Genomic DNA, 141,460 nt, shown 5'->3' with positions numbered 1-141,460 from the left:
CAATTTCCTTGGAGGATAAATATGGTGACTGTGAAACCAATAATTTATGGACAGCAGATTGCTTAGATCAAACAGGCGATAAGCTTCAGTTGTGTTTCAATTCCAAATTTGAACCAAATGACCGTTGTGTTAAGGTGAAGAAGTGTGGTGTTAGAATAGTGTATGAGAAAGATTTGGAAGAAATGAAAGAGTTGCAGTGCCATACCACTCAATCTTCTCCAAATTTTGAACACATCCACCAACACTCTGCTCAAAACCATGGATCAGTAGGTAGCACTTCTCACATGAAACGAAAAATCAAGAGAGAAGCATTAACTGTGGTAAACTACTTAACCAACTTTGTCCTATTAATTTTTTTACACATCTTGTATTTCATTTGAACAATTATTCTAGACTTGTTTTGCATATGCGATATGATCCTTCCATTATATGCCAAAACATTTTAAAATTTTAGCTACTTATTTTATTGGAGATCAACTTATGTATTCAATTTAATCAATCAAAACTGTTTTATATATTTAGAAGATTAATTATAAATAGTTAATAGTACTTAAATAGATTTAATTCCTTCTAATAAAGTATCATTTAAATTTGATGGCTTGAAGTACAAATAACATTATTCCAACTCTTCAGTTTATATTTTTTAGACATCTATGTAAACTTATTTGCTTATGAGATATAATCCTTCTTATATATAAAAATTTTAAATTTTTATTTATACACATATTCAACATGAGCTCATATTCTATGCATATCCTAAATGTTGATAACATAGTATTTTTAGACCATTTAAAATTCTTCTTTATGTTTATGATTTTTCTATTTTTAAAAAATTTATGTATTTTAATATTATATAATTTTTAAATTATGATTGACTTTTTGGGTAAACTACAAATATAGTCACTTTTGTTTCACTCAGATTACATTTTAGTCACTTATGTTTGAAATGTTATGTTTTAGTCACTTATGTCGTTTTGTTACAAAGTGGTCACTCTACCATTAAGCTTTGTTACCTCCCTAACGGCAATCCTACGTGGCAGTCCAAATGGGTTTTAAATGCCAACTTGGATGTCTAATTGGTACAACAATAGGTTTTTAATTAAATAAATTTAATTAATTAAAAATTTTAAATTAATTACATGTTGAACTGGAAAAGAAAAATCATTCATCTCTTTTTTCTTTTTAGTTTTCCTTTTCATTTTAACTGAAAAAATTATTCTCATCCTAGTTGGAAATCCAAGTTGTCATTTGAAACCCATTTGGATTGCCACGTAGGATTGTCACTAGGGAGATAACGGAACTTAACTGAAGAGTTCGTAACAAAACGATAATGTAAGTGGCTAAAACGTAGCATTTCAAACATAAATGACTAAAATATAATTTGCGGCAAATAAAAGTGACTATTTTTATAGTTTACTTTTTTTTGAATTTTAGAGTTTAGGTTCATTTGTGAACTCTTTCTTGGAATCTTCGTGGAGAGAACATTTATCATCCCCCAATTTCCACACCTACGAGCTTGAGGGCAATGAGGTTGTTGTTTTGGGAGGTTCAAAGGTGAGGGGGAGCTGTTTGGGATGGCGGTCGGTAATGGAAGATGAGAGTGATGAAGCCCGGTGTATTGGTGATGTTGGTGGTGAAGATGGGAGCCTCGAGTGATAGAGAGAGAATGGTGAAAAGGCCCTGGGTTAGCTCAGAGATGAAATTTGCTGCTATTGTTGCCTCCAAACACAGAATTGCTAACCTACCCGGCTTGAATTTTGTAGATTGATTTTATTAACAGAAATCAGTGGAGCATGTTGTGTGTGCTTGCAGTGCAACAAAAGGAATTGGCATTTTGTGCTGCGGAAGATACCTGTAGGTGCTGAGGTAGGTGTACTGGTGCAGAAGGGTGGCCATTGACTGGCTACCACCTGTCCCAAGATATTAGGAACACATTAGGATCTGTTTGTAAAGTTAATAAAAATTTGGGGACTTTTACTCAAAATTTTAACTTTTGAATTATTACTTACAATTATTGTAGGCTCCACTTTGTGGACTCTTTCTTGGATTCTTCATGGAGACAACATCTGTCATCCCCCAATTTCCACACGTGCCTGCTTTCATTTGGAAACAAAGGAAATGTATAGAAAAATTGCTTAGGGAAATTGGATCTAGTTCTCTCCTTCATGCTCATATACTATACTATATTGAAAATATATTAAAGAGATTTGACAAGGATTGTACATTAGGTGATGCTTATATCATTAAAAGGGACAAGTTTAATGCTCATCAATGCCTCAAAATTGGTTTTAAGATTAAGGAAATGGAAAAAATCACTATGCTTATTACTTAATAATAATTGGTTTTATATGTGTAAAAATATTGCATATATAACCCCGAATTTCCACACCACTCCCTTTCATTTTGTCTACTCTCACCTTCTTGGAGTCTTTCCGGAAACATCTATAACCCCGAATTTCCACACCTAGTCCCTTTCATTTCGAAAAGTAATGTTTTTAATTATTATCTTTCATTGTTAAGTTCATAAAATACAAACCGTCCAACATTTTTAACTCTCACCTTCATGAAAAGAACATATCACCCGGCCCTCTTCTATTTTTCATATGTTTTTCCTCATATATTCATTATTTTCTGATTTTGAACACCAGATTGAAATATCTTCTCCTTTCATACATCCTCATGTTGTCGTTACCTTCAACTTCTTCCTCCATTTCTAGAAAAAAATACGATGTTTTCTTGAGTTTCAGAGGTGAAGATACCCGCAGCAACTTTACCGATCATCTCTATGATGCTCTAAGTAGGAGTGGGATCGTCACTTTCAGAGATGATCCAAAGCTGGAGGCCGGCGAAGAGATCGCACCTGAACTCTTTAAAGCAATTCAGCAATCATGGTGCTCGGTAATCGTTTTTTCACAAACTTATGCCTTTTCAAGTTGGTGCTTGGAGGAGCTTGCTGAGATTGTTAAACAACATAACAACGACGGCCATAAAGTGTTTCCAATTTTTTACCATGTTGGTCCATCTGATTTAAGAAAACAAAAAGAGAAAGTGGAAGAAGCCTTTGCCAGACATAAAGAGAGATACAAAGAAGATAGTGAGAAGATCCAAAGATGGCGAAATGCTTTAATTCAAGTGGCTGGAATCAAGGGATGGCATTTAAATAAAAGGTAATTCCTTCTTTTCTTCTTTATTTTCTAGTTTTTTGCATATATATGTATATCTTTTTTTTCTTTCTAATCCTATGTGTTTAATTGAAAAGTGTCATATTTCAATAAAAGAGCAAACTTTGTATTCTGGCTACGCAACAGATCTTGCTTTCTTATTCTTGGTTCTTGTTTGCTTCCAAACTATATTATGTTTGATGATTCATTGAAAAGAAAGTTTATTTGAAACATATCAACAAAGTTTTATTCAAAACATTAAATTTTCCTCTCTTTTCTTTAGGCATGAATCAGAATTTATTAAAGACATTGTCAAGAAGATATCAGCAAAACTATGTCAGACATATCCAGCTACTCATAGCGACTTGGTTGGAATTAGTGAACGCTTGGAGGATTTATATTTGAAAATAAACATTGGGGAAGATGATGTCCGCGTTATAGGAATTTGCGGAATGGGTGGCATCGGTAAAACGACACTCGCAAGAGTTGCTTACACTCAAATGTCACCTCATTTTGAAGGTAAAAGCTTTATTTCTGATATTCGAGAAGTTTCAGACAAATGCGGGCTAGTTTCTTTACAGAAACAACTTCTTTCACAGATCTTTCATGGTGAATGCTTCAACTTTTTCGATGTTCATGAAGGGAGTGACATAATTAGCCATAGGTTGTCTCACAAAAAGGTTCTTGTTGTTCTTGATAATGTTGATAACATACAACACTTAAAATGCTTGGTAGGAAGGCACGATTGGTTCGGATTAGGAAGTAGAATCGTTGTAACAACAAGAGAAGAACATTTGCTTCGGTCTTGGCCAGTTGATGATATGTATGAGCCCACAACATTGAATCCCAAAGATGCGCTTCAACTTTTCAGTCTGAAAGCTTTTCATAGTGATACAGTGCAGAAAGATGATTTCATTGAGCTTTCTAAACATGTTGTAAATTATGCTGGTGGACTCCCTTTAGCTCTTGAAGTTTTGGGTTCCTTTTTGTGCGGTAGAGATGCGACTCAATGGAGAAGTGCGATTGAAAGACTTAAAAGAGATTCTAATAAAGAAATTCTCGATAAACTTCGAATCAGTTTTGATGGACTGGAAGAAAGGGAGAAGAATATATTTTTAGATATAGCATGCTTCTTCAACGGGGAGAAGAAAGATTTTGTAATTAAAGTATTGGATGGTTGCGAGTTTTTTCCTGATATCGGAATTGATGTTCTCATTAAAAAATCTCTCGTAAAAGTTAATAAACACAACAAATATTTGAATATGCATGAATTGTTGCAAGAAATGGGAAGAACAATTGTTAAAGAAAAATGTGTTGATGAACCTGGAAAACGTTGCAGATTGTGGGAGGAAAGGGACGTCCATCATGTCCTAACAAAAAACACTGTAAGTCATTCAACAAAAGTTGCATACTATTTCTTTTCTATCCTCCATTATTCACCATTTATTTTATTTTCTTAGTGTCTGTTCTTGATCTTTTTTAGGCTACAGAAATGATTGAAGGTATAATTATCGATAATAAAAGGTAAGAAGGCACACACATAAACTTATATCTATGTGTACTGTAAATAATTATTATTTTTCAATATGATAAAAAAAACTATATCAAAACTTTTGACATTCAATATTTCAATGTTTAATTATGAAATTTATATATCTAGCAACATATTTACTTTTTAAAAGAATCAAAAAGAAATGTATGTATTTTTGAAATATTAATGGTATATTTTTTGTGAATATTAATGGTATATATTTAATGTACTAAAAGCGTATATCAACGAATTAGATTATAACATGTCATCAAATTTTTTAATAAAAATGATTTTATTTTTAATTATGTATCATTGTTTGGTTCATTAACTTGTAAATTATGTATTGTTTATGGACCAAATATAAATCAACATATTAATTCAATTTTTAGGATTAGGTAATTTAACATCGGATGTGATTGTTAGATATAAGTATCTCTTTAATATGGGTATATTCAAAAAATTTAAAATTATTTTTTCACATATTTAAAAGGTTCTTAAAGGGTCATATCTTAATACCCTTATACGAATGTGCATTAGATATAAGTATTGGATACGAGTACTTAAAAACAATATCAATGCAACATTTCTTTTAGATATTGAATGTTTTGTATATTTTGAAGTTCATTTTGTTTTGTTCATGGATATTAGGAAATCGAACAAGATGCTCAATTTGAGTGTGGATACCTTCTTGAAGATGAAAAAACTGAGATTGCTCAAAGTGCTTTGCCTTTCAAATTGTAATGATCTCAAATATCTTTCTAAAGAACTACGACTTTTAGATTGGATAGGATACCCTTTAAGATACTTGCCTTCAAGCTTTCAACCGGACAACCTTGTCGCACTTCTTTTACCATGTAGTCACATTCAACAACTATGGAAGGGAAATAGAGTAAGAATTAACTCATCTTATCCTTGTGTTTTAGCTTATTTTAATATAAATTATTAAACTTTGATTAAGGTAAAACAAAAATGAGCATTATATATATTTTTTCTCATTTGTTTCTAATTTATTATGGTCTTCAACAGCCCTTGTTTAACTTGAAAATAATGAACCTCAGAGGGTCTCAAAACCTGATCAAGACACCAGACTTCACAACAGCATCAAATCTTGAAGTTTTGATTTTGGAAGGTTGTACCAAATTAGTGGATGTTCATCCATCAATCGGGGTGCTTAAGAGCCTTAAACTTTTGAATTTAAGAGATTGCAGAAGTCTTAGGACTCTTCCAACCAAAATTGGAATGGAATCTCTAGAAACATTAATTCTTTCGGGTTGCTCAAGTCTTGTAAGGTTTCCGGAGATTGATGGGAAAATGGAACGTCTAAAACTCTAGATCTTTTCGGTTGTTATAGAGTGGAAAACTTATCGGAGAATTTGCAGCAAGCAAAGTTTTTGGAAGAGCTAGACTTGAGTGAAACAGCCATAACAGAACCACCATCCTTCATTTTTCAATTTAAAATCTTAAAGTTCTGTCTTTCAATGGGCGCAAGGGACCATCATATAAGTTACTACCAAATTTGCCTCCTCTTCTCAAGGTAATCCAAGGAAGAAGGACGAATCCCATGGTTCGGATGTTGCCTTTGTTGTCAGGTTTGAGTTCTTTAAGAGAGCTAAAACTAAGGGACTGCAATCTTTGTGAAGGAGATATTCCACGTGATATTTCTGGTCTATCCTGTTTGGAAAAACTTGATCTTAGTGGTAACAATTTCATCAGCATGCCTGCATCTCTTACTCGACTCTTGAAGCTTGCAAATCTTATATTGTCAAATTGCAACATGTGCACTTTTGGTGAAGCAGATACTCATAGTGATATTTCTGGTCTATCCTCTTTGAGTTATCTTAATCTTAGTGGTAACAATTTCATCAGCATACCTGCATCTCTTACTGGACTCTCAAAGCTTCATGTTCTTGACTTGTCAAATTGCAACGTGTGCACTCTTGGTGAAGCAGATATTCATAGTGATCTTTCTGGTCTATCCTCTTTAATAAGTCTTGATCTTAGTGGTAATAATTTCATTACCATTCCTTTGGCTCTTACTCAACTTTCCAGGCTCAGATTGCTTACAATGTCAGGTTGCAAGATGCTTAAATCGTTGCCTGAGCTACCAACAACTATAGCAGTTGTGACTATAGATGGTTGTTCTTCACTTGAAGTAGTTGCAAGTCCATCAAAAGTATGCAATTTAGCGGGTTGTGGTGACATTCGTGCCATTAACTGCTTCAAATTGGCTGAGAAAATCAATGCATTAACACTGCTGAAAGAACATATTAAGGTCGATTAATCTAATTTTTCTACCTTAGAAAATCTCATACTTGAGAATTTATGGTTTTAGTTACCAAACGACTTGTGTTTTATTTTGCAGGGGGTTCGATATCCAAGAGATTGGTTTGATAGTTGCATCTTTGATATTATGATGCCCGGAAGTGAAATCCCAGAATGGTTTAGCCAACAAAAAAGTGACAAATCAATTAAGATACCCGTTCCGAAAGATAGTCAATGGATTGGAGTTGCTTGTTGCTGCATTTTTGTCAATAATGATGCTTCAAGGCATATCGAGGCTATCGGATGTAATGCATCTATTTTTCGAGGTAGAAATTGTCGACCAATTGATCGGAGAAACCGGTGGGTAGGTCGATACCTTGACAAGCCCATAATGAAAGATCACCTTTTTCTTCGTTATTTTCCGCGTGATGAATTATATCTTTCCTTGGCGGATAAATATGGTGACTGTGAAACCAATAATTTATGGACAACAGATTGCTTAGATCAAATAGGCGATGAGCTTAAGTTGTCTTTCAATGCCGAATTTGGACCAAATTGCCGTTGTGTTAAGGTGAAGAAGTGTGGTGTTAGAATAGTGTATGAGAAAGATTTGGAAGAGATAAAAGAGTTGCAGTGCCATACCACTCAATCTTCTCCAAATTTTGAACACATCCACCGACACTCTGCTCAAAACCATGGATCAGTAGGTAGCACTTCTCACATGAAACGAAAACGTAATATCTATGAGGAAACGGAGGAAGAAGAGCCGCAACCAAAACGGATGCAAAATATTTTCAATTTTGTAAAGGGGCAATCAAGAAAGAAGCATTAACTGTGGTAAACTACTTAACCAACTTCGTCCTATTAATTTTCTTTTACACATCTTATATTTCATTTAAACAATTATTCTAGACTTGTTTTGCATATGAGATATGATCTTTCCATTATATGCCAAAACATTTTAAAAAATTTTATTCATATTCATATTCAACATATACATATTTTAAATGTTGATAACATTGTTTTTTATACCATTTAAAATTTTAGTCACTTAAGTCCGGTTGTTTGGGGTAAAACATTTTTCGAAAAAGCTTTTCAGCCTTTTCCATTGTTTATTTGGCTGAAAATGATTTTCCAATGTAAAACATTTTACAAAACAAGAGAAAAGGAGGTGTTTTTTTGGAAAAATGTCTTACCCTTTTTTATTTCGGTAAGACATTTTCCAAAGTTTTTCCTCTTCACATCCCAACATCAGAACTTTCTAAAGGCTCTCTCCTTCTCCTTCCCCTTCCCTTCATTGCGTCCCCGACCCAGGATTCATCTCTATATCAAAAACAACCAACAGTAGTTTCGTTGACAAAAAGGAAAAAAGCCCTAGCTATTTCTAGTCTTTTCAGAAATGAAACTCTCAACAATTTGGTGATTTTTTCTCTTCAATTTTTTAATCTATTTTCCTTCAGCAATTTTCCACTTCAAGCAAAATCAGTCGATTCAAATTCGAAATTAAATTCAGAATTGATTAGGTGGGATTTTGATCAGGTTCAATTTGTGATGGAGTTAATAATTTTGTGTTTGAATTGGGTCTTTTGATGTGTTTGATTTTATGGGTATTTGATTTTGAACCACTTCTTTTTATGATTGTCTGTTCTATACTACAATGCTGGAATGGATGTTAGCAGAGATGGGTGATTTGTGGTCACCCTTAATTTTGTAAAATAGATGAAATGGCTAATTCTTTGTTTGGTAGGATTACTTATTTTTATCCTCTCCTTTGCGTTTCTTGATTCATGATGAATAATGTTGTATGCGTTGCCTGATTGTATTTTGTTGATTCTCATGTATGAGAAATAGACATGGAGGAGTTAATTCTTTATGTGCTCCTCCATGCACAAAAAATAAGGAAGGGGAAACAATTATGGAATGCTTTTAATCTGTTAGGACAAAAGAAAATTCAAGTAGGTTAAAAGGTTAAGATCATGGTTTGATTTTATAAGACAGATACTGATTTCTCTTTGAGTTTGAGGTCTCCGGCTTTATCAGATTCCAACTCCAATATCTGGTCTTCAGTCAGCAGAATCAAGAAATGGTTAAAAGGTTAATCCTATTGTTTTCTTTTAGAATGATCGAGTGTATGGAAAGAATGACATGAATGGGATTTTTGGTCTCTTTTGCTGTTGCCTAGGTATGGAGTGTATTGATGTGAAGAGAATATGATCTTGCAGTGCGTAGAAGGATTGAAGCATTTATTTGATTCAGTGTTGTAATGATGTGATAATGATTTGTACAAGCAGTCAAGAGGTCTTGTCGATCCTGAACTTCTTGCAAGAGAGACCGTTTGTATGTTATCATTTTTTCTTTTCTTTTTAAATATTATCCTATATTGCTTATGTGATAAATTCAGTGCTTTTGCTTGATTTAACTTTTGTTCAGTCTTTGCCTGTGTTATTTTAGTTCTTGAGTCATTCTACTGAAATTTGTTTTTTGCTCATCTTCATGCAGTTAGTGTAAGTAAAATAGAAGCACTTTATGAGCTTTTCAAGAAGATAAGCAATGTTGTTATAGATGATGGGCTGATCAACAAGGTCTTTGTTTTTTCATAGTTCCCATTTTGTTCTATAATTGATATCTTTTGTTATGTTTGTCAAGTTTTTTGGCTTGATGATCACTCCTCGTCTTGAGTTGGTTCTTTCCCATTCATCTTTGTAGTATTTAAGTTTTATTTATATTACTATTTGACAGGAGGAGTTCCAATTGGCGTTATTCAAAACAAACAAAAAAGAGAGTTTATCTAATATTAATTAATAATGTCTCTATCCTTGAAACAATAATTCTTGTTATCATAATATTGCTTGAGTTGCTGTCAATATATTTCTGATTTCACTGCAAATATTTGACTTGTTTGATACAAAGCATAATGGAATTCTAGGTTTCGAAGGGTTTGCTCGTGCTCTCTCTGTCTTCCATCCAAATGCGCCCATTGACGATAAGAATGATTGTATACTTCGTCTCTATGTTTACCTCTCTTGTTGTAAGCCATAATCATGTTAACATAGTAATTGGATGTAAATGACTGGTATGGAAATGGAATTATGGACTTTTGTGCATAGACGATGTGTCTAAACTATGTATTCTTGTGTATACATATTCTTGTGTAATCTATTTTCTTAGACTAGGGAATTTCTTTTTGTAATTGATTTTTTCTCTTTGAATCCTTTTATTTGGCACTGGTTCTTAATGTTTAATTTGATGTATTTATTTATAAATAAATCATTATGTAAAATATAAATTTAATAGATATAAAATAAATTCAATTACACAATGAGAAGATAATAAATTCTTAAATGTATGTTTGTTTCATTTAAAAGGCCTTTTATAAAATATTTTCAGAAAATCTGCCAAACAACAGAAAATATTTTACACAGATTCATCTAAATACCAGAATATGTTAGCTTTTCCAGAAAAGTAAGCCATTTTCTAGAAATCATTTTCTGGAATTCATTTTCAGTCTAACAAATGGACCCTTAATTCATTCCCTTTTACATAATCAAAATGTGTATTAGACCTGACCATGGGCCGGGTGGCCCGGCTCGGCCCGACGGCTCGCCAGAAATATGGGAGGGTTTGGGTAAAATATAGGTCCGAAATATGGGCTTGGGCAAAAAAAGAGGCCCGTTTAAAAAATGGGCCGGGCCTCGGACATAATTTTTTTGGCCTGGGCCCGGCCCGGCCCAAAAATATATTATATATATATATTTTTATGTTTAAAATATACTAGTTTAAGTTTTTAATTTTAGTTTAAGTTTTTTATATTTAAAATATACTATATTGTCCTCATTAACCTTGTTGTTTTGGTCCTCAAAGTAATTTGCTATGGTCTGATATGGTATAAGAGGTTTCGGTCCTATGAGCTAATTTAATTATATTTTCTTTTTGAAAATGCATGTCTGGTTTGGCAGAAACTCAAGTCCACAAGATTCACTGCCAATCAGCTAACCCTCTTGAAATTTGATGAAAGCAGTCTAGTTAACCAAAATGTGGTTCTACACTTATTTCCCCAAGTTTATTGGTCAAATGAAAAAAAAAAAAACATATCTGCCTAAGTACTGGAACTGGTAGTGAGAATCACTTAGTTTATGTATTATGTAATATTGGTAAATGATAGCAATTGTCTTGCACATGTAATATTGGTTGGTTTTAAGATAAAAAAAATGTAAACTTATTTGTTTACAAAAATACTTTTTAACAAAGACGACAAATACGAATGTAAATAAAAGGAATAAAAAGAAATCATTACAAAATAATAATAATAATAAAACATCAGGTTTGTTTTACTAATCAAATATTAAATTTTGTTACAACAATTATTACAATTAACAATTAATACAATTAATAATTTGATAATTTTACTAATCAACTGTTAGATTTTGTTACAACAATTAATACAATTAACAATTAATAATTTGATAATTTTACTAACAATTAATTTTAATAACAATTAGTTTTAATTTTATCAAAAAAATTAATTTTAATTAAAAACGGGCCGGGCCGGGCCGGGCTAGGCCCTATATTTTTTCCCGAGTCGGGCCTGGACAAAATCTCAGGCCCATATTTCGGGCCGGGCCGGGCCTAGGAAGCGGGCTGAAATTTTTTTGGGCCCGGCCCGGCCCATGGACAGGTCTAATGTGTATATTTTGATTGGTTTCACCTTTTTTTTATTAAAATTTTATTTCCACTATATATATTCACTTACATCTATATTTTATATTTGTAGGTTGAAGATGAAGCAAATTAAAACAAAATTGTGAGACAAAAATGAAGACGAAGCAAGTAATGATAAAATGAGAATCCTCTAATAAGGATCGATCATAATTTCAACTGAGTTAAAAATCATTTTATTTTTATTGGAGACCAACTTATGTGTTCGTTTAATCAGTCAAAACTGTTTTATATATTTGAAAGATTAAATATAATTTCTTAAAGGTACTTAAATAGATTTAATCCTTCTAATAAAGTATCATTTAAATTTCATGGCTTGAAGAAGAAATAATATTATTCCAACTCCTCAATTTATATTTTTTATAAAATATTTATGTTTAGACATTTATTTTTAATAGTTATTCAAATATGAATATATATATATATATATATATAAAGTATGCACTAATATTCAATTAGAAAAATTTTTGTGCGTGAGACACTAATTCATATTTTTTTCTTTTAAAAAATTCAATAGATTCATTTATCTCTCCTCACTGGACCTCCAGTTAGTTTCGCCATTATAATCTGCAAACATTGAATCAACGGCATTATTGAGCTTAACGGAAGAAAATGTTGGGAAAATGAAATACAGATGCAATCCTGTTGAAGTTGGCCTCCATTCAGCTCATGCAGCAAGGAGCAGCACATGCAGTCGAGCCAAGCTTGCAGGAGCTGAAGCACAATGCTGCTGTTGAGTTTCATTTTTCATTTTGTTACTCTAATGATCATTTTGTAATCAAGTTAGATTTGAACTTAGTTGGTATCTCCTTCATAATGTGTGCGGCCCCATGAAGACTGAGTCACTGAATAGAAGCAGGTACTTCATTCTGTTTATTGATGATTACTCAAGACTTTGCTGGATTTATTTTTTGAAGCAGAAATCAGAAGTGGCCTCAATGTTTTGCAAGTTTAAGGCTGCTGTAGAGACTGAAGCAGGCTGCAAGCTCAAGACTCTAAGGTCTGATAATAGAACTGAGTATACCTCAGCTCAGTTTCAAGCCTTTTATGCTGAAGCAGGCATTAAACATCAACTTACTAACACTTACACACCATTTAAGGCTCCATTTAAGGCATGGTTTGGGTTCAAGCCTTCACTGGCCCACCTGAGGGTCTTTGGCAACATATTCTATGTTTAGGTTCCAACAGTGAAGAGGGACAAGTTGGCCAAGAAGGCTCAACCTGGCATTCTGGTAGGCTACAGCACAGTCAAGAAAGGCTATAGAAACTTGGATCCTTCAAGAAACAAGGTGCTTGTGAGCAGAGATGTGGTGATTGATGAGAAAGTAAGTTGGAATTGGGAGAAAAATAAACTGGAGACAGTTCCTGAAGACTTGATGGCAAATCAAACTGAGCCAGATCAGAATGATTCTGAAATGGACATAGATGATGAACCAGTCAGGGGCACAAGACCATTGGCTGAAATTTATGAAAGAGCTCAAGTGGCTGAGGTTGAACCAAGCTGCTTTGAAGAGGCTGAAGCTCAGCAAGGCTGGAAATAGGCCATGACTGATGAAATCAATATGATTGATAAGAATCAGACATGGGAACTAGTTGAGAGACCAGGTAACAGGAAGGTTATTGGGGTAAAATAAGTGTTTCGAGCCAAGCACAATGCTGATAGGAGCTTGAATAAGCTGAAAGCAAGGCTAGTTGTCAAGGGGTTTAGCCAGAAGTATGGTTTTGATTACCTGGAAACCTTTGCACCAGTGGCCAAGCTAGACAACATCAGGCTGCTAATTGCCTTAGCAGCACAAATGCTGTGGAAAATTCATTAACTCGATGTGAAGTCAGCCTTCTTAAATGGATTTCTTGAAGAGGAGATCTATGTTGAACAACCTCAAGGTTTCAAAGTGGCTGGCAAAGAAGACATGGTTTACAAACTGAAGAAAGCCTTGTATGGCTTTAAACGGGCACCTAGGGCATGGCATAGTAGGATCGATAGCTACTTGGTCAGTTTGGGATTTGAAATGAGCATTAGTGAGCCAATATTATATGTCAAGAAGGAAGGAATAGAAACTCAGCTCATTGTATCCTTATATGTTGATGACCTGTTAGTGACAGGAGGAGACCAAAAAATGTTGGCTGATTTCAAAGCCAAAATGCAATAGATGTTTGAGATGTCTGATTTGGGACAAATGTCCTACTTCCTTGGTATGGAAGTGTCCCAACCTCAAAATGGAATCTTTTTGAGTCAGAAAACATTTGCAATGAATATTCTAACCAAGTTTTCTATGTTGAATTGCAAGGGAACAAACACACCAATTGTCATTGGAGAAAAGCTATCAAGCCAAGGTGTTTTTGAACAGGTTACTGAATCTGTTTATAGAAGCCTAGTTGGTTGCTTGCATTATTTAACTGCCACCAGACCAGACATCATGCTTGCTATGAGTTTACTTTCAAGATTTATGCATTGCTGCAATGAAAAACACTTTAAAGCTTCAAAAAAGGTCCTCAGGTACTTCAAAGGTAGCCTGAATTATGGAATGTTATATAACAAGGTTGAAAACTTTAAACTGATTGGCTATGCTGATAGTGATTAGGCTGGCTCAATGGATGATATGAAGAGTACCTTAAGGTATGTTTTTACATTTGGCTCAGCTATTTTCTGTTGAAGTTCAAAGAAGCAATCAGTTGTTGCTCAATCAACAGCTAAAGCAGAATATGTGGTAGTTGCAGGAGCTGTGAATCAAGCCATATGGCTAAGGAAGATCTTAGCTGACTTGAATATGCACCAAAAGGAAGCAACAGAGATCTATTGTGACAACCAATCTGCTGTTGCAATTGCAAAGAATCCAGTGTTCCGTGGGAGGACAAAACACTTCAAGATTAAGTTCCATTTTGTTAGGGAAATGGAGCAAGCTCGAGAAGTAGAGTTGATTCATTGCAATTCTGAAGGACAATTGGTAGACATCTTGACAAAGCCCCTTAGTGTGTCAAGGTTCGACAAATTAAGAAAGCAAATAGGAATTTGCAGTATGGAGTCGAAGGAGGAGTGTTGAAGTTGGCCTCCATACAGCTCATGCTGCAAGAAGTAGCACATGCAGTCGAGCCAAGCTTGCAGGAGCTGAAGCACGATGCTGCTATTGAGTTTCATTTTTCATTTTGTTACTCTAATGATCATTTTGTAATCAAGTTAGATTTGAACTTAGGGTGAGTTTGGATGGGCGGTGCGTTTACCTGTGATTAGTGTAAAAACAGCAGTGGCAGTGAGATTAGATACTGTAGTGATACTGTAGCGTGAGACAAAAAGTAAGCTAAACGCACCGCACCGTACCCAATCGGCCATCCAAACCCACCCTTAGTTGGTAAATCCTTCATGATGTAATTAGGTGTTGATTGACTGAAAATTCAACAAAGCAACATGTACAAGTTAATTTAGCAAGTTTCAATGTAACTTAGTGGTGTTTGGTAGTTGTTTAGGTGAAAACTTGTTTGTACTAACCAGCTTGTCTGACATATGTAATGGCTTAATGCCTTTGCTCAGTGTTGGCAATAAAAATTCAACTAGTTTTCATCCATATACTCTTCATTTTTCTTTGCTTTCAATTCGGTTCTGTTCTTAAGCAAATTTCTGCTTTGTTTCTTCTCCAAGTCACGAGTCTTGCTGTTCAAGTCATAGCTAAGCTAGCTTGCTTGTTGTTTATAACACCAACAGATCCTAAGCAACAAATACAACTTTGCATGAGAACCTAATCCCATCACCAAACTATTTTAAGTGCTTGGAACTTAAAAATGAGAGCTCTTTTTTATCCTGCTCTATCTTCTGCAACTAATGTAAAAGAGTTACAACAATGCACACACAAACAAAACGAATATGGCGGCCTTCAGCTTCATCAATACACTAAATACACCTAGGTGATCAAGATGGAGGGCTATACTTAAGATGTTGCTCATAGAAGCTGATTAACTGCAATGGAAGAAAAAAAACACAAAAGAAGTGCAAGAATTGTCAGCTCTTTGAGTCAATTTAATGAAGGAAAAGATCAGGCAAGAAAATGATCCATTACCAGTAGTGGATTGTTAGCTTTAAGATATTGGTTGTCCACCATAACCTCTTTTCCATCGGACCTGTCAAAATATGACAAACAAAATTTATCATCGACAACATGAACTTCAAGAAAGTGTAGCATTTGAGGACTCTCAGAGACTCCAACAACAGAATCACATCTAAGATCAGCAAGCTAAAAATTTTAGCATTCTAGAAGTTCACGTCCTAAAATTACTTGCTATGTTAGGGGCCACAAGTGGTAGCATCATCAATTTCTCGTAAATAAAATCCTCGGGAATGAAACAAACTGTTATTTGAAGGTAAAAAGAATATCCTGAAAGCCAAAAAGAAATGTCTAAATCAGGTCATACATAATCAGCACATAGTGCTTATGAAGTGTAGGACATTCTCCCAAATCAAGAACTAAAGAAAAACATGATGATTTCTAAGAAACTATATCCAAATACATGTGCAAACATGATAGTCACAACAGAAAAGAGTACATAAAATGCCCCAACAACAACCGAAACTCTAAAGAGCGACATGAATGATGAAAGTACATTAAGTGTTAATACATCGCAACATGATAAGTTGATATCTTACGCAAGCAAGAACCAAACTTCAATCCAATAACACCACACACCAATGGCAAAGCAAATTATTTTGAAGTCAGCTGAACTAAAACTTTAGAAATTTTTTAGAGTAATTAAATTGATTAGGATCTGAATGGGCGTATATGTTGAAGGCTAGAAGTTTCAGACTAAAAGGTACTAAGCACTGCATGGATATGATTTCAAGACAAGATACGTCAGCCAATTAAGGTACAAAGGCAAGCAATCATACATTTTTGCAAGCTAATTGCATTCCATTTACTTCTTATAGAAAAAAAGAGAATGAAAATTCATAGCAATGCTCAAAATATAGTTGCAAGATTCATTCGGTTCAAAGGTGATTGAAATAGAGTTTGTAACAAACCTGATTGCCAAGAAGGTTACTGACACATCTTGAGTGTTGGCTAAAACGGAAGCCGAAAATCTACAGGCTTGAGGATCTTGGTTATGACAGATTGACAGGTACACTTAAAGAATTATCAATGGGGGACCTATGACTCGAACTGTCTGCTGCTAAACCAAGATTTACGATTTCCATCCTGCATCTGTAATTGCATAGCCAACATCGACATTTGTAGCATTTTGAGTCAAATTAGGTCCGGAAGAGGCTGGATCCTGTTTAAACCTCTCAACAGAACCAGACTTCCTTCTTTTAGCTCCCGTGCGACTCTGAACTGATTCCCCACGGTCAACCTTTGGTAACCCATTTACAGGTCCATCACCTTCAGCAGCTCTGCCTTCTTGAAACCGAATTGCAAGCTTATCTGTATTGCCCCCTTCAGAAGATAATGCACCTTTTAGCTCACTAAGTTTGGTATCATAATCATTTTCATGCTTTGTCTCGTCAATTTTCTTTGAACCGTTTGCAGAATTGTTATCCTTAACTCTTTTAGCTGTCACTGTTATTTGTTTCATTGAAAAGACCAAGATGCTGGACGGGATGAGCTCCAGGAATTCCTTTGTTAGGCGAGATTACAAAGACTATTCCATGGCCATGGAAGTATCCCGGTACAATTGCAAAAAATGAATGTGGTAGAAAAGGAGGAAACACTACCATTTTTGGAGACCAAATGGTAGTAATTTTGCTATTAATTTTGTATTATACATAAAGTTAGATTTAGTCTATATTCTCTTGATCATTTTTAATCATTATATTTTTAGAATTTTAGTCTTAATGCAAACGTTAATAGTTAAATCTATTAACTGATTTTTTATAGTAACATGTAGAAATAGTAAGCTAACATAACATTACACATGCCATAGTATATTTGCCGCATCAAATTTTAAAAATAACAAAACCTATCTTAATAAATTTAATTGCTACCATTTAATCTCATGTTCTATGTTCCCTTGAAGTTGAGCACCTTGATCCACTAAACCTTTCCTCTTTGTATACCCTCCTCAAGCACAAGCAAACGGCAGCCCCAACTAATATACCCACACTTGCCACTGGAACCATGATCCAAACCCACAGTTGATTGCCATTTCCTCCTATATCAGTATCAGAAAACGCCCACGATTTCACACAGTTGAGCTCAGTTTCATTGCTTGTTGAACCAAAGAATCCCATGAAAATCTTCTGCGGAAGATAAGTAGAGAGATCTACAGGCTAAGAAAAGCATAAGTGTCTGGTTGTCCCCAATGAAAACTGACACGTTTCAGCCGTCATAACACAGATGCACCCTTAAATCCTGACCTCCGGCTGAAATGTAAACATCGTAGTTGCTTAAAGAAACTTGCTTGGTCGACTGGATTCTGTTTATATTTAACCCAATATGGTTGCCCTCCATGTCTTGCTCATCACTCTTCCTGGTGTCAAATTCCACCGCCACACTGGCTTGAGAAGAACCATTTGTGTTCGCATTTACCATCCCCAGCCACCATCCTTGGCTGTTGTCCGGTAGGCTGGAGTTGTCGTTTATTAAAAAGGCAATGCCTTCGCCACCACGAGAGGTTTGGTTGAGGATATTGAGGACGAACTCATATTGAAAGAAGCAATGGTGGTGTGGTTGCCTTTCCAAAGCCGAAATGGTTTCTTGTAAAGAGCTCGTCCAGAAAATTTTTCCATGGAACCTCCATTAACATCTGGAGTAACTTGGATGGCTCCAAGAACCATGTAAGAATCCCTACTCAAGATATGCTAGCTTTCATCTTCTTTCTGGAAAATTGAACTAAAAACAGGTTGCTTGAACAAGAAAAAACTGCTGGGATTAAAAAATAGGCTAAAAGAGAAGACCCCATGCTAGCTGCAAAATGTGGCTAATCCCATTCATTCAAAGTCCAAAACGGAGTAATGACTTCCCCTGGTTTTCCAAAAATCAGTGCTAAAGTTCCCAACCCATATATAGTGTTGACAAATTACCAATTGCTGCAATACTGTATGCATATTCTACGATAATCATAAATTTTCAACATATCAATTCTTTTTTACTCATAATCACGTAAACATAATTATGACTAAAAAAATACAGACTGTATGCTTGTTCTATGCTGTTTTGCCAGACAGTTCTTTCCCCCCACTTAACATTGCTGTTCCAAGGGGGTAATTTTTTCTTGAATAAGTTAGTTCCTAATTTCAACAAAAGAATCAGTCTACGCACCTTTCCAATATTATTTATATATTTTGTTGGATTTAAATCTTACAAATCATTTAAAGTTATCGTGAAATCTTGTAACTTGTTCAAATAATTAGATTGATATTGAAAACTAGTCATTCGAACACGTTAAAAAGAATAAATTTTAAAATTAATAAAATAATCAAGTTTATTTTATTTTATTTTATTAAAATTTATCTTTAAAAAATCATATTTTAATTAACTAATTACTATACTTATTATTTAATTGAATAATATGACTACTCGACTGAATCAGTGAACCTGAAAGCTACAATAATATTTACCGAACAAAGAACAGCAATGGCTCATACCATTAAAATCAAAATTGCCTTTAAGTCCTCTAGATATCTTGAGCTGTGAAATAATACACTCCAACAACAAATGCACAAGAAACATCTTTTATCGCATGTTACCTTCTCGCAATACGTCAATCATATTATATATACGCTTGTCTGCATTCGACTTAACCTGCACTTGAACAATATCCACAATCAAACACACTGATATAAACATAAAACTAAACCAACACCCTAGTCTCGCCATGACATTTGTTATAATCAACATTATGATCCCTAAGTGCTACTCTCCCTACCCTTAAGCAGTAAATACAACAGGATATTGTTAACTTAACCAAACTGCATGCTCAATTTCTCTGAAATTTAAATATAGACTAGTGCCACAAACTTTAAGTTCACAGAAATCGAAGGCAGTAACAGTAAAAACATTCGGTGAAACACTAGGATAGATTCAAACTGGCAAGAGAAACATAAATAACATCACCTTCTTAGCAAGGAAAAGTATAGCATCAACAGTTCCCTCCGCGTATATCGATCTGCCGCAAACATTATGCTGAAACTCAAACGACACTCTGCAGAAGAATTTTCAATCGGAGATAAAAGGTCATTTGATAGTTACATGTTGAACAAGATGTAAGGTACAGGTGAAAAAGTTAAGTCAATACGTTTGATCAGGTGATGTTAGATGATACAAATGAAAGGCATGACCAGACAGATGTTCTTCTGGTACTCCCACCATCTCAATCTGCTGCTTGGGATCCCGGAGCATCTGTATCTGAAAAAAGAAAAGGGGACAAGTTAGAAGTCCAAAACCTTGAAAGAACCATATAATAAAGGAATTTACGTCATTCCCAAGGGTCAAAATCTCCCAACCTTCTCCTACCCCCGTCCCCAGCCCCTAACCTATAAGATAAAAGAACTTGATTTCTCTTTCAATTACAATTAAGAATATGTGAGAGCCACACACCTGATCCATGTCAAATGACACCCCCAATTTCTGAAAGCAAGAAATAATAGCCTTAGCAGTACCAGAAGTGTCCAATTTGCCTGCTTGATGGGACTCCATCACCTAATCAAGATTAATGAAGATTAGCAATATGCAACCAATATGACAAAACACTAAAGATGGTGCCTAAGTAAACTTATTATAAATAATATTTAAGAAAAGGAGGCATCCCTAAGGACTATCATATCCGAAGACCAAGAAAAGCAACTGTAAACACAAGCCCAAGAAAACTTGTTACAAACAAATTCCATATGGTATGTAAACACTAATGGATAAATCCATCCACAAATGTAAGATCCAAAAGCTAACTGCTCCAAGTCATGCTATTTCTTCACAATGTATCAAACCAGCTTCTTGATATTGCTTCAAACAGTTGTATTTTGCAGCCTCAATTGTTTACAAGTTATAACATTATTGGTTACACCTAATCAGCCTAATTTGAAATATTGTTTTTTCAAGCACTTTCAAAACAAATAACCTTATTTAAAGAAGTACCTGTAGGGAATATCCAGAGAAGGCTCCAGGAAACTGCTCAGCCATGATCTCCATCGCTGCAAGAAATGCAACAACCTAAAAAAACCATCAGTATTAAGCAACCAAAAAAGGAAATCTATAATTCCAATAGTTAAAATAGTATTTCAACTGACTAAAGGTTAGATGACCTGTTTCCCCATTTGTGGCGAGATCACAGCATAAACCTTTGACTCTTCAACAGTCTTATAGAGTTGATCCCTGTCTCCACCAGTGGTGCCCATAACAAAAGGTACTCCAACTTTGCCATAGAGCTCAGCATTATCTATATTTATCAAACACCCCAATACCATAAACAATTTAAAAAGGTAATTAATAGAGAGATCAAATCATAACATCGGACTTGAATAGCATGCATAAATTTATTTAACAAGTCGTAACTTTTTTAATGATAAGCTGAGAAGAAAGTAATTCAATCATAGTATAGAATATCACCACAAAATATCGCTTCAAATTTTGGAGACATTATTCCACACACTATCGAAATGCTTCTCACTCAAGTTCATTTTAGTTCCTTTTTCATCAAATATGAAATATGATTTAGTTTTAAATGCATGTTCCTGAATAGATTACCATTAATTGTGGCAGGCACGGTGTAGTCTACCATGATCAGGTTTGGATACTCCTGAAAGACAGAAGCAAGGATGCTTTCTCTATCAGACGGACCATGCACAAGAATCTTTTTCCCGCACACTTCAACAGTCTGTCCAGACTTCTTCTCTGCATCAAAAGACACAGGAACAACGTAAAGGCCAGCAGAATCTGCTGCTTGGATAACAGACTTTCCCATTTTTCCGGTACAACCATTTACCTGCAGCAGGAAAAGAAACAGCAGGCAATGGGGTGAATGTTAAACAATGTTATCTGTTAACCTATCTTCTCATACCATTTAGCAAGAGGAACAAGGTAAAATTCAGAAGAGCAACCAAGCTGAGAAAGTAAAGACATAGAAACAATAAATGACAATTATCATAGATGAAAAGGTTGATAATATATGTGGGATCAAACCATAATACATACTTACAATAATACTCACCGCCAATTAATATGGCATTTTAGTTATGTTTGGTTAAATCCTACTCTTAAGGAGAAATTCTTTCACTCATAATAATCAGAATCCAAAAAAATAGCTATTAGAATAGCCAGAACAAACTGAAATAGCTTTCGGTAATCCCCAGTCCATTCCCCATAGCAAATGCTCATATTAACACAGCTAAGCAAAGTAGATGATCTAATCTTGTCCACCCCCAAAGTTGCTATCTATCTACATGTCAAGTCACCAAACCCCAAATCCGTGTGACAAAGATGTTAAAAGTAAGTTCTGTTGGTAAAATACACACAAAATCAAAATGCCCATATAGAAAAAGACTCTTCCTTTGCCATTGATCGATTTAAAGCTTTACTCACTTATGACCAAACACAGTGGCAACATACACCACATAGAGATAAATCCAACTGAAAATTTCAACTTTTTTTTTTCTCCTTTTAACAGAGAAAAGAAAAACGGGTACCATGATTGGGATGGTAATGTTTGGAGAATTAGATCTCAGGTCATGTTCAACAGTTCCAATCGACGTAGACAAGGATAATGCGATAGGAACCAAACGAAATGTTATTTTCTTTGGAACAACACCTTGTCTTGTCTTGCTTCTGGACAAGAAAGGTAGCTTCTCAAACCGAAGTACGTTGGAAGAGGCCTTAAGGAGGGAAGCCATTTTTGAACTGTGAAAATGAAGGGAAAAAAGGAAAATGAAGATGGTTTGATTAGATAAAAAGTACGAGTCTAGAGTTTATTAATTCAACAGAAGCAAATCATGAATCTTATCGTATGCTATCATGGATAGAAGTTAATCAACTTATGCATATAAACACAAACATGAATTCACTCCGTTTGCACATCACAAAGCACAAAGGTAAGGGGGATAAAAAAATATGATTACATTCAAAAAGAATGCAAATATACCATGTTGACCATAGCTGGTTTGGTAGGCAAACAGAATCAAAGCTCAACATTATGAAGCCAAATGAATATTTAAACAATATTAATTTCCCAAAGGCAATTCGTGGAAACAATTATAACAAAAACAACATAGTTTATTACTACGTTTTTCTAACAGCAATAGTCATTTGTTTATTCTCAAGTATAAAAGAACCTTTTTACACAACCAGAAAAAGAAAAAGAAAAAGAAATCCTTTCTACCATGGCTTTCTCTACATTCTAATATATCCCTATTAATCATATTGCTAATGCCAAATTATCCCCAAAGACTTCTCCTTTGGAAAGTTGCAAAGATTAATTATTTTCATCGGAGAAGAATCGCATTGGGATTGGAACTGGGGTTGGGTTCGTGAATACGCCAGAACACTAAAGCTTAACCTACAGACAAGCATTAGCTTTCTTAATAATGGAGTCAAAGTTTTATTTAAGAAAGCTGAAAATGTATATATAGATGAAGTGAAATGTGTGGAGATTTTGTTAGATTTATCAGAAGTTGGGAATTATTTTCAGCAGTTGAAGAATCTGCATATCCAAAATGGCGCGGTGATCCAATATATCATTAAAGGTAATAATGTTGTTAGCAAAATTGAATTTCTTCAACCTCATTAACTTTTGCTAAACCTCATTAGCTTTTGCTAAAGCAACAACGTTCGACTTTCATATCTCCACCAGAAACTGCCCTTTTCAACCAAAAGGTATTCAATATTTTTTCCTTCTTCAAGTGCATGCATTTTGATCCACTTTCCAACTTTGTTAAATTCAGTTAAGGTTTTTATATAACGTATAGGAAAATAGTCAACCAGAAAAAGAAAAGATGAATAGAACACAATGAGTTTATACCCCCCACAAAGAAAAAATAACAGAGTATCATGTAATGCTTTCCTTCTTACAAATTCAGCTTTTGTCTATATTGAATGACAATTAATACTCACATATATATATAGATAATTTCTTGTATATGTTATATGGAAACTTACAATCATAAAAATTAAAAACAATATTTGGTCTCCTTTTATAGCATTTGAAAAATTTCAAACTTAATAAGAAGGAATTCTAGGGTGAGCTTTTTAAAATAAACCTTTCTTCAACTCTAATTACACAACACACTACTATAATTACAGAAATTACTCAATCATGCAAAACAATACTCAATTACACAAATTATTACAATTTATGTAATATTTTGTGTTATTATAATTATGCAAAATATTATTCAATTACACAAGACATTATCCATTTAGACAAATTATTACAATTTCATAATGTTTTGTTTAAACTCAATTATATGAACTATTACAAATTTTATAATATTTTGAGTATTTTTGGAGCTAATGAAAATATCATATTAAGGAGCTCTTTTTTGAATTTTCACTCAATAAGATTAGATTTGGTAAGTAAATAAGTATGCTGTGCAGATATTGTTTCCTAAGCTAGAGAAGTTGAAACTATCCTCAATTGGCATTGAAAGAATATGGCTTCCCCAAGCATTTTGCTCAACTCAAAATTTGACAAGCTTGATCATTGAGGGTTGCATCAACATAAAGCATGTGGTATCCGACTCCATGATTAAATATTTGCAGCAGCTCAAATGCTTGGAAGTAAGTGAATGCAAATGCATGCAGGAGATAATATCAATGGAGAAGCAGATCGAAGAAGCATTCTAAAACAGAGGATTAATTTGCTTCCCTCGATTGAACTCCCTCAAATTGAAAGATCTTCAGAAACTCATTGGATTTTTCCATGAAGATTATACTGTTGACTTCCCAGCCTTAAAGATTCTTGAGATAGAAAACAGTCCAGACTTGAAGGCATTCATCCATAAATCTATCGACAAAGATAACCCTACTGGTGGAGTTTTGTTCAATGAAAAGGTACTGTTTTTAACGCAGTGAATTGTACCTTATTTCCATTTCTCTTGTTATAATTAACTCTTCTAATCATTTCTTCCACAGACATGAATACTGACATCAACTATATTACTTCTGTTAAATTCACCATCTCTAAACAACATAAATTCAAGGATTAACTAAACATAACAATAAAAAGAATTCAAAACCCCAAAAAGAACAAATCTTGCAGAGACCCAAAATTAAAAAAAAAAAGGAAACATGATTACATATGGCTTGTAAATTGAAGGTTTAGTTGACCTGTAATGAATATGGATTTCCTTTGAAATAAATTGAAGCCTTGAGTGGAGCCTGGAAAGAAGCAGAAATGGCGATAACTAGGCGCAGGCAAGGCAACCAAGAAGAGGAATAAATTAGGAGGAATGGAAAGCTTAAAAGCCCAAAACACTTACGAATTTTGTACATTCAAGATTGGGGTTTTGATCAAAAGGACTCCCTTTTCGTCTCAAATAGTAAGTTTGTAAATGTAGCCCTCAGGCTTGCAAACCCGATATGGCTTGTAATCGTAAATGGGTTATTGGATTAATTTGGCTCAAACCAATGAGACCCCTTATAATTTCCACAAAACTATATAACCTTCTAATTTTTTTTAAAAAGGCTAACGGATTTATTAGAAAAATACATTATTAAAGAAAAGTTTATCTTCAACTATCCTGATCAAATAAATTATTCTATTAAACCTATAAATAGACAACACACATGGAGAAGATGAATCAATTGGAGGAGTGTTGTGCTGATTTTTTATTTGTATTTTTGCACTCTATTGTTATGTTTTATTTGTGAGAAATTAAACTTTTGTAAGACTGGAATAAAACCATCATTGAGCAAGACTGTAGAATAAAATTGTTTCCAAACTGCATTAACAAGTGATTGTATGCAAATCTTTAATTATCTGTTCAAACTTGCATCTTTTTTCGTATCTTGTTTTTTAAACGGAGTTAACGAGTGAATAAAGTAATACCTGATTTAAAACTTCAAATACCAAACTGATACAAAAAATTCTTTAGATACCAAAATGATAATTGGATGCTACTTTGAAAGGCAAATAGTGCATTAACCCTATGATAAATTACAAAAAAAGAACATATATTCTTAAATCTAGTAGAAATGTAACTTCTGATTGCAAATGGGAAAACTATATATTCATTAAAAACAAACTAATACAGCATAGGACTCCATACAATGCAATATTGCTAGGTATAGGATACCAAGGGAACGACCCTACCATTGCAGGCAAATATGCTCATAGTAAAATTCAGCACAAAAAATAGGTTTCTTCACCAGGCCAAGCTCCTTGTGTGGTCTACATGGAGAAAAAAGACAAAAAAAAAGTGGTATTTCAAGTGAGCTTCATCACACTTTATATGAGGAAAGTTTGATGGTAGTTATAACAACGTTAAATGTCCAATTAAGCAACACTAATGGTAATTATAACCACGCTAAATGTCCAATTAAGGCACACTAATGGTAGTTATAAGAGAGAGCTACCGTTATATCAGTCAGCTTGGCACTTGAAAATGAGAGCTCTTGCTTATCCTGCTCTATCTTCTGCGACTAAATAGAGTTACAACAATGCATACACAAACAAAATCAATATGGCGGCCTTCAGCTTCATCAATACATAAATACGCCTAGGTGATCAAGATGGAGGGCTATACTTAAGATGTTGCTCATAAAAGCTGATTAACTGCAATGGAAGAAAAAAAAAAAACGAGCAAGAATTGTCAGCTCTTTAAGTCAACTTAATGAAGGAAAAGATCGGGCAAGAAAATGAGCCATTACCAGCAGTGGATTGTTAGCTTTAAGATATTGGTTGTCCACCATAACCTCTTTTCCATCGGACCTGTCAAAATGTGATGAACAAAATTTATAATTGACAATATGAACTTCAAGAAAGTGCAGCATTAATTTGAGGATTCTCAAAGACTCCAACAACAGAATCACATCTAAGATCAGCAAGCTAAAAACTTGAGCATTCTAGCTGTTCATGTCTTAAAATTACCAGCTATGTTAGGGGCCATGAGTGATAGCATTATCAATTTCTCATAAATAAAATTCTAGGGAGTGAAACAAAAAGTTATTAGAAGGTAAAAAATATATTCCAAAAGCCAAAAGGAATTGTCTCAATCAGGTCATACAAACTCAATCAGCACATAGTGCTTATGAAGTGTAGGACATTCTCCCAAATTGAGAACTAAAGATAAACCAGAACTAAAGAATGCTCCAACAACCACCAAAATTCTAAAGAGAGATATGAAAGTACATTAAGTGTTAATACATCACAAATTGATAAGTTGATAACTCACGCAAGCAAGAACCAGACTTCAATCCAATAACACCACACACCAATAGCAAAGCAAAATTATTTTGAAGTCAGCTGAACTAAAACTTTAGAACTTTTTAGAGAAATTAAATTGATTATGATCTGAATGGGCGCATATGTTGAAGGCTAGAAGTTTCAGCCTAAAAGGTACTAAGCAATGCATAGATATAATTTCAAGACATGATAAGTCGGCCAATTAAGGTACAAAGGCAAGCAATCGTACATTTTTGCAAGTTAATTGCATTCCATTTACTTCTTATAGAAAAAGAGAATGAAAAATCATAGCAATGCTCAAAATATAGCTGCGAGATTCATTCGGTTCAAAGGTAGTTGAAATAGAGTTTGTAACAAACCTGAGTGCCAAGAAGGTTACTGACACATCTTGAGTGTTAGCTGATACAGAAGCCGAAAATCCTACAGGCTTGAGGATCTTGGTTATGACAGGTACATTTAAAGAATTATCAATTGGGGACCTATGACTCGAACCGTCTGCTGCTAAACCAAGATTTACGATTTCCATCTCTGCATCTGTAATTGCATAGCCAACATGGACATTTGTAGCATTTTGAGTCAAATTAGGTCCAGATGAGGCTGGATCCTGTGTAAACCTCTTAACAGAACCAGACTTCCTCCTTTTAGCTCCCGTGCGACGATCACTCTGAACTGATTCCCCAAGATCAACCTTTTGTAACCCATTTACAGGTCCATCACCTTCAGAAGCTTTGCCTTCTTGAAACCGAATTGCAAGCTTATCTGTATTGCCCCCTTTAGAAGACAATGCACCTTTTAGCTCACTAAGCTTGGTATCATAATCATTTTCATCCTTTGTCTCGTCAATTTTCTTTGAACCGTTTGCAGAACTGTTATCCTTAACTCTTTTAGCTCTTCTGACATTGCTGCTATTTCCATTACGCTCTCCTTCTCGTGCCAACACTATAACTGTACTTGAAGCAGAAAGATCAGCAATACCGGAATTGTCAAAGGGAACCAAGGGAGTCTTATCAACACCACCAAGTTCAAGACCAGTCACATTATATGTAGAACCAGAAGAACAAGGCTGCTTCTTCTTGGACTGTGTATGAGGACCACCATACTTGCGTTTTCGCTTTCGACTATGCTTCCCTGAACGCAAGCTTCAAACCCGAAATGAAATTAAGTACATGCTTATATGGAAAAAGACAAATTGATTATGTCCACCTTATTTGAACGAAACCAGTGAAACCTTACCTTTCCTCAAATGCATCAATTACGTCAGAACAAGACTGTAGATTCTCCAATGGCTCCCATGTATTTGCAGTTTCCGGCCATCCACGCCTTCAAAATCAATAATTTCATTACCATTTTCTTAAGAGAACAGCTCATACAGTCTAAAGCCAAACCAAAAACAAAAAGAAGGATACTCAGGGAAAGGGTACTCACCATTTGATGAGATATTGAAGCTGACCCTATCATACATAAACACACTTATAATTAGCAACAAGTGAAGCTAAAAACAACCTAATAAAAAGAATTCAACCCCCCCCCCCCCATTTTGGCATCTTAAATTTTGAATACAAAAGAACCCAGTTGAGCTGTCTGTTTGGTCCAATAGAAGACCCAAAAAATAACTATTAAAGCAAAATCGTACCTTTCGAACCCTTTTACGACGAATAGCTTCAATCTCAAAGAACCCATCATCAAGCTTAGTTCTTTCATCTTCTTTCCTTTCCCCATTTTCTTCTTCTTTTCCTTCTTCTTCTTCCTCTTCTTCTTCTTCTTCATCATCCTCATCATCATCATCTTCTTCCTCCTCTTGCTCCTCTTCTTCTTCCTTTTTCTCCCCAAGTCCTTCAGTTTCAACTATTTCCTCCTCAGTCCCTCCCTTTTTCTTCTCTTTCACACTACCCCCTCTTCCCCCTCCTTCACTCTGAGACACCCTTTTCCTTCCTCCTTTCATTTCTAAAACAAAAACCCAAAATCCCAACTCAAGTAAAAACCCTTCTGTTTTGTTTTTTTGCAGTGAATTTTTGAGCTGAAGAAACGAGAAATAAAAGGGTTTTGCTTTTGGGGGAATTAGACCCGAGTTCACTGATCAAACCCGGATTCTATGATCTTTTCATAGTCTAAAATATTAAGTTTTCTGATTTGGATATCCTGCCTTTGCCGCCTTCCCAATTGTTTCCGCCAAAACCTTGCTCTTTTTTTACTAGAATTTATCGAGGTTGTAAGAATTAGATCTCCAGTCTAGTCAAACCGAGTAGATTTTTAGTTTTTTATTTAATTTCTTCAATAATGAAAAAAATATTTAAATATATTTTATAAATAACAATCACAAAATTAAATAGTTAAACTTAAACTCAATTAAGTCTTTTTCTTTTACCAATTATAAATTAGTTGCACCAGATTTTAACAATTCAATCTATTTTCTATTGATTTACTTTTATCTATTAAATCGATTAGAGTATCAATTTTCAATTTAAATAATAGATTCAATTCGATTTTGAGAACTATAAATTTATTATAGTAAAAAGAATTTTAAAATTTTATTTAATTTTTAGACAACTTCTACTACTATCTATATCCATACACTCTTTAACTATTTCAACTGGATTTTCATAATTCAATTAAATTTTATCAATTATAAATCATCAAGTCTCAATTCAACTGATCAATCCGGTTAAATTTTGGTAAGTGAAAAGAAAAAGCTTTAAAAGAATTAAGTGAATTTTATACAATTCTTTTAACCATTCTTACTTTCAAATCAATGCATTATACCAATTAAGTTAAAACTTAATCAATCAAAATTATCTTTAATGACTACTTTAACTATCTATTGATTTATATTATTATTTTCAACATTGCCAACAATCCTAGAAAGTTGAATCAAACATAACCTTCATCTACATTTGATAATTAATGAGAAAAAAATGTTATTAGTGCCTGGATTTTATGTTTGATACGGTAAAAAAATTGCATGTTTTCTCTGAACTTGTAGGAATGAAAAAGGAAAACTAGAAGGAAAGAAATGAAGTATCTATGAGGCATATGAAAGTAAATATTGCTGCAGATGTTTTGTTCTCCTTTTGTTCTTCAATTTCCGAAAAGCGCATAGCTCGATTTGCCGGATTCTTTCCCTGCTTACACCCATTGACTCCCCGATTTCTTGCAATGTTTTCACCCTTCCATCTTCCATTCCGAACCTCCATCGAATCACTTGCCTTTCCCTTGGACTCAGACTGTCCAATACCTTCTCCAGATCCTTCTTCATGAACTGTTTCAGCAAGATATCTTCAGCTGAATCTGCTTCGGGATCCGCGATTACTTCCTGGACAAGAAAATAATGTGGTCCCGTTGGAACGAAATAGAAATGTGCCGTATCGATGACAGGTTAAAAATGGGAGAAAGGAATAGTAATTGCTGCATGTGAAATAGGACGGACCGACGGTTTAAGGTTTTGGTTGATCCCAATCTTTTGATCGAGAGATCTCGGAGCCTTTGGTGCAAGTAGAACAGCAGTGAGCCTCTTCATGGAGAGTCCTGTTGCCTCCGCAACTTCAATATTGTCAGGCTGTCTTCCATTTTCGCTGAACAACTGCTTTCTAGCCTCCTTCACTCTGTATGTTGCCTCGACCATGTGAAACTGTAAAACCGGAAAAAAAGGTTGAGAAAGTTACAGATTTGGCCTTTTTTACTTCGATAATGATTGCATTTATCGCAAAGGGTGATGAATTTAGGACCAGAATGGTTTAGAACTTACCGGCAAGCGAATTGTCCTTGACTGATCGGAGAGAGACTTCCGTACAGCTTGCTTAATCCACCAATGCGCATAAGTTGAGAACTTGAAGCCTTTAGAAGCATCAAATTTCTCGGCACCTCTTATAAGGCCTCGGCATCCTTCCTGTGAGTGAATCACTCAAGATTCAGACACTAAAGCGTATGCTAAATCAGCTATTTTCACGATAAATTCAACTTGTTCAGCAGCATGCTGGAGATCACATACCTGAACAAGATCTTGAAGATTCATTCCAGCCCCCTGATAATTTTTTGCAATCGAAATAACAAGCCGTATGTTGCTTTTAATCATTTTGTCCATGCAAATTGTGCCATAATTCAAGCGTTCCCGAAGGGTCTTCCGATCAACTTCAGCAGCAGCAGCCCATTGTGCAAAGGTAGGTGGTCGTCCACAGCGCTCCGCAAGCTCCTCATGGAGTCCTTCTAGTTTTAGCAAGTCCTGAAGTCATTTATAAGATGGCAAATTTATGTACAAAACAAAGAAGATGAGCTTTACATTCAGAAATGCCTGTCAATTCATCATACCTGTATTCCTTCCGACAACTCAAGTTCTTCATTAGCAGTGAGAAGCTTGGAAGTGTTGGTAGTCCCTCTCAAGTAACGCAATGGATCAGAGTAGTCTATATCTTGTAAAGCACCACGCCGTTTTCTGTTGGTAGAACCGGACTTCACTGAAACAACGTTGGTAGCAGCCTTCTCAGCTGCTCTCGTTCTTTTAGCTTTTCGTTCAGTTTGGCGATGTGACCTCACTGCTATACTTCTGGATAATTGTTCTTCAAGAAGTTTAAGTTCTTCATTTGTGGGCTCTAGTTCATCAGATTCTTTTGTGGAATTTTGCTCTAAATGATCTTCTTCCAGTTCAAGTTCATCCGAGACGTAATCTCCAACAATACCGGCCCTCTCTGCTTCAGTAAACAGACCCCACTTTGATGTTAAAGTATCGGTTGCAGATGACCCTGGAGATTTCATTTCTGTTTTGGCTGAACCGTGATTCTTAACCATAATGGCAGCATCCTTAGCAACCTTAGCAGCTGCTCGTGCAAGAGCTACTGCTTCAGCAGCAGCAGCAGCAATTACGGCCTCATCACTTGTAAGAAGATTTTCAGTTGCTAAAGTTGCTCCGAAGCTTGCCTGCAAAGACAACGAAATTATAACTCTCACACACACTTCTTAGTATGACATCAAAACAAGCACCAAAATTTGTAGTAAACCGAACTTGGTCACCCTTAATGAAGTAACTAAAAGAGAATTTAGAAGTGACTATCATCCAGAGATAATGAATTGTCTCGATTTTTAAATGCATGATGTTCATATACAATATGAAGTTTACCTGAACATTACTGGCTCATTGTCTAGCATGATCTTCATATAAAGAAGTTTATCTATGGGTAATGAACTCGATAAAGGAAGCAAACATGTCAATTCCAGAAGTTCAATAGTAAATACCCCGCAATTTTCCGCTCTTATTCTTGACATTATATACTCAAAATAACAAGACTGACCTCGGAAGGTGGACCAGTTGCCCCTGTATATGTCCATGGTCTATCGGTCACAACTGAATTCGAATGAGCTTCAAAAGATGGTAATCTTAGCTTCTCTACATCAAGCACAGCTGTTGTTGCCATTGATGTCGATGAAGTGGTCGATAAAACACATTGTGAACGGAAACATATAGATTCTTTGTGTTTTGCTGCAGGGTTCAGCGAAGAAATCATGAGAAAACAAATAATGACAAATGGTACCATTAACAATTAGGACAATGAACATACAACAGAACATTGCAAACCATTGTCATCCCAATCCCGTAATGTTACAGATACAAAAGAACGACTCTCATTATAATCTACGATCATTTACTGAATGTCAAGCAAATACACCAAATTCTATCAGAGAACACGGTAAAATCCTCGGAAATTAACAAGCCAACAAAAAGGCCCGCTAAAGCAAAGACAAGACAAAGGCAACCAAGAGAAAATCAAACCATATTACGTCCTCGAATGCTAAAGCCCAAATGAAGGTCATTAGTTCCAGTATACTCTTTTTTTCTTATGCAAAACATTAACACTAGAAATGTAGGCAATACGCATTGAACACCACTAAGACGAAAAAAGACCAAAGCGATAATGCAATATTGGCATAACTTAGATTGTTAAAAAGTGACATAACCACATTAAACTCTCACTCGTTTCAGATACAGAAAGGTGGCTAACACATGAAAAAATAAACAAATCCAGTAAAACCTTATCTGAATTCTTGTAAAAATAAAAGGCATTTGCTACCGTAACCGATTTAAGTTTATCGGATTAACTACTACACACCCTTCATAGTTGTAATTGGGGTAAATTCATTGACTTTGTGGCATTGAGATAACCAGCAAAAAGTACATACATATGAAATAAATCCAATAGTGGAGAAGCTACTTAAAACTATCACAAAAAACAAAGAACACCCATTTTACTTCTTGATAAAATAAAGTCACTAGCTTTCAATCCAAATTCAAACTATTACAAAAATCAAAGTAAACCCATAATCCCAAATTAGTTCTGATTCAATGAAGTCTCCAACTTTCTATCAAGTCAACAATATATATACAGCAACAATCCATTTGAATTCCAATTCAAACAAAGCCATTTTTGAGAGTTAAGCTTACAATGGTGAGAATGGTGAGCTCTGAATTGGATAGAAAAAGTGTCTGGTTGGCACTTGAATTGTGGCAATAAACAAGACATCCTCTCCTTCCAGCTTCTGACTGAGATATTAACTAAAAACAAACAAAAAAAAGTGAACTTTCGGTTTCTTCTTTAACAGCCCAATGATATGGTTCAGAAAATAAACAATGGGTTATCATTTAATTATCTCCATGTTGTGCCCAAGGATGAAAAAAAATATAAAAATAAAGAGACTTACTGTTTCTGTTCTTGTTGTACAAAGTTTAAGTGTTTGACATTTTGAAGAAGAAGATTCCAGGACTGGGAAATCAAAAGAAAGAACAAAATGATTGAAGAACAGAGAAAAAGGAGAGATTTTGAGGAAAAGGGTAATGGATGTATTCTGATAAAAAAGAGGATAAGGGGAAGCAGGGTTGCCTGCGGTTGAGAGAGAGACAACGGACACAGACTTTTTCTGGGGGTTGAATTTCGATATTAGTCCTTGAATTATGCATAAGTTATGAATTTAGTCTCTCGTTTAAATTCTGCTATTAGTCCCTGAATTATTCATAAGTAATGGATTTAATCTATATACTTTAAAATGATAATTTTGTACTTTTAGTACTTTAAAATTTCAGTATTGTTCAAACACTATCTATTAAATTCATTATATTTTTTTTGTGTAACCACAGGTGTCCTCTCCTGTTTTATGGTTTGAACCTAGTTTTGCTCATGTTAATAATGATATAAGTAAAGTCCCTCTCAACAATGTCAATTTCAAAATTCGAGCTTGATCCAAATACTAATGAAACCCACATTTACTTCTTCCAACCACTTGTTGGTATTAAACTCATTAAGTTAATTTTTATTATTTTCACGTATTATTCATACAAAAATCAATTAATGGATTTGATAGTTGTCAATTTATGTCACTACCGAAATTTTGAATTTCAAAAGTATAGGAACTAAAATAATCCAATTAGAAAATATGGATCAAAATCTACAACCAAATTAAAATATAATGACTAATTCTACAACTTATGCAAATAGTATAAAGATTACTTATTTTTCTCGACCAAATTATTGATTAAAATTTGAAAGTCAAAATATGCTTCAAGTATTTATACTTTTCATATATATAGAATTTAGTCTATATACTTCTATTTTAGGAATTTAGTCATATTACTTTTCAATTTAAATATTTAGGTTTAGTTGTTAAAACCGTTAAAATATTCTATTAAATTCTCTAGTGTGACATGTTAATTTTTTTTAAAACCCCACTCGGATAGTTGTTTAACAAAAAATGACATTTTAATGGACTGAATTTAATAGAAAATTTCAACGTGTTAACAACCTTAAAAATTAACGTTAAAATTTTAATCTGAATAAAGTATTTAGATTAATTAATGATATTATAAACATCAATTTACTAAATTAATTATAAAATAGAGTCTAAAGATTAAATTTTGATTTTAAGCATAGCTTAAGGACCAAAACTAAAGTTTGACCATTATTATATAATCAAAGAAAATGTCAAATATTATATATTTGGACAAGTGTGAGAATGCTTAAATATTTAAACTTACTAATAATATTATAAAATTGAGGTGTAAAACTATGTTAAAATTTAAATTTGAAATTTGAACATAACATAAGGACTAAAACTGAAATTTGACCATTTTATATTGTTTGGACAAGTGTCCGTTAATGAACGCTTAAGGACATTCTTTCTACAGATAGAGTATAGTAAATAGCTGCGAATCAGTTCAAATTCTTTTCATTAAAATAATAGAATAAATTATAAAATAGTCATTTAATTATTAGTATGTTTCTGTTTTGGTCATTTAGATTTGACTTTTTTTTATTTTAGTCATTAACATTATCTAAATTTAATATTTTGGCCACTCTTTTGCTAAATCACTAACAATGGCCTTTTTATTAGCAAACTAATAATTTTAGCCTCCAATATTTATAAATTTTATCATTTTAATCCTAATTTTAAAAATTTAGCCCTCAACCTTAGACATTCTATCAATTTAGTTTTACTTCTTAAAGATTCAAAATTCCAAAACTTAAAAAATTTAAAAAATTTAAAAGTTTATTTTTCCGATAAATATACATAAGATTTTGTAACAATACATACAAAATATTACTTAAATCATGTTCAAACTTTTCTTTTTATTTTTTTAGTTTATTTTATAAATAATTTTAGTATACGTCTAGCATTACTCATTAGTCCTCGTTAAAATTGCTGAGCGCTAGGCACCGCCTTTGCCCATAATCACTAGCGCTAATAACCCTTACTCCAAACTTACCGATTTCCACATCCTCTATCATGGTGCCATCGAACTGGGAATTGGTTGTGAAGTTGTCTGTATGGCCTTCCACCTATTGGGTCTCTAAGACCTCATCCCAGTTAGATACCCCCAATCATGTCCGCTCTCAAGCATAACTTCAAATGTAACAAACTCGTTTTGGGCAACAACTTCAATATATCGATTCTCACCATTTTCGACCTTAAAATGTAATTTTTGATCCAACCTAAATATGATGGTCGTTAATGTAAAAACAATAGACTTTTTTTATGATTTTCAACCCTTTAAATTGTTTTTTTATTTCTGATCGATTAAATAAACATTTTTACATTAATTATGGTAATTAGGTAAACCATTATAATATTTAATATAAATTTTGCATTTGACTTTCTTTTTAATGCATGTAACCTTATATTTTATTTTGTAATATAAAACAATTCTATGTTTATTTTAATTAATACTATAATTTTTAATAATAAATATTTAATTTGTATAAAATTTACATACGTAATTTTACATGTTTAAAATGTTAAAACTTTTACTTTATTATGAGTAATGTTAGTGACAAATTAATATTTTGGTACTCTGGTTGGATCAAGTCAATTTTGAATGGTAATATATATATATATATATATATATTACTCATTTCTATTTTACAGCCATGTTCGAGTTCGAATTACCTTCCCAATAATAAAATATATTTTGTAAGGATTTTGTTAAAACTATTTTTACATTAAATATACGTGTTTTTTTATCCCGAACAAATTCTCTAGCTTCGTTCCTAAAAAAAAGGATAAAGGAGATTAAATTAAATTATTAATTAAAAGGGCTAAATCTATAATTGTAGCATTTAAACAGATGTGCTAAATTAATGGGACGAAATCTAAGGAACTCTCTCCCTCTATAAAATCATTTCTATCATTTCAAAGCCAAATGAGAATAGTTTAGGTTCCAAAGAATCTCCAGGTAATCTTTATCTGTCATTCATGTCATCTTTCCTTTTCTTTCATTTTATTTTACTTTTTGAATTCTTCAAATAAATCGTTTAGCATTTGGGGGTGATTTCATGGTAAAAGTTTTTTGATATTGTATTACATCCATGGGGTTAATTTCCATTCATGATTAAAGAGAATGGTTCATGATTGATTGTTTGCATGTGTAAACGTGTTCAATCATCCATGTCTGGCTTGTCAAATATTGTTGCCAAAAAGGCTATGCATGTTTTTTTATGTATGAATGTGGACATGCATGTGTATGTATTTGCCGTCGGATCCTTTATATACATCCATGCACTATGGCATATATGTATGAATCTTTCTTGAACAAAGAAGCATCCATATAGATGGCAATAAATGTTGTATTATATTATTTTCATGCATATATATCATAATTTGAGTATAGTATTATAGTTTAAATATGAATTACTTGAAAATTGTGTACGATCTTAATTTTTTTTGTTTTGAAGTTTATATTTTAACTTTGTAATAAAACAGTTATTTTCGTTCATTAATTTAAAGAAAGAAACATGGGAGATAAAAAAAATTATTACGCTTCACCTGGATCTTATCCCTACCCACCACAAGGATATCCCTCTCCTGGTGGATACCCACCGGCCGGATATCCTCCACTAGTAAGATATCCTTCTCATGGTGGGGGATATCCTCCTCCCAACGGATACCCTCCACCAGTCGCTACAACATATCCTTCACCTGGAGGATATCCTCTTCCTCCTCCTCCTCCTCCTGCTCCAGGATATCCTCCTTCAGGACCAATAGGACAAATTCCGATAGTTTATCCACCAACTAATTATCCTGGTATGTTCCATAACCCTTTATAATTAATATTTTCCTATGACTATTTCATACATACATAATTACATGCTTGTTTCGTGAAAATGATTATTGAAAAATGTTTTACCTAAATTTAAATGCTTGTTTCTAATAAACTTTCATTTTTTTTTCTAAATATAGGAATTTTCTTAGAAAAAAAAAAACTTGACTTTCTATCATATATCACCATTTAAGTTGAAGAGTTAAAAATTACCGCAGGTGTTGGTAGTAGTGGTGCATATGGGGCACACCCTCACTATATGGCACATGGTGCTTATGCAACACATGGAGGTTACTATGGCCATTGTCATGGAAAGTTCAAACATGGGAAATTTAAGCATGGGAAGCATGGCATGTATGGCAAGCATGGTGGGTATCGATACAAGAAGTGGAAGTAATTCTTTGCATACATACATATGCATAGTTGTTTTTGTATACGAATGAATTGGTTCCATTGGAAAAGGAGTTGCATATCATCCTTTTTACCCTATGCATTAGCCTTGGTGTTTGTATTTTTGTAATTTTTTTCATACTGTTTAAATTATTATGTATATTTATGATTTTTAACACATTAATATTTTTTATATATAAATCCTGACATATTGTGTATTATTCTGTTTTGTATATATTTAAAATTGCCGTATCTAATATCATTTTTTTATGAAAATAGCCTTCAATAAATAGATAAGAGTTATAAATCACTTTTTGGGTTTGAATTTGGTAATTTTTTTCCATACTAGGATTAGAAATTTCTTTTTGTCTAAGTTAGGTCCTGGACTTAATAATCGTTCTATATTGTGGCTTGAACTTTTTTTTATCTAAATTAGACCCTGAACCTAAAAATTATTCTCACATTAGGGCTTGAACTTTTTTTTGTCTAAGTTAGTTCTTAAAAACCTTAGAGTTCAGGTCCCAATGTGGGAATAATTACCAAGTTTAAGCCCCAAAATGAGAACAATTACAAATTCAAATATCAATGTGAAAAAAGCTACCAAATTCAAACTCTAAATAATAATTTAACCCCAATTGAAATTTGTAGCTAACATGCAAACCTAACAGTACTTTCAATATTAAACCAGTTTTATATAATTGTTTTTATTTAAGTTACATTTATAATCGATACATTCAATTAATTACAAATTTAATCATTACAATAAACTATCAAACTAATATTCTTTAGAGAAATATTTTTTCTAAGTAAACACTAAAAAAAACCAAATTTATATATAGGTCTTTAAATTGAGATAAATGGAATAATATCTGTCTATGTTTAGAATTTGGATAAATAAAATATATTAGGCTCTAATTCCACAATTCTTTAATTAAAAGCTCTGCATTTTCTTTTTCCACGCAGAAATGGTGAATAAAGAAAATTCGGCATTGAGCCGATTGAGTCTTAGCTCGATTGGCATGGGTATTGTTGCCAATGTAGGAGGACATGGATTCGAGTGCGTCAAAGTACATTATCCTCCTATTTATGGGTTGGAGATGCGCTATGGATAGTTTTAGACATTGTATCAAAAAGAGCAGATATGATCAACACGTATAATAAAAGATAAAATATTTATCATTGGATCAATTCAATCGAAATGAAAAATTTATTTAATTGGATAATTGGTCAAATTAAATAATTAAGCTAAACTTTTCATCTTAACTGTATTAGGTAAATTAAACAACATTAAACCCAAGTATGCCAAAAGGCTAGGAATGGAAGCTATAGCATTCCCTTACATTCACTTTCCTTGCATAGATAAAAGGGTTAGGGTTTGAATATATATTTTTAAAATTAAGTCCATAATAGTTTTATTATGTGGCCTGGACCTTTTTATTCAAATTAGGTCCTAAATCATTTTTTCATTTTGTTTTCTTAAATTCATTTAAATTATTGAGTTGTATAAATTTTTTAAGATAACCAACTTTTATAATTATATTATTTGTCGTGGGTAAATATTTTCATGTTTAATGAAAATTCTAAATTTTATGAAATTGTTACTTTTAATAATATTATTTTTAATTTAATTATCCATATATATTTCGTGATAATTTTTTAAAAAATAAAGATTTTAAAGATAAATTAAATCATTTTATATAAAAATGTATTTGGATACAATTTAGCTTTAAAATTTTTTGCTTTTAAATTTATATTATCAATATACCTTAAATAAAATGGACAAACTTTTCATTTAAAATTTGATTTAGCTTTACATTTTACAAAATAATAGCATTCTTTTAATTATAACTTATTTATAATCACTTTGATGTTTTGTAGTATTATTTAATGTTTATAATATTTTAATTAAAGCAATGTAGGCATCAAAGACAGCCAAATTTTTATTTTTATTTTGCCTGTAAATTACATTTTAATATCATTTTTCACTAATTTTCTTTTTTGAATTGACTTTCAATTTTTTTAGAATATATTTTCACTCACTTCCGATATGTCTCAATCAGTGGCTAAAGTGGTGGAATCTAACGGCCCCATTACAAGCTTCATCTATTGTTCTAAACCTATTTTAAAGTTTTTAAAGGTTGAAAACAGTAGTTTAACTATTACAAATTTAGGGGTTACAAACCCTACATCAGGTTTTCTAATTTTGATTTTAAACTGAGAGAGGATGTATCGGTGTGTGGCAATGAACTCCGCACAAATGGAGTGCTTGGGCTTGGCTGAAGGAACAATTGTGGTTGGTCACCATTTTACTCCACCTTCACATTTTACTCTTTGAAACCACTGGATTGCAAGAAAAATCCATAAAAAGCTCCAAAATCATGTACTCGTAATTTTTTTTGGTAGCCTCTATTTGTAGATTTCCTTCAATTTTTTTTCTTTATTTAGGTTATGAATAAAGGCCAAAAGATCCTTATTGAAGTGGAGCAAACCCAATACAAGCTTAAAGTTAAAGTTTCCACTAAAGATCAAAATATGGTATCTAGGAAAACCAGTCTTCTACTCACAGAAACAAAGATTCTTGGCAAGTGATTTATAAACAAAATTCAGGCACTCAAACAAATCAAATACAAGGAGCTAATATGCAAAGAAAGTGAGTGTAAGACAATGCTATAGCTTGTATTACTCAACAAGGCTTATGTACAACAAGGCTTTTATACAAACCAAATACAAGAGTTAACATGCAAGGAAAGTGAGTGTAAGAGAATGCTATAGCTTGTATTACTCAACAAAGCTTATATAAAACAAGGCTTTTATACAATGATAATTCATGTTCCAAATGAGGGTGGGGTGCCTCAGCCAAACACCTTAACATCCAGGGGCTAATATTACAACTAGTGTAGGGTTAAGATACACCCTCTAGATTATTTTAGGTCTAAAAACATTAACTAAATTGAATTAGATCAAGGAAAGACGGTTAGAGACCCTTACTAAGTCTGTAGGAGGCTTCATCCCACCCATCTAGAGGGTAGAGGCCACTTTGGGCTTAGACCTATTGCCCTCACAATTTGGGTATTCTAGAGTGATTTGTTGTTTACCCATGTGTCCACTTGATTCCATTAACTTTTAGAGTCCACATGCACCTCAAGCATGTTTGGTGTACCTTGTGAACATTTGAAACCATCTTGAAAGGAGTTTGGAGATTTTTAAAACCTGATATCCCACCAACGTCGTCTAGGGGGCTTCGAAGACTTTCGAAGCCACTCGACTAGGTCTCCTTACACGTACAATTGTCACTATGGTCACTACTCTTAACAGTCATATACAGATTGTGACAATTGCAACATTTGCCCATATCAAACGCCCAGAATATTTGTTGCATAATCACATATTTACTTTTTTTTTCGGATATTTTCATGTTCGTTTTAAGGTCCAACTTCGAGATTCATATTTATTTAAAGTAATATATCTTTTAAATTAAAAAAAGGTTAAGAGTTCATATTTTAATATATTCTTGTTTTCGATATCTAATATTTTATTTTGTCAATTATCAACAACAACAAACAAACAACCTACTAGTGTACTAGTAAGTAGCTAGCCTCTTTTTGCATGTTCTTGAGAAGAGAGTGGTGCAATTTTAATGGTTTTGGGACCCATTCCCTCAAAGCTTGCACATGCAGTTGGAGTTGTCTCTTATCCTTTCTTTTTCTTTTTCTGTGGCCACATTTTTGGTCGACACATGTTGGTTCACACTGCTATTTTGGGACGTTCATGCAACTTATGACTCAGTTGATTTAGGGCATGAAAAATTAAGAGAAGATTTCAAGGAAATTATGCTTGAATTTCATCCTTTGTTTTCATAGACTTTGAAAAGCATAAATTGTTGTATAAAAATGATTACCACATAACCAAATATCTCACAACATAAGTTTATTCTAAGAAATAAATTGGAGAAAATGTGCTTTATAAATATTTTTAAAAAAAAGCTTTAATTCCAAAGTAAAGATTTTTAGTGATATATAAGAAGGAAACAAGGTTTTTTTTAAGTATATAAAAAAATTATTTGAAAAAAAAAACAAAAATATTCGATATACTATTAGTGGATTTTTTAAACTCTACACCGGCCGAGGTATAGGTCTAGAAGGTACTTTTGAACCGATTAAATCGAAAATCGATACAAACCGATTAAACCAACTAAAAATCGATTTAATCAACTATTGAACTGGTTGAATCGGGATTTTTAATTTTTTTAACTTTTAATAATTTTTTAATTAGACCAGAGAATCAGTGGTATATGATCGGTTCGACCATCAGTCCAATTTAAAAACATTGGTCAATTTTTACTAGTAAAAAATGTTGAGTTTAGATGAAATTTTAACGTTATAAAAATAAATAAATCAAATTGTGTCAATTTAAAGTATAAATATTAAATCTTGATTTATGCATACTAATTGGGCTAAAATCAAAATTTGACCGACAATATTATATATATTTTTATAATTTACAAATGATATATGTCAATTTTTTTATTAATTTCGTCACCTGACGCAACAATTTTAAATTCTATTTGTAAAATTTGGAATGAGAAAAAGAATCAATGCACCAAGTTTGTTAACGCAGTTCAAATTCATCAATTCTATGTATGCAAGGTCTCACTCAAAATTGATTTTATTTAACAATTTATTCAGAACAACTATTGACTTAAACCTAATCTAGTTTAAACCCAATCTATGCCTACAACAATTGATAATTATAGATCCAAAATCGAGTCTAAATTATCAAAATCACTCTCTCAAAACCTCACAATACAATGAAGAATAACTTTCTAATAAATGCCTAAGTAAAAAGTGTTTAAATACACTTTAATCAACATTCAAATTCTCAAGAAAAACACTCACCAAGAAGCACACTCTCTAGGGAAATCAATAACCTAGAAATAGACTTCAAATAGCTTCATCTCCAAATTAAACTAGGATAAGTCAACAACCTTCATTAAGTTGAATGTTACTTGAAGTAAATATCAGTCAATTCATTGACAAATAAGTCTCTTACTTATAGTAAATCTGATCAGTAATTTATCGTTTAAAATGATAAAAATCTTAGTGAAAGTTGAATTTCAAGATTATCGTTTCATTTGGATAAGACTTTAAACTCTTTTAAATTTAATTTCCTTGTTCATAACAATATATCCAATGTATCTTCTATTTTATGCTTAGTATAAATGACCAATATTATTTTTGTACAAGTCAAAATTACCAACTTAATTGACCTTGTCAATACAGAAAACGTGATTTTGAGTGTGTATATTATTTTCTTAGTTATAGATTAAAAAGTTATGAATAATTCTAAATATATCTATAATTAGAATACATGATAATATATATATTTTTCTGCTAAAATTCACTTGTGAATCAAAATAAAATATTTTGAACAGGAAATAAAATGAATAAATTAAACAATTTTATATTTAGACAATTGACAGGTTCCCAATTTATTTATTTTTTGGACGAGAATGTAAGATGAACAATTATTAAAAATTTTATTTGATATTTTTTTGAGATAATTTAATTTTAATTTTGAAAATAAATTAAAATTCATAATAAAACTTTTGTGTCAACCAAAACCCGCCGCGGATTACAGCTGTATTCACGTCCTCTCTTTCCTCAAAAATTCCTTTTTATAATACTTTTTTTTTACTAATAATTTATTTTCTTTTCATTTATTTAAATGAAAAATCTATTTAAAAAATGATTTACAAAGAAACGTTCGCCGTTTATTTCGAGAAAATTATTGAGAAAAAAATCTTTTTGGGTATAATTACAATATTTAGTTACTGTACATATATATTAGAGAAAGGAACAAAAAAAAATCTGAAAAATGCAAGAGAAAGACAGACAGAGATTTTATGAAATGGAAGAAAAATAATAAAATGATTTAAAAATAATCCTCGTGATCTGCGAAAGAGTCTTACGTGAAAACCCAGATTTGCCTTTAAAGCCTTTTGATTTTGTTCCTTATTATTATTATTCATTGTTCTTTAACTACCAATTATTGTTGGACATTATATAAAAAGCTTGGCTTTTTACGTGGGGAAGGAGAAAAAAAGAATTCATCTTGGGGGGTAAAAGCTGTAAAAGGAAAGGATTTTTAATGTTTTTGTTTCTGGGAAATTTGTTTCCTTCAACTTCTGTATGAAGAAAAAGCTTCATTCAAAGGTGGGTTTCTTTTATTTTTTTGTTTTAATTTAAAGAATTTCCTCTCTTTTTTTTTTTTTGTGTGTGTGTTATGTTTATAGCTAACACTTGGATATAAATTTTGGGTTATTTTAGGTGAGTTTGACTTTTGTTAGTTGGTGGATGCAGATTTTTTAGCTGGGTTTCAATGTTTTTGATTGCTTTGCAAGTTACCGACAAATATATATATATTTTTTTTGTTGAATTCCATTTTAAGTTGAAATTTTATGTGCGATTTCCTTTTTAAGTGGGAATTCTTGGTGAGTTTTTCATTCTGAGTTCAAGTTAGAAGGCATATATATATTTTGGGAGTTTTTCAATGGAAAAGTGTGCTAAAAGAGAAGAATTTGGAAATTCTAAGCAAAATATTTCTTGTTTTTGAGGTCGGATTTTAGTAAACTATATATACTTGGAAGCTTAATTATGGTAACTTTTGGTTCAGATGAGGTCAATTTGCTGTTTTAGAAAAAAGAACCTTGAAGGAGTCAAAAGGATAATTGAAGAAGCCCTGTTGCATTGTTAGGTGGATAATGAAATTTCAGCTTGAGACACTGGAGTCTCTCTCTCTATATGTATGTATATGTATGTATGTATGTATGTATGTATGTATGTATATATGTACATATGTTTGATAAATTTTCATGAGTATAGATGGTGAATGGGATGTTAGTAAGGAAAATGACTGTTTCTAGGCTGCTGTATGTATGTACATATGTTCAAGTTAGAAGCCCTGTTGCATTGTTCTTAGGGCTGCTGTGCGGCAAATTAGGTGTCCAATAATTCTAGGATCTGTGTAACTTAGTCCTGTTGATGTTTCCAATAATTTCAACTTTTGCTTGAGCTTTCAATGTGACATAGATGGCAGAAATATAGTTTACTATCTATTTCAACTTGGTGATTCTCCCTATTTTCAGTTATGAATCAGTTGAAAACCGACCAGCGTTTGAGAAGATCCACTTATCTCACTATAATTGATATATCATATTGATCATGGCTTGGAATACCTGTGGCAAGAAGCTCTTGATTAGTATATTGCCACAGAAAAAAAAGGCAAAGAGAATGATTTAGCTTTTGATGCAATATCGAGCTACGGAACTTGGCAAGATCTTCTAGCTATTGCTTAGGGTTTGAATCTTATTTGTCTAACATAAGAAGCTTTTAGTTTGGCGCCTTTTCTTTGCGTGTCGCAGTAAATAACTTTGAATGGTATCAATAAATCCTACTACTACTATAGCTTTTTGTTTTTCTCTGTTCGAAATATTGGGTAAAGGTAGATAACAAGGATAGATATGGTACATGCCAGTATAATGTATATGATCATACATATATAACCACAGAACTAAGCTGTTGTAATTACTTAACTGACTCCGACTGGGAATTTCTTGCTTAGGCAACTCGATTGCACTGCTTATATGCCGCCTTTCAAGTTTTATGTTTGATTAAAGTTATCTTAATTCAAGTTATGAACATATGCAGATCGCCTAGCAAGCAATAATCTTTGTTACAGCATGGTTCTGAGTTTGTTTTTGGCATTTAATCTTTACTTGCCTGATGAAATGTGACAGGTTCATTGAGTTGTTGGAGCTTAAAGCTTTTTATACGATGGGGAAATATTTGTGACAATAATGGATCCTCAGGCTTTCATTAGGTTGTCAATAGGCTCACTAGGTCTGAGGATTCCTGGTCCAGCCCTGAAATCTTCAAAAGCTGGAATTCATGCATTCTCTGCCCCATGTTCATGTGAGATACGACTCCGAGGTTTCCCTGTCCAAACAACACCAATTCCTTTAGTATCCTCCTCCGAAGTTACACCTGATATTCACAGTATTGCCACTAGCTTTTATTTAGAAGAGTCTGATTTGAAGGCTTTGCTAACACCTGGCTGTTTCTATAACCACCATGCTTATTTGGAGATCACTGTCTTCATGGGGAGAAAGGGCACGCATTTTGGTGTCGGAGTCAAGAGACAGCAGATTGGGACATTCAAGTTGGCGGTGGGTCCTGAATGGGGTGAAGGGAAGCCAGTTATTCTTTTCAATGGATGGATCGGGATCGGTAAAAACAAGCATGAAAATGGAAAACCAGGAGCAGAACTTCATTTGAGAGTACAACTAGATCCTGATCCAAGATATGTATTCCAGTTTGAAGATGTGACAATGTTAAGTCCTCAGATTGTACAGCTCCAAGGTTCTGTAAAACAACCGATTTTCAGTTGCAAATTCAGTCGAGACAGGTTATGTTACAAGTTGCTTCATCTGTTTCATTTGTGTGTGTATATGTCCAAGAAGGTCTAGCTAAAAAATTTGCATGGAATGATTTCCATAAATAGGAGGAATTGTGACTTGTTTGGGTCATGGAACTCAGAGACGGGTCTTTGTTATTTTCCGGACAATTGTTAATGAAAGTATTCATGGTTTTGAACTGCAGGGCATCACAGGTTGACCTATTAAACGCTTACTGGCCAGGTTCTGCTGACAATTTAGACATAGAGACCGGTAGAAGAGAGAGGAAAGGATGGAAGGTGAAGATACATGATCTGTCCGGCTCGGCTGTTGCGGCAGCCTTCATAACCACTCCCTTTGTGCCATCAACAGGTTGTGATTGGGTTGCCAAGTCCAACCCGGGAGCTTGGTTGATTCTTCGTCCTGATGTTGTGAGGCCAGAGAGCTGGTTACCTTGGGGAAAACTTGAGGCATGGCGTGAGCGTGGCATCAGAGACGCCGTATGCTGCCGATTTCACCTCTTGTCTGAAGCTCAAGACGGAGCAGAGGTTCTCATGTCTGAGATACGTATTAGTGCTGAAAAGGGTGGGGAATTTTTTATCGACACCGATAGATTAATGCGGCAAGCACCAACTCCTATACCAAGTCCACAAAGCAGTGGAGACTTTTCAGCACTAAGTCCGATCTCTGGTGGCTTTGTAATGAGCTGCAGAGTCCAAGGGGAAGGTAAGAACAGCAAGCCATTAGTGCAACTGGCCATGCGACACGTGACATGCATAGAAGATGCTGCCATCTTCATGGCCCTCGCGGCAGCCGTTGACTTAAGCATCGAGGCATGCAAGCCTTTCCGAAGAAAGTTTAGGAGAGGCTCCCGAGGCTCTCGCCATTCTTTATGAAAAAAAAGAACAAAGAATTAAGGTGATTTGTTTCCATGAACAAAGTATAGCTCTATATTTGCTTTCATTTCTGTATAATTTGGCATTGTGTATAGGATATTTTGGTTTAGGTTTTATCAAAATATTGTTTATGGTGTCAGTACAGCCTATAAATGACACCTATCTAATCTATCCAGTCTTCAAGCTGGGGACTTTGTACAGCTGCTGAGGTTTTTCCACTTTTGGTCCAAGGAACTCCCGGAATCCAGTAGTCACATTGGGTTCCAATTATTCAACTTTCAAAGGTTATCTTGTTTAAGAAGCATCGAGCTTTGTTTACTTGTAAAGGGACAGAAGATGCTCATCACATTAAGCTCTGCAAGTAGCCTAATTTTGCATATAAACTCATAAAAACAAGCATGAATTCCCATTTTCTTCCACAAATATGTGAAAAAACCAGACATTAAGTACTCAAGAAAACAACATTGGTATTTGCAGAATCAGTTTCAGATAACTGGCAAGATTCCAAGTTCCAAAAGACATCTTACCTGGTTGTAGCTAGAAATAGAAACATACAAACTTTGTAACCATCTATGTCAATTTTTTTATGGTAACTACAGCCACTTAAAAGAAGCTGTCACTAAGCCTCTGTTGTTTGAAACAACTTTTCAACTTCGGTTATGGTGCTGCGCGCATCTTCGAATTCAGGGCCTTCCTTCTCATTCGCTTCCTCCAATTCAGCCTGAAACCAAATATGTAGTTCATCAAATGCAGTAAATTGATCTTCAATTGGGTAGGAAGTAGACTTGATAATTTTAGACATGACATGACCTCGACAAGGGAAAAAACAACTAAAACAAGGCATGAAACAAAAATTAACATGAACATGGCATGACCATGAACAAGTGCAAAGCATTTGGAAGTCGGTCATCCCTAAAAGTTACCAGCAAATTCAGTTATAGGCAGTGTATGTATAAGCCTACATTTCTCAAGTAAATCTGTTTGTGTATGCCATGGCAATATATGCTATCGGAATAACCCCTCAGAACATAAGTCCGCAAGAACTAAAATCTGTTTGCATATGCCATGGCAATATATGTTTTGAGTTTCAACAATGGTTAGTGCACCAGTTCCGATTGCTGGACCATCCTACCTTGGTGCAACAAAGAATTTAAATACTGAAAAAGTAACTAATGAAATGCTATTGAATACAATTCTCATATGAGTAATTAGAAAACAAAATATGGTCAGGACCTAGTTGGTAATTAGCATATAAAACCGGATTGTGGCTATCTAGGAGGCTCTAGTAGAACAAACAATGAACAACAATCAAATCACAGTTCATTAATAGTGTGATGAATTCAGTAAGACAAGTAACTTCATCAAATACTATTATTGTACAATACCAAAGTTGCTTTAAGGTCAGCTAATGAAGCCTCTAGCCGCTTGTGACAATCAGGGACCATCATCCTTGATTCAGCCAGCACATTTTCCTGCCCAAGAAAGATCAAAACTTATATGTATATGAAACAATTCACATCAAGTAGCTCCAAAATCTACATTATGAGTGACAAACATAGTTATGTTCCAACACAAACATGATCGAATATATAAACCAATGTTTCAATTAAGATGGGGTGAACTGATCAAACATGAAAAATAACATGGAATCTAAAAAATGGGTCTTTCTCAAGGACTTAGACCTCTACGGCAGGCAAACTTCTACCATTAAAAAGGTCGGGGGGGGAAGAGCTTTAAAAAAGCAGCAAATTAAAAATAATAATACCTGTTGCTTTAGGTCATAAGGGTCAGCTCCTTTCTCTTTCATGTCAGCTGTTTTAGCAGCTTCTCTTTCAACTTCCTTCTCATATGAGTGAAGCTCTTTAACAATTCGTTTGCAAGTCGATGTCTTGATTTTCAGATTTCGAACTGTTGCCATTGGTTAACCTGTAAAAAATAAATAAATCAAAATGCTTTCTTTTACTGATTTCCACACTATAAATCATTCCCAAAAAACCCCCAAATTTCTTTGGTTTCAATAAGTAGTACTACAATACTATTCATCCTTTCAGCACTTTTTTTTTTCCTATCATCCTTTTTTACTATAGTTTTTTCTTGCATTTTCTCGGGAACCAAACAGATGGTTCGTTTTGGAATTTGAAGAGATGGGTTCAATCGATTCTTGTTTGAATGGAAACAAAAACCCAAAATAAATAATAGAAAAAAGCATACAATTACATACCTTAAGGAAGGAGATGAGATCTGAAGATGAGAAGAAGAGTGGAGTAGAAATGAAAGCTTCACAAAGTGAAAAAGCAGGCCAAGAAAGAGAACATGAGAAATATTTGGTATAGCAATAGCAGGGCCGGGTTAGCCCACTTGACCCGGTAGACCGTATTTAGTCCGGATTTGAATGAGGTAAATTTTAATTTGGATCCACTCCATTTGAATTAGTTTTAATATAAATTTAATTTAGATTTAGATTGAATTATAAAATGAGTTGTTCAGGTTCATTTTAACTTCCGATACATTTGCTGTACTTAAGCAGCAGAGGTGTTAATGGATCGGGTTAAGTTGATTCGGGTCAGGTTCAATCAAAATTTTAGGCCCCTTTGTTAGGGTTGGGCTCGAAAAATGGTTTTAAGTTTTTGTCCAAGTGCGGCATGGATAAAAATGTTAAAGATCGAGCTCGGCCCGTCCGTATTATTATTTTTATATAAATTTTGTAAAAATATATACAATATATCAAAAATACTAAAAATATTAAAAAAAATATTTCCCGATAAATTGAGAATAAATTAAAAAAATATATGTATACTTAAATAACACACTAAGATAAGTGCAACTTAATAAGCAAATACCTCTAAAATCGTAACAATAAAACAAGAGTTATACAATAACAACAAAATAATAGCAACAAAATAGTAACAACATAATTGTGAAATAATAGCAAAATAGTGAAAAAAATAATAAGCAAAAAGCAACAAAATAATAAAAAAAGTAAGAAAAAAGAAATAGCAAACTTTTTTTATTTTGCATATTTGGACCGAACTGGGTTCAGACCAAAAAAGTCTTACCTGAGACTCGATCTGTTTTCTAAATGGGTCTTATTTTTTTGTCTAAACTTATTTTTTAAGTCTATATTTTTACTCAAACCTTTCCACTTTTTAAATAGGTCTTGTGGCTGGATGTGTAATTTGTTCTAGAATTGAGTTTCCCCAAGCAACGTACATGGAATTGGAGGGGGCAAGTCAAGGGTGAGGGCTCATGCATTTGGTTGAGCTTTCGTACTCTTTTGGCTTTGCTTTGTATGAACATGATGAATTGAAATAGGAAATGCAATGCAATTGCTTGTGTTAAATCCAAATAAAAGGAAATGGAGACTAAATCCGATTGTGTATAAACTGATTTAACATTCGCTAGTTCAAGAAGCAAGAACGAAGAATTAAGAAACAATTTTGGAACTGTAGGAATTGCACTACCGACCAAGCCATAGGCGACATGATTATTGATAGCTTCAAACCCTTAGGCATGCGCGTTGTTAACTAAGACGGAATCCAACCCAAAATATTCGACATTTTTGTATAATCCCCTCAGCAAAAGGTGATTTTCAACATTGAAATTTGGGTCAAAAATCCTACGACATGCAAGAGACCGCCGCTATAAAACACCAAGCCTAAGTTTCCCATTTCCTCGTCACCGAAAAAAATGGAAATTTGGTTCCTTATCCTTCTCTTACTCTCCAGTTCTCTTCTTTTCAAAGCCTTCTTCAACTTCTTTTCCTCTTCGAAAACTGTTCGTCACACTCTTCCTCCGTCACCTTCCAGTTTTCCGATCATCAGCAGCTTATTATGGGCCCGCAAATCCCTCTTACAAAACGAACAAAGCCTCCGTCACCTCAGCCGAACACTTGGTCCAATGGTCACTCTCCATGTCGGTCCTTTTCCTTCCATCTTTGTCTTCGATCGTTCCCTAGCTCACCAGGCTTTAATCCAAAATGGTTCCTTGTTTTCAGACCGACCCAAATCTCTCCCTGCTAACATGATCATGGACAGCAACCAACATAACATCAGCGCCGCTTCTTATGGCCCTACATGGCGGCTCTTTCGACGGAACTTGACTTCGGAGATCCTCCATCCGTCACGTAAAAAGTCGTATTCTCTTGCACGAAAATGGGTTTTGGGGATTCTTTTTGGGGTTTTACAACAAAAGGCTAAAAGTGGAGAATCAGTTGAGGTTTTGGTTCATTTTCAATATGCTATGGGTTGTTTGTTGGTTTTGATGTGTTTTGGTGACAAACTTAGTCAACAACAGATTGAAGAGATTGGTGCTGTTCATCGAAGGGTGTTGAATGGTTTTGCGAGATTCAATGTGCTTAACTTATGGCCTAGAGTAGTGACCAAGATTTTGCTTCGTAAGCGGTGGGATCAGTTGTTTCAGCTACGCAAGGAACTTGATGATGCATTGATCCCTTTGATAAGAGAAAGAAAGAAAGTTAAAGATGAGAGATTGAGTAACAAGGGAAGTGATGATTATGAGTTGGCATATGTTGATACTTTGTTGGATTTGGAATTACCAGAGGAGAAAAGGAAACTTGATGAAGCTGAAATGGTCACCTTGGCCTCGGAGTTTATCAATGCTGGTACTGATACAACCTCCACAGCTTTGCAATGGATTATGGCAAATTTGGTGAAATACCCTTATATTCAAGATAGATTGTTCCTTGAAATCAAAGGTGTTGTGGGAGATTATGTGGAAGAAATCGAAGAAGAGGATTTGCAAAAGATGCCATATTTGAAAGCAGTGATTTTGGAAGGGCTAAGAAGGCACCCACCAGCACACTTTGTGGTGCCACATTGTGTGACTGAAGACACTGTCTTGGGAGGATACTTGATCCCAAAAAATGGAATGATCAATTTCATGGTGGCAGATATGGGGTGGGATCCAAAGGTGTGGGAGGATCCAATGGCATTTAAGCCTGAGAGGTTCATTAACAATGCTGGTGGGGGGGAAGTGTTTGATATAACAGGGAGTAGGGAGATTAAGATGATGCCATTTGGAGTAGGGAGAAGAATCTGCCCTGGACTTGGCTTGGCTTTGCTTCATCTCGAGTATTTAGTGGCTAATTTGATTTGGAAATTTGAATGGAAAGCCATGGATGGAGATGACATCAGCTTGGAGGAGAAACATGAATTCACCATTGTGATGAAGACTCCATTGATGGCCCACATCTCACCGAGGAAGAGCTAAGTTATTGGACTTTCTACTTATAATATTGAATTATATATGTGATCATGAATTGGTCATATGTGATCTTAGCTCCTAATAGAAGTCATACAATAAATAATGGGTTTTTATTGAAATAATGTAAAAAACAAAGTTGTGTATGGGGAGTTATTCCATAGAATAAATTTTATTTTAAGCAAATATTTCAATATTTATAGGTGTCAAAATCAATGTAGCATGAAATCTATGAATAAACAGTATCCCTAATTGTTAGGATTATTGTAATTATCAAAACATATTCCACAATTCTCGACATTAATGAATGTTGATGCCAAAATAATCAAATTGATGGAATATTTATTGCATGTAGACGATCTATTGCGGCGTTTATTAAAAAGCGCCACTAAAGCAATATACTGAAAGCCACAAATTCGAGTTCTATAGCGACGTTTTTATGTAAGCGCCGCTAAAGCCTAATCTACTGCTGCGTTTTTTGAAAAGCGCCACTAAAGCAATAAAATGAAATAATAAAACAGAGCTGTTTTGCTCAAAATTTTTGCGACGTTTTACAAGATGCGCCTCAAAGTATTTTAAATAATACTATTTTAATTTTTCCTTTTTTAACAAATATTTTAAATTATTCTAAATCCCTGAGCATTAGCGGCGCTTTATCAAAATCGCCGCTAAAGCCTTGAGCATTAGCGACGCTTTTTAAAAAACGTCGCTACAGCCCTGAGCATTAGCGGTGCGTTCTTAAAAACACCGCTAAAGCCACGAAAGCTCGGAAAACGGCATCGTTGGGCTTATGTTTTTTTGCGGCTCCTTTCTGGAAAACGCCGCGAATGCTTATTTTTAGCGGCGTTTTTTATCCAAAAGCCGCTAAAAGTGCAACTATAAACCTATTTTGGTGTAGTGCACTGGTGTTGAGGTCTTTTTCCTCTCCTATAAATACCCATTTATTCTTTTTTGTTTTTATTGAAAATCTTATTAAATAAAACTAAACACTCCCCACCTAGAAAAAAAAAGTCCTTTCTTTGTTATTAGATTTTGTTACAATTAAAAATTATTATAATGAAATTTTCTTTTATATTTTAAGAAAGTAATTATTAATTTATGATATTTTGAATAACAAATTGATTGAATTATTCATATAATTTAATCTTCCAAAGTCGAATAGATATATCCAAGATAATTTAAGAAGGAATGATTTATCATAGGCATCTACAATAATAAAGTTTGGAATGATGCTGGAGTTGTTTGTCACATTCTTAGAAAGATGGAGGCAAAAAAACATACTTTTTTCCATGAAGGATAGCAACTATAATGCTAGAATATATTGGTTTAAAAACTGGCTTTCCAATCAATGGGGTAGGGGTGTGCAAAATTCGGGTAAAACCGAAAAAATTCGGTTAACCGACCGAATTTGGTTAATCGGTCGGTTAACCGAATTTTTTCGGTCGGGGGTCGGTTAATTATTTTTTGATTTTTCGGTTAACGGTTAATTCGGTTCGAAACCGGTCGGTTAACCGAATTTTTTCGGTTAACCGAAAAAATTAATAAATAAAACTATAATATATAAATAGGCCCACTATTCATCTAAACCCAATCTAAACCCAAGTATTTAACCCAACCCAATTACCCAACCCAACCCAACCCAATCATAAAATTAAATTACAAATAATTTAATAAATAAAAATAAAATTTTAAAACTAAGACTAAAACTAAAGTCTAAAAGTCTAAAAATAATTTAATTATGTAGTGATTCAATTTGGTTAATTCGGTTAATTCGGGTAATTCGGTTAATTCGTGTAATTCGGGTAATTCGGTTAATTCGGTTAATTTGGTTAATTTTTAACCAAAAATAAAAAACATATAATTTTCGGTTAATTCGGTTAACCGACCGAATTAACCGATAAAATTTCGGTTCGGTTAATTTTTTTGAAAAAAATTTCGGTTCGGTTAACGGTTAAAGATTTTGAAAGGTCGGTTAATTCGGTTAATGTTATTTCAGGTCGGTTAACCGAATGAACACCCCTACAATGGGGTAGACAATAATTGAATATTAGCACATACTGTAACACCCCTTAACCGTATCCAACACCGGAATAGGGTACGAGGCATTACCAAAACACATACATTTGTAAACGTATTTAACCGAGTTATAAAATTTCATCAAAATTAAAACTTTCAAAATAATTAACATGTTTCTATAACTTTTCACAATATATCCTTAAAATATTATAATTATAATAATTAGGGTCTGCGAGACCCGATACATACTCATGCAATTTAATGCTTCATTTCCATTTCATTCAATTCGCAATTTCTCATGCTCATAATTTAAATCATATCACTAGCAATTTCCATTTAATTCACGTACAATTCAATGACATCAAATTCAAAACTAATACGTATTTACCATTTAACTCAATGTTTATTGATTATACCATTCAATAACACATTTATGAAATTCTCAATTTAGCAATGAAAATATCACTTTAGTTTGAATAACAACATCGTCTCGATATAAATACACTACCACTTATCTATTTACTTTAATTCTTTCGGGCCCATTTGTCACTTACCATCCTTAATCAAATTAGGGAACAGTCACGGAAAATTGAGTACTTCACTTTCACTTTGCCATAGTATAACTATGGTCTTACGTATGATCACTTATCACTTGTCCCTGATCAGATAAGTGTAGCCACCTATCACTTTGTTTCTTGATCAGATAAGTGTAGCCACTTATCACTTTGTTTCTTGATCAGATAAGTGTAGCCACTTATCACTTTGTTTCTTGATCGATAAGTGTAGCCACTTATCACTTTGTTTCTTGATCAGATAAGTGTAGCCACTTATCACTTTGTCTCTTGATCAGATAAGTGTAGCTAAAGCTATTACTTATCACTTTGTCTCTTGATCAGATAAGTATAGCCGAAGCTATCACTTATCACTTTTCACTTGTCACTTGATCAGATAAGTGTAGCTAAAGCTACCACTTATCACTTTGTCACTTGATCAGATAAGTATAGCCGAAGCTATCACTTATCACTTTGTCACTTGATCAGATAAGTATAGCCGAAGCTATTACTTATCACTTTCCACTTGTCACTTGATCAGATAAGTGTAGCTAAAGCTACCACTTATCACTTTGTCACTTGATCAGAAGTACTCAAATCCGCGTTCCGCTCAATTTGATCATTTATTCATATATCGGCTTACCAACATGTGTTAATTCATAAACCATTCATGGTATTATTTCATGCCAAATCATATACTGAATATACCATACACACATACTATGAAACTTTATTTTCACACATGAGCTTAAACCATGACCAATAATGCACAAAAAATAAGCATCATTCATATTTCATCGTTTATGAGTTATAATCAAACATATGACCATTTATACACGAATCATTCATATATTTCCCAATTTTCCTCCTCCTCCTCTCCATTCCACATCCTTAATGTGTATAACACACTTAAACAACATTAACCATAATTTCAATATTTACTAACATGTATATTCAAAGCTGTTTATCCGAGTCAGAGTCACTAAATTATTTTTATCCGGAGCTACAGAGCTCCAAATTAAGATCCGATAATTTTCCTGAAACTAGACTCACATATCTTCATACCATAAAATTTTCATAATTTTGGTTCAGCCAAATAGTACAGTTTATTCTTTAAAGTTTCCCTGTTTCGCTGTCTGACAGTTCCGACCACTCTTCACTAAAATTAATTATCTCATTGTACAGAATTCGGATGATGTTTTAGCTTGTTTCTTCTAAAATAGACTCATTAAGGATTCTAACCATATAAACTATAACTCATAATCATTTTTTACAATTTTAATGATTTTCCAAAGTCAGAACAGGGGAACCCGAATTCATTCTGACCTTGTCTCACAAAATCTATTATATCTCATGATTTACAATTCCATTGCTTACATCATTTCTTTTATAAGAAACTAGACTCAATAAGCTTTAGTTTCATATTTTATTCATCCTATAATTCAATCTCTACAATTTTTGTGATTTTTCAAAGTTACACTACTGCTGCTGTCCAAAACTGCTTTAGTGCAAAATGTTGATTTCCATTTTGCCCCAAATTTCACAGTTTATACAATTCGGTCCTTTCTCAATTAACCCCTCAATTAATCTAATTTTCTCAATTAGTACTTTACTAGACATTATAAGTTGTTACACAACTATTGAAATTCAGAATTTCCACATATAACTCTATCTTCAAACTCTTTTACTATTAGGTCCCAAACATTCACTTTCTATTCAATTCTTTCAATAAAATCAGCATATGAACAATTTAAAGCTCTAATTTCATGATAAATCATCATATACTTCCAGCACATATTCATATCAACTTTCAACTTCTTTCATAAAATCAAAAACTAATGAATTTAACAAGTGGGCCTAGTTGTAAAAGTCATAAAATACAAAAATTTCAAGAAATAGTCAAGAATTGAACTTACTTGTAATAAAAATATGAAGAACCAGCTTGAAGAAGCCCTTCCATGGTGTTTTAGCTGATGAGAATTCAGAAAATGAAGAGAAATCTAGATAATTCCACTTGGGTCCTAACTTTATTAAGCAAATTTTGCAATTTTCCAATTTTGCCCTTAATTCTCCTTACTTTCTTGCTGATTTCATGCCTCTGTTGTCCAGCCCAAATAGACCTTGGGTCTATTTGTCTTTTAAGCCCTCTTCCTTTTATCATTTAAGCTATTTAATCATTTCCCAAAATTTTGCATTTGTTACAATTTAGTCCTTTTGTTCAATTAATTATCAGAACTTTAAAATTTCTTAACGAAACTTTAATACTAACTTTTAACACTCCATAAATATTTATAAAAATATTTATGGCTCAGTTTAAAATCCCGAGGTCTTGATACCTCATTTAGATTCTAATTATTTTAATATTTATTTCTAGTGCACTATTCACTATTTCAAAAATTTTCCTAACTTCATATTTAACTTATACTTACTAAATTAATAATATTTTCTACCCATTTGTCGAATTTAGTGATCTCGAATCACCGTTCCGACACCTCTGAAAATTCAAGCCATTACATTTTTTTTTCGTCGGATTTGTGGTCCCGAAACCACTGTTCCGACTAAGCCTAAAATCGGGCTATTACACATACCTATAGTTTTTATGTTATCGGTTGTTGAATGTTGCGTTGGATAAGAAGGGGAATGCATGTGATGAGAATCGGATGAAACTCACATAGTTGAAGAAACTTGTCAAACTATCTACTTTAAGTAACACAATTGTGGGGTAGGTTGGGCGACATTGATGTAGAACCCAAGATCAATATTCTTGAAAGGCTTAAGATGAGTTTGGATGGGCGGTGCGTTTACCTGCGGTTAATGTAAAAATAGCGGTGGCGGTAAGATTAGATACTGTAGCGATACTGTAGCGTGAGACAAAAAGTAAGTTAAACGCACCGCACCGCACCTAATCTCCCATCCAAACCCACCCTTAATAAACTCAAAAAAAAAAAAAATACCACTCAACTTTTAAAGAAAACTTGTTTCACCCAAAGTAAAATATAAAATTTTAATTTTATTTATTTGTGTCCAATATGACTAGCCAAGCCTCTTTTACATGGGTAGTTGAATGATAAAGTTTTAAAAAACATACGAATCCTTCAAAAAATAATATAAAATTACACATTGACAATTTAATCTATAGTCAAACACTATTTAATAAATGAATAAATATGTAATCTCTTAAATAAATTTCTAAGTACCATAAAATTCTAAAAACTTAAGTCTAAAAATAGTCGTTATTGGCTAAAGAGGTTTGCAGAGGATGCCACCTATATCTGTGAAGTCTCGCTTAGGGAATAATTTTCACTAACAATTTGTCTGAAAGTCGAACCCCTCATAATAGATAATTGCATCCTTAAAGTCGAACTCAAATTGTTACAAATTTCTCCCAAAACCTCACTTACAATCAATAATATCTCTCTCAAAAAATACTTAACAAGAGTGTCACAAAACAACAAGTGAAAAACACAAAGAAATTGATTACAAAAGACACTCTACAAACCACACCACAATATGTAGTAATGCAAGCCTACTTATAGGTTGAAAGAAGAGATTTTAAACAATATTTTGATAACCTTAAAAGTCTTAGTAAAAAATTGAATTTATCTTCAATAACTATCTTATAACTTCCTTCATATCCAAGTAAAACAACCAGATTGGTCTCCAAGTAAAATGATAAAGGTAAAGTGTGAGTTGATGAAAGTCAATCCTTCTTCCTCTCTCTCCAAATTTGATCAACATCATTAAGGATAAAATAAGACATGGTCTAAGAGTCATTTGCTGATAGTGTAACGTATCATGAAGGTTAAAGTAAAAAATACTAACTTTATACCGCATTTGAGCTATCTTAAAGCCACGTCCAAACTGTTGTCCGAACGTTTGTCCGAACAGTTATTTGAACAAGGGATAGAACATGATGATAAAACATGTAGTTCAAAGAACTATTTGAACATGAAGAAAAACTTCAGATATAAGATAACTTAGGTCTCAAGAAAATTTAATAAAATTAATCTTTTTTTATAAAAAAAATTCTGAAACCTAAAACTTAAACCCTAGTTATTAAATCCTAAATTTTACATAGCTTTAAACATTAACCCCAACCCTCAACCATAATTTAATCTTTTTCCTAAAATCATAAATCTCAAAATTTTAAAATTCTAAACCCATTATACAATAAATTAAAACCTTTAAATTTTATTTAATTAATCAATACCAATTACACTTAAATATTATTAAGGAAAATTGATCTAGTGTTGGAAAGTACATGATAATAATTTAAAAATTAACAAAAATGAAATAAACTTTTTATTGGATGCTTAAAAGTATCTTTATAGGATCATCCTTATAGAATTTAGATTAAAATATGATACAGAAATCTTTATGCTCTTTGTAGATTTAAAATGTAGTCTCTCTACTTTTATTTCTAAAAATTTAGTCCATTTACTTTTCAAATTTAAAATTTTAGTCCGATACTTAACCCATTAAACTTCTATTAAATTCACTATTTTAATATTTTGCAATGAACAAATACTCATTTAATAGCCGTGCAATAAGAAAAATGTTATTGTAATGAATCAAAATTAAATAAAAGAATTCCAACAGTATTAACCTTAAACTTATATTTTAAATCTAAAAATAAAATAATCAACTTCTATTCAATAAAAATAGAAAGACTACCTCCCAAATGGAGGACAAGTAGCTAAACTTCATTTTAACCTATAATTTTAACTTTTATTCTATATCAATCATAACTACCAAGAAATTATTGCTCCAAAATATATTTGTTTAATATTATTTCTTTTCATTATGAAATTATAATTTCACGCTATCTTTATCCCTTCCTAATAAGAGAATAACACATTAAAATTTTTAACTTTTTCTCTTAAAAATCCAAATCTAAATTAAAAATACTAAAAATAATGAAATAAAATCTTATTTTTCATTCACCTATTCTAAAATAGAGATAAACTGACAGTTTTATATAACTTCTTCTCTTCTTTCTATATATAATTATTTTAAATTATTATTATTATTATTATTATTATTATTATAGAAAAAGAATTTTCTCAATGGCATGAAAATTCAAGCACAAGAAGCTTCTAAAGAATCTCACAAAAAATCCAATGCCATGACAAGACAGAAGATAAAACGGAGACATAGCTGCCATAAAAGTCTTCAAACTGAAAGTCGAGATTTCCATCGTCTCTCATCTCTGAAACTTAAAGCTTTTACCGGGGACCCCCAAAATGGAAACTTGGTTCCTCTTCCTCCTCACTATCTCCATTTCTCTTCTTCTCAAAGCTTTCTTCAACCTCTTATTCTCTTCCAAAAAGCTTCCCTACCCTCTTCCTCCATCTCCTCCTCCCACTATCCCCTTCATCGGCAACCTCTTATGGATCCGCAAATCCTTCTTTCATATTGAACAAAGCCTCCGCCACCATAGCCGAAGCCTTGGCCCTATAGTCACTCTCTATATCGGTCGTCGTCCTTCCATCTTTGTCTTCGACCGTTCTCTTGCTCACCAAGCTTTAATCCAAAACGGTTCGTTGTTTTCAGACCGACCCAAAGCTCTCCCTACTAGCAAGATCTTGACCAGCAACCAACATAGCATCAACTCCGCTTCTTATGGACCAACATGGCGGCTCTTTCGTCGGAACTTGACTTCGGAAATCCTCCATCCTTCGCGTATAAAGTCGTATTCTCATGCTCGTAAATGGGTTTTGGATATTCTTATTGATGCTTTACAGCAAAAGGCTAAAAGTGGAGAATCAGTTGAGGTTTTGGTTCATTTTCGATATGCTATGTTATGTTTGTTGGCTTTCATGTGCTTTGGTGATAAACTTAGTCAACAACAGATTAAAGAGATTGAAGCTCTTCAACGAAGGGCGGTTAATGGTTTTGGACGATTCGGTGTGCTTAATTTTTGGCCTAGAGTGACCAAGATTTTGCTTCGTAAGCGGTGGGATCAGTTGTTTCAGTTACGCAAGGAACGTGAAGATGTGTTGATTCCTTTGTTAAGAGCAAGAAAGAAAGGTAAAGATGAGAGATTAAGCAATAAGGAAAGTGATGATTATGTGTTGGCATATGTTGATACTTTGTTGGATTTGGAATTACCAGAGGAGAAAAGGAAACTTGATGAAGCTGAAATGGTCACTTTGGCCTCAGAGTTTATCAATGCTGGTACTGATACAACCTCCACTGCTTTGCAATGGGTTATGGCAAATTTGGTGAAATACCCTCATATTCAAGAGAGATTGTTGGATGAAATCAAACAGGTAGTGGGAGATGGTGTTGAAGATATCAAAGAAGAGGATTTGCAAAAGATGCCTCATTTGAAAGCAGTGATTTTGGAAGGGCTAAGAAGGCACCCACCAGCACATTTTGTGGTGCCTCATTGTGTGACAGAAGACACTATCTTGGGAGGATATTTGATCCCCAAGAATTCAAATATCAATTTCATGGTGGCAGATATGGGATGGGATCCAAAGGTGTGGGAGGATCCAATGGCGTTTAAACCTGAGAGGTTCATTGGTGAGGAAGTGTTTGATATAACAGGGAGTAGGGAGATTAAGATGATGCCATTTGGAGTAGGGAGAAGAATATGCCCTGGACTTGGCTTGGCATTGCTTCATCTTGAGTATTTTGTGGCTAATTTGATTTGGAAATTTGAATGGAAAGCCATGGATGGTGATGAGATCAGCTTGGAGGAGAAGCAGGAGTTTACCATTGTGATGAAGACTCCATTGATGGCCCACATCTCACCAAGGAAGTGTTAAGTTATTGGTCTTCTACTTGAAATATTGATACTTAACCTTTGTTTTTTTTGGGAAATTTGATATGTAAAGATGTCTGTTTTCTAAATTAGTACTTTAAAAAGTATGTTTCTCTTATATTTTCTATTACATGTAAAAAAAACCTGATGGCCAATGAAACAACGCCACTTGGACTGATTGTCATGAGTAATGGTATGCCTCATAACTTATTTTGAATATGCTACATAGGATTAGATTAAATTGATGATTTTAGTCAAAGGCATGGTGCACGTTGCTTTTGATTTGTTCGCTCAGTTACTGCTGTAAGCCTTCAACCACATTTTGAAGCGTGGTTGAGTTTAGTAGAAAGGGTTTGATATTGGGATATAATTTGCTGGGTAGGAATCCAATTCATATTGATTATACATTTTGATATAATTTTTAAATTTTTTTCATAAATATCGGTTTTTCAAATCAATATGATAAAGATATCAAATCGGTTCGAAAATTTGCATACATGACAAATATAATTATATCAATAAATTTAATTATTGAATCGTTAAAATATTAATATACAAAATATAATCAACTCAACTCAAAATCTACTTATCCTCGACCCAATCCAATTACTTTCAAAATTACTACAAGTTGATCTATCATGTAAATACTTTTCTTCCATTTTTATGTTATGAGTGTTACTAAGGTTTTCATAAGTTATTTTTGCCAATATTATGTTAATATTGTTTTATTGTGTTTACTAAATGTTTATAGTAAATATGTGTGTGTTATTTTAGCCAATATTATGCTATTATTGTTATTAACAAATGTTGAATATGTTATAAAATAGAGTTGTGTTATCTTCTGCATTATAAAAGAAGTTACTGTTATTTAACTACAGAGAGTCAATGGATTACAAACTGTGGCAGAACCAGGGTTTGGTTGGGGCTGGCAGGGGCCGGTTCCCTAAAATAGAAAATTTTCTATTTAGACTATTTGTAATTTATAAAATTTTTAAATTAGCAATAGTAAAATAGCACTTTGATAGTTGGCTCCCAAAAAATTAATAAAAATTTGATTCAATCCTTTAAAAATTATAAAGATATAGAATATTAAATGTTGAAATTACATTTTTACTATTGTAAAAATATACAATTAATTCCGCCCAAAAAACATTTTTGGGCTCTGCCACTAATTACAAAGTCCTTGAATCTATGCCAATTATTTATGTGTTTAAATGTTTAAAATTCCATGTCAATTGCAATTACAATTGGAAAATTTGGACACCCTATTATGAAAGAAACATATGCGAAAAATCCATAAATATAACGATTCATATACCAGCGTTGTTGCTAATCAGCAGCTAGCATATAAAAATTAACATAAAAAATAAATATGTAGTTTAACGTAAAAAAAAATAACATCCACTAATCGCTCGATAACTACAAGTGCACAATATCATTGTCAAGTAATAATTACAACGAAATATTTCAATGAACGAATCCATGAAAAATCATACGAATGACTTCAACTAATTAACTCAACTCACTAACTACCAACTTACTAATATAAGTTAACAGTTAATAAAGGGAATGCACAATAAGATTGCAAGTAAACATAATAAAAAAATAAGAGACTATTTTACTTATACAACCTCGATACATAAAATGAGATGGTGAAGGATCACCTTCGGTCAATGGCAATTAATAATCTATGTTACATTGATGTGTCTCCATATTTAAGCAGAGTGCTTGCAAAGTATAGTTGTCTCTTACACATCTTCAACAACACCTCCAAGTGGAATAATTTTTCCTAACTCCTTCAAGTGATATACCACATTTACCAGCTTCGCCTTCGATTATCAGGATCTTCAATTGGAGGGTTTTACCTACAATTAATCTTGAGTACCTCTCGATTAGATCGCTAAATGATTGGTACTCAACTCACCTTCCACTAGAATTTATGTTAACCTATCTGTCATCTAGAATTAACAACACGAGTAGAAATCAAGAAAATTAAATTGCAACTATCATTTTTAAATCAATGTTTAATCATATTTCAATTACTAAGTCATCAACTTACAAATCTCTTCCATGATTCAAAGTTAGGCACCAAATGAATTTGCAAACACATCCTTGGGTTGGACGAGGCAAATCCAACCATGTTCATTCCGATTTGGACCACATATGAATATAAGCCTATAAAGTAAAAGTTGAAACATCTCATATGGTTGCTCGTTAGTAGGTTTCATTAATGAATCTTAAGGAATAATATCCCAGTTTAAACAAGTTTTTGACATGCTACGTCATTCATACCCACTGTTTCTTTTTTAATTTTTCTACACACTTCCTATTAAAATTTAAAGTGATACGTGGCACGGTTTTCGCCTTCTAAGTTAATTGTAAGGGTAAATTATATCAACTGTCCTTGGATTTTATTTAAAATTTCATTTTAGTCACTCAATTTTCAAGAGTTGCATAATAGTCTCTAACGTTATCAAATTGTTATATTTTTGTCATTTGGCTATTAACTTCCATTAAAAAGTAACATCACACCTTAATTCAAAAGATTAATAACTAATTTGGTTCTGAGTTATAGTTCAAAAATTATTTTTATATTTTTAAAATTTTCTTAACAATAATTGTAAAAAATAAATTAATTAATTTATATAAAAAATCAATTGCACAACAAGGAAAAAATTAAAAAAATTTTGCAGCTAATTTTCCTACATCTAATCTCATCAAATAATAGTCTTTGAACTTTCACACACACACAAAAAAATTAAATTGAATACCCATTCACTTTGATTCTACTCGTTTTTTTCATTTGCTTTGTTGTTTTACGCTCTTTTCATTTTCATCTTTCTTTATTAGATCTAAAATAAGTATTGTTTTAGAAATAAACTCGTAATTCAAATTGGTTGGATCGAAAACATGTTAGGGTATCGATCTAGACTAAGGGATCGGATCGATTGAACTACGAATCAATTCAACAGCTGAACCGACTTCTCGAATGATTGGATTAATTGGTTGCACTGATTTTCTCTAATTTTTAATAATTTATTTATTAAACTGGATAAATCAATCAAATTGATAACTGGTGGTGTATCCATCTATCTAGTTTTAAAAATTAAAACCTTGAAAATTGGATTTTAGTAGAAATATAATATATATATATATTATATATATAAAGCATTAAAAACAATAAAAACATTTTTTAGTTCCTATAAATTTTGAAATTGACAAATCGGTCCTCTCAAAAAATTGAAGCAATTTAATCCTTTATCCATTTTAATGTGACCATTTTAATGTGAGCAAATAAGAACAATTAACCACAACATAATGTTTTTTGTCAATTGTACCTAATTTTGATTGGTATAATAACAAATTTAGCCTTCGATATTTACATATTTTGTCTAAATATAGACAGAATGTGTAAATTTTACAGGTTAAATTTGTTAAATCAGGACCAAATTGACAAGATGTATAAATATTGTGAGCTAAATTTGATAAATTAAAACCAAATTGACAAAATATATAAACTTTGAGGGCTAAAATTTGTTATTATATGAATAGAATATATGTACAATTGACAAAAAAAAAACATTAATATTTTGATTAATTATCCTTAATTGCTGACTTTCAAAATTAACAGGGATCAATTTGCTTTAATTTTTTTGAGAGGGACCAATTTTCTTAATATCAAATTGAGAGGGACCAGAGAGGTTTTTTTACCATTAAAAACTCAAATATCACAACACGAACCAAGACAAGAGAGGAGTCACCGTTGCCATAAAACTTGAAACTGACAGCTCCAAGTTTCGATCATCTCCTCTCTGAAACTTAACACTTTACCCCCCAAAACATGGAAACTTGGTTCCTTATCCTTTTCACAATCTCCATTTCTCTTCTTCTCAAAGCTTTCTTCTACCTTTTCTCCTCTTCCAAAAAACCGCCCTACACTCTTCCACCATCACCTTCCACTTTCCCCATCATCGGCAACTTCTTATGGGTCCGCAAATCCTTCTTTCAAATCGAACAAAGCCTCCGCCGCTTCAGCCGAAGCCTTGGCCCTATGGTCACTCTCTATATCGGTCCTCGTCCTTCCATCTTTGTCTTCGACCGCTCCCTTACTCACCAAGCTTTAATCCAAAGCGGTTCCCTGTTTTCGGACCGACCCAAATCTCTCCCTGCTAACAAGATCATGAACAGCAACCAACATAACATCAGTTCCGGTTCCTACGGTCCGAACTGGCGGCTGTTTCGTCGGAACTTGACTTCGGAGATCCTCCATCCCTCGCGTGTGAAGTCGTATTCTCATGCTCGTAAATGGGTTTTGGATATTCTTTTTGATGGTTTACAGGAAAAGGCTAAAAGTGGAGAATCAGTTGAGGTTTTGGTTCAGTTTCAATATGCTATGTTATCTTTGTTGGTTTTAATGTGTTTTGGTGATAAACTTAGTCAACAACAGATTAAAGAGATTGGGGATCTTCAACGAAGGGTGTTTACTGGTTTTGGGAGATTCAATGTGCTTAACTTATGGCCTAGAGTGACCAAGATTTTACTTCGTAAGAAATGGGATCAATTGTTTAAGCTACGCAAGGATCTTGAAGACTCATATATCCCTTTGATAAGAGCAAGAAAGAAAGCTAAAGATGAGAGATTGAGTAACAAGGGAAGTGCTGATTATGTGTTGGCATATGTTGATACTTTGTTGGATTTGGAATTACCAGAGGAGAAAAGGAAACTTGATGAAGCTGAAATGGTCACTTTGGCCTCTGAGTTCATCAATGCTGGTACTGATACAACCTCCACTGCTTTACAGTGGGTAATGGCAAATTTGGTGAAATACCCTCATATTCAAGATAGATTATTGGTTGAAATCAAAGGTGTTGTGGGAGATAGTGTTGAAGAAATCAAAGAAGAGGATTTACAAAAGATGCCTTATTTGAGAGCAGTGATTTTGGAAGGGCTAAGAAGGCACCCACCAGCACATTTTGTGGTGCCTCATTGTGTGACTGAAGACACTGTCTTGGGAGGATATTTGATCCCCAAGAATTCAACTATCAATTTCATGGTGGCAGATATGGGGTGGGATCCAAAGGTGTGGGAGGATCCAATGGCATTTAAGCCTGAGAGGTTCATTAACAATGCTGGTGGGGGGGAAGTGTTTGATATCACAGGGAGTAGGGAGATTAAGATGATGCCATTTGGAGTTGGGAGAAGAATATGCCCTGGACTAGGCTTGGCATTGCTTCATCTTGAGTATTTTGTGGCTAATTTGATTTGGAAATTTGAATGGAAAGCCATGGATGGAGATGATATCAGCTTGGAGGAGAAGCAAGAGTTCACCGTTGTGATGAAGACTCCATTGATGGCGCACATCTCACCAAGGAAGAGCTAAGCTATTGGTCTTCTACTTAAAATATTTAATTATATATAGAATAATGTATTGGTCATATGTCAAATTAGCTTTCAATATTGTCCATGTGGTGTTGTATGCATATCCCTTCCTATATGAAACTAGATACTTAAGTACTTTTCTTGATGATAAATTAAATTGATAGGTAATGGTGCACCTAGTCAGGTACTTCACCCACAATTAACTGAAAGCAGCTTTCGTAAAGTTTAAGCTTTATATATACATACAATCTAGCCTATACTTTTTTGTTGGTTTGGGTTTATTTTGATTGTAGACCTAACTTGACATCCCACTTGCTCTCTGTTTCCTCTGTTTCTTACAAAGGTGTAATGATTAATGAAAGATAGTTATGTCCTCATTCTTTATTCAAATAACATGAACTAACTAGCTTTAAATTTGTCAAATAATAATTTAACGTGGCTAATTTTTATTGATATAACAATAAATTTAGTTCTTCCATATTTACAAATTCTATTAATTTGGCATCCACCATCGTAGTAGTGGCCACGACATTTCCTTTTGTTCTTTTTTTTTTCTTCACTTTTTCAGCCCATATTGAAACTTAAAAAGAATTTTTTGTTCATTTATCCATTTAGGAATACATTTATTTTTCAAGTTTAGGGCTCTCTCGTCCGTTTCTTCTAGTGCCTCGGCCTCTCAGGGAGCGACCATTCGGTTGTTGGGCCGACGCCACTCACATCTCCAACCACTGTGGTTGGTCCATTCCTTTTGTCTTCGTTTTTGGCTCCTTTTGTGCTAGTTTTCTTTTCCTGACGAGGGGTAGTGCATTGCTTTCTCTGGGGTTCTCCCTTTTTGCTTGGCTTTGGAACGTCCCCTGTCTCCTCAGCCTCTGTTTTGAGCGCTCTAGCAAGGCTACTGTGCAAGGCGGAGCACTGTTGCCGTTTGGCCTCGCTGGCTCGTGCATGGTGAAGTCAATCGAGTTGCACCAAACCCTTGCTGGTTGGGTGTTGATGCCCTCTCGAAAGCATTTACAGCCGTCGGTATCCCTGACGTGCACCATGGTGGTGACAACAGTCCTTGATGACCTGGCCCTAGCATTGGCTCCTCCTCAACAGTGGATTTGTTAGTTGATGGTATGTCAGCCATGCAGGCTTTGGACTCTCCAATCACTCTCCTCCCTCCCTTGTTAGCGTCCGCTGCTGAGAGCTAGGGTGGGTTTAGCCCTCATATAATCGTTTATTTTTATTGGGCTTTTGAGTCTACATGCTTTATTTTTCTATATAAAGAGATATAAAATGAAAAAAAATCTCAAGTAATACAATTTATTTTATAAAATAAGGATATATCCAATTGAGTTGGTGTCTGGTTAACGCGTAACCCTCCCTTGTTAGCGTCCGCTGCAGAGAGCTAGGGTGGGTTTAGCCCTTATATCATCGTTTATTTTTATTGGGCTTTTGAGTCTACATACTTTATTTTTCTATTTAAAGAGATATAAAATGAAAAAAAAAATCTCAAGTAATACAATTTATTTTATAAAATAAGAATATTTTTATATCCAATTGAGTTGGTGTCTGGTTAACGCGTAACACCTATTCAGTTAGAAACTTGCTGAATTGATACTCATAATAAAAAGGCAATTGTGGGTTTTTTTTCTCTCTCGTCTTTTTTGTTTACATTTTTTTGTTAAAATATGTTATTAGCCTCTATAATTGTATAGAATTCGTTTTTTACTTTAAAAGTTATTTTTTAATTTAATAATCTTAGTTCAATTATTATTGTTGTTGGTAATTTCTATTAAAATTGTCAAGTTATTATGCTTATTTCCAATCAATCATACGTCATGTCATATGAGGACATCTTAATAAGTATATTCCTATTTGGTAAACAATTATATTAATCCAATATGAAAATAAATGTATGTATTCATTTATTTAAATGTGCACAATTGAATCAACATCAAAGTTTTATATATACATACGAACCGCAATTCAAGTTTCATATGCATAATTGCTTCGAATCAAAGTTCATGTATCTAAATACACCTTGTATCAAAGTTTATATATAAATTTGATATTTATCCCTATATTATTAAATAAAAACTACAAATATATGTTGGACACAATTGTAAGATACATCGCACTTTCAAAGGAAGAACGCATATTCAAACCTCTGAGACAATATTATTAGGAGAAGCAGCCACGAATCCTAAACATAGACAATTACAACAAGATGGATTGTTGCGTTGGCTTGAAGTATTATTTCTCTTTGTAGCTTAGATTATTACTATTGAGAACATTATGATCTCTCACAACCTCGATGGTGCAATGCTTGCTAGAGCTTGGATTGGCGATACTTGCGATAGAACCGTAGCAACCTATGCTTTGGAGGCAAGCATTGTTGGATGAACTCTAAAAGGTTGGTCTTCCATTGAGCAATGAATGGATAGTTTTGTGAGTCAAATATGTTGATGCCAAGGACTTCTTCAGTGGCTTCCATCCAATAGGTTATTATGCTCAAAGGCAATGTCAACAATCCCTATTAATTGTTTCACCCCCAAAGAATTTATTGCCTTTTGCCTTCAATTCCCTATCTAGGATCTCTATTGTATTGCTTACTTGCTTCATTTCCTCCTCCATTTGCTTCTTATCCATTGAACTTAAAAGTTTGCTCAAAATTTTGGTTATCTAAAATGTATACACAAAGTGAGTATTTAAGTTTAACTCAGTTGATTCATAGAATTATCATCAAGAGGTGGTGCCCTGTGAATCTAAAGTTCGACTCACAACACTTACACTAGCATCTTTCCCTTATTCCAGACAGATACAAAAAAAAAAGCACCCATAAAAATTATCTCAAAATTTAAGTCAAGTGCATAGCTCGACTTGATCCATACGAGATAATCTTGACATGATTTTTTTATCTTGGACCAATCCAACTCGGATTCTAATTAAATAATAATTTAAATTCAGTTATAAAATATATAAATATATTTTTTTAATATTTTATAATATATTAATAGTAGTTTCTCACCATTAGGTTGGGACAAATTTGAGTTTAAGCATAAAAAAATTGGGTAATCTACAAAAAGTAGTTCCTTATGTTTATTTAAGTTTAAGTTTACGTTTTGGTCACTGATGTTCCAATTCGTAAAAATCACGAATGTTATCAACTTATAGCAATTTGATCATTGTGTCGTTACTAACTGTTATGAGTGTGATAGAAATCGTTAAATGCATATATAGACACCATATCTTTAATTTTTAAAAAATTTTATTGTGGACCTCGCCACTTATATCTTTATTTATTATATATATATATATATTTTTTTTTTCATTCCATTTTTCTTTCTTTCCATTTCTTTGATTTTTTTTCTTCTCTCATTTTTGTTTTGCTCTTTCTCCTCCTTGTCTTCTTCTAATCAAACCTTAGTCGTAGCTGCCAATCTCCAACGCGACCATTCAGTCTCTAGTCACCGATCATCTTTTTTTCTTCCCTCTTTCTACTTCTTACTTTTTTTTCAAAAACCCTAAATTGAAGGGGCACTGGGTATTGATTTAGTGTTGTGATGGTGAAAGAGGTGAACGATGTGGAGGGTGTAAGATGGTTTGGGGTTGGGGTGGTAGCGGTGGTGGCTAGGTTAAGAAGGAGAGGATGGTGTTTGGAGGATTTGGAGAAAGGAAATAATATGAAGAAAAGGAAAAATAAAAAAAATTAAATAAAGTTAAAAAAAAAGTTAAAATTTGTTTAAATTACGTGGCCATGACATGGCACAATTGTTATAAATTGATAACGTTTGTGATCAAGCCAAATTGTTATAAATTGGTAACATTTGTGATCAAATCGAAGTTAATAATGGCATAAATCAATTGAATTAAATTTCACATTCAACTATAATAATAATTATCATGGTAAAAGTGCTATAGAGGCCTCTGTATTAGTAGTCAGATTGCATTTTACCATTTCTATTAAAAAATTAACAAATTAATCATTGTACTATGATCAATACTATGATCAAAGAATAAACTAGTCCTTCTGTGTTGATGTTGTTGATGGAGAAACTAGACAGTAACACTTGGCATGTCATGTGTACCTCATTTTGATATCAAGTGATTAGTTCAAGCAAAATGGATAGAATTTTTAACAAAAGAAATGTATTAAATTTTTATATGGAGAGACTAAATCAATCAACCAAACAGAAATACATCATCACTTAATAGTAGAAATGCATAGAATTTTTAACAAGATCGGTTTACCTTTTGATCTAACGTATAAAGATCAATTTACCTATTTCGTTATTAGAAGAAGACAAAATATAATTTTATTTTTAATACAGAGATCTTCATGGTACTTTTACCCAATTACCGAATTTGTCAAAAACTAAGAAACAAAGAAAGAATGCAAAGGGTAGTAATTTGTACCTTTTGATCAATGAGATTTTCCCAAAACCGAGCCATTGCTCTCTCATATGGATCCGAAGGCAAAATAGGATTATTCTTCCAAGTCTCGTCAATGTACTCAAGGATTATAAGTGACTCCAAGACAGGCCTACCATGGTGAACCAGCACTGGGACTGTCTTCATCACTGGGTTATATTTGAGAAGCAATTGGCTCCTGTTCTTAGGGTCTCTAAAGCCTTGCTCCACCCATTCATAGTCAATGCCTTTCAGCTTCAACACCCACACCACCCTTTGTACATATGGGCTAAACCATGTTCCTAACAGCTTCACCTCTTTGCCATTGCCTTGGCCATCCATTGCTTAACTAATTCTCTATGGTTTTTTGTTTATGATTGACCAAAATGGAAGATGGTAATGGTACTTCCAGTCTTGCACCTCAAACTAGCTTTCAAATAATAATTATTTGATAGATAAGATGTTTATTTTTCTATGATACATAAGTGTGCATGTCCGATCATGGGATTGACCTGTCGTATCAAAAAGAATAACTGCATATAATTATATTGTTGGAAAATTGTATTTTTTGAAAACTTTGAGGCATATTATTGATTGGTAAATGTAGAGAGTTGAATCATAAAATTATGATTCTATATTCTACTCTATGAGACTTTTACAACGATGTTTTATATGTTCAAAATGGTTGAGTGATAAATGAGAAATTGATACTCAAAGTAAGTTACTTGTGAATATCTGTTGAGGAAAAGAAAAACTTAAATCACATATTGATTAAATACCAAGTATGAGATATGTATATATATATATATATATATATATATATATATATATATATGAGAACACACTTAAAGAATTATTGAAACTAAGCCTGAAATATTGCTTTGAGCGAAGGGGGATATAAATCTAAACCCATTGGAATTGGGGGCCACTTGCATGACGTGGGCAACTCGAAATGTCAAGTCCAAAGAAGGCCTATGAATATTTTAATCCCAACACGAAATTTAATATAGATTTGTATCTTTATTCATGGAAATTTCTAATAATTACTCCATATTGAATGCCTATAAAAATCTTAAAAATTCTTCAGAATTTTTTACACACTCACAACAAATTTATTTTGCTCTCGAAAATTCTACTCTTTTTCTCCCCATATTTTCATACGTTTCCGTGATAGAGAAATGCAAGGTTTGTTCGTTGATCACTGCAAAGGTGCTATTGTTTCAATCATCTTGTTGTTGTATCCTGGGAAATAGTTGACCTACGTTTCTCCAAGTACCATAGGAGAGACCGAATTTGTCTTAAGGAAATTGTATTAACATGCCTCAACATCTAGTAAAACTTGATTCTCTTATTCGATTTCTGATTTTCATAATCTTGTTTATTTAATTGGTTTTTCGTATCTGATATTTTAAATATAAATATAAATATTTATTTAATTTGTTTTATTTAAATTTGGTGTTTTTAAATAAATATAAATATTTGTTTATATTACTTATTTAGATATGAAATTTAATATAATTATTTATATTTATATTTATATTTGTTCGCTAACGTGTTTTGTCCAACATATATAACATTTAATCTTGTAATATAATCTAATCATTGCTCCAATGATCTCCTCGGTTGCCCTTAGAAGAATGCTTCTTTTACATAACGTTCACGATAACTTAATAAACGAATGGCATAATGATTTATTTATCCTCTAATTTTATAAAAATATTATTTTAGTGTTCTATTTAATTTTTCGTTTCTTTTAACTTTTAAGTTTGCATTTTTATCAAATTATCCCAAAATAGATGGAAAAATTACAAATATTAACTTTGTTGACGTGAACATACATGGGGTTGTTATGTGGATGCCACATCAACAATTAACTAAATTTTTTAAGAAATGTAAAAAAAATCCAAAAATATGTAGAAAGATATTAAAATTATTTTAAAATTTTGTAAAAATAAATATATTATATATTTTTAAAATATATTAAAATTAATTAATTACTTATATGGTAGTCCATGTGTATGTCCGTCAATAAAATTAATATTTATTAATTTTTCCATTCATTTTAAAATGATTTAATAAATAAAACAAATTCAAAGATTAAAAAAAACTGAAACTGAAATGAAAAATTAAAATAATATTTTTTAAAAATTGAATGATTAAATAAATCATTATATTCAAACCAAGGAATGCAACCACATTGACAATATATGACAGCCAAGTAGTGAGAGATGGAGACAAATTAGTGATATACATTATCCAAGTACCATGATTGGACTATCAAGTAGTGAAAGATGGATACAATGACTGGATATCAAGTACTTAATAAATAAATAAAGTTTATTGAGAAAGAGCTAAACCTTTTATTTTTCGTATATAATATACAGTGGCAGATTTAGGGCTGGTTCCTTAAAATGATTTTTTTTTTCATTTAGGCTTTTTATAATTTATAAAATTTTAAATTTGTATGGGTGATTATTAATAAAATTATGTTTTCAATTGAGAAAAAAATAAAAACACAAAAAATAAAGTAGAGAAAGTAAACACAATGATATACGTGGTTCGAGAATATTCTCTGGCAAAGCCCGAATAACCAACATGACTAGCGTGACTTAAATCCAGACCACACCTAGAACGATGAACACCCTTAACCATCAAGCCATTACATGGGACTCTCTATCCACAAACTTTGAGCAAGGTTCTAAATCAATATTAAATTGAGGAATACTTAGGAATAATAAATAACAAGTGACCAACGTTTTTTTTTCAATCTCAAAATGTCAAAAACAATACTTTATTTAAAATATCCTAGCCTCTTATTAATCATCAATGACTTACCACTCTATTACATTTGACAAGATGTGTCTAACCAACGAGGTTGTGTTGTTGTTGTGCCCATAAGCAGGTATTGCCCTCTTTGGTTGCCCACCATTCAAGGTTTTATCACCCAAAGGTATTCCCAGTGGTACCATATTTGGCCTTCTATCTGCCACCAATTTCATGGTTCCTAAAGCTGAATGAAAGTACAAGGCTAAAAAAATAATATATTTGGCTCCTCAACTACAACCATGTATACCAAGCACCAAAATATGCTCCAACACAGGAAAGGAATGTCAGAAGAACAAATTCTCCATATAACCTATAATCATAAACATTGATAACATCACAGTTGAAGCCTTTCAAAGCAGGAGAAATTCATATAAAGATTGATAGAAAATATGCCAATCTACCGGACCGGAAAGCTGAAAAGCAACATTAAAAGAGAGCTGCAATGAAGGTAGTTCCAAACTGTTACAGTATATATATCTTTTGATTCATTTAACTCATACCTCAAAGTCAAAAGCAAGAGAGTCAAGATATAGTGAGTCACTTAGTCACTGCTATTTTTGGGAACACTCAGACTGGAAGTTCCAAGGATGTATAATCTCAATGTCACCAGTGTCTTACGAGTGAAAACCCCAAATTGCAGCTCAGTGAACTCTGTTGTGTTATTTTTAATTTTACCTCTCTAATGCCATGTTGTAACGTGTACTGTATCCCTCCATTAATCCTGCAAGCATCAATACCATGTCTGTTGGCACTGATATCCTTATGCAATAACAGAAATAAGCTGAAGCAGATGAGTTGAAGGTCTCCACTATTTTTCGCCAATTTAGCCTTCAATGCCTGAAAAACTTGAATACAAAATATATAAGACGTGTTGTTCATGAGGACAATCAGATATATATAAAAAAAGCTATGAAATTGATATATGTTTAAAATGCGTTTCACGCCTGTGGTTTGAGTGTGGAGAAATCGATGCCAGATTTTGCTGCTTAAAGTTCAATCTAATCCCATCGGGATGACTATTTGAACAACAAATTGAACATAAGGTATGTGCGCAACCTTGGACCACTCTCGTCCTTTACCCCTACTTCACCCTTCTTTTAGCAACGGGCAATTGTAAATAAGTAGGTGCTCAAGCGAGAGAAGCATATCTTTCTCCGGAAGAGATGTGAGCTTAGGACAAGTATAGATTTGCAATTGTTGAAGAGAGGTGAGGTGTTGAAAGCCCATGGACCACATGCATTCCAAATTCTCAAATTTTTGAATGAAGATAGATGTGAGAGAAGGAGGCAGCGTCATTCCTATCCCTTCTTCTGGGAACGACACTACATGTGGGCATCCTTCACCGCTGATATTCAGTTCTTGAAGAGAGGTGAGTCTGTTAAATCCCCCATTCAACAAGTGATGTATAGATTCTAGGTGCCTTTGAGATTTTAAGCGATGTGAGGTTGGTAGGGAAACCCTCTTCTGGAAAGGACATGTCAGTCGATGATAATCATATTAGAGAGTGACAGTCACTTATATCTAAGTGCTCAAGAAGACAAGTGTTGCTACTCATACTCTTATTATTATTTTCTTTTTCATCAACCAAATATTGCAAATTCTTGGCTAGTTCTGAATTTCCTACACCGGTTGGACCAGAAAAGATGAAGCTAGCAATTGGCCGATTTGGGTTCTTGAGACCAACACTGGCACGGCGAAAGGCACGGCTAATGGCTTTAACAGCTTCATCCTGACCAACGACTCGCTTATGAAGAGTTTCTTCCATCTTAAGGACTCAACCAAATTCGTCAGTTGAAACTTTCTCAACAGGAATACCAGTCCATGAAGAGACAATATGTTGAATGTCCGCTTCAGTTACAACCAGACTTCCTTCCACACCCTTGTTCATCTCCTTGTCTTTCTCTTGGATTGCAGTAATCTGAGCCCTGAGCGTAATTTCTCGATCACGTAATTCCCCGGCCTTCTCAAAGTCTTGGTCACGAACCGCTTCATTCTTTGACTTTGTGAGCTGCCAGAGCTCTTTTTCAAGGTCTTTAGCTTCCTCGGGGAGCTGTGCATGACGAAGGCGAACGCGAGAATCGGCTTCATCAATCAAGTCAATTGCTTTATCAGGTAGAAAACGGTCATTGAAAAAGCATGTAAACCAAAAAAATATTACAAATTATTGCACTCTCAAATCTGCAGCCCTTTTAAAGTAGGGGGAAAGTTACTCTCTACAAAATAAACCAAGCCTCGACACCGTCCAAGTCTCATTCTTGTAAGGAATGTGAAAGCATGTAAGACTTCTGGTAGTCTATTGAGCCTTTCACAATCCCTTATTCTTGTGAAGTGCAATATCTCCTCCTCTGTTTCCAAAAGGACTAATTCGGGACAATCCGCAATTGTAAGAAAACGATGCCCGAGTAAGCTTAACCCATTTTGCGATAAAGATTCCAAACTCTTTCCAACCAGAGATGTCAAAAGCTTCCGAGTTTGCAAATCTCAACAATGCCTTCTCTGCTGAAATATCAAACTTTGAAATGTTTCTAAGAAACATACTTTTCAAAGAGGTAACCTCCTCTGCAGAAGATGAGCCTTCATCCACCAATTCTTCACACCCATCAATTATTAATTCACATAATGACGAAAAACATGAAATTGAAACTACTAGCCTCCCACACTCGTAGATTTCAAGTTTCTGCAAGGATTGAAGAAAGGTTGGCAAGCTTCCTAACAATTGAGGACACTCTCTAATTGAAAGCTCACGAAGGCTGGGAATTTCGAAGCTTGCTCATCACCTTCACATGGATCCCACTCCTCCCAATTTGGCATACTCTCAAAACAGTCTCTAATGATGTAAATGCATTCGATTGATATACTCCAAACAACTCAACACCAATCTTATGTAGCTCATCCAAACCACAAATTGAAAGGTCTTTTAACAATGACAACCTTGCAATCGATGGTAGGGATTTGAAATTTTTACAGTTGCGAAGTTCCAATGACAACATATTCTTGAAAGAAGAATCCGCTATCCAAGTAGAGAATTTTGCACCAACATAATTCTCAATGACGAGTTGCTCAAGCTTTTTTGGGGGACAAAGAGAGCCCAACACCCATCCTTCATCTTCTTTATTCCTTGAATCCTTATAAAAGTTTTTACTCCAATGCAATACCAACCGATCAATGCCTTGCTTCTCATTTAACTTGGCTTCCCTTTAATCTTGACAATTAACATTCTCCAACCCAGAAAGATGGAAATCACCTTTGAGGTTTGACAAATATTTCAGTACTCTGATATGATGTCCATCACCTTCCCCTATGATAAAATCAGATAACCGTTGAAGATTGATCAGCTTATCAATTCCAAAAGGCATCCTTTTTATTGATTACGCATCTCTGATGTCAAGATAATACAAGTTGATAAGATTTCCCATATTCAGAGGTAACTTTTGAAGCATGGAATAACATTTTAATAATAATGTTCCCACTTAAAGAAAGCACCCTTAAGTAGCCAAGTCTTGGTAACAAATCAACCAAGACAACATTAGTTAAATAAGACCCCAGATAATCATCATTAGAAAACGTTAAGGGCTGAAAAGTTCGTAAAGAGTTTACTTGATCAAATGCTTCATTGTGTCATGTTCGCTGACAATATAAGAAGAATGTCGAGTGCGATTTGAGAATTGTTGTCTATCACCCTCCAATTTTGAGAATATTTCTCCAGCAATTACTTGAGTTAAATCATTGATAAGGTCATGCATTACGTACCATGATTCATCTTTACTAGAATTTTGAAAAAATGACCTCAAAACTCGATCTTCAAAATACTGCTTTCCAATATCTTTAGTTCGAAATTTAGCTTTTTGTTGCAAGAAACCTTCTTCTCTCCATAATAGTATAATTTATTCTTCCTCAAATTCATAATCTTGGGAAGTATGGAGCAATATGCAAAACATCGTTTCAAGTATGATGGAAGATGATGATAGTTTAATCGGAAAGCTGGAATTATGCCACACTGCTATTATGGTAAGTTCCATATCTCACTCTCATATATTCTTTCCCATTCTCGATGATATTTAACTGTGCGTAGCAAACTTTCAATGGCTTTTGTGGCCAAAGGTAAGGCATTGCACTTTCTAACAATTTTCTCTCCAATTTCTTTAAGCTGGAGATGTCCATCGAAATTTTTTGCTTTGAATGCATGTTGTGTAAATATGGATAAACAATTATCATCCGATAATTTATGCAAATGAAAAGCTTTGAATGGATCCACAATAGATGAAACAATTTGAAGGCGGGTGGTTACAATGATATTGGTCCCTGCTCCAAACGGAGACAACTTTCATCTAAAACAAGCAAGAATCTTTTCCCAGACAACTTCTCATTCAACTTAACTTGAAGCAAATTCAAATCACTCTGATCAGGAGAGTCAGGATCGATGGATTTTAAAATTGTCCTGGTTATATTAACTGCATCAAAATTATCAGAAACGCATACCCAGGCCTTGTGGTCAAAAGACTCGTTGATGGTGGCATCATTGTAAACAAGCTGAGCAAGAGTTGTTTTACCCATCCCCCCATGCCGACGATGGAAAGGACTGAAACTCCATTGGAGTTATCACCTTTGAGCAACTCAGTCATTTCTGTCTTCTCCTTGTGTCTACCAACATACTCCACAACTCCATCCAGTACGGAAGTTGGTTGCTGCCTGGGTTGCTTTCCCTTGGAGGTTGCAGCTTGAGACAAAATCTCACTCAACCCAAACTCCTTCATGTAGTCAAACTATTCAGTCTATCAGTTATTTCTTCCACCTTCGTAATCATGGAATTCTTAAGCTGAGAAGAAGTGGGAGTGAAAATACTACGACTAATCCAGCCAGGCTTGAGCTTGAGTGTTTTGGAGCTTGAGTCGTAACTCTTCATAAGCGAACTCGTCCAAGATGTCATCCACATCGTAAGCCAAGTCTTGGAGATCCTCCAACCATTTCTTCACGCCCTCGTTCTTGATCTGCTTCTCCTCTGCATCGTCCAACACTGCTTGGATATCAGGCAATATAGACTGCCACTGCTTGAGCTGCTGGTGGAGTTGGTTGTGATCAGAAACAAAGTTGAGTACAGAGTCAAGCGATTTGCTCACTAGCAGGTCCAAAAACCCAGACAGAGCAGCCTCTCCAGGTATTTATTAAACATTTAATTCACAACATTAGGTATTTATACAATATTTAATTCAAATATTCAATTATTGATGCCAACTTTTTCTTATACAGGAGTTAAATTTATTTGTTCTAGCTAGCATATTTGAAAGTAAGATTTCATGAGATTTTAGAATAAAGTTGTTGGTCTGGCTAAAATAAATTCAATGTACAACTGTTTTGGGAGTTTGGATATTGTAAGGAATATATAGCTAAGAATAATAATATTTTTCGAAGCTTGTAATCGCATTGTGCTCATCTTTCATATCAAAAATAAAGTTTATATTTATTCTTTACATAAATAATTTAAAATTAAAATTATTAAGTAATAAAATAATTTTAGAAAATGATAAATTATATAAATAGTCACTCAATGATGGCATGTTTTGATATTGGATCACCTAGGTTTAAATATATAAATATTATACTTTTTATACAAATATTAGGGGTGGGGGAATGGTTCAAACTCATGCCAAACGAGTATCTAGCAAGAGTTTCAACTACTGATTCATTCAAGTCAAGACAATATATAAATATTATATTTTTAAGTAATAAATAAAAATTATTCATATAATTAATAATATTCCCCTATTTGGGGAGGAATCCACTTATATTGGTGTAAAATTAAAGTAATATTACACTCATTCAGTATATTTTAGTATGATTAATATTTTAATCATGTGTAAATTTTCAAATTAATTCGATATATATATATATATATATATTAATATTTCTTGAACAGTTGAAATTATTATACATAAAACAAATAGTTAAAATATTTTAATTCATATCGAATTTGACTTATATAATCGATATGAATAAAATATGAAATATTACGGTTGGCTTATATTTAATAATTATATAAGGTTTAAATTAAATCCAAATTAGTTATATTAAATTTATGAAAATAAAATTTTCCAACATTAATTTTTTAATCAAAACCTTATAGAAAAACATTTAATCATTATCACTTGACTCAATAAATTATTGGTCACACGTAATATTTTAGAAATGCCAAAGGTTGGAGCAAGTTGTCTTGGTTCCATTGTCTTTGGATTGGGCGTGTGGTTTTTATTTTAATTTTTTTAATTCTTAAATATTTTTTTAAATTTTAAATTATAAATAACTTATTTTTAATTTTTTTAAATTTTTTAAATAGTTGAATCGGTCAATTCAATTAATTGAATCTAAGAACCTAAAGTTTAACCAGTTCAACTTTCAATCTAATTCTTATAATATTGTATAAAATCATAAAATCTCAAAATCTACAACGAAAGGTCCTTAGATAAAATCTAGCTACGATCATATATTATTGAGAATTATATCTTTTAATAGAGGTGTTCATGTATCAAGTCGAGTCCAGTTCAAGTCAAATTCAAAAATGATATTAATATTTTTTATAGTTCCTCAAGGCTAGCCCGATACCAAGCCTAGACCAAGCCCAAATGACCTATTTTACTATTTAAAATTTTATTTACTTAATTTTAATTATAAAAATATGTTCATATTAATATAAAATATTTTTATCTTTTTATTATTTTTAAACAGTAAAACAACTAGGATCGGTAGGCTTGAAGTTAAAAGCATAAACCCAAACCGGCCTATGAATGCATCTAATTATGAGGGAGTTAATAATTTTTTAAATTACTAAATTATCGAATCTTTTACGAAATTATTGGATTTTTTATAATATTACAATTTTTGCCTAATTTATTATAACATTGTAAATTACTAAATTTTTTATAAAATTATTGAAGTTGTTACAATTTTACTAAATCTCTTATAAAATTATTGAATATCTTTTAGAATTACTATTTTTTTTACAAAATTATTGAATCTCTTACAACATTGTAATATTTACATAACTTCTTACAATGTGGTAAATTATTGAATTACAATGTTGTAAATTACTAAAGTTCTTATAAAATTATTAAATCGCTTATAAAATTTCTAAATTTTTAAAAGTTATTGGACAATTACAGTGAGAAATTTTAAAATGAGAATCATGTAAACTAAAATGATATTAGCCATTAGATTAAAATAAATTGTTTTAAGCCTTAAATTTTATATTTATCTTACCTTATTAAAATAAAATCAACAACACCCAATCTTTCCCTTTTCTTTTCTTTTTTTTCTTTTCACCGTGTTGAGATTAGTAGAGAGAGTTTAGAGAGTTCAACTATGACTAAACTTAATCACTTTAATATTAAATTAATATAATACTTATCAAAATAAATATTAGATTAAATTTAATATTAAATTTTATTAAATTAACATAAAATTTATCTACAAGATAAATATTAAATTAAATTTAATATTAAAATAATCACTTTAATATTAAATTAATAAAATACTATTAAGATAAGTGTTAAATTTAATTTAATATTAAATTTATTAAAATAATATTAATTTTGGAATAATTAATCTGAAATCAAATTATTTGGTAGAGTCCTAGTAAGAGTGTGATTCTCCACTACTCAACTGCCGAAGGACCACCCGCCGACCATCAGAATGCCATCGTCGCCGCCACCATCATGTCCGGTGGTGCCATCGTAGGTGCAACACCCTCACGGCATCCCAAGCCAGTTCAATTATTACCGATTCAGTCCGGGCTAGCGATGGTCTGACCAATTCGGTCCTGCCACCGGTTAGACCGTCGGGCCTAATTTTCGATCTCAGGTCTAATTTTCAAATTCAATTACTCATTGAGTCAATTGTTTAACTTGAAAATTAATTTTCAAAAATATTATATTTATTTTAATTAATTTGATTAATTTAATTTTTCTTGATCAAAACTAATTTTCTCAAAAATCACTGAGATTTTTCAAATTGATTTTTCAAGAAAATTCTTTAATCAAATTCTCTAGTTGAACAATTATCATGACCGCCTAATTTAATTTCACATCGAATAAATTGACTCAATTAAATTATTTCTAAAGTTGTAGAATTTTCTTCTAATTTAAATGCAGTCCGATGGAGTTTTTGTTGAACTAACAAAGGGACCAATCAAACATATATAATTAGACTCAAATAATTGCAATTATATCCAGAAGTATCGTTCTAATAATTTGCAATTTACCTAATTATGAAGTAAGTCCACAAGAAGTACCATGATTGCAAATTTTTTATTGTATACTTTTTACGAAAGCAATTCATCCAATGCTTTGTTCGATGACCTCGTCATGTGTGTGTTACTCTCATATGATATCCTTGATTCTCTTGAGTTAAATCCCCTTACTCAATACAATTATTTTATCTCATTGTCACTATTGTGTCTTCTTAATGATTAATATGATAACTGTCAACAAATGACTGTGATAAATTGCTTATTCGAGAATAAGCAACCCGTGACCACGTTTCATATTTGTCAATCCACACAATGCCACTAAGAGGATATTGTTAACTTTTTAATCGAGTTATGAATTTCATTGTTTCTAGTAAAGTCATGCCATACACAAGTTATGTACCCAACATACTGACTATGGGCTCGATCATCTTTAGAGCATAAGCCTCCACATATATCAAAGCACATGAGTTATATACGCATGGTCAGTGACTAACTTAGGATTTAGGTAAATCACACCATGAACATCACAAGTGAATTAATTCACAAACAAATTCAAAATTAATTCATCTTAGGTCCAGTTTAATATATTATTCTTTCAATGAATACATCTATGTCTCTATCCGTGGAGTCAATTGCTCTGATAACCAAGTTTAGTCATCTCTCCAATTGGAATTGGGGACAACATAATAACCCTTCTTAGTATTTGAATCAAATGTTTACTTTGATTCTTTTATAGGATTACAGACTCGTTTAGATTATTTACTGAAGTAAGTTATCTTTCTCGCAATGTAAACGTTCTTACAGTGCCACTTATCATCAGTTTGAAATTAGACAATCAATGAGCTAATATTTGCTTATCACAATTTCGCTATGCATACAAAACATGAAATACATAAATACAAAAGACATAAAAGTGAAATGTGAAATTAACTTTATTTAATTATTCATTGTTCAAATACATAGAAAATAATTACATGTTTACTACTGTTGACACCATTTTTTTGACAAAACGGGGTCGACTTAGGTTTTGAAAAATGAAAACAAAAATGGGAGTCGCCACCAATCCTTTTTGATGAGGTGTGATCGGATCACCTCGAAAAGTGGTTATTTTTAATAAACGATTTGATTTTATTAAAACAACGATTTTGGTCCACGAAATTCAGAAAAATAGGTTCGGGAGTCGGTTACGTACGAGGAAGGATTAGCACCCTCGTAACGCCTAAAATTGGTACCTAGTTGATTAATTAGTGTCTTAGTGTTGAAGATTGAAAATTTAGAAAAGATTCAAAACATGATCCTTTGTTGAAATGCTAAAAATTTCTAGAAAATGGACATATTTTACGTTAATCGAGAAAGAGAATTATATCCCGTAAGTTAGGATACAATGTCTTGAATTCTCGATACGTGAATAAATGCCAAAAAAATTATTTATTTTGAACAATATTTGATTATCTCGGGTTTAGAAAAGAAATCATATCTCGTAAGTTAGAACACGATCTTTTAATAATTTCCGAGATTGTTTAAAAAACTTAAGTTTGAAAGGATTCGTATGTTTGAATTCGTCGAGAAAGTCGAAACCCCGTAAGTTAGGGCACGATCTTTTCGAGTCTCAGAATACGAAATTTTGCTTTTTTTGAAAGTCGAAACTTATGCGTCGAGATAAATTAATCTAACTTGAAATAGTATAAATAAAACACGAGATTAATATGCACACAAAGGCATATTGAATGCAATAGTAAAATAATACGAGCAATAACAACAAAGATAAGTTAAGTAAAAGGACAAATCAATAACATACATGAAATGATAAATAAATAAACAAATAGGATTACAATACTTCTCAAAATAATTATGAACACATAAATAAATAAATAAATATCAAATAAGACAATAATAACAATAATGAAAATAAATAAAATTATAAAAATAAAAACAAAATAAATAAAAATCTATGTATATATAAAAAGTTTGAAAATAGTAAATATATATGTATATATATATAAGTAAATAATGATAATGTATACATATGTTTATGAATATATTAAAAAATATGTTGGTATATGTATATGCAAATTATAAAGCTCTTTTATTTTTATTTAAAATATAAGCATGTATATATTCATGAAAATAGAAAAAAAAAATATATATATATATATAGATATGTATATAAATTACAAAATATATAAGGAATATATATATGAGTACGTATGTAAATAAAAAAATATTGTATATATATATTTAAATCTAAAATATTAAAGGTATAAATGAATAAATAATAATAATAAGATTAATAATATTTAAACTAGATAAATAAACAAAATGGAAATATAATAACAATAATAATACAAAGATAATAGCATAATAATGAGGAATAAATAAATATATATAAAAAAACTGAATCAATTACTAAAATAACAAAATAACAAAAAAAGGACTGATTTGAATTGAAAACAGAACTTTGGGGTAAATCCGCAAATAAAATAAAAAGAGGATCTTCCTGAAAGCGCGCACAATATGGAAGGACCAGAATGGGAATTTTCCTTTTTCCTCAAAACGACATCGTTCCAGAATGGACCAAATTGAAATCGCGATAAAATAACCGGGTAAAAATTAAAAATTTAGAAATACCTGCTTAAAAAATATTAAAAAAGCGGAAGGGCTAAAGGTGCAATTAACCCTTCCAACGAAAACACGCGAACCCTTCGGGTTGGATCGGCTCGGTCAGCGGGTCAGGAGCGAAACGGCGTCGTTTTAACGCCTGGGGTTATGGAACAAAACGGAGCCGTTTTTAAATGCTTATAAAAATCAAAGTTTTTTTTTAAACTTCATTTTCTGCCCTTTTCTTTAAAAAAAAACAGAATTCCTCTCAAAAATTCTCCCCCAGCCTCTCGGTCCGGCCATCTCCGGTCAGGGCACTGGTCATCGGCCGTCGCGTCGGCCGCCGGTCATCGGCGCTGGCGCCACCGTATGCTATGGTCGGAGAAAACAAAAATTTCTTTTTCGAAGCCTGTCACACGTGGAGCAAGGATCCTAAGCCAAAACTCCCGAAATCTCGGCCAAACCCGGTGGAACAATGAAGAAACGTTTCGTTTCTTCTCCTTTCCGGCTTGGCCTTCGACGGCGAGTAGATCAACCGAATTAAGTGAGTCCTCACTTTTTCCTTTCTTATTTTTATTATTTAATATGCGAAAACAAAAAAGAAAAAAAAGAAGAATCAAACAAAAAAAAAAGAAATTTCGCCTCTGAAATTGGTTTTTAGTTTCTGTTTTTCTTATTCAATATTCGTAGCAAACCAAAAAAGAAGAAAAAACCCTTCTTTTTTTACAACATATTCGGTTTTAACCAAAAGAAATGAAGAAAAATAAAAGAGAAATCCCCCTCTACAGATCTGTTTTTTCGTGGCTTTATAGCTGATTTTTGTTACCACCCCCTTCCTACTGCTATTGCGTGTTTTCTTTTCTTTTACAAGTGGAGCAGGTGCAAGTAGAGTCAGTGGCAGAGTTGGTGGCGCGGCGCTATTCAGATGATGCGACGACAACAGAAGACCTAGGTGGCTAGGGTTTCTACTTTTTCTTTGATTTGGTGTTGGGTTGCTGTAGGTTTTAATTGGATATTGGGCTAGGTTTAGATTTGGGCGTTTTGGGTCTGGACTGTTTATTATTTTTTTACACTGGGCCCGGACAAATTTGGGCTTGTACAACTACAATATGAGCACATTTCTCAACAGAGAAAAGTCGATTGACTTGGCTGATTGAGCAGACACTCATTCTCTATCGATGACTCATTTGTACATGTTATTCCTCCCATTGAGGAACTTGTCCTTCCTAATTTAGGCAATGTCAGTCCATTTAGTGTATACCATTCATAGTATGTTATTAAAATTTCTTGATCCACATACCCTCAATGGCATGCTGAGTGGAAGCATCTTAAAGGTTAATCTAGTCACATTGAACATTGGGCCAAAATTCGTCATTCATCCCACACAAATCAATCTTATGAAGTGCATCAATGTTTCTCAACTCCTCTAAATTTCTTAGACCATCTTATAAGTTGCTCTAATACATGTCATCATGAAGTCACTTGACGATGTGAAAACATATAAGAGGTGTGTATATCCTTCACGAATGATTATGTTTGTATGCTTCCAACAATAGCAGGATGGTTATCACATTATTCTAGTACCACATTCGCACAAATTGCAAAATAATTATAACAAATATATTTATATTCATTTTACGAATAATAAATATTGTTAAGTATGACTTCTATTTTCAGTCAAATTTGAGAAATAATCTTTTAGTTAAACTCTGTTTATTTGTTTCAGTCAAACACTGATTAGTTTAGATTATTTTATTATTATTTGACATATGAATTTAGCCTATAAATAGGCTCTTTTACAACCTTAGTAAAGACACCCATTAGATTAGAACTCATAACACATTCAGAGAATTTTGTGTTTACATTTTGAGGGTTCTTTGTTTTTTCGGGTTTTTGGGGTTTAGTTTTATCTCTATCTTTTGTACTCTTCGTTCTTTTTTCATTATAGTAAAATTATCTTTGCCTGTGGTTTTTTATCCTCTTTGGAGGGGTTTTTCCATGTTAAATTTGTGTGTTCATCTTCTCAATTTCTTCTGCTATTTTTACTTGTTTGTTGCTTAATCGGGTCGATCCCTAACAAGTAGTATCAGAGCAAGTTCAAACATCAGCCCATTCAGATATGACAACAACAAGGTTTGAAATTGAGAAGTTCGATGGTGAGACAAATTTCAATCTGTGGCAAGTTCGGATGATGGCAATTCTAGTTCAATCCGGTTTGAAAAAGGTTGTTACCGGGAAAAAGCCTGAGAATCTAAATAAAATAGAATGGGAAGAGCTTGATGAAAAGGCTTTGTCTGCAATCCAGTTGTGCCTCGCGAATACGGTATTGCAGGAGGTATTGATGGAGAAGACCTCATCCGCCTTGTGGAAAAGGTTAGAAACTCTTTATGCGACTAAGTCTCTGGCTAACCGTTTAGTGTTGAAACAATGTCTATTTACGTTTCGTATGAACGAATGTGAGCTTCTTAGAGATCACATCAATCAATTCATTACTCTTTTAAATGATTTAAAGAATGTTGAGGTTCATATTGATGATGAAGATCAAGCTATGCTATTATTGTGCTCTTTACCCCCTTCATACAAGTCTTTCAGAGAGACCCTGATTTATGGCAGAGACAAACTCTCGTTCGAAGATGTGAAGGGTCAATTGTTGAGTAGAGACAAACTCGACAATGAACTTCATTTGGATAGCAAGGCAGATAGGCAAGCTTCCGTTTTGATAGCATCAAAGAAACGAGACAAAAGGTGTCGCTATTGTAAAAAGTTAGGTCACGTCAAAGCAGATTGTTATAAATTGCGAAATAAAAGAGTTGCTGAGAGTAACGAGGAAGATGTAGCTGGTGCTAATTTGATCGATGAAAGCGGTGATGATTTCTTGTTAGTGTCAACGAGCGATAACTCCAAGCTCACGTCCGAGTGGATCCTAGATTCGGGATGTTCTTTCCACATGTGTCCCAATAGAGAATGATTCTCTACATACATTTCGGTTGAATGTGGAGTTGTTTGTATGGGAAACGATTCATCTAGTAAGGTAATTGGTATTGGTACTGTTAAAATTAGGATACACGATGGGACGATTAGGACACTCTCAGATGTCAGGTATGTACCTAATTTACGAAAGAATCTCATCTCCTTAAGTATTTTAGACTTGAAAGGATGCAGAATCAACATCGAGTCAAGCGGCATTAAAGTATCTCGTGGAGCTCTCGTTTTGTTAAAAGGTAAAAGAACTGGCAGTCTTTATATTCTGGAAGGTTCTACAGTGACCGGTGAAATCGGACGTCCCTCGTCCGTTACAGAGTCGAAGTTAACTCCTTTGGAGCGGAGGCAACTTGGTAATAGGAGGGAAAAATGTATGACCGTTTCGTTGAAGAGAGGTTCTCCTTTGGATGCAGGTTTTGAAAAGTTAGGGCACTGTGTTCGTGAAAATCAGACCCGGGTTAGTTTTGATTTAGCAGTGTGCAAGTCGAAGGCTAGAAGTCTTCTAGTTTCGAAGCACAGATTCGATTCAGTTAATTCCCTGCATAGTTCAAGATAGGCTCGTGGCGGGCTTTGGCAAAGATGGCGTTGTGGAAATATGAGTCAAGGTGGAGATTTGTTAAGTATGACTCCTATTTTCAGTCAAATTTGAGAAATAATCTTTTAGTTAAACTCTGTTTATTTGTTTCAGTCAAACACTGATTAGTTTAGATTATTTTATTATTATTTGACATATGAATTTAGCCTATAAATAGGCTCTTTTACAACCTTAGTAAAGACACCCATTAGATTAGAACTCATAACACATTCAGAGAATTTTGTGTTTACGTTTTGAGGGTTCTTTGTTTTTTCGGGTTTTCGAGGTTTAGTTTTATCTCCATCTTTTGTACTCTTCGTTCTTTTGTCATTATAGTAAAATTATCTTTGCCCGTGGTTTTTTATCCTATTTGGAGGGTTTTTCCACGTTAAATTTGTGTTCATCTTCTCAATTTCTTCTGCTATTTTTACTTGTTTGTTGCTTAATCGGGTCGATCCCTAACAAATATAATAACGAATACAACTATACTAGCAACTTATTGTTCATATGCATGTTCACCGATTTGCCATTAAGTCCAAGTAAGGTTATTCTCATAATTTGATTGGCGCTCCATTTGTTAAATTATTAAATGTAAGTACTATTATAAAATATTCATAATGTAATATGTTCTATAACATTATATAGAGGATGAATATATTTTCACCTTCTCATAATAGGAAAAAAAATGTACGGTTAAAAAGAGATGGGCGCTAACCACGACAAACCTATCTAGTCCCATGCTTTTAAAAGTAGACATCAATTATTTATTTTATCAACCTCAATCTGGGTCACCTTGTAAAACACCTTATAGAGGAACGTGAGAATTGTTGCCCCTACTTGTATGTTCTAACTAAATTGGAATTTGAAAGCAATGTGAGATACATGTGATGAATCATGTTGCCAAACTTGTTTGTGTGACCTTAAACCCTCCACTTCCTCTATATGTTAAGCATGTAAGCTTTGGCTTATCACTCGATCTCAACCCATTTGGGTCTAGTAGGAGCTTGTTGATTAGGTTTATCAACTATGTACATCTCATCTGATACTCGTTGAAATTAATCTCCTTTTTTGAGAATGCGCTTAAGAATGTCAAGAGTCTTGCCTGCAGATTGAGTGCACTTTCTATTGATACGTATCTTCCATTGATTAAAAGGCCTATAAGTAAAGCTACACCTTTCAATATTATCATTCGCTTTCTTGCATGAAAAATGAAAAATATAGGTCTTCGACCTCCATCTTTCAACCAAGGTAGCAAGAAACTCCAACATATAGCGGAATTTGCCCATTAATAAATGCAAAAAAATAATATTTAGCTTGCAAAATTTGATAATAGAGCAAGTAGTTTTACCATGGTTGTAGTAATAGATGTTATGCATATTGGATCTCAATTAAGTCAATTTATCAATAATGTAATACATGAAAATTTTCAAATAGTTCAGTTCCTATTTTTATAATATTTTGAAGTTAAGTAATCGATATAAACTTACTAATAATTTAGAGATCTTTAGATGTAATTTACCCAAAAATTAAATCACAATAAAAATTTATTTATATATTTTACAAAATCAAAGCAAACAATAAATTCCATAAAATAAATGTATATATATTTGATATAATTAATGTATCTTCATTCATTTTACGATTTAAGACCAATCTTATTTGAGTCAAAAGTGGTATTTAGATAAAATTTTCTTAATAATAATAACTTTAGCATTCGAACTTAATCAAAATGAGTTCAATTCCCTTTCTTTCAGTATTTTTGATAAAATAAATTTATATAATTCTTAAAAAATTATCCCTTTAAGAATAATGAATTGAATTTGAAGACCGATATTTATAAAAGGGGAGAAAATATAGAAACAGTAGAGGAGGTTTTGCCCACATTTTAAGTGAGAAAATCTAGTTCAGCAAAAAAAAAAAAAAAAGAAAAGAAAAAAAAAAAAAAAAGAAGAGAGAAAATAGAGAGAGGGCCAGAGAGGTAATTTGATTTGATTTTATTTATTTTAGATTTTATAAGTTTTTATTTTTTGTTTATGAGTGAGAAATCTGATTAAGTAATTACCATTTCTAAGATTTTGTTTTTCTGAGATCATCGAGAAATAAATAAAATAGAAAAACAGAGATATAACTTTTTTTAAATTTTGTTGATTTATATTTTCATGTTTATTTTGTGAATATCAGTTTTTTGTTTTGTTTTTGGGCAGATTAACGGAGAGGATTTTTGAAGTAGAAATTGGGAAATTGAGATTGAAATTGGAATTGAAAACCTTCCTCAGCGGCTAAAGAGGGAGGGATAGGGGGAAATTCATAGAGATAAAGGAAAGAAATTAGTTTAATGTTCAATTTGCCTTTCGATCGTTTCTTCAGCGATATCGGCGGCGATAGCAGCTGCTATTGTGGTGAGGCGGAAGGAGCGGCCTATTGAGGAGTTTTACAATGCGATCGAGATAATCTATGAACCAGAGGCATGTAAAATTATATTTTTCTTGTTTCATTAGGTTTTCGTTTAATCTTATCAATTAAACATTTGATTGATAATTTCAGTTTTTTGGGATTTTGTTTAATTGGATATTGGGTTCGAACGTTTGATTAGTTTAATGTAGCTGTAGAATATGTGGAAATATTTGGTAACAGCTATCCTGAAATTTGATGTATCAGTCCTTTGTGATGCTGAATGGCCTATGTTGGGAATTAGGGTTTTGGGTCCTCTTTAGAAATTGGATATATTTCTACCTTGCTGCTTGTCCCTAGTTCCGCCAAAAAAAATATGACCCTATGTTAGGCCTTTTATGGAGTTTAGATGGAAGTTTTAGATGTTGCAAAATTAGATTGCTTTTAGTGCAATGGTTCTTTTCACTGGATTTTGTTTAATGATGCTTTATTTGATACAGTTTGATGTGCTTTTTAGATCACATGTTTCAGATGAGATGGATCAGAGTATTCAGAAGAATACGGTGAGAACAGGGTAATTTTCAAACTGTGTTCTTAACCTTAAATGCTACTTTTTCTTCCTCTTCTTTCTTTCTTTTTCTTAAATTTTGTTAGTATAATGTTATAAGTTGAAAGAAGTAAGAGCATTTATTTCTTTGCATTTTCTGCCCTCTTGGAATATTACCGTATACATTATGTTGTTGTGGTTAACTTTAAAATTTTATTGGTGGAGTGTTTTGAAAACTATGAGGTAGAGGATTGGTGGGAAGAATGATAGAAAATGAGCGTACTTTTTCATTCATATGCTCTCTAGGAATGATTTAGAAGTGGAATGCAAGAAAATGATATACCTACTTAGTTTTTGTCTGTAATCTCGCCATCCTTTTTGTTTTGCTGGATTCAAATTTGTTGGCTAAGGTAGCAAATTCATTTCATCTTTTTCATTTTCTTAGTATTTATAGTACCAAGTAAAAAGTGTTTACCATGCATGTACCCATTTTCAGACTTAAAGATCGGATAAAGCCCATTATTGCATTTTTTTGGCAGTAATTATGTGATGCTAACTTTCTGAGGTATTCAGTTCCAATGTTGAAAATTGTGTTCTATTTAAAATGTTAATGGGTTAATTCTAAGTAGGAACCCTCACAATAGTCTTAACGAAGATATGATTTTCTTTAAATTCTACAGAAGTTTCAGTTCCATGACTCATGATATTATTACAAATCTTGTGAATTTGTAAGTTTGTTTTATGGATGTTCTTTCAGTCTTCATGTTGCTGTGGTATAGTTAGTTAACAGCTATGTAAGTTTGTAAGCACTTTGTATGTAGTGCAATGTTTTTTTTGTTGTTTACACTTACTGGTGTGAACATAAAAAGTCTTGTAAGTTATTACTGCCAGTGTCATGGAATGTTTTGAAATATTGATGAAAGTACAAAAATGTGGTCGAGTATAGCTGAATCCTTTCTTTTATGATGGTTGAATCAAAATTTATTTTCATTTTCTATTAATTTAGCTGCATAAAATTAATTGTATTTTGAGTTTGAACATTTGGTTCCTTCAAATTAGCTATGGAATCGGTGATTTTGGTGATATTTATCATGAAATTTTCTGTACCTGTCCATTGTGGCATTGAGTGGCCTATGTTGGGAATTAGGGTTTTGGATCCTCTTTAGAAATTGGATTCTTTCCTTGCTTGTGTTTGCTAAAAGGCACGGATCTTTGGCATTTTTCCATTATTTGCTTAATTCTGCTTTTTATCTTCGGTGCCTCCAGAAACTATAAAAAGATTAATTAGCCAGTACATGAGTCAAAAGGTTCGTGCAAAAGCAGAATCTGGAACCTGCAACGTGTGCTCTGCTCCTTGCTGATCTTGTATGCATCTTAGTATAGCTCAGATGGGGTCAAAGAGTGATGAGTTTCCTGATGAAACTGATCATGTTGCTGTTGGAAGTCAGTATTCTATCAACGAGGATAAAACAGGTGATAGCTTATACCATAGGCCCAGTGAAGCAAGTAATTTACTCAGTGTCAATTCAAGTCATGATTCTTACTCTGAAAGTATAGAAAGTAAAGCAACTGCAAGACCATCTGATGTAGCTAATGCGATGGTAGATGTTGGGATTGATAGAACCTTCTCAAACAAGTCTGAATCCAAAGGTGTTGAAAGCCATGTTGATAGTATTTCATGTCCTGGAAGAGCCAGTGATGCAAATATAGCTTTTAGTTATTCCAACAAGGATTTAGACGGTAAGAATTCATCTCGTAGTGCAACATCAGTTTGTAGTTTAGGATCCGGAAAGGCACCCACATCCGAGAAGCTAGAATTGTCAGAACCTGCTTCTGTGAAAGAAGGCAGTAGTTCGCCTAGAATCCAAACTCCATATTTACATTCTGGAAGCAGCAAGAGTGCAGTTGGAGGCAGTTCTGAGATTTCTCCCAAAATCCATCCAAAGTTAGAAGCAGATATTGACGACAATGGCAGGGACCCACTGGATAAAACTGGTAAAAATTTGAAGGAAGATGAGCTAGATGAGTTGAATGAGTTTGTTAAGTTACCTGACAAGCAGGAGTCTCCTTCGCAGACAGCTTCTGTGGATGAGAGTTTTGAATCTGATGCCTCAGAACATGATGTAAGTAATATTACTTTTTTCTTTACGAGACTTGGTATGAAGGAAGTGTGCATGCTTGACTGATAACTAGGTTTTTCGTAGGACTGGCATTGTGGAAGTTGTCTATTTAGCTTATTTGGTTTTCCATTTGCACTTGTAGTGTAGGTGCCATCCTGGGAGAATGTAAGTAGTGACTGTGATATGCTTGAACTTATTTTAAGATTCTGGCAATAGGCAGATCCTATGCTCATTAGGTGTTGTTAAATGAATGTTTTAAAGGGTAATGGGTGCTTCGAAAATGAATAGGAGGTCCTTAAACGGGATTCCATCAAAATTATATAATTAAAATAGAAGCGTTCCTTTTCATTTTACTTTGTAAGATTGGTAGATATGTTTTCTTCTTTGATTTTAAATTTGTTAGTACTTAGTTTTGTATCAATAAGTTTTTCAGTTTTGTATCAATAAGTTTTTCTGATTTTTCTTTGTTTCCTGAATTTTCTGGAATAGGTTAAAGTATGTGATATCTGTGGGGATGCAGGACGAGAAGATTTGCTTGCTATATGTAGCAAGTGCACCGATGGTGCAGAGCACACGTATGTGTACAAATCTCTTTAGCCATATGGTTGTCAATAGGTTTTATTGCATTTCTATTTAATTTTATCCATGTCTATATTCAGCAGTGAGTTTTACGTTATTCGTGCTATTGATCAGTTACTGTATGCGAGAAATGCTTCAAAAAGTTCCTGAAGGTGATTGGCTCTGTGAAGAATGCAAGCTGGGTGAGGGAACTGAAAGCCAAAAGCAAGGTTAGTTATAAAACTGATGGAGTAAAAATGATGCTCTGGCAAGAGCATGTGCTGACACCCTTTTGCAATTAACTTTTCAAGGTTTGGATGCTGAAGGGAAAAAGGCAAATAAACTTAGCTCTAGTACACGTAGCTTAGGTAAGAGACATGCTGAAAATCTAGAGGGTGCTTCGGCTCCAAAAAGGCAGGCTATTCAAACAAATATGGGATCACCAAAATCATTGAGCCCCAGCAGACTATCTGCTTTCTCTCGAGAGGGTTCATTTAAGAACTTAGACAAGGGTAAAGTAAGGCCATCTCCGCAAATTTCTCTCGGCAACCATTCTGGTAATGGTATGCCAGAAGCTGTACGCACTCCCCCTTCTGGTCCACGGCTGCAAACATCGAAGGGTAGGTGAATTGATTTTGTTGTCTAAAACTTTTTTGACTTATTTGTTAACTTTAAGCATGGCCTACTTGTTACAGGGAGCTTATTGAAATGCAGTTCATTCAATACCTTAAATTCCAAACCCAAAGTGAAGCTTGTAGATGAAGTTGTTATTCAGAAACGGAAAGGTGCTAGAGAACATGCATCATTTGATAGCAAGGAGGAACCTGCTAGAATCATGGGGAAATCAATGTCATTTAAATCTGGTAACTCTGGACGGTTAAATTCTGGGGAATCAAAAGTTAAAACACTATCATCTAAATATCCTCATGTTCAAGATCTAAAGGGATTAAAGCAAGTTAAAGAGCAGATATCATCAGAAAGGAAAAATATCTCAAAATTAAACCACTCTAGTTCTAGTGTCTCCACACCTAAGGTTGATCAGAAACTGACACCTCGTGCTGATGCAATTTCTCATTCATCTGCAATCAACCACCGAGAAACTAAGGTTGTCCAGTCTGAAGGAAGACCAAATACTTTATCAAGGTCAACCAGCAATCTAGCTCGTAAAGGTGTAGACAATGCAGTTTCTTCTGGTATGTTTTGGCATTCTGACCAAGGGACTGCTATTTTATGCTATTTTTTAAAGTTACTTTTGTTTTCTTAAGTGTTCTCTATAACTGGAATGTTTCTCTGTATACTCCATTGTTATCTCATCTTCTTTGTTTTCTTTTGGCTGATACCAGCAATTTAAGAGCATTCTTCTTATTTTGCAGTTGTTTCATCCACCAATGGGCGCAATTCTTCGGAACAGAAGGTAAACCCTGTAAGCCTGAAGGAGGAACCCTCATCAAGTTCTTCACGGGCATCTGAGAGGCAACCTAGTAACAATAATGGAGTCATGTCAGATGGCCTATCTCAGTCAGTAGATTCAATAAATCAGAGTGAGAAATCAAGGGAGAGTAGTGTTAGTCGATCCTCTAAAAGAGTTCCATGTCTAACATGCAAAGGAATGGGTCATACAGCTGAATATTGCTCAGTCTGTCAGGCATCTGGTGCTGATCAGTCTGCTCCTAGAACTTCTAGAGAAGAGATAAATAAAGGCAATAAGTTGAAAGCTGCAATTGAGGCAGCTATGCGTCTGAAGCCTGGAATATGTGAAAGAACTTCTCAAGATCCATCATCTGTTTGCGATAAGGCAAAGAATGTGATTTCTGTTGAAAGTACAGATGAAGGGAAAACAAATATTTGTAATCACGCTTCCACAGCTAATATCAAGCTGCTTAATTCACACTCCACTGATGCTGTCTCTGTAGTTTCTTCTGTTGGCAATCTTTCAGTGAGAGATAACTATGTCCCTCCTTTAGCCACAGTATCAGCTGTTCCAAAGCTGTCAGCCATCCCAGAACATGAATACATTTGGCAGTAGGATTCTTGTCCTTCTGTTTAACTGTTCGCTTTTTTGGTTAAAAGGATGCTCCATTTAGGCGTCATTTGCATTTATTGCTGTGCATTTGTTTCCTTGAGATGTTTCTTGAATGTGATAGATTCTGTTACTTTTCTGCAGAGGGGCTTTTGATGTGAATAAACTTGGCAAACCTCCTGAGCTTTGTGGTGGAATTCAAGCCCATATCTCGACCCTTGCATCACCCAAAGTGCTTGAGGTTGTCAATTCTTTTCCGCACAAAGTTTCCTTGTACGAAGTACCTCGCTTGAGCACATGGCCAGCACAGTTTCATGACAGTAGTCCTAAGGAAGATAATATTGCTTTGTACTTCTTTGCCAAGGACCTTGAAAGGTAGATTTTACTTTTTCCCCTGTTCACTTCCCCTCCCACTCCCTCTCCCCCTCCTCCTTTTCCTTTCTCCTTTCTCATTTCTCCAGCTTGGGTTGATCATGACCCCATTTCCTTGGTTTTCAGTGTTTTGAAAATTTATTTCTGCTGTTGCAGTTATCAGAACAACTACAAGGTGCTTTTGGATACCATGGTCAAGAATGATCTTGCCGTCAAAGGAAATTTTGAAGGTGTTGAGCTTTTGATATTCCCATCCAACCACCTTCCAGAACATTGCCAGCGTAAGGATTGTTACAAAATTGAGATATTCAAATCAAGTATAGTTCCCTGTAGTTTTACATTTGGTTGGACTATATGCTTTGACCCAAGATTCACGAGAAGGCAAGGATAAAGGATATGTCTGTTTGACTGCACCACACTGGCTTTGTAGGTACTGATCAAGTGGGGTCATGGGGGCTAAATTTGATATTTGTATCTCCAAATATAAATAGCAATGACTCAAAGATCTCAATCCTTAACCATATTTGCCTGGATATGGAAATTCCATAATATTTATAACCCCCTGATATGCTTTCAAAACTTAGATTTTTACAATTCAACTTGGAAACATTTTGAGCAAATCAGAGGGAATATTAGGTCTGAAAGGAGAGGGAATCCTGAAATATTTGCATTTTCCCCTCAATGCAGAGATTATGGATTAATGGGCAGAATTGCATGCTATATGGATCTACCTAAAATGTCTTCCATTGAAATCCTTAAGTTGTGGGGCTGTTTAGAGTTGAAGGATTGATTTGGTTGAGTCCTTTTAGCATGCTCTTTTCTAGGCTAGGGCTACCAGTTGTATGGGTTATGATATGATGCATTAACGAAAAAATTGTAGAAGTCAGAGTTTTGAATTATGTCACTCTTATTGTTTCAAATCAAGGATCTTAAGGCACAGATAGAGTAGTCTCTTTGGCTATAACCTTTGCACAAGGCGACACAGCATCTGCTGTTACTTACTGGCTCCTTTTTCTCTTGTCAACTATTGAACATGTTCATAGTTTGGTAGGTTTGATACAGCATCAATTTGTTTGTCTACTATAGGTTTGCTGTTGCAAATGGTTCGTTTTTGTTTAGCACATTTTTCATAGGTTTGATATGGGTTTGGCATTTTACTATTTTGTTTTGGTTTGATATCATTGATAGCAACGCTACTGTTTACAGAATGTTTTTGAAGGAACATCTGGAGTATGACTTCAAGGTAAAAATTTTTGATATTTTGTTTGCAGGGTGGAATAACTTATTATTCCTCTGGGGTGTTTTCAAGGCAAGAAAGGCAAACTGTTCAAATTCCTCAAAGAGCGTGTGCAATCCTGATGCAAGTATGGTATGTTTGGAGAAACAGAGATCTAGTGATATTGCTCAGCCAGTAGATAATGAATCAGCCGCATGTGATAGTTCGTGCAATGTAGTTCCAGTAACCACTTCTGTTGAAAAGACATGTATCTCAACGGATAGAGTTGGTGATAATAAGGTTGCTTCTTTTGAGCAGACATTTGGGGGAATAAAAGAAAAATTGGAGGAGCAAGATGTCAAAGTTGACACCAAATTCTTGTCTAGAATTGCAACAAGCAGCACACAGGTGCAACCAAAAATGAAATGCACTACTACTCTGGTAATTTATTCTTCTTTCAATGTTTAGTTCTTCAAAAACTGTCAAGTTCATGTTTTGCTATAGTTGGTTTCTTTTTTAATATTCTTGCCATTGTTTACTGACCTTAAAACCTACAATGAGCTATAGGGTGGTTACTTATTAAGTGATGTGATCTAATCGATAAGTAGTTAATATAATCCAATTCAAGATTTTAAGAATCTAATCTTTTTTCTTGCTTGTCAATGAACGTGTGGTGCTTCAAAATGCTTATGAATTTGCAAGTTTCATCTCTGATTCTATTCATTCTCTTACTTTGTGGAAGAGTGGTGTTGCTTCTCTTTTCTAATGTTAATGCTGTTAAAAACTTAGCATTCATTTATGTAATTTCTTAAAATTTTAAATATTTCATTGGCCTGACTTAAAATATCTTTGGGTGCTTTTGCCCTTTTATAGCTCGCACATTCTTACAGAAGTCGACATGAAGTGAAATTCCGTTTATTCTTGTTGTTATCTCTTCATGTTGAGTCCCATTCCTGTTTTCTATGTTTATATCTCTTCATCATGATTGCTGTTACTACGATGGACAGCTGGTGGCACCTCTACTGTTATTTATTTAAGGCAAAATGCTTGCCTATGCATAGGAGTGTTTTTTTTGTAATGAACAACACTAGTTGGATGACATTGGTGGTGGTTTTGTCTTGTTGTCTGTGCATTGGTACAATACTCGGCTGTCATTTGTTCTTCTTTCTGGGTAAGTGTTTAGCTGTATACCTGGACTAGTGCTTGATGTTTCTTCCCTTCCTTCTCTGCCCTACTGCACCCAAAGGGAAATAGGGGGAACACGCATTTCTTTGAAGGTTGTTATTGTGGCTATTCTCCGTGAACATCATTAAATTGGTTTAAGTGCTCCATTAGAGTCCTAGTGCCACTCTGCACTTATTGGTGTTTCATCTCGAATATTAATTGTTTCATCGTATTTTTTTAACATCTTCTTATCAATAGCTGTGTATTTCAAGACTTTTGGCCATAAATACAGGAAAATGTTTTGCATCCAGTTCTACTGAGTTGCTGAGCAGATAATTTTGATTTTGACCCTCGATGGCTGGATCAATAGCGTCTGAAGTCAATATTACTCAGCTGAGGATATCTAGTAGTCTCTATTTTTGTTTATTTTTCCGTGAGGTGGGAAGGGTGGCAGTTGGTTGAAAAAAGTGTTATTATTTTATAGATTTTGTCAGTTTATTTATGGACATGCATGTTCGAGTTTTTATTGTATTATTCTGAATAGCTTTTATTAAAGGCTTTTTTGTTTTTGGTTTTCTCTTTTCCTATGAATGTGACATTGCCATTATTTTACAGGAAGAGAGCAAATTTCCAGATTCTCAATCTGACACCGAGCTAAAACCTTGCCTTCTAGTTACTGAAACCAATAATGGTTCTTTCAAAGTTGAGAAAGTGGAAATGCATATCGAAGAAGCTAAACCATCTTTAAATAATTGCCCTACTGGAAAACAAGAGGCAGTTGTTGAGGAGAAGATAGGTGGAGATCCTGTTAAAATTAGGGATTCAAAGGTTGATGTGTGTACTGATGGAAAAACTTCAATTAGAGATCTTAACTCGTTGCAATTGAATCATCCCAAAACCCCATTCTTGGATCTTACAAAACCAGTTCCCGAAGTTTCTACTGATACAAGTCAAAAACTGCCGTGGACTGAGGTGAAGAGAGTTTCTGTAGGTAGAGGATGTGATAATAAAAAGCTGAAGACGGGTTTCAGTGGGATATACCAGTATACCAGTGCTAGAGATCAAGTTCCTTTTAGAGATGATGGTTTAGCATCAGATAGACATTATCCAGGTTCTGGCTCTTTGGTTGAAGAGAAGAGGTGTGACATTGCTTGTGAAGAAAAGATAATCCCCGAGGACATGGGAAGTAGTGAAAGGTTTTTCTTTCCTGTAGAATCACGTGGTCCTGGGGAATTTCGGTTAGGGGACAATTCCAAACCATGGAAGGAGCTTTCCTTAAAGGACGAGGACCAAGTTCATGACACCTCTCCTAATCTTGAACTTGCTTTGGGAGCTGAGACGAGACCATCAAACAAAGGAATCCTGCCTTTCTTTGTAGGAGCAATGGAAAAAAATGACAACCGGAACACACCTCAAGATAAGGTAACCAAAAAGCAAGAGGAAGACGATGTATCTGCCTCCCTTTCCCTTTCCCTTTCTTTCCCTTTTCCAGAGATGGAGCGGAATGTAAAACCCGTTCCTAAACCAGAGCAGCAGTTGCCTGAAAGACATCCTGTGAATACATCGCTGCTACTATTCCAGGGCTTCCCTGAAAAATAAGGCTCCTGATGAGGAGGGTCCTAGGTTGTTAATGCCATTACAGTTTCCTACTACATGAATGTGGTAATAATGTATACTACTATGGCCTTGCATTGGGGTTTGTAGGAAAATCCACATTCCCATCTGTTCATAACCCATACAGAACTTAGCAATTAACTTCTCATTTGTTTTTTTTTTGTTTCTTTTTTTTTTTCGAGTGCATAGACATAGTCGCGGCTGTTTGTATATAAAGAGAATGAAAGCCAGCTTACTTCGGAATATCGACAAGAAATTTGCAAACCGATGCTTTGATCTGTTGAAATTCCTTTTTTTCTGCTTTTGTTTTCCGTTCCTCTTTGGTTAGAGTTACCTCACTAGTAGTGTTACAGTTACTGCTTTGAAAGGTTTATTGAAAGTTGGTTTTCGGTGGGTAATGGTTCGGTTCGGTTTTGAAAAAATGTGGTTAATGTTCGGACCAAATTTCATAGGTAATCTAGCCTTCTCGAATTGAATATCATATGTGGAGATTAAATTGGTTGTGTCGGTTTTTTAAAATGGAGGCAGCTCATTCAGCAATGTATATCTATGGTAACATATAAGGTTGTAGTCGATGTTACTAGTTAATGGGAGCCCTCTGAGACACGGATTGCATCAGGATGACCCTTTACCCTCTTACCTATTCCTGTTGTGCCATCTCCTTATTCGTGCCGAGGAAGAACAACGAATCGCTCAAGGAAGCCCATTGATATCTCATCTCTTATTCGCAGAATGATTGGTTTTGGTTTTTCAATGCAAATGTGCATTCTGAGAGTATACTAGTTCTATATTCTACTAATAAATCAGAATTATTCTTTAGTCCAGCTGGGATTGTGGGTGTCACCCAAATAAGAGAATCTTCTTCCTAACTTTTATTGAGAAGATGCAATTGGAATTAGCTATAAGGAAATCAAACTGCCTATCCCAAGCTGGTTGATGCACCTTGATTCGGTTTGTATTATCTTCTAATCCAATCTATTTGCTATCTCCGAAGTTTGTTGGGAGAAGAGCTTGATTTTATTATGCGAAGGTTTTGGTGGGGTAATGATCCGAATCAGAGGAAACTTCACTTTGGGAAACCGAAAACCAACGGTGGACTTGGTATTCACAGCATGGAGTGATGCATTACTTAGTAAGCAGGCCTGGAGGTTACTGACTGAACCCCAACACTTCGCCCTTTAGGAAAATATCATCAACACCAACATTTCTTTAATGGAAAAGTTTAGTTGAAGGAGACGAGATGGTTGTTTGAGTGGTATTGATATCCAAATTTGCAAGGTGCAAACAACTCTTTTTAAGTGACTAGGTGATGGATGATGGCTAGACAAACTTTCTAACCCATGCTTCTCACTCTACAATGGAAAACAAAAGGTTAGATGATTTTTTATTGATGAGAAGTTGTAAATGATATTATTAGTTTAATTAGAAGTTAGATTTCTTTTAAAAATTGAGTAATTTTTAAAAAATAATAATGACAGGAGAAACAGACTAAGATTATATTCAAGTTGTTCGACTCGAGAAATGTTTGGATTTGGAAAAGATAAAATAAGGATTAAGGTGAGATGGAGAAAGATTGAATGGGATGATGAAGAAAAAGTGTTCTCTTATGAAACCCTTTGAAGAATGATATTTTAATAAATTTTACTAGGGTCGTCGTTTTTAGGGGATTGATCAGAGCGAATTGTAATGTGGAGGTTGAACAGTTCTTCTACGTCTTCTAACATAAACAAAAGAGAAATATCCCGAACAGAAATAACTTAAAAAGTTGAACTTTATTAATCAAGGTGTATTTTATGAATAATGAATAGATCTTTATTTCAACTACCTAATTACACAATGAATCAATAAATATACATTTATATAATATATAAAGAAATAAAGATTTTTTAATGGGATACTATAATTTGTATCCTTAAATTTGGCAACTTGGTACACTTTGGTAATTGAATTTGACAACTAGATTCATTTGGTCCTAAACTTGAAAAATATAAAAGTTTGATAACATATCACTCTAAGATTGTGCTACATCATCACTTAAAAATTAAAAAATTATATAAATTTTTAAGTGATGACGTGGTACAATATTAAAATGTTCCGTATAATGTTCTAATAAACGAACCAATGGTTAAACTGATTAGACCACTGATTTCAGATTCAATAGGTTTGATCAATTCAACTGATAGACCGGCAATAGTTAAATGAATAATTAAAAATTCATATAATTTTTTAAAAAAAAATTAAACGATTCAACATGTTTAACTACTAGTTTTTTTCCCCGTTTTCAATTTTTACCAGTTTCGAGTAGTTTTCTAATTCAATTAGTTCAACCCCTTTGTTTGGATCAGTATACCAGTCGATTCACGATCCAATCTGCCTGATCTGCCAATCCAGTTATGTTCTAAGAACATTGATCACATCATTAAATCTTGACGGAATCCAAGTTCAGGGATCAAAATGAACTTAATTATCAAATTTAGGGGCTAAAAATTATATTTATCCCTTTTTTAATAGTGACGTGGTTAAAATATTTCCTCGTAATTTATTTAGAAAAAAGAGAGAAAATCTTCCAAAAATCTTTTCTTATAGGAAGGGTATATTCGTAAATATAAAAACTGAAGAGATTTTTATAACCCTGGCAGAAAAATAAAAATAAAATTTTCTTGCTAACATCTCTTTGGTTTCTCATCTACAGCTTCTCTCATGGCTTCTTGCTTGGCTCCCGTTTCCATCTCAGGTTTTTTCAATTTTAGCAAAATTTCCCCTTTTTATTAATTTTCATTTTCGAGTGTAATTATTACTTTTCTTGTATCACTTTTTGTTTTAGCTGAAGAAAACGTAATAATTCGCTTCATTAAAAGTAAAAATTATACAATTTTTACATTTATGAAGATAATTTTAAACTTCAATTATTAAAATAAAAGTTGTGATTTTGTGTCCTATGAGTGTGATATGGGTATGTTTGATATAGGCTTGCTTAGGTTTGATATGTTTTGTTTTATATATATATATATATATTTGAAGAATCATATCTTAATGTTCATGTTTGAATATATATCGGACACTGATGCTTTAGGAAAATTGATAACTTGGTAGCATCAAGTCTTATTGTAAGCTATTAAAGCTCACTGAGTGAGTATTAGTTCAGTTGTTATCATTGTTGTTGCAGTAATCTAGAGATTGTGGGTACGAGTGTGCATGTATAATGTCCTCTAATTTAGGGATTGAGGGGTTCTGGGTAGTTTAGATGTTGTATCCAAAAAAAAAAAAGCCGGAGGTTGCTATGATGAAGATTCAACAAATAAATAGTAAATACTTGCTTTCTTTGAGGATTAAAGTTCATAAAGAAAGCAAAAAGAAACAAAAAAGAAAAGACTAGAAGTAGATGTGCTTCAAGTTTGTTAATTTTAATTTGTTCGAGCGATTAAAGTTTGAAACATGTTCATGTATGTATTTGTAGTTGGTAAGAAAAAAGAATAGCAATGTACTTCTGTCATATTCTGTGTGTTTTTTTATTGGGAATGTAAATTTTAGGAATAGAAATTTTAGGATTATTGATGATTTTCCTTGATATCAAATTCTTATGGTTTAGGGTTCACAAGTACAAAAAGAAGATTTTAGGATTCAAATGCCATAATTATGAGAAAAACAATCATATGCCATCCCAAAAATGAATGCTTTGCTGCTTTGGTTTTTTATTATCATATCTACTGGGCTTGGGGCTAGTGATGGTTTGCTATTGAAATATGACAATAATGATTTATTGATGAGCTCTTGCTTCATGCTCAATTTACTATTATTCTTTGGTTTATAGGTGGTTCTCATCTCAAGGCACGTGAGGTTTGGTTCACTAAGTTCAGCACCTTTGGGAAAAAACCAAGTTTGGTAGTTCGAAGGAAACCATTGTCATCGAAAAACCAGTTTTCAGTTTCTGCTGAATATCGGTATGTCGTTCTGGATTTCAGTCCACTTGAAATAGCTTTGGATGAATGTTCATGTTTCTCATAAGAGTATGCTTATAAGGGGTAAGCTGAACCTATGATTGTGTTATTGCTACTCAAGTCGTCTCTCTAGTGGTTAAACTAGACTGCTCATATGCTGTCTGTTGAGGGGAGGTCGCTCTCTGAACCGGTCTTGGACCCTCAACGGAGGTATTGTTCCCAGGGTGTCTATGCTCGGTTTTAGCCCAGGTTTTTTCTCCCGCACTCCGAGGGGTTTGAACTCATGTCCCTAAAGGGTCTTAGTGGGTAAGAACACTACCACTTGATGTGGATTTGGTAAACCTGAAATCTGTATAATAGAACACCATGGAAGTTGTACAAGTTTGCAACAAATATAAGGAAAACAAATACGAAATCTGATATTCAATTGTTAAAAAACTCAAGTAATATCCATATCCAAAACTCTCAGGGTCATTACATTTTCTCTTTAGAGTTTCTTTTGTTTCATTGTTGATTTCATTCGGAAGACTGATGTAAATAGAATCATTTCTAGCAAATAATATGTTATCAGACCCTTGTGATGTTAAAGTCATTGATTCAATGATTTCTCTATTAATAAAATTCTATTTGATGCTGAACAACCTTCTCCTCTCAATGCTCAAACTCCAAAAATTTAAAGCATAGACCCTTGTGTTATGTTTAGGTTTATTTCAAGTAGCATTTTGCGAATTGCATATGTTGATTATGTTGCTTATATCTTCTCTATTCTCATCTTTTGTTGTTCACTCTGGTAAATGCAGCAATGGCAGCAGGGGTGGAGGAAGTGATTTTGTTACTGGTTTTCTTTTAGGAGGTGCTATATTCGGAACTTTGGGATACGTTTTTGCACCGCAGGTGATTAATATTTACTTTCACTTTCTAAATTTCGTGAACATACTTTAATATATCAAATTAATGATCTGAAGTTGGCTGAAAAGTTTCCTTGTAGTAGTGCATTCGTGTTCCGGACGAAAGAGCTAATATCATCTTCTATTAGTATTTAACAAGATCTTAGTAAAATTAACTAGTTCATCTATATTTTTTTAATGAATCCTATCATAGTGTTGTTTCATGCTTTACTACCGCTATGTCACTCATCATATTATACCTTGAGGTGATGAAATGCTATATTACTTTGACTTGGATGTAACGCTGAATATAGGTAAAGTTTTTCCATGTATTTTGGGAATCTTTGTTATATCATATTCCTATAAACATGTTTGGATACGCATCAAATATGAATGCTTAAAGAAAAATGAAGAATCGAAGCAACATAGATGGAACCTTATTTGCTGTTCTTTCTGTGCCATGAATTGTCGTTTTCTTTTTCTTCCGTTGTTATTTGAAATTTCCGTTATCAGGTTGAAACCTCAATTCATTTGTTGTTTTGATCCAGATTAGAAGATCCCTTCTAAATGAAGATGAATACGGATTCCGTAAGGCAAAGCGACCAATATACTATGAAGGAGGTTTAGAGGTAAATTAGGGTCTCTACTTTTTTTGCTATGCTGTCCATTAATACAGGAAGGTCAAGCATTAGGCATGGACCTCGCCCCCTCCCCCCCCCCCCTTGGTTCCTTCAAACATCTTATGTTCTTTAGCCCTGTATCCATATATGCTACTCTCTTTATACTAATTCGGAACCTTTCTTACTTCTATCAAAAGCAGAAAACCAGGGAGACCCTGAATGAAAAAATCAGCCAACTCAATTCGGCCATCGATAATGTATCCTCGCGATTGCGAGGCAGCAACAACGCACCTACTGTGCCGGCTGAGACTGACCCTGAAGTAGAAGCTACCATGTGAGACTTGTGTTTTGTTACGGCCGAGTCATGATGGTTGAGTTTCAGTGGATTGGAGGAGGTTTAGGTTCTCTATAGCATAGTTGATTGAAAATTATATATGGGGTTATGCATTTCTGACATTATACTTGAATTTTGTTGCTTTTTGAAACCATTTGTGTATCCCCCCCCCCCCCACCCTTTGAGAATACAAATTAGAGCTGTGAAAGTCTTTTGTGTTATATGGATTTTTCCATGATAAAGCATTCCCATTTTATATTAATATATATATTTCTTATAAGTAAAATTGAAGCTATCTTTGGATGTCATATATGAAACCAAATGGATAAAGTTATTCAGATTTCATAGATGCGATGACACGTGTAAAATATCGAGATCCGACGATCCTTAAAATACCATCAAATTTCACAACAAAATTTATTTTTTTAATTACTTTTGCAGAAAATTAACAGCCAGTGTATGAAACTATGAATTGTTGGAAACATGCGTGAAAGAAACAACAAAATTTACAACATTGAAAGGGCCCAACCGGGTTCGAACCGGTGACCTCTTGATCTGCAGTCAAATGCTCTACCACTGAGCTATGGACCCAATTTGGTTATATTACAATATATTACTATATTATCTGTAATCTGATCCAAAAAGTCAATTGTCGCTTTATTATATAATTGGTTTTATGACTTTAATATAACAAGACATAATCTTATTTCCCATGTTAGGGATACCCAATACTGCTATTCTTTTGGAGGGTTACTTCAACACTCAAATTGTTTAAATCTTATCAAATATATTATGTAATATTTTAAAATGATATTCGCCTAAATTCACAATTTCTCTAAGGAATCTTGTATTTTTCAGCCGTGACGAAATAAAACTCGAGTGCATAAATGAAATTATAAAATCTATTTTGTGATTTTCTTGATGTATGTAGTTGACGTATATAAACAATATACGACACATCATTTATTTTGCTTTCAAATCGAGAATAGATACCTACGAACCCAATACGGTATAAAATTCATCCAAAAATTCAATCTTAATCAATCCAAATACATAGAGAAATACATGAACAATCTTAATCATGGGTTGGGTTACTCGGCCCGCTCAAAAAATGGAAGAGTTCGGGTAAAAATATAGGCCCAAAATATGAGTTTGGGCAAAAAAACGAGGCCCGTTTTCCTCGGGCAAAACTTGTTGACCCAGGCCTGGCCCGGCTCGGTCCGAATAATATATTAAATATATATTTTTATTTTTAATCAAATATATATTTTGTATAACTAAATACATATATTTAATATGGGCCAGGCCGGGCTCAAGCTTAGCAATTTTCTTTCGGGCCTGGCTTGGACAAATTTTTAAGCTCATATTTTGGGCCGGGATAGGGCCTAGAAAACGGACCTAAAATTTTATCTGGACTCGGCCCGACCCTACCCATGGTCACCTCTAAACAAGAGGAACGCTGTTAGAAAACCGCAACCAATGTTAGGGTGACAGCCACCATAAGTGCAGATATTTGTTGTGCTTAGGGATGTGCATAATTCGGGTAAAACCGAAAAAATTCGGTTAACCGACCGAATTCGGTTAATCGGTCAGTTAACCGAATTTTCTCGGTAGGGGGTCGGTTAATTTTTTATGATTTTTCGGTTAACGGTTAATTCGGTTCGAAACCGGTCGGTTAACCGAAATTTTTCGGTTTAACCGAAAAAATTAATAAATAAAATTATCTAACCCAACTAAATTACCCAACCCAATTGCCAACCCAACCCAATAAAACTAAAACTAAAGTCTACCCAATTACCAACCCAATAATAAAAATAAAACTAAAGTCTAACTCTAAGTCTCTACCCAATTACATATGTTTTTTTTTTTAGGTTTAATGCAAATGGAATTTTTTTGGAGAGAAGAAATGGATATAAATGGAGAATATTAAAGACTTACATTTCAATTATGTGTTAATTTCAAGACTTACGTAATGTTTTTAATTATGTAGTGATTCAAAGACTTATGTAATGTTTTTAATTATGTAGTGATTCAATTCGGGTAATTCGGTTAATTCAGTTAATTCGGTTAACCGACCTAATTAACTGAAAAAAATTCGATTCAATTAATGTTTTTTTTTAAAAATTCGGTTCGATTAACAGTTAAAAATTTTGGAAGGTCGGTTAATTCGGTTATAACTATTTCTGGTCGGTTAACCAAATGCACACCCTTAGTTGTGCTTCCTAAGACAATGAGCATTTAGGGTTCCAACTTATATTCTCTGCATGACTTTAACTATTCTTTCATTCAACGTTCAATCCAATTATTTATATCTTTATTCACTTTTTTTATATTAGCAAATATCCAATTCAAACATTTACTTGTGACGTTTTGCTGAGTGATTTTTTTTTTCTTTCACTTGAGAGTCCATTTTCATATTTATAAGTTACGATCCCTTGATGTGACATACTAAGAACAAATAAGCCCCAGGCATGTTAACACGTACCCTCTTTTAGGACTAGCACATGTCCTCCTAGTATGAGTTCGCCTGGAGAGATGGCCTGGTAGTGGGTCAACCGGATAGCAAGTTGGTCTAAGAACCATGACATGGTATATGCTGCAATTTTGCAATATTCATTCAATTAAGATATAAATTTACAAAATGATCACTTAATTATTTAAAGTTTTTTTTTGTTGGTCACCAACTATTAACTGACTAATGGAAAAAATTTATTAGCTCGTCGGTGACAAAAAAGATAAAATTGAATAATTAAATGATAATTTTATAATTTTATAATTTGATGATTAAAAATAAATTTACTAATAATTAAGGGACTAATAATGTAAGTTACCTAAATCTTATAACGGGTTACAGAAAAAAAAAAAAGAACTATAAGGAAAATTTTCGTTCTTTTTGTTTTGAAGCAATTTTTTCATTGATGATAGGTTAAGAAAAAGGGAAAATGGTTCATCAGTTATATTTGAACCTTACATTATAATTCCATTTTTTCCCCCAAAATGTAAGCATTTTAGGTAGCAACTGCTTTCTCCAAGTTCCTTCCTTTCTCTTTGCTTCTTGGAAAAAAAAAAAAAAAGCCTACTTCTTTCATCGATCTTCTTCTTATATCTCATCATGTCTGCTAAATCCAAGTACGTTTCTTTCTGGGTTTTCTCTTTTATCACTTCATGCTTCTTTTCTTAATTCTTTTATTTTTGTACTTAGATCTGACTTGGGGTTTTTTTCTTGCTTATTTTGGGGTTTTTCTTAATGTTCTTAGGATTTTTTATAGTAAATTCTGGGATTATTTTAATCTTCTTTTTTATTCTTTTAGCCTTGTGTGTGTGTGTGTGTTTCCATTGTAATTTGAAATTTAAAGACTTTCAATTCATACTTTTTAGTTGATTTTGTTCTTTGATTCATTTTTTCAAATGGGTTTCACTCAATTTTATGGTCTTATTTTAGTTTATTTTGTTCTCTGTTATTTAAAGTGCATATGTATAGATGTATCAATTTAGTAGAATAATTTGCTCTTTGCCCAATTATGTATAAATCCATCTTTTATTTGATTTTGGCATAAATTTTTGTTTATATTCTTTGAATTTTGTGTTTAAAATAATGGGATTTTGATTTTAAAGTATGAGCCTTTGAACATTTTTATACAGGACTAGTTTATCTGATACTCCTAGCAAGACTTCACCAGCAACACCTAGAGTGGCAAGTAAAGTGAGTAGGGGACTGGTCAAACCAGAGCCTGGTTCGCCTTCTCCCTTGCAGAGTACTAGTCATTCGGTTGATCGATCGCAAAGACTATCTCTTAACTCGAAGCCTACAGTTGATCATAGATCACCGAAGGTTGCCACACCACCTGAAGTAAGTCTTTTAGTCAATGCTATCAAATATTGCTGTATTTGATCTTACATGTTTTTAGCAAGAAGTAGATTTATATCAGATTTATTGATATAGGGTTCGGTTATGAGGATTCTTAACTAATGGGTTTTCATTTGGATTATCGGGTGGTTTCGGTTTTCAGAAACTGCAACCACGGGTGATTAGGGGATCTCAATTGCAGTTTCAGTTGAACTTGGTTCAAGAGGATTTAAAGAAAGCAGAGGAGAAAATATCATTGATCGAGAAAGAGAAAGCACAAGCAATTGATGAACTAAAAGAAGCACAAAAAGTGGCTGAAGAAGCAAATGCAAAGCTTAGAGAGGCTTTGGTTGCACGAAAGCAAGCTGAAGAGAGCTCCGAGATTGAGAAGTTTCGGTCTGTTGAGTTGGAACAGGTGGGAACGGAAGCTGCTCAAAAGAAAGATGAAGAATGGCTAGAAATTGAATCTGTGAGGAACCAACATGCTTTGGATTTGGCTGTTCTTGCCTCGACCACTTATGAACTTCAAAGGGTGAAGCAGGAACTAGCCATGACTTGTGACACGAAGAACCAAGCATTGGACCATGCTGACGGTGCTACCAAGATTGCTGAAATCAATGCTGAGAAAGTGGAAATTCTCTCAGCTGAATTGGTTCGGTTGAAGTCATTGCTTGATTCAAAACGTGAAAGAGAGGTTAACGAACAGAATGAAATGGTGTCGAAGCTTATGGAAGAGATAGAATCATTGAAACACAAACTTGGGAAAGCAAAGGTCTACGAAGAGGAGTTGGTGGAAAAGGAGGCTTTCATTGAACAACTTAATGTTGATCTAGGAGCTGCGAGAATGGCTGAATCTTATGCACATAACATAATAGAGGAGTGGGGAAATAGGATTGAAGAATTAGAAATGCAGATTGAGGAAGCAAAGAAGTTAGAAAGATTTACATTGGAATCTTTGGACTCGGTCATGAAACAACTAGAGAGCAAGAATAATTCATTGCAAGATGCGGAATCCGAAATTGTTGCTCTTAAAGAAAAGGTGAGGCTATTGGAAATGACGATTGGTACAGAAAGAAGGGATCTCGAGGAATCAGAACATCAGATTATTATGGCTAAGAAAGAAAATGTGGAAATGGCGAATTTGGTTGAGTCTCTAAAGTCCGAGTTAGAAACACTGAAAGAAGAAAAGACCCGAGCTCTAAATAACGAGAAGGTTGCAGTTTCGAGTGTCCAAACTCTTTTAGAAGAGAAAAACAAACTCATTAACGAGTTGGAAGATTCTAGGGATGAGGAAGAGAAGAGCAAGAAAGCAATGGAAAGTTTAGCTTCGGCCTTGCATGAAGTTTCTGCGGAAGCTAGGGAAGCTAAGGAGAAGCTGTTATCTCGTGAAACAGACAACGAAAATTACGAGACTCAGTTAGAGGAACTAAGGTTGTTCTTGAAAGCAACAGATGGGAAGTACGAAACCATGCTTGATAATGCGAAAAATGAGATTGATCTTCTCACAAATACCATTGAACAATCCAAGAATCAATATCAGAATTCCAAAATCGAGTGGGAAGAAAAAGAACTGCATTTAGTAGATTGTGTAAAAAAATCGGATGAAGAAAAAACGTGTCTGGAAAAGGAAATTAATAGGCTGGTAAATTTGCTGAAACAATCCGAGGAAGAAGCTTCTGTATCTGAGGAAGAAGCTCAGTTGAAGGAGAACCTAAAGGAAGTTGAATCGAACGTGATTTATCTGCAAGAAGCAGTAAAGGAAGTCAAGATTGAGAGCATGAAAATGAAGGAGAGTATGTTGGATAAAGAAACCGAGTTGCAGAGTGTCATTCAAGAAAATGAGGAACTTCGTGCTAGGGAAGTTGCGTCGCTTAAGAAAGTTGAGGAGTTGTCTAAGTTGTTAGAAGAAGCTATGATAAAAAAGCAAAGCGAGGAAAATGGTGAGCTAACCGACAGTGACAAGGACTATGATTTGTTGCCTAAGGTGGTTGAATTCTCGGAAGAGAACGGGCATGGAAGTAAAGAAAAGCCTGTGTTAGAGATCCTATCGGAGCGTCCTGAGGAGCCCAAAAATGAAAACTCCCAAAAGTTAAACAATGGCTTGAAAGATGAGGCTCTTCAAGCAAATGAAATGGAGAATGTGAATGGAAAAGTAAAGAAAGAAGATGAAAGAAAAGTAAAGGATGATCCGGTCGAATTTAAGATGTGGGAAAGCTGCAAAATCGAAAAGAAAGAATTCTCACCAGAAGGAGAACCTGAACAAGAAGAATCCTTTGATGAAGAAGGCGAGTCAAAGGTGGATGGTAGCGAGGGCTTTGATGAAATAAACATTTCAACAGAAATCATGGACAATGGTGGAAACTCACCATCAAAGCAGCAGCAACACAAAAAGAAGAAGCCTTTACTCCATAAATTCGGGAGCCTACTGAAGAAGAAAGGAAGTAGCAACCAGAAGTAGAAACCAGCCGTGGCCATGGCTCATAGCCCTACAAGCAGGCAGGTATTTAGGATATAATTATCTTGCAGCTGACTGTGTGTGGGTTCATTGGTTTTGCTTAATATTTTCTCTATAGGATTAGTCTCTTAACTACTTTATTTCCTAATTTTAGAATATTTTAAATTCATGAAAAACATGGCAACTCAAGCCTTATTTCAATTTGTTTTCTTCATGTTTATCATTGAAACTAAACTTTATGACATACACCATTGCTAAAATTTTATCTTTATGTATGTATATATGTATATGTTTTTGTGTTTATATAGTATATATAATATATGAACAATAAAATTGTTAAATATAAATAAGTATAGGATTTGAATAATGAAGTGTATTTCTACTGAAGTTATGGGAAATTTGTTCAATATATACATATAGGTTTGTTATTGGATAGATTGGTGATGGTGTTTTCTTAATTTCACAAGCGGGGTTAAGAATAATCTTACATTTTATTTATTTATTGTTTTCTAAATATCAGTTGATAATTTTAATCTTGCTTGTGGATTTAAAATATAATAAATATTATACAATTAAAATATGTTAAATATATTGAAGTAATGAGAGATTTACGAAATAGCTTCATTGATTTATTGATAAAAAAATTTATTTATAATTTAAATTACTAAATAAAAATAAAATGAAACAATAATTCAAAAACAATTTAAAACTAGGATAAAAACTTCTATTTATGGATGTAAAGATTATGCTATTACACTTATACAAGGTTGATGGCTAGTAGTTGATGGTGAGGATGTTGGAATGATGAGCTCTAATAGCGACGAATTAAATCGAAGCCTTGAGATTTTCGGAGATTGCGTGAGTTGTGACGTATATCCAGAACGTGGTTTGGCATCCATTAGTCAAGACTCTTAAACCATAATCAAGATAGTTGCACACGAACCTTCTCACTTTGAACTTGTAGATGGGAGCCAATGGTTGGATGATAATAAATATATCTGATTGGTTGGCTTTGGTGAATAAGACTTGATTTTGTTTCAACTGAAATAGGCAGTTGGTTGGAGTAAAAGCGTAAAAAACCAAAACACGTAAATGCCAAGATCGAGAATCATGATGTTAGATAGACGTCTTTGACATCGTAATGAAGTAGTGAGAGATTTATGACATGATTCCTTTAATTTATTTAATAACTTTTTTCGATAGAGGTCAAATATAGTTACATAAAAATTCAAATTATTAATTCAAAGAGCACAATGATAATAATAATTCAAAGAGCAAACATAAAGTGTGTAAATCATGTTTAAGCCGAGCCTAAACTCAATCCGACCCAACTCATGAGATAACATTTTTTTATGGTCAAAATTCCTCTAACTATTAAATGTGCTCTATTTCTATTGACAAAGATCAAACTCCTGACCTCATGATAAATGGATGAGGTGAGCAGTCAATACATTAGACGCCATTATTTGAGATTTTCATTATTTAACATTCCTCCCATGTAGACATCTAAACATATAACACATTAAACTTACTACTTAGTGGAATCCCATTTCTGTTCGAGAGAGATTTGCAAATACCTTCCTTCCATATCTCCATTGGCTTGGTAGTGGCCTGAGAAGTAAGTTCTTGAAGCTTGGCATCTATTTTATAATCAATTGATGACCTGATAATGGACGATTCAACATCTTTCTTGATGATTTGCACTCGAAAACGACAAATCTCAAACTCGACATCTTCGAATTCTCTTTCAATGATTTTAGTTTCTGTTAGAATTATTTGATCCGAATCCCGTCACTCGCTAAAGAAGTAAAATAGAGAGACAAATAGGAGATTTGTGGAGGTGAAGGATCGAGGGCCGAATAAGTTGAATCCGTATAGAACTATACTTCTTCTATTAGACTTTGATTATATAGGTTTTTTAACCCTTAAATAGATGTAGTTGAACTCCTCTTGTATTGTGTGTTTTTCGACATAGTGAATTTCTTCTCCTCTACTCGTGGTTTTTTCCGATAAGGGTTTTTCACGTGAAATCTACGTGTTATTATTATTTTTTCTTATTACTTTGCTATCATTCTACTGTCATTATTGACATTTATTATAGCAGGTTCCTTCACCTGTTATTCATCATCAAATTTTTTAAACATTTCCTTCATATAACTCAGTCTCGGGGTTCTTGTATGAATTTCAATATCATGGTGGGAAGAAAATTAATATTAACACATAACATATAAGTTCAATTCTACTATTAGTCCCTATATTTTGTGGAAGTTGTGGGTTTGGTTCTTGTAATTTAATGTTATCAAGTTTAATCCTTGTACTTTTTGATTTGGTCAAATTTAGTCCTTCTACTTTTCAAAATCTAAAATTTTAGTCCTGATCCAAATAGTAGAATTTAAATCTGTTCGATTAAATTCAATTACTAGTTCTACACTATGTATACTGTAATACCCAGTTTTAGCCCGGGCCCGCAATTAAAATAGACCAAACAAATAAAAAAAAAGAGACCAAATTACAAAAGGCTGCATTGCCCAATAATACCAAACCCAAACCCAACTAAACCAAATACCCAATTCACCGAAACCCTAAAATCTAACAGCTTCCAGCACAGCCCTAGCCGCCACACCTCCACGTATGCCGCCTGCAATAGTCCAATAGCAACAAAAACACAGTGTAAAAATAGAGAAAAATAGAAAATAAGTTATATTTCTGGGCTATAAAAAGAGCCATATTTTCTATTTTTTTAAAAAGGGGTATTCAAAAAAAGAGAGAGGAAATCAATGTAAAGGGAGGGAAAAAGAAATCAAAAAGTTTTAAAGAAGGTTATTCTTTCACTTTTTCTTCTGTATTTTTTTCGTTACATTTTTCCTTTTCTGTTTTTTATTAATCTTATATGAAAAAGAAAAGAAGAGTTAGGAGATGAGGAATCTACCTAGCTCTGCCTACTCCATTGCAATCGGAGTCGGGCAGAGCTTCAGATCGCTGAAGCGGCAGAGGGCAGAGAGGGTTTAGTTTTTTAGAGAGGGTTTAGTTTTTTTTCCTTGATAGTTAATGTAAATAAAAAGTGTTCTGATTTTAGGGTTTTAAGTGGCTTTTATATTGTGCATAAAACGATACCGTTTAGGGCCTGCTTCAGTGGCTCTAAAACGGTGCCGTATTGGCCGTTTAGCCTCAATAACCCGCACGGTGACCCGACCCGGGGAAGGATCTGCGCGTTTTGTAACGCTTCGAAAAATTGCACAAACAGTCACTTTTCTTTCGTAGGGTATTTCAAATCGATTCTTTTATTTCATTTAAATTTGGCCACGCTTTTTAGGTTTCATTCCAATTTGATCTGTGTCAAGATGCTGCGTTTTGAGGGAAGGGAATATTTCCCATTCGGTCCCCATGTTATCCGCGCGTCATATTTTGGCCCTCATTTTTGTTTTGTTCTCATTTTTTTCCTTTTAATTTTGCTTTAAATTCAATTTAATCCTCATTAGTTTGATTTAATTTGCTTGTGTTTTATTTATTTAAGTATCGATTATTATGCTATTTTTTTAAAAAAATTTAAATCTGATATTATTTGAATGTTTATACTTATTATTATTAAATTAATCATTAATATTATCTAAGTGTATTGTATATTATTATTTTAGATTTATCATGTTTTATTATTTGTAATTTATCAATATTATTATTTTAAATTCATCTTTAACATTATTTTAAATTTATCATGTATATCTATTTCAAATTTATCATTAATATTTTTAAATTTATTATATGGATTATTTTGGATTTATCACGTATGATTATTCTAGAATTATCATCAAAATTTTTAAATTTTATATGTATTATTATTTCAAATTTATTATATATTATTTATTGTAAATTATCCAATTCATTTCAAATTGTAGATATTATTTGTATTAAATTGTACATTCATATATATTAATTGTTTTAATTCATGCATTGTTTTAAACTTCATCCATATACATACTATTTATTTTGAATTATACATATTATTATTATTTTTCTATATAATGTATATTCTAATTTTTCTTCATACTTCATTTGCTTAAATATTTTTGTATATTGTGTTTTATTAGTTGTTTTAAACAATTTATTAAATGATTTATTTCAATTCATTTCATGTATTCATTTTATCTTAAATTCATTTGCATAATAGATTTTTTTAGCCTATTACTTACTTCATGTTGTTTTATTTATGTACCCTTTCTTTGAAATTAAGTTTGTTTTATATATTATTTCGAGTTCGATAATTATTATGTGTGTTTGGGGTTTGTACGCGCATATTGTTTAGTATTCTGCCCATGTATATTATTCCATGTTCATACATTTGCTTTTCAATTCCGAACATTACATCATAGTTAAAATTTCCGATTTATTTGCCAAAATTTGATTATTTCATTTCTTTTCATTTCGAATAAATCAAATTTATATCATTGTTAATATTGCATTAAACCTTCGCTTTGATCCAATTTCGTAAAAAAGGGAAAATGAAGTTTGCAATATGTCGTCTTTGGAACGATGAGGAATCATGCTCTAACTTATGGGGTTTTGATTTTCTCATCGAACTAAAACGACTAAACATTTTAGTTTTCAAATGCACAAAGTTTCAATAAAGATTTTTAAAAGGTTAGCTTATGCTCGGGAATTCAAACGTTGCATCCTAACTTACGGGATACGACATTTTGTTGGCTCAGGATGAGAAATCCTTTTACATTCGTTCAAATCTATCCAAGCATTGTTTTAAAATATGACATTAATAAAAAGGGGAATCGTTTCTAAACTTTTCAAATTTTTGACATTCGACTTTAAGACATTAAACAATCAATTCGGTACCGATTTTGGGCGTTACAAGGGTGCTAATCCTTCCTTGTACGTAACTGACTCCCGAACCCGTTTTTCTTAAAACTTGTAGACCAAAATCATTTTTAAGGTGATCCGATCACACCTCAATAAAAGATCGGTGGCGACTCCAATTTTTCATTTTTAAAATAAGTTGACGCTTTTTTTTTTGTTATCTAAAAGTGGTTTCGACATATACAATTATAGATTTAGTCCATAGTCTCCTTTGAAATTTCAGTCTACGCAAAAATCAATCGTTAATTTATTAACTGAATTATTAATGAGTAATATGTGGAGATAACAAATTGACATGATATTACATATATGATAATACATATATACCATATCTCCATACTTACGAGGAGGGAAGGTGATCTTTACAATAGTTCCAACACCTCCATCACCCTTCAATCGTGCCGATAACGCCTCAAAGCAGTTGATCGGCTAGTTTTCCGATCTCGATGCCACGGTAGACATCCCATATGACGGCTGTCGGAACCTCTACCGGATAATATATGAGAGATGACCCTTCATTTCTTAGTTTCTCCTAAGCAACTCCTTTTGACAAATAACAATTTGGTTCATGTGTGTGGTGGGGGTGTGTTTTATATATTAGCAAATGTCTTCTACTTGGAGTTTCTTTCAATCATATACGTTTTCCTTCTGTAAAAGTTACTTTATTAAACTCATAAGGTCAATACCCATGTTCTAAATTCAACAAAAACTCAAAATTTATTCAACATTGGAAGGTATACAACTAATGATATAATACATAAATGATAAATCTTGACTTGTATGAAGTAGTGGTTAAAATTCTTATCGATATTCGTTTAACACGGATTTAAAATCTATCCACTTTCAATATTGTATAAAAATGAACGATAAAATTATTAAATATTTATGTGAGATATAGGATTTAAATAATTAAATGTATTTGTAATAAATTTTTTTATGAAATGGATAAATTGTTAAATATATACATCTATGACTATTATTTGGTATAAAGATGAACGATTTTTTAAATTTCACAAAAGGGTTGAAAAAATCATAACCTATTCTATTCTTTGAATTATCAATTAAGTACACAGGACAGTCTTTTAACTTCTCTTGTGGAGTTAAAATATGTCAAGTATTATATGATTAAAATATATTAAAAAGCATCATCAATAACCCGAACGAGCAAGTGATTGAAGTTTTTCGTTAGCAGCTTAAGATTCAAGATTGAAGTCTTTCGATAGCGATGCATGTGGCAGTGAATTGCTCCTGCAATCTTATTTATATATTATCCATAATTTTACCGATACAAAAGAAACGGTACAATAAAGTTCAAACATCGAGGTTGCTTGAACTATTTAAGCTCATTATTCTTAAAAGTTGGTAATTGCATGGAGAGAAGACATTAAGGTTTCTTATTAGAGGAATCCCATTTTTGTTTGAGATGTTTGCCAACAACTTCATTCAATGCTTCCATTTGCTTGGTAGTGGCAAGGGAAGCAATCTCTTGAAGCTTGTCATCTATTTCGTACTCCACCGATGACCTGATAATAGATGATTCACCATTTTTCTCAATGATTTGAAAGCGATAACGATAAACCTCAAATCCAAAATCTTTGAATCCTCCTTCGATGATTTCACTTTCCTTCACCCGTTGTTCATCATCAGCTTCTGTAAATATTTCCTTCATATAGCTCAATCCCAATGTTCCTATATCAATTTCAATGCCACGATTATATATAAAAAAAAAAACCCACTCTAAAGACTTATTAAAAGGTCGAATTATCTATTCGAACCCTACAACATATGTACATCATAGTCATACTTACCAGGAGGGAATGTGATCTTTAAAATAGTTCCAACGCCTCCGTCACCGTGAACAACTTCGATCATTCCCACAACATCTTGAAACATTTGATTGACTAGTTTTCCGAGCTCGAGGCCACGGTAGGTGTCCCATACGACGGCTGCCGGAACCTCCAAAAGATAATCATGTGAGAGATGGCCCTTCATTTTTTAGTTTCTCCTACTTACTGATCAGCTGTCTGCTATATATATATAGAAAGCACACATTTGTCTTCTACTTGGAATATTGTTGCACCGTCCTTTCACGTTTTATTGGAAAATGTTGTAGACTTTTTCCTTTCTAGCCATTATAATTATAATTATAATTATAATTATAATGGTAAATTTTCAGTTTTGGTCCCTTTATTATTCTCACATTTAAGATTTAATCTTTATATTTTAATTCTCTACTTTTATAATAACATTACGTAGTCCAACTAATTAACACCTTTAGCTATTTTGATTAAATTTTAATCTATTAAAAATACTATTCTATCAAAAAATATTTTTGCATAATGAATTGGAATAAATGTTATTAAAAGATGCACATCATGTACTAAAAATATTAAGGATGCTAATTATTTGGACTAACTAATGACACAACTCTTTTTATTTTTAGTTATTTTAAGATAATTATAAAATTGCAGTTTTGATCTCTCTATTATGCTCACATTTGAGATTTAGTCTTTACATTTTAATTTGACATAACTTGATCCTCTATTTTTATAATGATATTAGTTAGCCCAAATAATTAACATCCTTAGCTATATTGATTAAAACGATTACATGAATTTCTCTTAAAAACACATTTCTAACAGGGGCGAAGCCAGAACAATTGTTTAGGGGGGGCCAAATGAAATTCTAATTTTTTATAGCCTATATCTTTATAATTTTTAAAGGATTAAATCTAATTTTTATAATTTTAGAGGGGGCCAAAGTGTAATTTTACATTTATTAATTTAAAATTTTAAAAAAATTTAGAGGGCCTAAATGATAATTTTTCATTTTAGGGGGACGGGGCGAATCGCCTCTGATTTCTAACCCAATATATTCCTACGTGAAGTTGGAATGAGTATTTTTAAAAAAAAAAATATTAACCCCACCATTTTGACCATAATAATTCAGGGTATCAAATTTCATTCGTCATTTTATTTAATAAAAATGTAATTATTTGGTGAAAATTTTTTTAACTCCGCAAACGGAACTGAAATTTTGTAACATATTGTATTGATATTTTTATACAAAAATTTATATATACTAGTATATATATCAACCTATTTTAAAAAATAATCTGTAACTAACAAATTATACATATTGTATTGATATTTTGCCATGCTAACAGCTAATTAGATCCACACGATAAATAGTTGAAAAATTAAAAGTATATCTCCTTCCATAGTCATGGTTTAAAGTTTTAGTTGGTGTTGAATGTTGACCATGAAAGCCGGAAAAGACTTCAAAAAAATAGAGAAAATTTTATTAATATGATGTTATTTATTTTATTCTAGATAATTTTGAATAAAAGTTAAAAGAAAAATGTAAATATTTTAACTGAATAATTTATTTCAAAAATCAGTTTAAGAATTAAAATTAATTTATATTTTATGGACCATTTTCACCACATCATCCATAATAATTATTTTAAAGAGTTTATATATATAAGTGTTCAAACTGGATTTTTCTTGCCATCACTCATTCAAATCTTCTTTTCGTAAAATTGATGCATATATGGGAAAGAGATGCGAAAAGTCTTTAACGAAATAAATTCCTAAATTGCAATAATTTGCTATCATTTTCTGCTTAGAATTTTACAGAAATTTTCAATGTCGTCAATACACCCAGTAAAAGATGAAAATATTTATTTATAATTCCTCAAATATTTATTCTATTGAGGTGGTTTAATGTGGTTTACTAACTGCGCATAGGATCTACTGTGAGTGTATCAAATATTATCCTATTATTTTATTTGATAATAATAAATATTTATTTTTAGAATTCATTATTTCATTAATTTATTAATATGATGTTTTTTTATTTTATTTTGAATAATTTTGGATAAAAGTTAAACATAAAATTTGAAGATTTTAATTTTCAATAAAATGGGAAATAAATCAGATCTTGAAAAGTAAAATCAACATGAAATTCTATACCAAGTAAAAGGACTTAGGGTTCTGTTGATTGCCAAGAAAATATTTTCCGTAAAATGATTTCGGAAAATGTTTTACTTTTCTCAAAAATGATTTCTTGGAAAATATTTTCGGTGTTTGATTGAATCTGTAAAATATTTTCTCTTGTTTGCGATTTTTGAAAATATTTTTCGGAAAAGTTGTTTTTACATATATTAATATATATTAATAAATTTTTATATTTTAAATTATTTTTACATATATTGCAATGATTTATTTATAATAATACTCAATTATTAAGCTACAATATTAATCGTTATAAATTGAAAAAACTAACATCAAATAAATTATTTGTAATTGTGTTAAAAAACAAGTATTGAATAATTAAAAAACAAGTTCTTGGAAAATCGATAAATGAAGCGATTTTCTACGGAAATGAAGGAAGGAATGAAGGAGGCGACTGAGAAGAGAGCACGGAAAATGTCTTACGGAAATTGAAAGAGTAAGACATTTTTCCTAAAATGTAACCCATTTTCCCTTGTTTTGGAGTTCATTTTCCATTAGTTTTCCGCCAATCAAACGCTGGAAAAGTTGGAAATGATTTTCCGGAAAATCAATTCCGTCAATCAAACAGACCCTTAGTCTGTTAGATTTTTCTGAAAGTTAACTATATCAGTTTCATATCATATAGAAATTTATATAGAATCCTTGAAAAAGACTTGTTCCTAATAAAAATGACTTATTGTCTCTCGGATCTAAAGCTACACCGCTACTCAATAACTTAGGAGATTCACAAATTAAAAAATTAAATGGTGAACATTTTAATTTCCATTTAATGGTTTACGAACATATTCTAATTAACCACTAATCTAACCAAATTACAATAGAATAACTAAACAACATGTGGTCATCTAAACAACACGTAGGTCTACAAAATTATAGGTTCGAACCAACATCTCTCCTTAAAAATGTATTATTATGTTTTATCATTACACTCAACACTTAGTTGATATAACATTATTGTAATCGGCCCAATTTGCCCGGGCCCGATTGAAATATAAAAAAAACCAAGAAAAATAGATAATAAACGTCCAGTCCATTTACAATAAAAATGAGCCTAAACCTAATTCAGTCCAAATTATAAAACCCAAACCTCAGACCCAATCTAAAAACAATGGCCCAATTACAATGTGGCCCAAATGCCCAAAACAGTTTCTGAAACCCTAGGGCAGCAACAGTAGCATCTAGCGCCGCAGTAACCAGGGTCTCCCCCGAGCGTGCTGCGCCTCTGCGCGCGTGCGCTCCTTCAAGCTTTAGGGTGAGATTCCGACCACCGTTCATGGTGGACTCATGGCGGAGGCACGACGGCGTAGAAGCTAAAGCCGAAACCCTAGCAGAGAAATATTAAGGTTTTTTTTTATTTTTAGGGTTGCAAATGTTATTTTTGGGGAAAAGTTTATTTAAATAGGGGTACCATACGGTACTGTTTTGAGTAGGGGCTATAGGCGCTGAAACGACATCGTATTGTCCCTGACTAGCGCGACCCGACCCGATCCGAAAAGGGATCTGCGTGTTTTTGAGGCATAAATGGGAAATTTATGGTTTTAGTCCCCTCACTTCCATAACTGATTCAATTTGATGTTTTTTTAATTTTAATTTTGACCCTGCAGTTTTTTTTTGTGTTTTATTTTAACCCAGGTTGCAGCGCCACATTTTGGAGGAGAAGGGAATATTTCCCACTAAGTCCCCCATGTTATTCACGCACCACATTTTCGCCTTCAGTTTTATTTTATCTACAGATTTTCCTTTTAATTTGTTTTTAAATTCGATTTAATCCTTATTTCAATTTGCTCATTTTTTTATTTTTTTTAAATATTTTATTTTGTTGTTTTTAATACATTTAGTTTTAAACCTAATATTATTATAGTAATTAAACTTATTATTATAAATTTATTATTGTATTATTATTTTAAAAGTTTTTTTATATAAGTATTATTTTAGGTTTTCATGTATCATTATTTTAGTTTATCATCATAATTACTCTAAATTTATTATTAAAATTTTCATATACTATTATTTTTTTATGTTATAAAATTTTTTAACACATGTTATTTTTATATTTCATGTTAATTTGATATAATTAGTGCATTTTAGTTTTAATATATTCTTTTATTTCTCTGCTATATCTTTATATATATAAAAATCTATATGACAATATTTTATACTATACTATTATAGGTGTATATATAAGTTTTTTTATCAAATTATTTTTATGCATTATTTGTTTTAAATATTTTATACATGTAATTTGTTGTTGATATTGATGTTTTAGATTTCCTTTCTTTTAGGATACTTTTTAAGTTTGCTATATTTTATTTGCGTAATTTGCTTAAGTATTTCTTTCGATTTTTTACTCGCTGGTTTTTGAATGTTAATTTTAGTATTCGTATAATATATGATGTATTATTATCATTCTTACATGTTCGCATTGCTTATCCATATTTATTATTTTTAAATCATATTATTGCATTTATGTCATTTAAGAGATTGCATATAACCAAAATATTGAAATCATCTTTATTCAAAGGTTTTCAAAATAACGTATATTCGGTATTTAAAATTCTCGAGAGGATGGTGCCCTAACTTATTGGGCTTCGATTTTCTTTGTTGAATTTAAGAAACCGAGTATTTCTTTTTCAATTCAAACGTAAAATTTTCAAATCAAAATTTATTTTGGAAGTTCGAAACATTATGTCGTAACGCATTGGATATAATATTTCAAAATTTCAAAATGAAATTTTTTAATAAAAGTAAACTGGTATATCGTCTTTGAAACTCCAATGAATTGTTCCCTAACTTGCGGGGTTTCGATTTCCTTATTGAATCAAGATGGTCAAACATTTTTACACAAAGTTTCAATAAAAGGGGAATTGTCTTTAATTTTTTTCAAATTTTTTCGGCATTTGACTTTAAGACATTAATTAATCAATTAGGTACCAATTTTTGGGCGTTACGATGGTGCTAATCCTTCCTCGTGCGTAACTGACTCCTGAGCCCGTTTTCTCGAATTTTGTAGACCAAAATCATTATTTTAATAAATCAAAATGTTTTATTAAAATGATTAATCTCTAGGTGACCCGATCACACCTCAAAAAAAAGATTGGTGGCGACTCCATTTTCGTTTTAAAAGTCGATCCCGTTTTTCAAAATAAAAATGGTTTCGACAATTACTAAAACATTCATGCATAGAAACATTAAATAAATCTTTTTATTTTTACATTTATATATGTAATGTCAATAATGTATGTAACACCCCAAACCCGGCCTAGACGTTATGGCCAAATCCGAGAGTGTCATGAAGAAGGGTTTTGAAACCAAATCATTTCACAGCAGAAGTTTGAAAAATAGTTTAAATCAAAACCACGCTCGTATTTTCAAAAATAACATTTGCTCGCGTAAAATCGATATTTTGTCGAATTGTCGTAGTTTAGAAATCATAATGCAACCAAATCAAAAATTTAAACCAAACAGTCCAAAACGTTCGGAGAGTCCAAAAATTACAAAACTCTCACGAAAGCTATAATTTCAATAAAAACATTAAATTATAATAGTGAAAACAATTTCCCGTCAAGTGGTCACCGCTAAGCCTCCGTCGCACTGACCCACCTATGTCTGTGGATTACCTGAACAGAACAGACAAACAGATGTGAGTTTTCGTAAACTCAGTGTGTAACCCAACAGAAATATTCATGCAACATACACAGTATTTCATATACAATCAGATATAGATTCGGACCTAAGTCCATAACAGATACAGATATCAGAGTCAGATTAACAGAACAGATATACCGAATTATACCCCCATCCTCTACACACCATCTCCGACCATCCCATCACACCATGTGAGGTTAAAAACACCCACCATCCCTACACACCATATAGTGTCGATGCGACACATAACAGATAATATGCAGTCAAGCTATCAGAATATAGGCGAAAGGTCACCGTATAGATCACTTTCTCTACATATACAAATCCCACCCCAAACACAGATACATAATACAGATGCCAAAATAACAGAATAAACATGCTTAACATGCTCGTATGCAGATAAATACATACTTAACAGTATAGTCAGACATATAAGTTCCCTACTCAAATCAGACATCAGAGTATCAGATCACATGAAATAAGATTTGGTTAGCCCTTACCGACCCTATGGTAAGCCCACAGTTGATTGGAATGACTCGTGCGACTGTAGGTAAAATTTTAAAATTTTGGGCTCATATGCCCGTGTGGGCCCACACACCCAGAATGACATTGCCCGTATGGCCCACACGACCTGACCCAAAACCCATACGCCCGTGTGGCCTGCCCGTATGGGTCCACACGTCTGTAAGGACCACACGCCCAACCTGGCCTAGGCCGTGTGGCCTACACGGCCACACTCACACTGTCACACGACCCTGTCAAACGGACGGTCACACATTCGTCAATCACACGGCTGTGTCTCGCACACAGTCGGCCACACGCTCGTGTGGCATCGACAAACCCAATTTTTGGCTTTCATCGAGCCTCATTTTCTCGCGTTAGGGGTAAGCACCTAGTTTAGTTTTGACGCGTAAGCAATCACGAGCCTACCAGAACCTACAAACGACATTTCACTCTCCCAAATCAGTTTTTAATCCACAAATAAACCAAACTAATGAAACCTTCAACAGTGAAATTCAAACGCTCGTTACTTACCCAACTTCACGAACAAACTCGACTACGATTTTGTAAGAGAAGAATTTCGTTCCTCACGATTTGCTGCCAAACAACCCAGAATCACATTATCGAAAGGACCAGAATTGGTATAGAATAGTTAAAATAATTACCCCTAATTCGAACAAAACTCACTACCCTCACTTACCAGACACACAAAGAGGTCAAAAATCATATCACCGCGATTTTGGAAGAACAATTTTTGCAGAACAAAGAAAAAGAAAAGAAATTTTGGATGGAAAGAAATCACTGAGAAAAAGAACGTCAGAAACTAGAAGAGGGAGAAATTTTTGGGAAAAATAGAATAAAATAAAATAAAATAAAATAAAAAGATTAAGTCAAATCCCATTACATCTACATCCCTTAACCACCCAACTAACTCAGAATCCTACTACCACCGAACCACTATCAACCGCTGTCGCAAAAAATTATCAGTCATGCTCACGCGAGAATTCAAACACAGGACCTTCAACAAGCTAACTCCTTACCATTTGAATTAACAGACTCATTCTAATATAAGTTTACAAAAAATACTACACACTTGAATTAGCAGGGATAAGGCTAGGATAAAAAATAACAGAATTTGTCAAAAGTAATACTTGAACCCAGGACCTCACACACACACACCTAAAACGTTTAACCACTGAAGCAGATATATACTTATTTGTGTTAGGATTTTCAAAAACAGAAATAAATTATTCAGGGCGTTACAATGTATACTTGTAAAAATTAGTCTTCTCGTCAAAAGAGGAAAAAGCAACCCTAATCTTGAATCACCTCTACTTTTATCATTGTAATTGTCATCCGGGGAAGTGGAAAAATTTTTGGTTAAAATTAAATTATATATTTTTACGATAGTAAAAATGTAACTTCATCATTTTAATAGTTTATATCTTTATAATTTTAGAGGATTAAATCAAATTTTTATTATTTTTGGAGGGTCAAAATGCAATTTAACTGTTACTAATTTAAAATTTTATAAATTATAAAGGACCTATACCGAAAAAATCATTTTAAGGGGTCGGCAGGAATTTCGCACAAGAAAAACGACAGTGCATGAAGACTGTTCCCTTTTATTATTTATTAGTCTCATGCATGCATATGCATATTCACATTAGGACTAAGCATTCGGACGAATTGAGTGAAAAAATTTCAAGTTAGTCTAGTTCACGAGTCCTATTTTATCATCCTAACTCAATGTGAAATATTTTTGAATTGAGTCGAGTGAAATGAAATCTGAGTCGAGTCGAATCGAATCGAATCGAGTTAAATTAAAAAAATAAACATGTCAAATAAAAATAGTGTTATAATATAACTAATTCCATGTTAGAGCACATAAATTTGAAACCATATATATTTGAAAAAAAATTCAAAGCAAAATAATAATAAAAAATACTTAAGTATGATAAATTTGAATCATTAATTAGGTCCCAAAATTATTATTGTGGACAATTTTTAAAATTTCAATTTTTTTACATGTTTAGAATTTTTTTTTAAAAATTTTAAAATTTTTTAAAAATATAAAATTTGAAATTTTTATAAATATTTTGAATTTTTGAAAATTATTTTGAATTCTTTTTTGTAATTTTTGTTGTGAGAGAGATCAATTTGCTTATTTTCGAAGTTTACAAGGACCAAAATGGTATTTGCACCAATCTGTTATTTAAATTATTCGAGTTAATTGAATTGTGAAATTCAAATCGACTCGAACTCAAAACTCGAATTGAGTTATTCGAGTTGACTCGAATAATTCAATTCGATTAACTCAAAATTTGAATTTTTTTCAATTTTTTAAAATCAAATCAAGTTTTAATCATCCCTATTTCACATTAATCTTTAAACAATTCATAAAATTATATATGTGAGGCTTCGAGTTTCATTTTGTGCAGTTGTTATGTGTGGGTTTCAGTTTAATTTGTCGGCTTTAGTTTAGATTATATCAATTTTTAATTTGTTTATGCTTGTAGTTATTTGATTCTACTTTATAATTACTCGAATAATCCGTATTGTAATAATTTGATACTTGTGGTCACTCCAACATGTATGTATTGTAATTATAACATTAAAAAAAAAAAAGTCTTGTCTACCACAATTCTTCCTAAACGCGTGTTTGACTAATAAAATAACACACTACATCAAACGTGTGAAGATTCTTCACCAATACAAGACAAAAAAAAAAGCATGTATAGAAATTGTTGTAAGTACATACAAAATGATATTTGAATAAGGATAGGCGATTTCATTTAAAATTGTATTAGTTGAAAAGGGGTAAATGGATGTGACCGCTAAGCCATTTCACCTAGACTTGTATTAGTTGTAAAAGGGGGAAATATATGTGATGGCTAAGTACGCCCAAAGTTGGAAAATTTTAAGAGATTTTAAAATATTACCTAACTAAATTAATTTTTACGGAAAGGGGTTTATTTCGAGTTAATTGAGAAAAAGAATTACATCCCGTGAGTTAGGACACAATGCCTTAAATCCTCGAAAGCGAGAATAAACACCAATTGATCTTACTTAAAACTCGTTTTTTATTTATTCTAAAGCAAATATTCGACTATCTCGGTTTTATAAGGAAGTCATATTCCGTAAGTTAGGAACACGACTTTTCCAAATCCTCGAAAATATCTTAATTAAAATCTCATATGTTTTAATTAAAAAAGAATGTTCAGTTATCTTGGTTCAAAGAGCAAGTCGAACCCCGTAAGTTAGGGCACGACTTCTCGGATTTCCAAATACGGAACATTGCCTTAATTTTAAAAATTTTCTTTTTATGTCTCGGGTAAAAATTAATGTGACGCTTAAAATGATATATATTTAGTTTATTCGGGTACGGTATAAATACGAACAAATACGTTTAAATACGACACTTGGCACGAATATTAGCACAATAAAGTAATATAATAACAAGTAAAAAGGATGACATAATAGATAGGTAAATCAATAAAATGAAAATACTATGCTAGTGACTGATGACAATACACTATAATGCTAACAATAATAATAAAATAATAATTTAATAACAATAGCAATAATTATACTAGCTACCATCATAATATTAACATAAATAATAATAATAATAATATAATAAAGAAAATTAATGTGATTTTTTGAAAGTGAATAAAAAGTAATAAGTAAATAAATAATGGAATAGTAATAACAATAATAGAGGCAAAAGAAAAGAAAAATAAAATAAAATAAAATGCACAATAAAATGAAAATACAAAAACAAGCCAATCGTAAAAATACAGGAAATAATAAACAAATAAATAGATAAGTAAGTGAATACTAATAAAAGAGTTTGATTGAAAGTTGAAAATAAATAAATAAAATAACAAAATAATAAATGAAAAAAAGAAAAAAATTTGAAGTTAAATAAACTAAGGATTGAATTGAAATCCGAATGAAATTAAGGGGTATAGATTGTAAATAACAAGAAAAAAAAGATATAAGGATCAAAATAAAATGCACGAAAATAACCAGGGAATAAAATTAAAATTATCCCAAATCCAGGGACACGTGTCGTCCTCTGAGCGGGTCAACAAAACTGAGGATTAAATTGAAAAAAATATTTAATGGTATAATTTCTAAACAATTAAATGAAACTGAGGATTAAATTAAAATAACTTTAAAAATCGGAAGCATTAAAAGCGAAATATCCCTTTTTAAAAACACGCTGATCCTATGGGTGGTTCGGGTCAGATCTCGGGTTTGTCTCCAAAACGACGTCGTGTTGGGGCCCTCTGAACTCCTTCGAAACCACGTCGTTTTGTGTTAGCTATATAAGTTAAAAATCAACAAAAAAATCATTTTAAACCATATTAAAAAAAAAAACCCATCCCTTCTTTATTTTTTTTCTCTGGGCATAGCCCAGATTCTGGCCATGGGCCGCCGGCCGTCCGCTGTCACCACCTGTCGTTGGCGACAGTGACCACCGTCTCCGGTGGTCAGAAAATTACCCCAAAACCCGTTTTGACCCTCTTATTCGCATAAAACCCGATTCAGAGCAAAAAATGTCAAACTAAAGCCCGAACTCCCAAAGAAGAAGGAAGACCCTTCAGTTTCCTAGCGTCCTCTACCGCGGACTTTGGCCGAACTCCAGGGGTTCGACGGCCTTCGGATCAGAAGAGAACGCTGGTGGTGCTAAAACCAATCGACTGTAAAAAAGGGTCCCTTTTTTGTTATGCATGTATTTTTATTTTTTATGTTTTTTGAATAAAAAAATAGAAGAAAATAAATCACCTTAAAAACAAGAAGCCGATTTTTATTTCTCTTTTTGTATCCAATTTTTTCTCCAAAAAAACGGGGGCCAAAATACATTTTAATCTGGCTTTTATAGCCAATTTTTGCACATTATTTTCATATTTTACTACTGTTCATTGCGTGCTTGTTCTTCTTTGCAGGAGAGGTTGAAGAGCAGTGTTGCGTCTTAGATCTGAAAGAGAAGAGAAATAGAAAAACAGAGAAGAGGACGAGAGAATTGAGAGAGAAAGGATAGTGAGAAAATGGTTTCCAATTTCATAACCTCTATTAGGAACGGTTACAGGTATTATATTGGAAATCCATAACAGCAACCCAAATACTAATGGGTCAAAACACATTGTTTTGACTAATTGAAACGCACCGTATAGTTAACTAAACAAGTGTAAGCAACGAAAGCATTAACAACCATAACTAAAATATAAAAGAAAAATAACCGTTAACTATACCATAACAGTTGCCTTTATCCTTGTCCTCAAGGATCAAATGCTGGGAATCGACGTTGGAGATCATGTAACTTTTCCCACGAAGCAACTTTCGGAAAGGTGTTTTCCCACTCGACGAGAACCTCTACCGCAGCATGGTTGCCCTGCTTGACTAGGCGTCTGTCCAACACTCGAACTGGTGTCTTGAGAAGAGCTCTATCAGAGCCAACTGGTGGAAATGTTGAAGCGCTCACCGCTTATCCAATGTGCTTCTTCAATTGAGAAACATGAAAAGTAGGATGAATTCGAGCTGAAGATGGTAAGGATAGTTTGTAAGCAACCTTCCCAGCCCGAGCCTCCATAGGAAAAAGCCAAAAATATCGAGGTGACAGCTTCTGGTTTTTGAACTTGCGCAGAGAATGTTGTCGATATGATTGCAGCTTCAAGTACACCAAATCACCGACCTAGAATTCCTGTTCGGACCTCCGTTTGTCAGCCATTTGTTTCATTCGATCCTAAGACCGAGTGAGATGAAATTTCAAAACCTTGTGCATGGCCTCTCTATGTTGCAAGGTACGATCCACTGTAGCTACTGGAGATGCTGCCACATAAGGTTAGTGAATAGGTGGAGTTTGCCCATAGAGGGCCTCATACGGAGTGGTTTGAATAGCCGAGTGGTAGGTGGTGTTATACCACCACTCTGCTAATGGTAGCCAAGATACCCACCCTGAAGGTTTTTCACCAACCATACATCGCAAATAGCCTTCTAAGCATTTATTAAGAATCTCAGTTTGGTCGTCCGTTTGAGGATGGTAAATGTAATACCCCGAAAATTACTACAGTAAAAAAGTATGTATCCTTGATATAGTAAAATAAGGAAATAAAGTGACAAAAAGGGAAATTATGAGTTATGTCAACATTGGGAAGCATATTATGACATATTAATACAAGAAAGGATTAAATCGCAAAAGTGAGAAAAGTTTTGTTGCCCAAGAGTAAATACTCAAAATTTAAGGGGTTAAAATGTAAATATGAAAAAGTTGAAGGACCAATAGTGCAAATATTTTAAGGGTAGAATAATCTAGAAACCAAGGAAAATGGATGAATTAGGACCAAATTGAAAAGGTGAAGAATTTTGAGGGACTAAATCGCAATTTTACCAAATTAAGTGATGAGTCAAGGATGGAATTTTAAAAGAACATAAAGGGAAAATTGGTCAATTAGAAGAGAGAGAAATCTAGAAGGCAATGATGATGTTGGTGATATTTTAGATTAATTAATTAAATAAATATTAGTTTATTAATATTTTAATGAGATGTTTTATTATTTTATTATTATTGTATTTAATATATAAGGAGAGAAAGATGAAGAATTATCATCTTCTTTTCCATGCAACCAACGTGAGAAGAGAGGAAAAGAAAGAAAATTTTGCTTTCTTTACAATTTGGTCCTTCCACAAAAAAATTACCATTTTCACCTAGAAATCAAAAGAATTTCCATAACCATCAAGAGAGAAAGATAACAAGAAGACTATGGGGAGTTCGAATATCAAGTTAGATTCAAGTAATAGAAGCTGGAGGAGAGAGAAAATAAAGTTAAAGGTTGAAACCAATAGGACAAGGTAAGATCATCAAGATTTCAATATGTTTTTAAGTTTGATATTATTGAAAAAGCATAGAAATGAAGTTATAGTAGAGTTTTCTTATATAAAGTCTTATGTTCTTGATATATTAGTGAAGGAAATAAGTGAAAGTGATGGGAAATATTATAGAGAAAGGGAATAAGGGAGTTATAAACTTAGTAATCAACATCTTGCACTAAAATAGTTTTGTACAGTAGCAGTAGTTAACTTTGAAAAATCACCATAAATTGTGAAAATCAAATTAGAAGATGCAAAATTATGGAATTAAAGCTTATTTAGTCTAGTTTCTCTTAGAATAAACAGTGTAAGTAATGGAATTGTAAATCATGAGATATAATAAATTTTGTGAGACAAGGACAGAATGAATTCGGGTTCCCCTATTCTGAATTTGGAAAATTATAAAAAAATTGAAGAAAAATAATTGTGGCCTTAAATTTATATGTTTAAAATCCTGAATGAGTCTATTTTCAATATAAACAAATAGGAACATCATCCAAATCCTGTACGAGGAGATAATTAATTTTTAGTGAAGAAGGGTCGGAACTGTCAGACAGCAGAACAGGGATGAATTTAAAGAATAAACTGTACTTATTGGCTAAACCAAAAATTTTGAAAATTTTATAGTAAGAATATATGTGAGTCTAGTTTTAGAGAAAATTAACGGATCTCAATTCGGAGTTACATAACTCAAGATATAAATAATTTTGTGACAATGACACAAGTGGACAGCTTTGAATGAACAAATAATTAAATAGTGAAATTATAGATAATGTTACATATAAGCATGTTATATACATTAAAGATGTGGAATGGAGAGGAGGAGGAGGAAAATATATGATTCTTCAACTAGCATGAGTTTTCATTAAAATGGCTAATTTGCATGTTTTAGGTTCAGGACTAAATTGAATAAAACTAATATTTTAAGGGTAAATTTGTAAAATGTCAAAAACTGACCAAATTGCATGAAATGAATTTTTATTTAAATTAATAAATTGAATGAAATATTAATTTATATCAAGATTGGGTGGAAATTGAGGAAAATAGAAAATTACTAAAATGTCCCTGAATTTTGGTATTTACGCAATTTAGCATGGTAAGTTTGTGTAACTTGAATTATATTCTTAGATGATTGAAATATATTCTTAGATGATTGAAATATATACAAATATATATATATATATTGGATTGAGAAATTGATTTGAATTGTGAACATGAGAAATTGTGAATTGAATGAAATGGAAATAAAGCTTTGAATTACATGAGTAAATATCGGTCTCGTAGGCCCTATTTGTTATGAATATAATATTTCGAGGATATGTTGTAAAGAATTATAAAAGTGCGTTAATAATTTAAAAGTTTTAATTCGGATGAAATTTTGTAACTCGGTTTAATATGTATGCAAATGTATGTCTTCTAGTAATGCCTCGTACCCTATTCCGGCGTCGAATAAGGATAAGGGGTGTTACAATATGACATCCCCAGATTCGGTCTTAACGTTTAGACCGGGTTTGGGGTGTTACATGGTATGCCGTCAACTTCTTCAATTTGGCACTCATTTGCCGGAACAGTTCCTGCCAAAAATGACTTAACAAGATTTTATCTGTAACAGTCCGGTTTCGACCCTAATCGAAACAGTGGTTTCGGGACCACAAATCTGAGTTAGAAAAATATTTAAATATTATTATCTGTGTTTATACTGTGTGAATTTATATCCATGAAATTTTTCGTATTTTAATTTTTTCGTTTGAGTGCTGATTTAATAAAAAGGTTTAATTGCGTAAGATGAAAAAGTTGATAGTTAAATATCTAAGGGCCGAATTGTTGATGTCTTTATAGCATGAGGTATTTATGATGCAATTAGACCATTTAATTCATGCCTGGACACATTTGGACATGAGTTAGTGGAAATGGAATAAAATTATAAAGGTTAAAAATGAAAATAAATAATTATATGATAATTAAATAAAACAAAAGCATAAAATAAAGCCATTATCATCTTTTTGGCCGAAAATAGCAAAGAAAGAAAATCATCCATGGCTTTTTAGGTTTCAGCTACTATCAAGCTTAATTCAAGGTTCGGTTTTGCTCGGTTTTTGATAATTTTTACGTTTTTGATATCGTTGCTATGAAACCTATAAAGCCTGTGTTTTAATTTTTGAATTTGATGATGATATTGTGTTTTGCTATTGATGATAGCTTGTGATTTTTGTTATTTGTTGATAGAAAATAAAAGATATGCGATAGATTATAATGTTTTGTCTTTGGATTTTTGATAAATTTGAGTAATTTGGGGTAAATTGTGAAAATAATATTTTGAGGAACTAAAATGTGAAATAAATTAAATGCATGGACTTGTATGAGTATGGTGAAGATTCGGCCTAAGCATGATGTGTGCAAATTTTGCATGTTTTGTGTTTTGTGTAATTTGGACTAAATTGTAAAAAGTGTTAAATGTCATGGGCAAAATGGTAATTTGTCGATTCATGTGTTTTTGGGTCAAATTGAATGGAATAATATTTGAATGAGTTTAATTTGAATATGTTTAGACCAATAACCAAAGAAATTGGATTTGGATCGGGGAAAAACAAAAATAATCGAATAGTCGTTTATTTTCGTCCGTCAATATCCGAGGTAAGTCTATAAGCATATAAATGTTGTTAATTTTGAATATATGTAAATTTTATATGCTGAAATGAATTTTATGAATATAAATATGTATTGGCCGAAAGTGTATAAGTTTAGGAAATATGGTTACGAGATTGATTCGATCGTGTTACAACGTCCGAAAGTCCCATGCGAACCTTAGGAATATTTAGGATACATATGTCATGACATATAATTTTGTTATGTGTTATCGTGTAAGACCACATCTGAGACGTTGACATCGACTTGTGACTTACGTGTAAGACCCTGTCTGGGACAGTGGCATCGATATGTGATTACATGTAAGACCACATCTGGGACAATGGCGTTGTACGAAATGTTCGATTATCCGAGTATCCTTTTTATTTCTGAATGGTTCAACGGGTAATAATAAATTAAGATCGAGTGTAAAATAGAGCTAGAAAGGTTCAGGTACGTACTCATACTAAGTTATAAAAAAAAATAAGGTAAGATGAATGTTGAATTGGTGGTATAATGTTATATGTTAATGTGAATTATGTGATAGTATATGTGAATATATATATTTGGCCTAATGATGTAAATTTATTATAAAAAGTAATGGTTAAGTGTACTAATATTTGAATGAGTATTCGCCAAAGGAGAATTTATGCAAAATTTATATGTTTTGACTTAGGAAATTATAAGTTGGAGATGTACATGGATTATTAATAGATTATTTCGATTTGACTAGATTAATTTTGTATATGATTAAATGTTTCCATTGCTTATGACTTACTAAGCTGTTAAAGCTTACCGTGTGTATTTGCTCTTTGTTTTTTTTAGATTTTGAAGGTTGGTTACGAGCTCGGGAATCGTTAGAGAAATCTATCACACTATCGACTCCTGTCGGTATATTATTAAGTTGAATTCTAACTTATGGCATGTATAGACTAGTTATTATACTTGAATTTTTGGGTATGTAAATATGAGTCATGCAAAAATGGCTTATTCATTTTGGTTAAGCTTGGTTTTTATGCTTTTGGTCTAATGGATATATATATGATGCTTAAGCTTATGCAAAATTTCGGTTATGATATACAAGTGTGATGTATTTGGCATATTTGTTAATAGTTGTATAAATTAGTTATATTTAAGCCTATTTGAAAGCAATATGTGTATTATAGGTATGTGATGTATTTAGTATATACATGAAAATGTAGTCTCAAAAGTTGATATAATTTGCTATTATATGGTTTTGATTGAATATGAAATGAATGGTCTTATATTTCGGTTAAGTAATGGGAAAATGATGGAAGTACTATTGACTTATGATATGTGTTAGTAATTTCCTTGGAATGAATATGCTATGTCTTTGGATTTGGATATTTGATATAATTTATTAGAGACCTATGTGTGGATGTATAATTTGCCTTATGAGTTAGTTTAAAGATGATGTTAGGTTGGTGTGTATTCGGCCTTATTACTTAGTCTATTTTGAAAAATATGTTACATGGTATAAGATGTGACTATAATGTTTTATGATTTATTTATGTTTGAATGAATAATTTTGATAATTGATTGATTATGTATTCGGTAATGTGTACTAATGAAATTGCTTTGGTCATTTGTGAGATAATAATTGCTGAAATGTGTTGTTAAATGGCATGAATTAGAGCATATAGAAATGGTATAAATTAATGGATTATTAAGTTGATGTTCACATATAGAGTTATTCAATTTGGTTATGCATATGAAAATGAAATATGATTGACGTTTATTATAGGAGTGCATAGACTAAAATGTTTAGCCAATATGTTCGGATAATAGATTTATAAAGTAATTGTAAAGAGATATTTTAGTATGGATGTTAGGAAATGGCTCATTGGTGTATGCATATGCGTATAAGCTTGTAATAAGAAGATAAACATGATTTGGCCTTATATATTGAAGTATATTAAATCAATTGGCACATTTGTTAATGTCGCATATGAGATTGGGCATAAGCTTTGTGATATGATTTGTTTGGTCTATTAAGTGCATGTTTATTATTAAGAAATAAAATGATTAAAATTTTATTATGTATTTAAATACCATTTTAATGATAAGCACACGATTCGTATATTTATTTAGAAGTATAATTTGTATGGCTTTGATGCATGATTATTAAGGTGTAAATATGATTATATGCATGAGATATTCTATTTGTTTTACGATTAATTATGTATGTTTAATATGTAATTAGTCTTTTGTGTTATTAATTCGAATATAACAGGTGTGCATATGTAATTGTTTAAAAGTTGTGTCTTGTTTGGTAATACCTCGTAACCCTAATCTGGCGACGGATACGGGTTAGGGGTGTTACATTATCTCTATCGGACACAATAGATTCAGGGATTCCATGTAGTTTGTATATGTGGGTGAGATATTCTTAGCTACAGTGAGGGCAGTAAAGGGGTGAGCCAATGCTAAGAAGTGACCATACTTGGTCAGGCGGTCAATCACTACAAAAATGGCGGATTTACCCTGCAACAATGGTAGTCCTTCAATAAAATCCTTACTGATATCAATCCAACCAGGCTTTGGAATTGGTAAGGGTTGCAAAAGCCCAGGTGAATGTAACACCCCATACCCGAGACCGTTGCCAGAGTCGAGCATGAGGCGTTACTTGACTTAACTTAAAAGTTCGGGGCATAAAAATTTACTTTAAAAATTAATTTCACCATTCACAATAAAGCTGTCCACCTGCACAGAAGTCACTAAAATAATTATAACTCAAGCTAAAAAACTCAAAATTTAGATCCGTAAATTTTCCCTGAAACTAGACTCATATATATATTCACCATAAATTTTTCAGAATTTTTAGTTTATCCAATTAGTACAGTTTATTAGTTGAAGTATCCCCTGTTTCACTAATCCACTATCCTGACCTCTTGTCACTAAAATTCAATTATCTTATTGAAAAGACTTCATATGGTGCTTCCACTTTTATACTTAAAATAGACTCATTAAGGAATTTAAAATATAAATTATAACTCATACTTCCTTTTGTACATTTTTAATGAATTTCTAAAGTCAGAACAGGGTACTTCAAAATCATTCTGACCCTGTCTCACTAAATTTAAAATATCTAAAATATATAACTCTTTTGCTTACTCTATTACTTTCATGTGAAATCAGACTCTTTAAGCTTTAATTTCATATCTCATTCAACTTCTAATTCTATTTCCACTATTTTTGTGATTTTTCAAATTTACATCAATGCTACTGTTCAAAAACTGTTCTATTGGAAAGTTAAAAAATTCAATATAACCCTTTATAATTATCTAACCTTCCTGCAAATTTCAAATCACAACCAACTTCAAGATTTCAACTACTTCACTTGAATACTAATGAAGTTCAACCAATCAACCATTTCAAACTAAAAACATGTATTTTTCAATGTCTAACACAACCATCACATTCAAGTTTACTTTGCATACTTAGTCATTCATTCTATTACTTTTTACTTCAATTCCCTATACATGCCATATAAATCCAAAAAGTTGTTTAACAAAATCTACCGGAGTATATCTGGATAGTGTGATTCTCGATGTAGATCCGATCCTCCGAATGTATAAATACGTTAATCTACAAAAAGAATAAACACACACATGTAAGCTTATAGAAAAACTTAGTAAGTTCATAGGCATAAAACATAAATCTTACCAAACATTTGTACACTTATACAATATACACCATTACTAAGTTTACCTGTCAACCACAATCTTTGGTGAGTTCCTTGGTATAAAGTCACTACTACTTATTCTTTTACCATAATTCCTTTGGGCCCATTTGTCACTTACCATCCTTGATCAAAATTAAGGAACGGTTACGGAAAATTGAGTACTTCACTTTCACTTTGCCATAGAATAACTATGGTCTTACGTATGATCACTTATCATTTGTCCCTGATCAGATAAGTGTAGCTAAGCTACCACTTATCACTTTGTCACTTGATCAGATAAGTATAACACTTATCACTTTTTCACTTGATCAGATAAGTGTAGCTAAAGCTACCACTTATCACTTTGTCTCTTAATCAGATAAGTGTTGCACTTATCACTTTTTCACTTGATCAGATAAGTGTAGCTAAAGCTACCACTTATCACTTTATCTCTTGATCAGAAGTACTCAAATCCGGCGTTCCGCTTAATTTGATCATTTATTCGATTTTCGCATTTTTATTTTACTCTCATTTCAACACTAAATACATTTCATCATACATTATATAATTCATGAAATTAACATTTAATCATTAAATTTCAGCCATATGAACTTACCTGGGTCTGCAGAATTTGTAAAAGTTCAAGGACTAATCAACTACTTTTTCTTTTCCTCGGCTTGCTTCAGGTTCTCGATCTAAAATATAAATTTATTCATTCATCAGCATATAATTCAATTCTAATTCATTTCACAATTTATGCCCTTAAATTTTTGAAATTACACTTTTACCCCAAACTTTACAGTTCTTACAATTTGGTCCCTACTCAATTAACCCCTCAATTGATCTAATTTTTCTCAATTAACACCTTTTTTAACTATTTTAGACTACCACATAGCCTTTCATATTCAAAACTGCAACACCAAACCCTAATTCCAAACCCTAATTCCCAACTTTTTCACAATTAGGTCCCTAAATTTCTATCAAAATTACTTAATAAAATCATCATATAACAAAATTAAAGCTTTAATTCCATGTTTATTCATCATAAAAATTCAGTACTCATCAATGGTAACTTTCAAAATCAGCCATAAAATCAATAACTAATGAAACAATTAGTTGGACGTAATTGTAAAAGTATCAAAACCACAAAAATTAGAAGAAATAATCAAGAATTAAACTTACATGATTCAAATATATGAAAAACCAGCTTGGAAGGACTCTTCAATGGCGTTTTTTGGCTGATAATTATGAAGAATTACCTAGAAACTCTTTTAATTGAGATTTTTTTATTTGTTAACTTTACAAAATTTCCAATTTTACCCTTATTACATCACTTTTCCAGATTTTTCTTGCCCAACCGTCCAGCCCATATAATTTGGGCCTAATTTCCTTTAAATCCTCCTTTTAATCACTTAAGCTATTTAATCACAATTTAACAAATTTTACACTATTTTCAATTTAGTCCTTTTTAGTTAATTAACTATCCGAACGTTAAAATTTTCTAACGAAACTTTAATACCAACTCAATGACACTCTAAAAATATTTCTAAAAATACTTATGGCTCGGTTTAAAATCTTTGAGGTCTCGATACCTCGTTTTTTTATTTTAATTATTTTAATACTTATTCCTAGTACACTATTCACTATTTCAAAAATTTTCCTAACTTCACATTTACTTATTCTTACTAAATTAATAATATTTTATACTCATTTTTCAGATTTAGTGATCTCGAATCACCATTCCGACACCACTAAAAATTTAGGCCATTATAATGAAGCAGAATTGTCAGCCTTGCAATGTTGGCAGATGACACACTCGCGCACCCAACGTTTGATGTTTGTAGAAAGACCCTTCCAATACAGCAGGGATGACATCCTATAACGAGTAGCGTGAACTCCCGAATGGCCACCTAAAGGAATATCATGGAAGAGACTGAAGATATGTCTTCTAAGTTGAACATAATGGACTACTACCACTTTGCCCAATCTGCGTAGAAATGTGTCATGCCATGAATACTTTGGATGCATTTGGGGCTGAGTTTGTACCTTGTGACATAACTGAAAGAGCTTTTTGTCTATCACACATAAAGCTATAATTCGTTCCCATACTTTAGACCAATCCGAATCCAAGTTGCCTTCACATTGAAGCAATTGGTGAGTAAGGTCAGAAGGTTTCCTGGATAAGGCATTCGCCACTGCATTCTGAGCCCCTTTGCGATATAAAATCGAGTAGTCATATCCTAGCATCTTAGCAACCCATTTCTGATGGTAAAGTGTGATGGCTTGCTGGTAAGGTGTGATGGCTTGCTGTTCAGAGAGGAACTTTAAGC

At 33.1% G+C, this 141,460-nt stretch overlaps 16 protein-coding genes, 1 non-coding gene and 1 pseudogene across 26 annotated transcripts in view; 10 read left to right on the top strand and 8 right to left on the bottom strand.

The window, feature by feature from the left end:
* LOC105801379 (TMV resistance protein N-like) overlaps nucleotides 1–10,144 on the top strand; it is a 16,114-nt gene extending 5,970 nt beyond the window's left edge. Inside the window, exons 7-9 of the mRNA XM_052623038.1 lie at nucleotides 6,282–6,964; nucleotides 7,055–7,791; nucleotides 8,953–10,144. Of these exons, the coding sequence (XP_052478998.1) occupies nucleotides 6,282–6,964; nucleotides 7,055–7,786 (1,415 nt within the window). The 3' untranslated portion in view covers nucleotides 7,787–7,791; nucleotides 8,953–10,144. The remainder of the gene's footprint in view (nucleotides 1–6,281; nucleotides 6,965–7,054; nucleotides 7,792–8,952) is intronic.
* On the top strand, nucleotides 2,349–5,948 carry LOC128034915 (disease resistance protein RUN1-like). Of its 3 annotated transcripts, XM_052624305.1 has the most exons (5): nucleotides 2,349–3,167; nucleotides 3,445–4,546; nucleotides 4,645–4,685; nucleotides 5,341–5,581; nucleotides 5,751–5,948. In XM_052624305.1, the coding sequence occupies exons 1-5, from the start codon at nucleotides 2,680–2,682 to the stop codon at nucleotides 5,802–5,804; spliced, it is 1,926 nt and encodes a 641-aa protein (XP_052480265.1). In that variant the 5' UTR covers nucleotides 2,349–2,679; the 3' UTR covers nucleotides 5,805–5,948. The 3 variants fall into 3 exon arrangements, with proteins under 3 accessions (XP_052480265.1, XP_052480267.1, XP_052480266.1); XM_052624307.1 differs by lacking the exon at nucleotides 5,751–5,948 and having other exon boundaries at nucleotides 2,350–3,167; nucleotides 4,622–4,685; nucleotides 5,341–5,488; XM_052624306.1 differs by lacking the exons at nucleotides 4,645–4,685; nucleotides 5,751–5,948 and having other exon boundaries at nucleotides 2,350–3,167; nucleotides 5,341–5,575.
* A 5,334-nt stretch (nucleotides 10,145–15,478) lies between the features above and the next one.
* LOC105761503 (chromo domain-containing protein LHP1) lies at nucleotides 15,479–29,199 on the bottom strand. 3 transcript variants are annotated; one of them, XR_008190705.1, is made up of 7 exons: nucleotides 28,616–29,195; nucleotides 28,408–28,433; nucleotides 28,216–28,302; nucleotides 27,342–28,121; nucleotides 26,448–26,508; nucleotides 26,154–26,352; nucleotides 25,665–25,968 (listed from the first exon to the last, which is right to left on the bottom strand). XR_008190705.1 is itself a non-coding variant. In XM_012579341.2 (6 exons), the coding sequence occupies exons 1-6, from the start codon at nucleotides 28,922–28,924 to the stop codon at nucleotides 15,572–15,574; spliced, it is 1,311 nt and encodes a 436-aa protein (XP_012434795.1). In that variant the 5' UTR covers nucleotides 28,925–29,198; the 3' UTR covers nucleotides 15,479–15,571. The 3 variants fall into 3 exon arrangements, 2 of the variants coding, with proteins under 2 accessions (XP_012434795.1, XP_052479240.1); XM_012579341.2 differs by lacking the exons at nucleotides 25,665–25,968; nucleotides 26,154–26,352 and adding an exon at nucleotides 15,479–15,619 and having other exon boundaries at nucleotides 28,616–29,198; XM_052623280.1 differs by lacking the exons at nucleotides 25,665–25,968; nucleotides 26,154–26,352; nucleotides 26,448–26,508 and adding exons at nucleotides 15,557–15,619; nucleotides 15,720–15,780 and having other exon boundaries at nucleotides 28,616–29,199.
* LOC105761505 (4-hydroxy-tetrahydrodipicolinate reductase 2, chloroplastic) lies at nucleotides 17,495–25,160 on the bottom strand. 3 transcript variants are annotated; one of them, XM_052623282.1, is made up of 10 exons: nucleotides 25,058–25,157; nucleotides 24,906–24,956; nucleotides 22,393–22,481; nucleotides 21,333–21,570; nucleotides 20,891–21,024; nucleotides 20,724–20,798; nucleotides 20,190–20,291; nucleotides 19,888–19,997; nucleotides 19,707–19,794; nucleotides 17,495–19,394 (listed from the first exon to the last, which is right to left on the bottom strand). In XM_052623282.1, exons 1-10 carry the CDS (start codon nucleotides 25,068–25,070, stop codon nucleotides 19,326–19,328), a joined length of 969 nt encoding a protein of 322 aa, XP_052479242.1. In that variant the 5' UTR covers nucleotides 25,071–25,157; the 3' UTR covers nucleotides 17,495–19,325. The 3 variants fall into 3 exon arrangements, with proteins under 3 accessions (XP_052479242.1, XP_012434797.2, XP_052479241.1); XM_012579343.2 differs by lacking the exon at nucleotides 25,058–25,157 and having other exon boundaries at nucleotides 22,271–22,481; nucleotides 24,906–25,054; XM_052623281.1 differs by lacking the exon at nucleotides 22,393–22,481 and having other exon boundaries at nucleotides 24,906–25,160.
* A 646-nt stretch (nucleotides 29,200–29,845) lies between the features above and the next one.
* LOC105761520 (RNA polymerase sigma factor sigB) lies at nucleotides 29,846–33,834 on the bottom strand. The gene is made up of 8 exons (XM_012579358.2): nucleotides 33,667–33,834; nucleotides 33,410–33,520; nucleotides 32,262–32,449; nucleotides 31,285–31,890; nucleotides 30,968–31,198; nucleotides 30,725–30,865; nucleotides 30,407–30,607; nucleotides 29,846–30,292 (listed from the first exon to the last, which is right to left on the bottom strand). Exons 2-8 carry the CDS (start codon nucleotides 33,486–33,488, stop codon nucleotides 30,002–30,004), a joined length of 1,737 nt encoding a protein of 578 aa, XP_012434812.1. The 5' UTR covers nucleotides 33,489–33,520; nucleotides 33,667–33,834; the 3' UTR covers nucleotides 29,846–30,001.
* A 3,413-nt stretch (nucleotides 33,835–37,247) lies between these two features.
* LOC105801649 (glycine-rich protein A3) lies at nucleotides 37,248–39,054 on the top strand. The gene is made up of 3 exons (XM_012632860.2): nucleotides 37,248–37,536; nucleotides 37,771–37,920; nucleotides 38,906–39,054. The coding sequence occupies exons 1-3, from the start codon at nucleotides 37,248–37,250 to the stop codon at nucleotides 39,052–39,054; spliced, it is 588 nt and encodes a 195-aa protein (XP_012488314.2).
* Nucleotides 39,055–43,785: 4,731 nt separating this feature from the next.
* On the top strand, nucleotides 43,786–47,490 carry LOC105761521 (uncharacterized). Of its 2 annotated transcripts, XM_052623809.1 has the most exons (4): nucleotides 43,786–44,154; nucleotides 44,615–44,744; nucleotides 45,738–46,405; nucleotides 46,600–47,490. In XM_052623809.1, the coding sequence occupies exons 3-4, from the start codon at nucleotides 45,798–45,800 to the stop codon at nucleotides 47,288–47,290; spliced, it is 1,299 nt and encodes a 432-aa protein (XP_052479769.1). In that variant the 5' UTR covers nucleotides 43,786–44,154; nucleotides 44,615–44,744; nucleotides 45,738–45,797; the 3' UTR covers nucleotides 47,291–47,490. The 2 variants fall into 2 exon arrangements, with proteins under 2 accessions (XP_052479769.1, XP_012434813.1); XM_012579359.2 differs by lacking the exon at nucleotides 44,615–44,744 and having other exon boundaries at nucleotides 43,787–44,154.
* A 187-nt stretch (nucleotides 47,491–47,677) lies between these two features.
* Nucleotides 47,678–49,666, bottom strand: LOC105761522 (tubulin-folding cofactor A). Its single transcript, XM_012579361.2, has 4 exons — nucleotides 49,512–49,666; nucleotides 49,056–49,216; nucleotides 48,676–48,762; nucleotides 47,678–48,011 (listed from the first exon to the last, which is right to left on the bottom strand). Exons 2-4 carry the CDS (start codon nucleotides 49,206–49,208, stop codon nucleotides 47,910–47,912), a joined length of 342 nt encoding a protein of 113 aa, XP_012434815.1. The 5' UTR covers nucleotides 49,209–49,216; nucleotides 49,512–49,666; the 3' UTR covers nucleotides 47,678–47,909.
* A 943-nt stretch (nucleotides 49,667–50,609) lies between these two features.
* Nucleotides 50,610–52,544, top strand: LOC105761523 (cytochrome P450 89A2). Its single transcript, XM_012579362.2, has one exon. It carries the CDS (start codon nucleotides 50,978–50,980, stop codon nucleotides 52,517–52,519), a length of 1,542 nt encoding a protein of 513 aa, XP_012434816.1. The 5' UTR covers nucleotides 50,610–50,977; the 3' UTR covers nucleotides 52,520–52,544.
* A 7,647-nt stretch (nucleotides 52,545–60,191) lies between these two features.
* Nucleotides 60,192–62,063, top strand: LOC105761524 (cytochrome P450 89A2). The gene has a single exon (XM_012579363.2). The coding sequence runs from the start codon at nucleotides 60,321–60,323 to the stop codon at nucleotides 61,848–61,850; it is 1,530 nt and encodes a 509-aa protein (XP_012434817.1). The 5' UTR covers nucleotides 60,192–60,320; the 3' UTR covers nucleotides 61,851–62,063.
* A 3,545-nt stretch (nucleotides 62,064–65,608) lies between these two features.
* LOC105761525 (cytochrome P450 89A2) lies at nucleotides 65,609–67,360 on the top strand. Its single transcript, XM_012579364.2, has one exon. The coding sequence runs from the start codon at nucleotides 65,688–65,690 to the stop codon at nucleotides 67,224–67,226; it is 1,539 nt and encodes a 512-aa protein (XP_012434818.1). The 5' UTR covers nucleotides 65,609–65,687; the 3' UTR covers nucleotides 67,227–67,360.
* A 2,370-nt stretch (nucleotides 67,361–69,730) lies between these two features.
* On the bottom strand, nucleotides 69,731–71,959 carry LOC105801385 (probable glutathione S-transferase). Its single transcript, XM_052623035.1, has 2 exons — nucleotides 71,624–71,959; nucleotides 69,731–69,889 (listed from the first exon to the last, which is right to left on the bottom strand). The coding sequence occupies exons 1-2, from the start codon at nucleotides 71,957–71,959 to the stop codon at nucleotides 69,731–69,733; spliced, it is 495 nt and encodes a 164-aa protein (XP_052478995.1).
* A 3,976-nt stretch (nucleotides 71,960–75,935) lies between these two features.
* Nucleotides 75,936–76,574, bottom strand: LOC128034541 (chaperone protein ClpC1, chloroplastic-like; annotated as a pseudogene).
* Nucleotides 76,575–91,727: 15,153 nt separating this feature from the next.
* LOC105761526 (uncharacterized) lies at nucleotides 91,728–101,124 on the top strand. 3 transcript variants are annotated; one of them, XM_052624088.1, is made up of 11 exons: nucleotides 91,728–91,801; nucleotides 93,041–93,897; nucleotides 94,384–94,469; nucleotides 94,588–94,682; nucleotides 94,764–95,072; nucleotides 95,148–95,645; nucleotides 95,826–96,474; nucleotides 96,617–96,847; nucleotides 97,001–97,125; nucleotides 98,116–98,501; nucleotides 99,840–101,124. In XM_052624088.1, exons 2-11 carry the CDS (start codon nucleotides 93,142–93,144, stop codon nucleotides 100,821–100,823), a joined length of 4,119 nt encoding a protein of 1,372 aa, XP_052480048.1. In that variant the 5' UTR covers nucleotides 91,728–91,801; nucleotides 93,041–93,141; the 3' UTR covers nucleotides 100,824–101,124. The 3 variants fall into 3 exon arrangements, with proteins under 3 accessions (XP_052480048.1, XP_052480049.1, XP_052480050.1); XM_052624090.1 differs by having other exon boundaries at nucleotides 91,741–91,790; XM_052624089.1 differs by having other exon boundaries at nucleotides 91,728–93,897.
* Nucleotides 101,125–103,434: 2,310 nt separating this feature from the next.
* LOC105761527 (uncharacterized) lies at nucleotides 103,435–106,838 on the top strand. Its single transcript, XM_012579369.2, has 5 exons — nucleotides 103,435–103,572; nucleotides 104,650–104,779; nucleotides 105,577–105,670; nucleotides 106,212–106,292; nucleotides 106,484–106,838. Exons 1-5 carry the CDS (start codon nucleotides 103,539–103,541, stop codon nucleotides 106,619–106,621), a joined length of 477 nt encoding a protein of 158 aa, XP_012434823.1. The 5' UTR covers nucleotides 103,435–103,538; the 3' UTR covers nucleotides 106,622–106,838.
* A 298-nt stretch (nucleotides 106,839–107,136) lies between these two features.
* On the bottom strand, nucleotides 107,137–107,208 carry TRNAC-GCA (transfer RNA cysteine (anticodon GCA)). Its single transcript has one exon. It is a non-coding gene; the product is annotated as a tRNA-Cys (tRNA).
* Nucleotides 107,209–109,511: 2,303 nt separating this feature from the next.
* On the top strand, nucleotides 109,512–113,179 carry LOC105761528 (WEB family protein At3g02930, chloroplastic). The gene is made up of 3 exons (XM_012579370.2): nucleotides 109,512–109,746; nucleotides 110,260–110,467; nucleotides 110,628–113,179. The coding sequence occupies exons 1-3, from the start codon at nucleotides 109,730–109,732 to the stop codon at nucleotides 112,920–112,922; spliced, it is 2,520 nt and encodes an 839-aa protein (XP_012434824.1). The 5' UTR covers nucleotides 109,512–109,729; the 3' UTR covers nucleotides 112,923–113,179.
* A 5,835-nt stretch (nucleotides 113,180–119,014) lies between these two features.
* On the bottom strand, nucleotides 119,015–119,790 carry LOC105801650 (norbelladine synthase). The gene is made up of 2 exons (XM_012632861.2): nucleotides 119,591–119,790; nucleotides 119,015–119,471 (listed from the first exon to the last, which is right to left on the bottom strand). The coding sequence occupies exons 1-2, from the start codon at nucleotides 119,772–119,774 to the stop codon at nucleotides 119,167–119,169; spliced, it is 489 nt and encodes a 162-aa protein (XP_012488315.1). The 5' UTR covers nucleotides 119,775–119,790; the 3' UTR covers nucleotides 119,015–119,166.
* Nucleotides 119,791–141,460: the final 21,670 nt, after the last annotated feature.

Source organism: Gossypium raimondii, chromosome 11, assembly GCF_025698545.1.
Source record: "Gossypium raimondii isolate GPD5lz chromosome 11, ASM2569854v1, whole genome shotgun sequence".
NCBI lineage: Eukaryota > Viridiplantae > Streptophyta > Magnoliopsida > Malvales > Malvaceae > Gossypium > Gossypium raimondii.
Note: the sequence above shows the minus strand (reverse complement) of the source record. Positions and strands in the feature narration are given on the sequence as shown.

Excerpts from the sequence above, each read along its gene's own strand:
- LOC128034915 (XM_052624305.1), top strand. The coding sequence starts at position 2,680 with ATGTTGTCGTTACCTTCAACTTCTTCCTCCATTTCTAGAAAAAAATAC. Across the intron at positions 4,686-5,340 it reads ATAATTATCGATAATAAAAG|GAAATCGAACAAGATGCTCA; the intron begins GTAAGAAGGCAC and ends CATGGATATTAG. Across the intron at positions 5,582-5,750 it reads AACTATGGAAGGGAAATAGA|AGGGTCTCAAAACCTGATCA; the intron begins GTAAGAATTAAC and ends AATGAACCTCAG.
- LOC105761505 (XM_012579343.2), bottom strand. The coding sequence starts at position 22,474 with ATGGCTTCCCTCCTTAAGGCCTCTTCCAACGTACTTCGGTTTGAGAAG. Across the intron at positions 21,571-22,270 it reads ACATTACCATCCCAATCATG|GTAAATGGTTGTACCGGAAA; the intron begins GTACCCGTTTTT and ends TTCCTGCTGCAG. Across the intron at positions 20,799-20,890 it reads CGCCACAAATGGGGAAACAG|GTTGTTGCATTTCTTGCAGC; the intron begins GTCATCTAACCT and ends TGGTTTTTTTAG.
- LOC105761503 (XM_052623280.1), bottom strand. The coding sequence starts at position 28,924 with ATGAAAGGAGGAAGGAAAAGGGTGTCTCAGAGTGAAGGAGGGGGAAGA. Across the intron at positions 28,303-28,407 it reads CTTCAATATCTCATCAAATG|GCGTGGATGGCCGGAAACTG; the intron begins GTGAGTACCCTT and ends TTGATTTTGAAG. Across the intron at positions 15,620-15,719 it reads AAGCTAACAATCCACTACTG|TTAATCAGCTTCTATGAGCA; the intron begins GTAATGGATCAT and ends CTTCCATTGCAG.
- LOC105761520 (XM_012579358.2), bottom strand. The coding sequence starts at position 33,488 with ATGTCTTGTTTATTGCCACAATTCAAGTGCCAACCAGACACTTTTTCT. Across the intron at positions 31,891-32,261 it reads CAACTGGTCCACCTTCCGAG|GCAAGCTTCGGAGCAACTTT; the intron begins GTCAGTCTTGTT and ends TTGTCTTTGCAG. Across the intron at positions 30,866-30,967 it reads ATCTTCAAGATCTTGTTCAG|GAAGGATGCCGAGGCCTTAT; the intron begins GTATGTGATCTC and ends ATTCACTCACAG.
- LOC105801649 (XM_012632860.2), top strand. The coding sequence starts at position 37,248 with ATGGGAGATAAAAAAAATTATTACGCTTCACCTGGATCTTATCCCTAC. Across the intron at positions 37,537-37,770 it reads TCCACCAACTAATTATCCTG|GTGTTGGTAGTAGTGGTGCA; the intron begins GTATGTTCCATA and ends AAATTACCGCAG. Across the intron at positions 37,921-38,905 it reads TGGCATGTATGGCAAGCATG|AAATGGTGAATAAAGAAAAT; the intron begins GTGGGTATCGAT and ends TTTTCCACGCAG.
- LOC105761521 (XM_052623809.1), top strand. The coding sequence starts at position 45,798 with ATGGATCCTCAGGCTTTCATTAGGTTGTCAATAGGCTCACTAGGTCTG. Across the intron at positions 46,406-46,599 it reads TGCAAATTCAGTCGAGACAG|GGCATCACAGGTTGACCTAT; the intron begins GTTATGTTACAA and ends TTTGAACTGCAG.
- LOC105761522 (XM_012579361.2), bottom strand. The coding sequence starts at position 49,208 with ATGGCAACAGTTCGAAATCTGAAAATCAAGACATCGACTTGCAAACGA. Across the intron at positions 48,763-49,055 it reads CTTATGACCTAAAGCAACAG|GAAAATGTGCTGGCTGAATC; the intron begins GTATTATTATTT and ends TTTCTTGGGCAG. Across the intron at positions 48,012-48,675 it reads CTGACCTTAAAGCAACTTTG|GCTGAATTGGAGGAAGCGAA; the intron begins GTATTGTACAAT and ends ATTTGGTTTCAG.
- LOC105761523 (XM_012579362.2), top strand. The coding sequence starts at position 50,978 with ATGGAAATTTGGTTCCTTATCCTTCTCTTACTCTCCAGTTCTCTTCTT.
- LOC105761524 (XM_012579363.2), top strand. The coding sequence starts at position 60,321 with ATGGAAACTTGGTTCCTCTTCCTCCTCACTATCTCCATTTCTCTTCTT.
- LOC105761525 (XM_012579364.2), top strand. The coding sequence starts at position 65,688 with ATGGAAACTTGGTTCCTTATCCTTTTCACAATCTCCATTTCTCTTCTT.
- LOC105801385 (XM_052623035.1), bottom strand. The coding sequence starts at position 71,959 with ATGGATGGCCAAGGCAATGGCAAAGAGGTGAAGCTGTTAGGAACATGG. Across the intron at positions 69,890-71,623 it reads AAAATCTCATTGATCAAAAG|ATAACCAAAATTTTGAGCAA; the intron begins GTACAAATTACT and ends TATACATTTTAG.
- LOC105761526 (XM_052624088.1), top strand. The coding sequence starts at position 93,142 with ATGCATCTTAGTATAGCTCAGATGGGGTCAAAGAGTGATGAGTTTCCT. Across the intron at positions 94,470-94,587 it reads ACCGATGGTGCAGAGCACAC|TTACTGTATGCGAGAAATGC; the intron begins GTATGTGTACAA and ends GCTATTGATCAG. Across the intron at positions 96,848-97,000 it reads TTTGCCAAGGACCTTGAAAG|TTATCAGAACAACTACAAGG; the intron begins GTAGATTTTACT and ends CTGCTGTTGCAG.
- LOC105761527 (XM_012579369.2), top strand. The coding sequence starts at position 103,539 with ATGGCTTCTTGCTTGGCTCCCGTTTCCATCTCAG. Across the intron at positions 104,780-105,576 it reads TCAGTTTCTGCTGAATATCG|CAATGGCAGCAGGGGTGGAG; the intron begins GTATGTCGTTCT and ends TGGTAAATGCAG. Across the intron at positions 105,671-106,211 it reads GATACGTTTTTGCACCGCAG|ATTAGAAGATCCCTTCTAAA; the intron begins GTGATTAATATT and ends GTTTTGATCCAG.
- LOC105761528 (XM_012579370.2), top strand. Across the intron at positions 110,468-110,627 it reads AGGTTGCCACACCACCTGAA|AAACTGCAACCACGGGTGAT; the intron begins GTAAGTCTTTTA and ends TTCGGTTTTCAG.
- LOC105801650 (XM_012632861.2), bottom strand. The coding sequence starts at position 119,774 with ATGAAGGGCCATCTCTCACATGATTATCTTTTGGAGGTTCCGGCAGCC. Across the intron at positions 119,472-119,590 it reads AAAGATCACATTCCCTCCTG|GAACATTGGGATTGAGCTAT; the intron begins GTAAGTATGACT and ends AAATTGATATAG.